Source organism: Triturus cristatus, chromosome 6, assembly GCF_964204655.1.
Source record: "Triturus cristatus chromosome 6, aTriCri1.1, whole genome shotgun sequence".
In the NCBI taxonomy this organism is placed as follows: Eukaryota; Metazoa; Chordata; class Amphibia; order Caudata; family Salamandridae; genus Triturus; species Triturus cristatus.
Genome location: NC_140589.1, coordinates 404,409,725 through 404,553,903, shown reverse-complemented (window position 1 = coordinate 404,553,903; position 144,179 = coordinate 404,409,725).

Sequence of the window (144,179 nt, the reverse complement as noted above, 5' to 3'; positions counted from 1 at the left end):
ATGTGGGAAGCCTGCGATGGCATAAAAGCCTTGTATAATGTCCATCTACTGCTGTTGTGTGTTGGAGAAATGGATGTGCTGTGGTGTGAGCTGAATGATGGCATCCAAGACAGAAGGAGGAAGGCGGAGAAAGATGCATGTGAGACCCCTGCCCCTCGTGCTCCTGGTGTTTGAAAAGATCCAGAGGCCAACATGTGTAACACCGCCAGAAGCTTTGTCTGCGGTGGAATGTTGCAGACCCTGTCATTTGGTGTCTGTAGCTGGGGTGAGATCTGATGCAGCAGGGTCAAAATGGATGCTTTCTTGAGGCAATACATTTTGATGACTTGTTCATCACGGAGTCCAATGAGGGTGGTCCTTTGACGGTAGATGCGCTCCCTTCTCCTGGGCTGTATTTGTGGTGATGGTGGAGGGTGAGGTTGTGGTATTTGGTCTGGGAGTGGTTGTCGTCTTCTTGGTCCAACTCCCAACTGCAGGATTAGGAGGTCCATGTTGTCTGCTCTTCTGCAAATCAGCTCTGCTGGACTTCCATTCTATGCATATGGTACTTGCGTCATTTCCTGTGCGTGGGTTTATGAGGCGTAGGCTTGCGAGCGCAATTTCAAAGTTCCGTGATGCAGCAGGAAGATGCGTCACGGCGGGGATTGTTGTAAATAAGCCTGTGTTGGAAATGTGTTGGATTTAACGTAGGAACGCCTACCTTGCATATTTTAATACTTACGTGGTGCAGCAGATTCTCACACAGTTCCATTCCGTTGCATCTCCGTTTACGTGGTGCATCACCTTGTAAATTTGGCGTACAAAGAAAACACTGATGCGTCACAAAAAGTGATGCACCGGTGGCGCAAATAGCTTGTAAATCGGCATTCCAGTTTTTTTTGTTCAGGCATTCTCAATTGCCTTTTGTATCTCTAATTGCATTTATATGGTTTAAGTCTATCAATGTTTTAATTTGGCTGCTAGAGGTTTCCTAGCTTTGTTACTGCAGTCGTAGTAATACTGTTCCAGTTTTGTTATTGTGTATTCCACTTTATTTAATTCCAAATATAGGAGCTGAACCCTGGCAAATGAAACTCTATGACAAGTTTTCTGCAATAGTGTCACTTTTTGTTGTTGTTCTAAGGCTTTTAATTCGGCTCCTAAGTATTTCTTTATGGTTTCTGTAAGTTTTTTTGTCTTGCAGACTCTGTAATTCAAGTTCCTCTGAGAACAGCTATGATGGCATCACAGACCAACAAAACGTAGGATTTCCCAATGTCATTAATGTGGATGAGCTGCTTTGCCACAGGGGTAAGAAAGGAGATATTTGTTTATTCTCCAATGGAAGTCTTATTTGCCCATTTAAATCTACATGATATAGGCCCATTGCCTGAAATGGAGATGACCCCCTTGTCCATATCTTGTATTACTGAGTGAAGGGTTAGTCAACCAGAAACATGTCAATCCTATTGTCTGATTTAGGTGATGCAGGATAATGGGAGTAGTCCCTAGAAGATGGATATCTGTCCCTCCATATGTCTACAACACTCATCACCTTTAACCAAACCCTTGGCTCTTTGGAAAATATAGACATGCCACCTTTATTTCTCTTCGATCTATCCTTCTGAGTAACCATGATTAAATTAATCACCACTAAAAGCAAGGGACTACTCACTACCGATATCAGGTTCTGGGTAGTAAATATTATAATTTCTTCCTGACCATAGTTAAGAGCATAGACTACCACCACTGAAATAGGGTGGTTTATAGGGAGATCATTAAGCAAGAGCCATCTGCCTTCCTTATCTACAAAGAAGGAAGCCACAGTAAACAGAGCCCTTTTGCCAAATCGAATCCCTACTCCTTGTGTTTCTTTTTTTGCCGAACCATAACATTGCTGGGGAACATTTTGGAGGGCATCTTTCTGGTATCCCTTGGTCTCCTGGATATTACTGACATCTCCATTCAGATGCATAATTGTGTTGAGGATAGATATTTCTTTGGTGAGAGAATTAGGGCCCCTCATTTCAAAGGACGATAATGTTTTTCTGACAGCTATTAAGAGGGTTGCTAAGTAGCCAGGTGTCTATTTGGATACCACCTACCAGGGCAGATATTTTGCCTCATCTGTGTATGTGTTTGACTGTATTGAAATCATACTTAAATCTGTGTAAGGGCTAAAGGAGAAATAACCTCTAAAAAAACCAACTTACTGAAAGGGGCTCCCTCTCTGTGAAGCTAAATCTCTAGCAATTGCTCCTGCCACTGCACGCCCTTGCAGATCATCTCAACGTGGAGTCATTACACAGATGAAGATTGAGTCTGGATGGTTTAGAGATGAAGGCCTTAACACAAAACTCAACAGTAAAGTTGAAAAGACAGATTCATGTGCTGCATATCTCTAATGTTCATTAACTACTTCCCCAGCCCTCAAAGCTTTGTGGCTCTCCTCTTTCAACCATACCCGATTATGAAACACTACAGTGGTCCAGTTCCAGAGGGGTACATCTTCTCTCTTTTGTAAGGCGATGAGTGAGAGGTGTCGAGGGAAGAAAATTGGGTGGCCCTCATGCATGAAGTTTTGAAGTAGACTAGCTGCTCTCAAAAGTTTCTCCTTTAGGTGAAAGAAATAAACATTATTGAAAATGTCTGCTGCAAGAGTAGATGTCATTGCAGATCTTCAGGTTTTGTGGATTCTGTCCTTTGTGTTGGTAGTGTTAAGTAGTGATTTGAACAGCCACTGGGTGAATGGTGTGATGTTCAATCCCTCTGTTCTAGTAGAGGCTCTGCTAATCCTCATGTTGTTATGACGAGACCTATTCCTTAGGTCCTCTAGGTGGGCTTGCAACTACATGTTGTGGTCCTTGACAGGTGTGACTTCTTAGGAACTACTGTCCCTCTTCACTTGCATCTTGTGTTTTGTCCAGAGATACAACTTGCTCACTCAAGTTATTCAGATCCTGTTTGACCTCTTTAAGTTCTTATGCCAAAACAGGGCCCAATTCACAAAGTGTCTCCTCAGTCGTGGCAGAGTCTCCTCACTCATGGCGCAATATCTGCACGGCACACTGCATAGAGTGCACCATGCAGAGATTCCGCCACGACTGCGGAAGCTCCACCACGACTATATAGCCTCCGCTACTACTGTGGAGACTCTTTGTGAATCAGGCCCTAAGTTTGCAGGATGGAGATTTTCTCTTTTTGATCTCTAAATAGGTCAGTAGGTAATTGCATCATGACCACAGCTTCCCATTCACCATCATAAGTGTTATTTGCTATTTTGTTCATGTGGGAGGAGGTCTTGAAGCTGTGTTGACATGGGGTGTCAGATTTTGGCAAAATGTCTTTTCTCCTCTTGGTCCTTCCTTTTGCTTGTTGCCGATTTGACCAGGTTATCTGTGGAGAAACTGAGCCTAGTAGTCCCTGCTTAATGCTTAGAGTGTCAACCCTACAGCTTTATGTAGTCGGAGTTAATGTAGCAATCGGACATAGTTCATAAAGACCTTTCCCATGAAACTAGAGAGTCTGCCTCACTGTTAGCACAGAGCCTTACAGACTGGATTAACGCTGTTAACATCGCTGTGGCTGGGCCATATGTAGTCTCTCAACTGGTGAGTCAGCTGCCTACAAAGGACCTGCTCCACTACTGACATGTAATAAAGCTATAGGCATCTCACATGTTGTAGTAATGCAAACGTTTTTTAGATACTTTGTTTCCAGGTGTCACTGTGCAGGAATAAACTGAACTGCTGTCACCATGCATTTTCAGTTTGTGAGGAGGCTTTTCTATTTTTCTAAAAGCTGGTCTTAGCTGAGGAAGATCACTCATCCACCCATTCTGGCTTGTGATACATTGCCAAGGAAAGGCCGCACCATCTCCCACTGACTCTTGATAGGAGCGTGTAGCACCTCAGCCTAACCGTATCATATGGTTGAACGTGGCTCCCCAGATACGTAGGCATAGGTAGGTGAAAGAAAAAGCCAGCTACATGGATCCAGAAGAGACCCCACAGCCTCCAGTGTCTTACACCACCAGCTGAACCCTGCAATCAAGCTTGTTCCAGTGACAGTGGCTGCCTTCTTGAGTGCAATGGAATTAAGAGTCTGCAAATTTGTATCAGTCTCAGTGCCTCCGTCACAGCACATAATTCTGGCAGCTGCCAGAGAAGCTCTTCACATTGTGGCAGGGCCCGAGCTGCAATGGGGTAATAGATGAGAGGGATTATCAGTTGCATTGTAGGAGGTCAGAGCACACCAACAAGGAGCTCATCTCACTCATCCACAATCATTCCAACTTAGATGATGAGAGAAGATGCTGTTTCCAGTGGTGACATTGGACAACCATTAAAGAAGCCATGAAATAATAATAATAATAATAATAATCTTAATTTGGTTTAGATTAAAATCCATAAAAGTACATACAAAATATAATCACAAAGAACAATAACATCAATAGTAGATAAAAACTTTAAAATACAAGATAAAACTCAGCTCATACAACTGAAGTACTGGGTTTTTAAAACCCAGCGGTGCAGGGGAACACACCCTAAGACTTCGTGTTCTTCCTGTTTCAGACCTACAGAAACACAGAGTCTTCTAGGTGAATTCAAAGATCGATTTATTGGCTGCAGACCAATTACAGGTATCCGAGAAGTACAACACAATGTATGTTCTCAGGAGACTGCTTAAACTTACAGAAACGGCCTTCTCCTTATATACAAAATGTCATGCTTCAGGCACACATTCCTCGTTTTACGATATGGTAATTCACATGTATTCATTACAAACGAAAAGGCAGAGTCATGATGACCATCCCACATTCCAGTTAAGCCAGCCCACAATTATTTACCCAGCGAGGCTCAGATCCCACATCAGATATCAGCAGACCCCAATAAACACGGGCATCTCCTGTTTGTAAAACAAGCCATAAAGCAGGAAGAGTCAGGTGTGAAAGAGATTAGCCGGAGGCTTGTGTGGGATGAAAAGGCTTTATGGTGTGTCAAACCCTGATGCTAATCACAGGTGGCCGTAGGACGGGGAGTTCGTGAGACCGGACTGACCTGGGGCGGTGGAGCCAAATCGCATAGGTCACAGAGAAGTCAATGGAAGGCACACGTGTTCTGAAGGCCTGTGTTTGTCCTTGGTGTGTAGCCTATGTGAGGGCAACCATAAGATGGCCACCGCTCCAAGATGGAATCCACGAAGTCAATGTGTAATATCGTATACACAGTGCTTTTATCAATGCAAAGCACTTGTACATACTGCATTGGCCATTTGCGGTTCGCTGATACCGGAATAGGCAGGGTAGGGCCCTGCCTCCTACGCGGTCCCAAATTTTAAAGTACCACAGACCCTCCTTTTGCCCTTACATAGGCAATAACTATACTCATATTAATCCGAGTCCAGGTCTATATTCATGAAGTCATGGAGATGTTGCTGTAGCATCATCCTATTACTTAGCTCGTCCCTCGATACAGGTTTCCTTATACATAATGTAGCACAGAGGCCACATATCGCAGGAGCACACTGTATACACAGACAGAACAGGAAAAGAATGGCTAAGATCATTCCAATGACCATCAGAATCCTCCAACCCCAGGCAGATATTAGTTCCCAGAACCACCCCATCAGTGACCAATCTCCTTTATCCACTTGTATAGATTCAGATATTTTATGCAGTTTGGAGATGGCTTGATACACTGTTGGAGCGTTATCTGGTATGAAAATGCAACAGCTAGATTGGATGACCTTACATACCCCACCACGGTCTGCAAGTATGACGTCTAGAACCATACGGTTCTGCAAAGTCATGAGGCGATCCGCTTGGAGCTCAGCTGTCAAATTACCAAGGGCACCAGCCGTTACATTAACAGTGGATTCAACCACACGAGTCAGTTGTCTCAGGTTCCTACTATTGACCATCGGTCCCCAAAACGGCAGGAAACCCAGAAAGAAGTCTCCCGCTTCCTGACCGGCAGTATCCTCCTTACTAACCACGCCTCTTACAACTCTGGTCTTGTGATAATCAGAGGCAGCAGTAAATGTTGGCGGTAGCAAGTTTGCAATATAACATGTGCCCGAGAAATCAGGGGGCAACCATGTATATGCTCGGTCATTGGAGACAAAATATGTACCCTTGGCAGCCAAAAACGCAGGGGAAAACTGTTATGGAAAAGTGTACGTTTCAGTACAGTCACTTTTCCCCAGTTGAGCTCTTGGATTCTGACCATTACCTTGTAAACAGAACCGACCTATGTGGGGTACGACCCAAATTGGGGATGAGATTTTTCGCTGCCTTTCACCCAGACTAATGCTATACCCTGTCGCGTTCCAACCTACATAAGCTCGCAATTCATCCTTGGGAATAGATGAGTATGCGTCGATATCTCTGCTCATATCGGCAACTCCTTTCATTAAGGCTTCATTATTTGTGCCAGGTCTGATGGAACGCGGTTGTCGCGGGGAGTAAGCATCTAATGCAAAAAGAAACAAGGTCTGGAATGCCCGTGACGATCCATTATAGCTAAACGGCAGCACTAGATATGGGATACCCTTGTTAATGGTATGTGGCATTAAACCACACACCCAGCAATTGGTTGTATTCATAACTAGCTGGTGCTGGTGTAGGAGTTGAATAAACGAGTTGTTTACGAACTCAGATCGTCTAGCTTGTTCGTGTTCAGGCAGAGGGTGGAAAGAGTGTAAGGAGACAGTAGGAGGAGGTATAGGCTGTTCAGTGGGTGCAAATGGCACTTGAGAGGAGAAGAATACATAACCTACAGTAAACACCATCATACTAAATATTATAAACAGACATAATAATACAAAACGTTTGCTCTTCATTATTCTACATATTTTCGTCTTAAAGTTCATTTCCTCAGCGGGTCTCTCCATCTTGAAAAACTCCATCCTCTAATCGTGCCGCTCGCGGTGGGTGAGTATCTTCTGCTAAGGAGTACGCCTGTCAGTCCAGGGAACGCCCTAGACCAACCAGAACCGTTGACCTAACGTCTTCGGCCTGTACCCCAAAGTCTTGGCACCGCGACCCTGCGGCTGAACCCGGATGGTGGTTCAAAAAACAAAAATCAAGAAAGTCCTTTAGATGAGAGAGCTATAATATCAAAAAATAGTAAGGGAAGGGAATTTTTATTTGTCCATAGGCCTTGGTCTCGGCCTCAAATTATAGCGGTGTCTGCCAGGTACTGTCTGGTCTTGAAACAAGAGTTCAGGCTCGGTGGTGTCCAATCGAATTGACGGTGGCACAGCTTCTTGCAAAATATCGTCACTTTCTTGTTCTGAAGTTGCGCCTCTTACGCGTGCATCACTAAATGGTACAAAACGAGGCACAGTGTCTGTTTCAGAATCAGCGATACCCTTCTGGACCCACCGGTCATATGGTAGGGGCAAAGGGATCCGTTTGCAGTGGGTGCCGTGAATCCAATTCTTTTTCCCTTTCACTCGAACCGCTGATCTTGCTGACAGAAGTACGAGGTGAGGGCCGATCCAACGGGGCTCATCGTTGTTCTTTCGCTGAAAGTTTTTCACGAGTATCCACGTGCCAGGGTCGATATGGTGTCCTGGAGCTTCAGAGGCCTGGGGGAGAGTATCATGCACCTGTTGGTGTAAAACACGCAATTTAGCCGTCAATTCATACAGATAGTCAAGCAGTACTGGATGTTCGATTTCGCTGAATTTTGTCGGTCTTGGCACACCCCATACATTGGCCAGGCGGCCAAAAACCACTTCATATGGACTAAGTCCCACTCGTGAATGCACAGTCATTCTTGTGGATAGGAGTGCTAAAGGCAGAGCGTCAGGCCATTTAAGACCGGAGCTCGCCTGGATTTTGGCCAGCTTGAGCTTCAGAGTGCCATTGTAGCACTCTACTAATCCAGCTGATTGGGGGTGATTTGCAGCGTGGAATTTCTGCTTTATCCCTAACGCCGCACACACATTCTTCATCACTCGACCCACAAATTCACTCCCATTATCACTCCACACCATTCTTGGCATTCCAAACCTAGGGAAAAATTCTTTCACAAGGGCTTTGGCTGTGGATAAAGCAGTGTTGTCTTTTAGGGGATATGCTTCTATCCATTTTGAAAAAGCGCAAACAACAACCAGTACATATTTCAAGTTGTTGTACCTTTCCATGTGGATAAAATCTAGCTGTAAAACCTCAAATGGATATGATGGAGGCGCAAAATGACCAACTGGAGTCGGGGTTCCTCTACCAGGGTTGTATTTCAAACATACCATACAATTCTTGACCACATTCTCTGCACACTTGGGAATTCCAGCATTCTGCCATACTGGGGCCAACAACTTACAGATTCCTTTCACACTGATATGTGCCATTCCATGTGCCATAGTAACCACTGGAAGCACATATGCATCAGGTAGCAACCATCGCCGATGTTCTGACAGATCAACCCAACAACCATTCTCATCCAATTTACCCTTGCTTTCTCTCCACTTGCTCAACTCTTTCTCTGTGGCTTCAGCTTGAAGGGACTTCACACTCTCTATCGTGTCTTCACACATTCCAACATCACCAACCCATCTTGCAGGGCCTGCAACATACATTCGAGTCTTCACATCTTTTGCTGTTTCTTTCGCGATTTCATCAGCAAACGCATTACCACGACCAACATCATCAGTGACCTTCTTGTGCGCACTGCATTTCATAATCGCAACTTGTAACGGTAGGGTCAGTGACTCAAGGAGATCATTCACCAACTTGCCATTCTGAATTTTAGCTCCATGCGAAGTCAGGAACCCACGTTCCTTCCATAGGCGCCCAAAACTATGGGCCACACCAAAGGCGTACTGGCTGTCAGTATATATGTTCACTTTCATTCCTTCAGACAACACGCATGCTCTTGTAAGGGCAATTAATTCTGCTGCTTGAGCCAAATTATGTGGCACACATGCAGTTTCAACAATCGTGTGCAAAGTTGTGATAGCATATGCAGCAGTCGTATCACCATTCGGAAGCTTGAAGCACGAACCATCCACCCATAAGGTACCATCACATTCAGTCAGGGGAGTATCTTTAAGATCCACTCTCCCTTTTGTCTCTTCTTCTGTCCTGAACAGACAATCATGCTGCTCAATCTCATCTATGTCTGCTGGAATCGGCAGTAATGTAGCTGGGTTCAACGTATTTCATCTCTTTATGTGTATATGGTTTGCTAACAGCGTCAATTCATATCCTGACAATCGAGCACTAGTTAAGTGCTGTGTCTCGGTCCTGTTTAACAATGTGTCCACAGCATGTGGAACCATTACAATCAATGTGTTATCCATTACCAATCCAGCAGACTGTCGAATAGACATAGCTGCTGCGGCTGTAGCTCTCAAACAACTTGGCAATGCCCTCGCTACCGGGTCCAAGGTTGACGAAAAATAGGCGCATGGACGCGGTCTGTCGCCAAAAGGCTGTGTTAACACTGATAATGCGCAACCGTGATTTTCATGAACATACAATGTAAAAGGCTTACTGTAGTCGGGGGTACCCAACACAGGAGCTGAACATAATGCATCACGCAATTCCCAAAAACTTTTCTGACACTCTTCAGACCATGGGACAGGATTCGGTGTATTTTTACATGTTAATGCTAACAAAGGTTTTGCCAGCAAAGAAAAATTTGGTATCCAGTGCCTACAGTATGAAGTAATGCCCAAGAAAGCACGCACTTCTCTCTGTGTTCTTGGCACACTCAATTGTGCAATGGCTTGAATTCTTTCTGGGGTCAGTTTCCTTCCCTCCTTCGATAAGAGATGACCTAAGTAGGTCACTTCTTGTCGACAATTTTGCAGTTTGGAGAGAGACACTTTATGATGAAAGGCAGACAAATGACGCAACAATGACAATGTAGCTTCTTTGCAAATCTTTTCAGTATCCGCGGCGATTAGTAAATCGTCAACGTACTGAATAAGGATAGCGCCACTAGGTAAAACAAGTGCATCAAGCTGCGCTTTTAAAGCCTGACTGTATATTGATGGACTTTCACAGTAGCCCTGTGGAGCGCGTTTAAAGCGGAAGCTTCGACCTCCTAAACTGAAGCCAAAAATGTCCCTATTCTCCTCTGCAATTGGGATGCTAAAGAAAGCATTCTTTAAATCGATCACTGAGAACCATGCAGCGGAGGCTGGAATCATAGTTAACAAGGCAGTTATATCAGGGACAACTGGAAACTGTGGCACAACAATCTTATTAACCTCTCTAAGATCAATCACAAATCTGTAAACAGGTGGCTGTGAAGGGTCCGTACGTTTTAAAACAGGTAAAACAGGACTATTGCAAACGTTGCCTCTTGTTTCTTCAATTACACCCTTTTTAATCAAACCACTGGCAATTGCTAACAACGCTTTCTGACCTTCATTGGAGATCTTATACTGGGGAATGCGTGGTATTCTGACATTGGCTTTTAAAGTGACCACGTATGGCGGTATTTCCAAGAGACCCACATCATTGGGACCAGTAGCCCAAAGGACATCCGGAAGGGATGACAATTCAAGTGGCAATTTATTCTTTGACAAATACATCGGGGAAATCACTTCCTTACCTAATGTAAGTTGTACTCCTGAGGGAGAACAATATAGCGTCGCATGCAATCTCTTTAACAAATCCAACCCTAACAGATTTTCACCACAACCTGTCGTTAGGATGAGGGGTGCTTTTAACTCACAAGGTCCAACAGAAAGTGGCATAGGACTAGAAATCGGGTTCCTAACTGGGGCGCCAGAAAAACCTACTGAAACATTTATTTCACCAGACAAATGCGCGCCAGGGAGTTTTGAATGCATAATTGAACTCTTTGCAGCACCAGTGTCCAGCAGAAAGGGCTCTGTTACACCCGCGGTGGACACCTTAACATACGGTCCACTCTGATCCACTGGTACTGAAACAACTCCCTCTCTCTGTCTACGGCAGTCCTAGTAATCATTACCTTCCACATTGTCTGCATAATAATCATTATTATAGTACTGAGCTGTATTACCAGTTGCATTTGCTTGCTGATCAAAGCTATTTATCGTATTTTGAGGCGGAAGAGGACGCGCGTTCTGGGGAACATTTCCACGCCCTCTACCTCTAGGAGCTTGCTGACCACCTCTACCTCTTGCGCCATACGCGTTATTAGTACGCTGCAACAATTTAGGACAACTATAGTTAAAATGACCATTCTCTCTGCAATATGAACATTGATTGGGACCTACAGGGATACGTGGTTGATAATACCCATTCATTTGCTGGTTATTCTGAAACTGTTGGGGTTGCTGATAGATACCTTGGGTTTGCCTATAATTATTCTGACCTCCACGTGGCGGATAAGCCTGCTGTAAAAGGACCTTCGTTTTCAATTCTTTCGTTTTCTTGTCTGTTCTATCCTTCTCGTCTTTATCTCTATTTTCGTAATACTGTGCAGTAGCCAGTATTTGCGCTGAAGAGGAAACAGCCCAAGAACTCTGAATCTTTTAACTTCTTACACAACTCGGGAAGTAGATTCTGCACAAATCCATCAACAAATAACCGTTGGCCACCTTCAGTACTCATGTCTTGACCACTGTGGTCGATAAACGTTTCCTAAAACCTTGTAAAGAAATCAGACACTGTTTCATCTTTCTTCTGCTTGCATGCGGATAGTTTATCCCAATTCACGCGCATCGCGGGCATTATAGTTTTCATGTAGGTAATAATTCTACCAGGGAGGTCTGCTACGAGGGGCTCAGGTTTTGCACCACCAACTTGTCTAGTGTCTGCAGCAATGATATTAGATCATGTGCCCCCTAGTTCTGCAGCATGATCCGTATTATGAATGGATCCCCATAAAGGCTGTGGAACCACATTCCCGAATAACATATCTATGTCAGCAAGATTCATGACACACGAGTCTGCAGTTTGTGATAACTCCTTATAATATCCTGCAGGGTTTTTACGGGGGTCAGGCAATGTCTGTTTAAGTGCTAATACCTCAGAACGCTTTCATGGGACATGTATCCAAACACGCTGAAAATGAGCTGGAACAGCTGGATTAGCATTTGCATCACCAGGTCTCCAAACTGGAGGAACCTCACGCATCGGATATTGGCGCGCTTTTACCTTTTTCCCCACAGGGAATTCCTGTTCGAACAATGACTGTTGACAATCAACATTCCTGAAGGACAGTAAAGTCGCAACTGCTTTATCTACATTGGGACCCACAATTGTACCTGTTCCAAAATCAAATCGCACTCGACACAACTCCTGCGGGATTGAGTTTGAACCATGATCCTCCAATTCCTCACAGAGGAATTCACACATTTTCTCAAACACATACCTCTGTTTCGGGGCATCCCATTGGTGAAAAACATTAACGACTGACTCCACATCATAGAGTGAAGAAAGGACAATCCACCTACGTGCCATATGGTCTAATACCTCTTTTTCTTCAGAATCAGGCAGCTGACTACACAACTCCTTACGTTGTAAACCAGGGGTCATACTAGATGACCCAAAGAGAGGCGACATTAAACTAGTAACCACATTAGCTATTTGTTGTCGTGCAGAAGGAGAAGTTGAGGCGAAAACGGGGGGAAAGACAGATGGAAGAAAAGCGGATGCAGATACAGGTACCTGGGTAGTGTAAGGAAGAGCGCCAGGGGAGGCAGCTGATGTACTAGGCAGAGTCGCAGGAAGCGCGGGGGCAACAGGTAACAAAACTGGCGGCCCTTGAGAGGGCTGCACTGTAGGGATAGGAGCCAGCTGAGGAGGAGCTGGCGGCTGTGGGAAGGCTTGCGGCACATTAACTGGAGGCTGCACATTTACGAGCTGTGGAGGCGCCGTGGCATTTTGCGCATACGGGGGTGGCGAACTTAGCAAATGGGACATTAGGGAATCCTTTTCTTTCTCTTTTGTCTCATCTTGTGGAAGGGGTGACAAAACTGGGTAACATTTATCGATCCCTAGTTTGCGCTGTCTATGTAGCTGTTCATTCATTTGTTCCTACTCATTATCTTTAAATTGCACAGCTGCTTGCATCATTGACATACCTCTTTCTCTCTTATTCCTTTTTGCTAGCTTAATTTCCTTCTGTTTGGCTTCCTTTCGCCATAGGCGGAAAGAATCAAACATCGCCGGCTGGGCTTTCTTTTTAAACGACTTAACTTCCAAATTATCTAAGATATCTGTATCGAAACTACCATTTTGGGGCCATTTTAAAACACCGTCCTTTCTGGTGTATCGGATCCATACTTCATTATATGCAATGGGGCCCATGCCATGTTTTACATAAAGCTCATAAGTTGGAGTTCCAATTCGAGGAACCAGACACGAATCCTCTAATTGGGAATCCCTTCTACAACCCAAACAAAACAATCTTCCAAATACACTAGAACCAGGCATCTTCGCTCACTAGTCTAGTTTCAAACTTCAAAGGATTATCGAAGACGATAGTCTCGTGAATACACGAGTCCTCTGGCTTTGGCACTTGCAAGTTCCAAATCAAAGCGATCCCGAAGGATACCAAATTCCCGAAGGATACCAAACAAACTGGGAGACGCTCCACTTATACTTAACTGAATATCGATGCTCGATGGCGTCACCAGAAGACTCTCTCGATTGTTTCGCTCTACCAAATCGTCAAGGGTCCAAAACAGGGCGATTAATCAGGGCAGCAGTCCTTCGTAGCAGTCGGGACGCGGAGAACCTCGTAGAAAAGACTTTCGGACCACGTCGACATGCAGGGGTCGATGAAGTGGCGGCCTTCCTCCAGAATTTCCACACGAAGCTCCTCATGAACCTCTGGCTTGGACCGGTACCACTGAAATCGCCCCACGTTTGGGCGCCAACTGAAGTACTGGGTTTTTAAAACCCAGCGGTGCAGGGGAACACACCCTAAGACTTCGGGTTCTTCCTGTTTCAGACCTACAGAAACACAGAGTCTTCTAGGTGAATTCAAAGATCGATGTATTGGCTGCAGACCAATTACAGGTATCCGAGAAGTACAACACAATGTATGTTCTCAGGAGACTGCTTAAACTTACAGAAACGGCCTTCTCCTTATATACAAAATATCATGCTTCAGGCACACATTCCTCGTTTTACGATATGGTCATTCACATGTATTCATTACAAACGAAAAGGCAGAGTCATGATGACCATCCCACATTCCAGTTAAGCCAGCCCACAATTATTTACCCAGCGAGGCTCAGATCCCACATCAGATATCAGCAGACCCCAATAAACACGGGCATCTCCTGTTTGTAAAACAAGCCATAAAGCAGGAAGAGTCAGGTGTGAAAGAGATTAGCCGGAGGCTTGTGTGGGATGAAAAGGCTTTATGGTGTGTCACATCCTGATGCTAATCACAGGTGGCCGTAGGACGGGGAGTTCGTGAGACCGGACTGACCTGGGGCGGTGGAGCCAAATCGCATAGGTCACAGAGAAGTCAATGGAAGGCACACGTGTTCTGAAGGCCTGTGTTTGTCCTTGATGTGTAGCCTATGTGAGGGCAACCATAAGATGGCCACCGCTCCAAGATGGAACCCACGAAGTCAATGTGTAATATCGTATACACAGTGCTTTTATCGATGCAAAGCACTTGTACATACTGCATTGGCCATTCGCGGTTCGCTGATACCGGAATAGGCAGGGTAGGGCCCTGCCTCCTACGCGGTCCCAAATTTTAAAGTACCACACAACTTATTACATAAGAAAAATGAATGATCAACAAAGCACTTGTATGGTATTCAAAACATATCATACAATAAAAAGGAAATATGCTTCTGGGACTTATCAACTGTTCAACCTGCTGCAATAGCAATCTATTTCTGTAAAGTTGAAGTGTATAAATGTTGCAACGCCATATCTAAAACAAGCCCTAAAAATATTAATTTCATTATATACAGATGGACAATCAATGTTTTAAAATATGTATCCCTATGTCCACGTATGGCCCTAAAACAGATAAACTATATTTACTTCTCATCCACCAGACATGTAGTAAATATCTTGACACAGCAAACACCAACCAAGATGTAGTATCACATTTTAAGATTTTAACAGTCTCCTTTAGTTGCCTTAGAGATAGAGTGCTGCAGATTGGGAACAACGATACTCTCCTGGTGGCTGTATATTTAGTACAAAAAAATTAAAAGTGATCCAAGAATTCAGATTTATCTGGAAAGAAGAGACAATTTAGGGAGCAAATACTTCCTACCCATCTGCTCAGGGTCTTGTTCAGCAGACGAATACCATATCTGAATGCCTTCGGTGTTTCTATACAATTAAGAAAGGTCTCACAAATCATTCTGTCTTTTTAAGTCCAGAAATCTACTTGTTAGCTCACTGACCCAGGAGCGGTTTAGCCAATGATTATTAATATAGTCCCAGTATCTCTTCTTTAGACTAATAAAGGACTTCTTTGGCATATCTGCTGGATTGTTCCATAATTAAGGCATTCCTAAACTCTACAACCATTGCTTTACATGATTAAGCCAAGGTATTTTCCCTTTTAGATCTAAAGCAAGAATCTCAGTTTGGAAGGGATGGGTTGAAAAAGAAGCGAGAAGGCTGAATGTGTTTCTTAACAACGGAGTCTTTTAGTATTGAAATAACTTAAAATGATGACATTAGGGGGCATATAATCAAGCATGGAGTTAAAATTATCGCCGCTTTAGTGGCAGAAAACTGCCGCTAAAATGGCGATAATGGGCTTGATAATATGCCACAGAGAATTCCAATAGAAGCCCATATTGTCACCAAAACATGGGCTTCTATTGGAACTCTCAAGGGCATATTATCAAGCCCATTATCACCACTTTAGCGGCAGTTTTTTGTCAATTTTAACTCGGTTTCTTGATAATATGCCCCTTGGTTTCTTCCAGTAATTATGCATCCTTGAGTTGTTTTTGTTAACTTCTCCTTTCCCATCTTCTCTCATAGGTCTTCCACGACATAAGGGAGGGTGTCACCCATAGACTCAAAGAAAAGACAAATGAGCAGCGGTAAGTAAAAGTACTTTCTTCAGTACTTAAAAAAAAGTATGAACCACACCCAGTGGATACTGGATTTGCGGTCTAAATAATGTAATCTTTGTGAGAAAGAGAATAGTTAAAAACTCACTTACACCCCTGTTTGTACCTGGATTTCCCCTATTCTAAGGATGATGAAGGTGGTTTGGGGGTTATAATTCAGTTTAGAAGGAGAATGTATTGGCAGTCCCCAAGAATTCCCTCCAACTAGTTCACTTTTGGCGACGACTTTCCCTGAGGGAAAGAAAGAAAACGCTAAATATATATATATATATTACCTACTGGCGGAACGAACTGCGTTAAGTGGGCGCGCACGCCACGAATGGCGTAAAGTAACTTAGCATTTAAAAAACCGTACAAATTCACTGAAAAAACCATAGGTTTCACACACGTTATAGTTAGGAATTAGCATTTAAAAAACCTTGCAAATTCACTGAAAAAACCATAGGTTTCACACATGTTATAGTTAGCGGAAATTTTACTGATAAAAAACCAATGAAATTCCCCCGTTATAGTTAGTGCAGGAATCTATAACTCACGCGACCGCAATCTTCTGCTGATGACATATGTGTCTTTATGAAAAAAAAATATTTGTAATATATGTATAGCTAAAAATTTATGGAAGAAGACATGGGCAAATAAGTGTCTAAATACAGTATTACCATCAGCAGAGGATTGCGGTCGCGTGAGTTATAGTTTCCTGCACTAACTATAACGGGGGAATTTCATTGGTTTTTTATCAGTAAAATTTCCGCTAACTATAACATGTGTGAAACCTATGGTTTTTTCAGTGAATATATATATATATATATATATATATATATATATATATATATATATATATATATATTCACTCAAAAAACCATAGGTTTCAGGGGTGTTATAGTTAGCTGGACTTTCACTTGTACAAAACCATTGAAATTCCCCCATTATAGTTAGTTCAGCTAACTATAACTCGCGCGCCCGCAATGCACTGCTGATGACGTCACATAATACATCACTCATGACATGGTCAGTGGCATCACTCATGACATCACTGATGACATCTCAAATGACATCACTGATGACATCATCCAGTGAATGTGTGTTTTTCTGAAAATTAAATATGTTTTATATATGTATATCTCAAGGTCGATGGAAGAATAAATGGGTATATAAGTGTCTAAATGGATGATTTGTTTTTGAAAAATTGATTGTGTAACTGACTGATTAAGTGTATCATAGTGAATACATGGCTTAGTGAGTAATGTTTAAATATGTAAATATCTGTATCAGTCTCTCACTTTGTGAATAAGTGGCTACATGGGTTGGTGAGTAGCTACATGGGTGTCTATATAGGTTGTTAGTTGGTTTTTTGAGTATCAGTCTGAGTGTCTGCATGGTTCGGTGGGGGGTATTACGTAGTGTATAGTTGCATGAATGAGTGACTCACTGTTTGTATGTGTTGAAGACAGCATGTGTGCAGGACTGTATGGGTGGATGAGTGTGTGTATGGGTGTGTTAGTGAGTGAATGACTGTCTCAATAGTGTCTTTATGAGTAACTACATATGTTTTAAACTAGTATATGTGACTATTGGTGTATATAAGTGAGTATATGTGAGAGTGAGAGATTGAAAGAGTTCCTGTATGAATAAGTATGTGTTTCTATAAGTGATTGTTGAAAAGACTAAGTATGTGTAAGTTTCCGTAGAAGTAAGTGTGTGTGTATAACTGTATATGCAAGTAAATGTATGTTGGATTCTTTATTAGCATGAGTGACTATGTGTGTGAGTAACTCTATGGATGAGTGGCATTGTGTAACAGGATGTATAGGTGTATGAGTAAATATGATGAGTGAGTACATGTATGAGTGACTGTATAGGACTGTTGGTGAATGAGTGGATGTGTATGTGGATCTTAGAATTACTGAAGAGGTTGTTGTAACTGGTATTGGTATGTCCATTGTTTTGAAAATTGTAGTCTCTATTTTTGAATGTGTGTATCAAAGGTGATATTAGGGTGAGAGGAGGTCTGCCACTCTATCACAAGGATGATGTCATCAGTGATGTCATCAGTGATGTCATTTGAGATGTCATCAGTGATGTCATGAGTGATGTCACTGACCATGTCATGAGTGATGTAATATGTGACGTCATCAGCAGTGCATTGCGGGCGCGCGAGTTATAGTTAGCTGAACTAATTATAATGGGGGAATTTCAATGGTTTTGTACAAGTGAAAAGTCCAGCTAACTATAACACCCCTGAAACCTATGTTTTTTTCAGTGAATTTCTGAGGTTTTTTAAATGCTAATTCCTAATTATAACGTGCCTGAATCCTAAAGTTTTTCTGTGAATTTCAAAGGTTTTTTAAATGCTAATTTCTAACTATGCCTACAGAGATAGGACATGTGAAGAAAGAAGAAAAAATGCACAGAAAGAAAAAAAAGAAGTGCAGAAAGAAGCAACAGAAGTCCTCAAAGACGAAGAAAAGTGCAGGAAGAAGGATAACGTGCAGAAAGAACAAAAAGAAGAGCAGAAAGAAGCCTTGTTGCAAAATCATCCTGTACCCTCAACTTTTTCAGACGGATACTGGTGGTAACTGAGTCTGACTAACCAGTCCTAGAGCCAGTGCTATGTTAAAAGACACTTAGAATACAGTGAAAACACCTACATACACTAGGGAACATTATGCGTTGGGGTCCCCCTGTGATTAGCATGACCTCCTCTGTAAGCCCCTAGTATATAATAGGGCAGGGGGATTAAAACTACCTCTTAAAACAGGCCACAGGGCGTTTTTGCACACGTTAACTCAGGCCCCGTCCCCCCCCTTCACCACTGTGTAAACACACCCTGTGTCCGTGTTTAGTTGGGAGATTAAGTTCATTTGAATCCTGAGGGTCCCTAGGGTCCAACTAGCCCACTAGGTACCTCCAGTAAGTGCCACAGAGCTGCGTTGCAGAGAGGTGTAAAAAGTGTCACGGCCTGGACCACCTCTCTGCAATGCAGCTCAGTGGCGCTTACTGGAAGCACTTGGTGGGCTAGTTAGCCCCCAGGGCCCCTCAGTATTGAATGGAAATTATATCCCCAATTTAAAACGTGCCATAGTGCGTGTTTGCACACGTCACCTCAGGCCCCGTCCCCTCCCTTCACTACTGTGTAAACGCGCCCTGTGGCTGTTCTAAGTTGAGAGATTAAGTCCCCTTGAATCCTAAGGGTCCCTAGGGTCAAACTAGACCACTAGGTACCTCCAGTAAGCGCCACAGAGCTGCATTGCAGAGAGGTGTAAAAAGGGCCTTGGCCTCAGAACACCTGTCTGCAGCGCAGCTCCCTGGCGCATACTGGAGATGCCTGTTGGGCTAGTTGGCCCTCAGGGACCCTAAGTATTGAAGAGGAATTAATTCCCCAACTTACAACTCGCCAGTGGGCGCGTTTGCAGAGTGCTGCAAGGAGGGGGCGTCGCCTCCGGCACGATGCCAGTCTTTTATTTATTTTAATTTTTTAAGAAGGGGGGCTGTGTGGTTCCCCTTCTTATTCTAATTTATTGGCCCTGATGACCCCATCCCCCAGGGCCTGTCTCCTAATTATATTTTTTTGACCCCAATCCCCAGGGCCGGCCACTGTTTTTTATTATTTTAAAAAAATATATATTTATAGACACACCTAGGACATGCGGGACAAACCGTACGTACCTATCACCATGATGATTTGCGTGATATTCATTAAAAGGCGACTATGCATACAATGAATCCACGTGGAATGTATTTACACCACTAGTGAAGCTCTGACATGTCTGATGCCCTACCGTGCCTAATCCCGGTAGATACCCTTGTCGTTTATTTATACAAACATGGGTAGCTATTGACGGGCACATTTAATACACATGCACACCAAGCCATTCAAAGGGGATTCGACAAAAATTCGAACAAAACTATGCAAGAAACCCCCCTCACGATTCATAAAACACACATCCACTGCCGGATGTGTAATACTTTTTATTTTACTCTCTGGAAAGGGGACGAACATCACTTGAGAGTCACAGCGCGCTACTGGCAGAACCCAATGCTGTGTTACACCCACCATTGCCTGCTGAGTGCCACACACCTCTGTGTTGTATTCCACTAGCTAGTGCATATGCTATGACACTCTCTAGCCCATGTGCACTGTAACACCACCCCGTGAATATGTCATGCCACACTTGTCTTCGCACGGGTTATATTGCCCCATCTAACGTGCCTTCCTCGATGCCTATGTTATAACGCACAGTGCTATGCCATACATATTACAATCTGGGATCCATATCTTTGTCACAGTGCATATGCAACGTTACACTCCCCAGCACATATTTTATATTACAACTTTAGAGACTAGTTAGGTTACACAACACTGCCCTGTGCATATTACACTCCAAGGCGCATATCGCATAGCACGCGCTAGTGCCTGTGCTATCTCGCGGTCTCCAATTAATCTGTCATTGCGCACAATGTATTGCATATTATATTTCACGCCCGGTTCATCTTATATCACACTTTTTGGTGCATAGTTTATACCATACACTATATCTAGTTTTCATTTTCAATCGTGCTCTCAGGACTATGTTCTATATAACACTGTGTTCACCTACCCTTTTCACGGGCATTACATTTTGCGATAGGGGGTGGAGGGTCAGGGGGTGTTTCTGCCAAGTGAGCCCGGAGTCACAGTCACAAACGTCCTCTTCTTCCTGAATAAAAGTGAGAATATGCTGCATACTTGTTCATATTTTAAGTAGTTCGCACAGACATACGTTTTAAAAACAATAAAGTTCCTAATACCCGCCTTCTCTGAACAGTTAGCTTGCTGCCCCACCCCCCTCCTCCCTATCCTCTGTTGTGTGAATCCATGGACTAGCCTCCTCCCTCCTGCCATGCATGGTCTGATGTGCTGCCACTGCCCTCAATTTAGTATGATGTACCAGTCCACTCCTCCTGCCCTCCATTGCCCAATTCTATGTCCCATCATTGACCTCCTGCTTAAACTCTGTGCTTAGCTTGCTGCCCCTATTCTCCTTCCCCCTGCCCTCCGATGTCTTTGTGCATGCCCCTGCTCCATCCTTTTTGCCCACCATGTTCCATGGACCTGCCACTCCTATCTACTCTGAGTGTTCTGTTGAGCTGCCACTCCCCTCCCACCTGCCTAGCATTGTCAGATGACTGTAATCTGTCCCTGTCACCTCCACCCTGCCTGTCCACATGCCATGCCCCTATCCTCTTCCTCCTGTCCACATGGTCCATTGTACTGCCACACCATTCTGCCCTCCCTGGTCTGTTGTGCTGCAACTGCTCCTCCTGCCTGCCCCATGCGGTCTGTTGTGAGGCCCCTTCCCCTGAACTTTCTTGTCTGTGCACAGGTCCTGACCCTCCCTTCTATCCTCCATCGTCCTTTGTGCATGCCCCTGCACCCTCCTTCTTGCCCATCATAGCCATTGTGCTGCCACTAACCCTCTCACTTGCCATGCATGGTCTTCTGTGCTGCCATGGCACCTCCCACCTTCCCTGTGTGGTCAGTTAGCTGCCCCTGACCCCCTCCCACCTTCCCTCCATGGTCTGTGTGTATGCCATCACAGTCTCACTCTTGCTCTTCATGGTGTGTCTTGCTTCTAGTGCCCATCCTGCCTGACCTCCATGGCTATCTTGCTGCTCCTGCCCTGCCCCCTTGCCCCCAGCCCTCTGTTTACATGTGCAGACCCCTACTCCCTCCCTCCTGGCTTGTCTGTTCCATTGTAATGCCCCTGATCCGTCCCTCCTGCCCTTTACGGTCTGATATGCTGCTGTCTGTCTGTCCATTATGGTCAGCTAGCTACCATTGCCTCTTGCCCCTCTGTTCTCTGTTGTCCATGTGCATGGTCCTGTCCCCTCCCTATTTCTTTCTATGGATTGTTGAGCTGCACTCCCGACCCGCATGCGCTGTGTGGTGTATTGTGCTGCTGCAAACCCTGATGCCTGCCCTGTAGGGTCAGTTTGGTGCACCTCTCCATGTCCCTCCTGTCCTCTGTTATTCAAGTCCATGTCCCTACCCCATTTCCTTCCATGATCCAATGTACCATACTTGCGAACATTTTGAACTTGGTAAGAGGGAGACTTTGAAAAAAAACTGGGGTATTGATTTTCCCCTTTGAGTTACATTGAAAAAGAGGAGATTGTAGACAGGAGACGGATCAAATAAAGCCCATTTGAGCTTAAAAACATTGGACGTTTCCTGGCATGTATGGTTGTACTACCATTGCCTCTTCCTTCTGCACACAATGGTCTATTACATTGCCACAGCCTATCTTGCAAGTCCTGTATTGTTGGTTTGTTGCCCCTGCCCCCCTTTCCACTGCCCTCCATAGTCTGTTGCGCTGCCACGGCCCTTCCTGCCTGCTCAGTGTGGTTAAATTGTTGCCTTTGCACCCTCCTACCTGCCTTCAATCTTCAGAGTCCGTGCCCCTGGCCTCTGCCTCTCAACAGTATCCTAATGAACAACTAGATTGCTAACATTCTATATTTATTACAAAAGTGTGGAACGCCTGACGTCATCTTGATGTAATCAAAACTGTAATACCTAGAGCATTTCCTTTAGAAATTACATATATGAGAGGGTCTTATTGGCATCAAAATTATGGTTAGTGCTCTAAAAGACTAAAATAAGGACATATTTTCTGAGTTTTCAAATAGCGACAAAGCACTTTTAAATTATTTGTTATCTTTATGTTTTTTTATCCAGTTGACCACTTGACTGAATGTTGCAATTAGGGGAGAGGATGTGGTGTTACTTCCAGAACTGCAGACTTTGCAACTGGGGACCAGGTTGGAGTTTCTGCTTCAGCTCGACATTCTGTGAGTCTGGTCAAATCACTTAGTCTCCCCATGTCTTCAACCAAAATGAATTTGTTCTTGTGTGATGTAACCAATGCTCATGTAAAGCACTCCAATACCTGACAAGTCTGCACTATATAACACTGCAAAAACACAAAATAATAAGTGTTTTGCACACTTCTGTCATTGGGCTATATTTGGGCTACATCTGGGTGATTTTGGGCTACATTTGGGCTCTTTTGTCTCCGGTGGCCATTTTGGGAGATTTATTTGTTATGAAGTTTCCTAATTTCCTCATGTACTGCAGTCTCCTCAGTAGGAAATGCTTTCAGTTTTTTACTTTGATTCCACCATGAAGGTATTCAGATATGTCACACATTTGCCATACATTCTGAATGTTAGCACTCTAGTTGCTCATTAGATCACTGTAGTAAAACTACTGTTCACCATGGAAGTCTGCTCCTGGTATTAAAAGTGCATGTTTCAGTCTGCATGTCAGAATTTATTAATGAAATAGAAGAGGATTTGAGAAGTCACTCAAAATGTGCCCTCATTTTCTTTCTTCAGCATTAATCATAATTTCTATGGCAAAATGAACCCCCTCATTGTGTTCCTTTTTAAATTAAATGTTTTAAGTGTTACCAGTTTATTCCAATCAAGATGGCTTCAGGTGTGCCATACTTTTGTCATAATGAAGACAGTAAGCGCTCTAGTTGTTTTTAAGAACACTCTGGGACATTCTATCATTGGGCTATACTTGGGCTACATCTGGGTGATATTTGGTCTACATTTGGGCTCTTTTATCTCTGGTGGCCATCTTGGGAGACTTATTTGTTATGAAGTTTCCTAATTTCCTCATTTACTGCAGTCTCCTCAGTAGGAAATACTTTCAGTTTTTTCCTTTGATTCCATCAAGAAGGCATTCAGATGTATCACACATTTGCCATAAATTCAGAATGTTAGCAATCGTTTTGCTCATTAGATCACTGTAGTAAAGCTACTGCTCACCAGGGAAAACTGCCGCTGGTATTGAAAGTGCATGTTTCAGTCTGCATGTCAGAATTGTTTCATGAAATAGAAGAGGATTTGAGAAGTCATTCAAAATGTGCCCTAATTTTTCTTTCTGCAGCACTAATCATACTTTTTATGGAAAAATGAACCCCCTCATTTTGTTCCTTTTTAAATTAAATGTTTTAAGAGTTACCACTTTAATCCAAGCAAGATGGCTTCAGGTGTGCCATACCTTTATCATAAGTAGGACTGTTAGCGCTCTAGTTGTTCTTTGGAACACTCTGGGAAGCTGCAGTAGAACACAAAGAAATCAACTGACAGTCTCTGCCCTTGTTGGATGTACATGTTTTACTGAGAATGTCAGACTTCATTCTCACATGACTGAGAAAGATAATGTGAATTTACAGAAAATATGCTCTCAGTTTAGCTTATAGATCACCTTCCAAACCTCTGTGGGAAAAGCATGAGAAAATATTTTTCTCTCAATCATGATATCCCAGCAGAAGGCTTTTTCGCATGGTGAAATCACCTCAGAACATACCACAATTCCTAAAATGAGTATGGTACCATCAACAAATTATTTATAATGTAACTAAAGTCTTAAAAACTTCTATTAACTGCAATGCTTTTTAATGAGGTGCTATCATGTATATTGGTCCCAAGATGGCTGCCAACACTTCTTGGATGAAGTGCTGACAGCCAATCAGATCTCAGGATGAGATGTGTGGTTAGGCTCCGCCCACATATATATATGATTTTACTTTTGATTTTCTCAGGAACTACTGAACAGATTGACACCAGACCTGCAAAAGGCACTTCCCTGACCTGAGGACTACCTCTCTGCCAAATTTCTAGTAATTCTGTTCAGCCATTCGGGCTGTACCTTGGACTAAAGTTCCCTATGGAAAAATGCATGGGGAAAACGTGTTTTGGGACCCCCCTTTTTTCTCGGCCCCCGCTTGATGAATCACTTCGAGACTTTCATGGTAGGAGCGGAGCGGAGCACCCCACCTATTTTGAAAATGTTGCGAGGATTCGTCAACCGGCGCCAAAGTTATTCCAAATAGAATGTTGCGGATTTCCTATGGAAATACGGTCCTAACTATAACTATCTACTGGCGACCGCCAGTAGATAATATATATATATATACATATATATATATATATATTTATATATATATTATATATATATATATATATATATATATATATATATATATATATATATATATATATATGTATATATTATCTACTGGCGGTCGCCAGTAGATAGTTATAGTTAGGACCTATTTTCCATAGGAAATCCGCAACATTCTATTGGGAATTTCTTTGGCGCCGATTGACGAATCTTCGCGAAATTCTCCAAACTTTTGGCCAGCTCCGCTCCGCTCCTACCCTAAAAGTTTTGTGGTGATTCGTCAAGCAGGGGCTGAGAAAAAAGGAGGGTCCCAAAACGTGTTTTCCCCATGCAATTTCCCATAGGATCTGTTGTCGCAGCTACTGCCCGAACCGCTGAACAGAATGACACCAAATTTGGCAAAGAGGTAGTCCTCAGTTCGGACTCATGCCTTTTGCATATTTGGTGTGAATCTGTTCAGTAGTTCCTGAGAAAATTAGGGTAAAAAAGTTAGTGATATCCTACCCGCACCGTAAGCGAACCCTCTCCGAACGGAGCGTGCACCCTCCCGATCACGCGCTGAATGCTAATTGGCTGTCGAGCGTCTGTCTACATTCGAAACCAGGAACTGTTGGCGGCCATTTTCTGCCTCGGTAGTAGCGAGGCTGAAGAAGCAAGGGGAATACGTGCGTAAAACATATAAAGGGGGCAGAGTGGAAATACTCTAAACCTCTAGAGGTGCTTAGGGGGTCCCAGAAGGACCCCCTGGGGCCCCCCTTTTTTTAAAAAAAAGCGGCGAAATGCGCGCACGGTGCGTGCATCCTATCGCGTTGGATGCACGGATTCTCTCGCGGTGAGTTCGCGGATCCAAGGACAAAAAAAAATGAAATTGTTGGGAGATAAAGATTAAGCTTAAGTGTTTTGTTCTTGTGTGGCTCTAAAAAGAGCCGTTGTGTTCATTGAGAGTTTTTGGTACTTATAAGTAAGTACCTATACAGAGTCTAAAGTTGTTGAGGAAGACTCTGTTTCCTTCATCAGTAAAGTGTACTCCATCTCTCCTATACATCTCTTGCATATGAAAGCGCAGATTGTTATTGTAAATGGACCCCATTCTGTAGTCTCGGAGAAAAGCAGAAACAGATATATTCACATGTTTCCTAGCTTTCTTAATCTGTGGACAAAAATGATCGGACCAGTTCCATTTCTGCCTTTGGCATATGTTAGAATACACAAAGGCAGTTTTAGGGAAAAGTGAAATCAGTTGTGCAAAGGTGTCCTTCATAAGCATTTCCAGACCTACCCCAGTCAAAGTGCCTAGGTCATTGCCACCACAGTGCACTATTATGAGGTCAGGGTGTTGGATTTGCATGAAGGATTTCACCAATGGCATCAATTGGTGTCACTTTAACCCTCTCTGTCCAATCCATTTAATGTCTACATTTGGCAAACCTAGGTCTTTGTGAATGCCTTTGTTTTCTGCATACCTTTGGCTCCAGAAAATGTAGCTGTGTCCCACAATCCACACTGTAAGCATCTTGTAAGGAGGTCTGGATGCACTCAGATGGTCTCTGTAAATGAAATGGCAGTTTGGAAAGTAAGATGTTTCTAAAATGGTGGCTAAGATGCAATTTTGAAAAAAGACAAGAAATCATTGGTTGTTTGACAACCTTCTACACTGAAAGGTAGGGTGCATATTTCTGTTTTTTAAACGCTTGATTCTTATTGGTTAACAAAAACAGATTGTAAGGAACACTATATATGATAAGCTGATATGTTGAGAATTCAAGCACACTTGCTGTTTTGATTAGCAACATTGTGTGTGCTGAACTTGTGACCTGTGCGCTCAGTACAGTGTTCCATGACCTGTTTCCATGGTAACGGGCAGAAGGCAGATTGGGGGAAGGGTTGAAGTTTATGTCATTTGGAAAGGGTTGAAATGTTTAATCAATTGAAATGTGTGTTTGCTTTTGAATTTATGTGGGAAGGAATGTGATTTGATGTTTACATGTATATGTGTGGAAAAAAAGAGGGACCCTTTGCCATTCTTTGCTTTTTCTGACAGGTGCACAGTGCAGAGATTCTGTATAAGAAAATCTGGTGTGTGACTGATATCTGGTGTGTGACCGATATACTTCTTAATCTACAAAACATCTTGAAAGGTGAGTTATTTAATTGTGAGGGGATGTATGTAGACTATTTTTATTTTAATCAGACTAATGTATTTTTTCTGCTAAAGTGTAGGGAGCATTTTTTTTTCTCTACAATCTTATTGACTGTGTGTGCATGTAGAAACCATTTTGTGATAAGGATTTGTGTTTTTTCATGTGTTTGTAGACAGATAACTATGCAGTTCTTATATTTTGATAGATTTAGAAACCACTTATTGTTTATGAATTTGTGAAATGAGTTATGTTTCTGTGGTAAAATGTAGTACTCCTTGTAGATGAAGAAATGTGTTTTGGTATAGTGTAAGGGATAGTGTTGTTTGTCTAGAATCACACAGAGAGCCTGTGTGCATTTGGGAACCACTGTGGAGAAGCGTTTGGTAACATCGTGCATTTGCTGACAGATAACTGTTTTGAAACTTGTCATGTTGTCAAGTTTTAGTAGCATTAGAAGACAGTTATGGCTTATGCTTTCATTAAATGAGTTAGGTATTGACAGTAAAGTGTATTCGTGAAATATGTAGATTGTGTGCAGTTCCCTTACCATTTCCAGTGTAGTGAATGAGTTTTGGTAAACTCCTAGGGATAGTGGTGTTTGTCTAGAATCACACTGTGAGTTAGTGTGCATTTGGGATCACTGTGAGAGAAGCATTTGGTAACATCATGTATTTGCTGACAGATAACTGTTTTAAAACCTGTCATCTTGTCAAGTTTTAGTAGCATTAGAATCCAGTCTTTGCTTATGCGTTGATTAAATGAGTCATGCTTTGACACTGTTGTGCTGTACTTAAATATGTAGATTGTGTGCAGTACCATTAACTCTTCCAGACTAGTGAATGAGTTTTGGTAAACTCCTAGGATAGTGTTGCTTGTCTAAAATCACACTGTGAGTCTGTGTGCATTTGGGTAAGGATTGTGAGAGAAGCATTTGGTAACATCGTGTATTTGCTGACAGATAACTGTTTTAAAACCGGTCATTTTGTCAAGTTTTAGTAGCATTAGAAGCCAGTCTTTGCTTATGCTTTGATTAAATGAGTCAGGCTTTGACATAAAAGTGCAGTCCTGAAATATGAAGATTGTGTGCAGCTCCCTTACCACTTCCACAGTAGTGAATGATTTTTGGTAAACTCCTAGGTATAGTGGTTGTTGTCTAGAATCACACTGTGAGTCTGTGTGCATTTGGGAAGCACTGTGAGAGAAGCATTTGGTAACATCGTGTAGTTTTTAGCAGATAACTCTTTTAAAACGTGTCATGTTGTCAAGTTTTAGTAGCATTAGAAGCCAGTCTTTGCTTATGCTTTGATTAAATGAGTCAGGCTTTGACATAAAAGTGCAGTCCTGAAATATGAAGATTGTGTGCAGTTCCCTTACCACTTCCACAGTAGTGAAGGATTTTTGGTAAACTCCTAGGTATAGTGGTTGTTGTCTAGAATCACACTGTGAGTCTGTGTGCATTTGGGAAGCACTGTGAGAGAAGCATTTGGTAACATCGTGTAGTTTTTAGCAGATAACTCTTTTAAAACGTGTCATGTTGTCAAGTTTTAGTAGCATTAGAAGGTAGTCTTTGATTATGCATTGATAAAATGAGTCAGGGTTTGACACTAAGGTGCAGTACCATGTACTATTCTGTTCACTGTGGCAGAACTGAAAATTTAAAAGTTTTACCTAAGCACTGTCCTAGAAGTAGTCTGATTATTTAGTCAGTTTCTAAGTACTAAATAGATTGCTTCAAATGTCTATGCAGTATGCATGTAGTGCTCTAACATACTATATACTTGTCTTTTACACCTTCAATTCCCTAGTCAGTATCCATACACTTCCAGGAAACACCCTGTCACTTCCTTTGCAGTCCTCTAGAGACCCATTCAATAGCATGTACTAATCCATTCACTGTGCCAAAACCCAAACACTTATAAATTCACAAAGACACTCTCTTTCCAGTACTCTAATGATTCAGTCACTGCTAAGTATTCATGCACTGAGCCAGGTCTTAGCACATGGGCTTCTTCAAACCCCTATCCACTATGCATGCAGTCCTCTAACCACCTACACACTTGTCTTTCACACCTTCAATTCCCCAGTCGGTATCCATTCACTTCCAGCAAACACCCTGTCACTCCCGTTGCACTCCTCTAGTGACCCATTCAGCATCATGTACTAATCCATTCACTGCGCCAAAACCCAACCACTTATAAATTCACCCAGGCACACTCCTTGCAGTATTCTAATCATTCAGTCAGTACCCATGTACTGATCCAGTGACCCAGGCCTTAGCACATGGACTTCTTCAAACCCCTATCCACTATGCATGCAGTCCTCTAACCACCTACACAATTGTCTTTCACACCTTCAATTCCCTAGTCAGTATCCATACACTTCCAGAAAACACCCTGTCAATCCCTTTGCAGTCCTCTAGTAACTCATTCAGCACCGTGTACTAATCCATTCACTGTGCTAAAACCCAAACACTTATAAATTCACCAAGATACTATCTTTGCAGTACTCTAATCATTCACTCAGTGCCTAAGTATTCATGCACTGAGACAGGCCTTAGACATGGACTGCTTCAAACCCCTATGCACTATCCATGCAGTCTTCTAACCACCTAGACACTTGTCTTTCACACTTTCAATTTCCTAGTCAGTATCCATACAGTCCAGCACTTGTCACTGCCTTTGCACTCCTCTAGTGACCCATTCAGTACCAAGTACTAATCCATTCCCTGTGCGAAAAGCCTAGCACTTATAAATTCACCTAGACACTCTCCTTGCTGTACTCTAATCATTTAGTCAGTACCCAAGTAATCATGCAATGAGCTAGGCCTTAGCACATGGACTGCTTTAAATGCCTATGCAGTATGGATTTAGTCCTCTAATCACCTACACAGTTGTGTTTCACACCTTCAATTCTCTAGTTAGTATTCATACTCTTCTAGCAAACACCCTGTCACTCACCCAGTGTGTCTCCTTATAGTAATGTAATCATTTAGTCAGTTAGTATGTAGAGTTTTAGTGAGGTAGGCTTTAGGGCATGAACTGCTTCAAAGTAGTATGCACTATGCATGTAGTGTTTTAACTATCGTCACACTTGTGGTTCAGGGACATAGTTTCTTAGTCAGTATTTATATAAAATGTGTTTGTACAGTAATGGAATAGTATAATTTTGAAAGTTATTAATATACATTTATTTGTGATTCTTTTTTACAGATACAGAATAGGAGTGTTTCTCATCTGTTGGCACTCTTCTCGTGCAAGATTGTTCGGATGAAGGGTCCTTAGGTGTTTCATCATACTTGCCATGCCGTACGAGTAGTTCTTTCTAGGATCCCCTCGTGAGAGAACTCTTTTGCAAATCTTGCACGTGATCAAGGTGGCATTGGTCTTTGTTTGCCCCTTGGGAAAAGTAAAAAATGTCCTCACCACTGAAGAAAAATGTTGTGGGCGTGGTGCCTTCTGCAAAAAAAATTCCTCAGATTCGGTAAATATTTTAAAGCGGAAACATTTACAGTTTTTGTAAGTTAAACTTATAAAATTTTGTTAGCTGTATGCATTTTATATATCTGTGATTTGTTTCTTGTGGTATTTTGTTGAGAATACCATGTTGTTTTTTTTTTAACAATCTTTCTGATTTTCCAGGTCTGTCGTCGACATCCATGGTCTCCACAGGAGTGTTCCGCCTAGTTGTTTTGTATTATTGTTGTTACATTTTGTTTATTAGTTTATCGTGCATATATATGTTAATAAAAAAATAAAGTTTGAAAATAGTTTATCGTTTACATATTTATGATTATAAAAAATAAAGTTTGAAAAAAAAATTAATAACGTTTTTGGTTGTTCTCTTAACTGCTGTGTGACTCTTTCTTGTTCCTATTACTGTTATTTGATGGAGTCCACCATGGTGTTAAATTTTGGGGCACTTATCACTGGAATACTGGTGATATCTGCAGTTTGCACCAACTTCTGAATAGTGTGTTAGATTTATCTCAACTTTACTTCCATTAAAGTGCTGATAATGAAATGGAGACTAGCCGTTCTCGTGCAAAAAGACATGAGGTGCACCTTTCTAATTTATTCTAAATACTAAAATCCTGTATTGAATTGCACTGAGGTATTAGCTGCACTTACAGTGTACACACAAAATCTATTAAGAAATCTCATTGTATTTATATTCATTGGGAATAGTGCGTCAGGTGCTGGATCTTGACGAGATACACTGCACAGTTCGTATATTGTTCTGCACACGAAAAAAATCACATCACAACTTTCACACCAATTGCAATGCGAAACAAATTCCGGCGATAAGACACGTTAGCACCAGGCATTTTACACCGGCTTTCTGCTGGTGTTAAGCAGGACAACTACCTGCACCATGAAAGGGAACACAGCCAAGAGCCACACCAGAACACCCACAGATGCCATAGAGTCAATGAGCATGATACAGGGATACCCATGAGGGCCAGAAGACTCATCTCAACAACTCCAGGACCGCCAATGCCCCCCAAACCCACATCTTAGTAAGTGTGTCCCTGTGGTCATTGTCTTAGCATGATAGGCACGAGCCCTGCAACATCACAGTGTGCTGTCACCTCAGCGTTGGCAGTGAGCCTGGATGTGTAGCTACGCACGCATCCTCCTGCATGCACAACTGGCATGTGCTGGTCTGGGGTTCACAGGTCAGTGCAGGGGTGTGCCTATCCAGCAAGGGGAACGGGGTGTCTCGGACATGTCCGTGTACAGGAAGTGCGGTAAGTGTGTCTCTGTGTTCTGGTGTGGCCTGCTACAAGAGCCGCAGCAGTCAATGTTGTAAAGTGGCATGCACCACCTCCAAACGGCACTGTGATGGTGTAGTTGGAATGTAGCAGGACACGCGCAAATAGGCATTACAATGGTGTGCCATACGAGTGCACGAGATACAACAGTGCACCGTACAAAAGTGTGGGGGCTCATGGGAGGGAGGAGCAGCCGTTTGGCAACATAACACACAGTGAAATCGACCATGTGCCACATGCTGGGCATCTCATCCATGATGACCACGGTCGCAGACATCCCACAACACCAACGACTGGCCTTTGTACACATCCTGTATGAATGCAGCGTGATTTTCACTTCTATGCTCGTTTAGTGGTGTGATGTTGGTGGGTTGTGTGACTTGTGCTCCTTCTTGGTGTGTTTCATTTTGGCCATTGTTAGTCTATATGTGTGTTGTACTTAATTGTGCATGTGTGCCATTCTGCCCATCTCTCCCCTTCCCCCACTCCCTGCTTCTTCCTCTTCCTAGTGCTCTCTAATGGTTTCTTTTTAATTTTCCATATGAACCGTTTCTTTAATATTCAACAACACATAGAAGTCAGAAGTGCAATGTATTCTATTAACACACTTTCTAGAACATTCTACAACACGTGCAGATTAAAAGTTCATCAATTTTTTTAAACTTAACGATATTTTTTTGCAACATTTTCTTGAACATTTAACGACACGTGCAGGTTAAAAGTTCACAATTGTTTTAAGTTCCAACAGTGCCTTCCAAATGCAAGTAGCAGGTGGGGTTGAGCTGAGAAAATTTTATCCTATGATATGTACTCCACGTTGAAACTGCTTTTTCTTAACCAATCACAAAGATGCTTTTCCACAAAACTAATGTGCACCCTACTTTAAAAAAATATCTTTAGAGATAAGTTATAGATAGGAATTAGCATGGTCAGTGACATCACTGATGACATCAATGATGACATCTCAAATGAATTTCTAAGGTTTTTTAAATGATAATTGCTAACTATAACGTGCCTGAAACCTATGGTTTTTTCAGTGAATGTATATATATGTATATATATATGTATATTACCTACTGGCGGTCACCAGTAGGTAGTTATAGTTAGGACCACGTTTCCATAGGAAATCCGCAACATTCTATTTTGAATAACTTTGGCGCCGGTCGACGAATCCTCGCGAATTTTTCAAAATAGGTGGGGCGCTCCGCTCCGCTCCTACCCTGAAAGTCTCGGGGGGATTCGTCAAGCGGGGGCTGAGATAAAAGGGGGGTCCCAAAACGCGTTTTTCCCATGCATTTTTCCATAGGACCTTTAGACAGGGCTACAGCCCGAACGGCTGAACAGAATTACTAGAAATTTGGCAGAGAGGTAGTCCTCAGGTCAAGGAAGTGCCTTTTGTAGGTTTGGTGTAAATCTGTTCAGTAGATTCTGAGAAAATAGCCTTTAAATCAATATATATATCTGAGCCAGCTTACGGTGCGCTTACGGTACGCTTACCGTACGCGTACGGTGGCGTGTGCGAGCGCGATTATGATTGGCTCTTAGATCTTAGTAAACATTCGAATCGGCCGAAACCAGGAAGCGGCGGCCGCCATTTTCTCTCTCGCACTGAGAGAGATGATTAACAAACAAAGCACAAAAACATTTAAAGGGGCTGTTTTGACAGCTCCCACACACATAGCCATGTAGAGGGAGTCCCCAAAGATCCCCCAAGGCCAAAAACGGAATTTTTATTTTTTCGCTAATTTCGCGATTACGCTTACCGTACGCGTACGGTAAAAATATATTAAAAATAAATTATCCACACTAACCCCACCCCGTGTGCAATTGGTGACCGAAGCTCACCAATTGTGCATGGCTTATCACAGAAGTGAAAAACGAAAATATTAAAAAAAAAATATTAAAAAAAAAAATTATCCACACTCTCTCCACCCCGTGTGCAAATGGTGCCCGAAGGGCACCATTTGTGCATGGCTTATAACTATTGCGAAAAATTAAAATATTACCTTTAAAAACGAAGTGCATCATATGTCCTCCATGTGCGCACGGTGCGCGAAGCGCATCGTGCGAACATGGCCCATCTAGCGTAACGTGGGCACGCGGTGCGCGTAGCGCACCGCGTGCCCACCGCGCGTGCACGGCACTAACTGCGTAAAGTGGGCGCGCGGTGCGCGAAGCGCACCGCGTGCTCACTGTGCGCGCACCGTGCGCGCACGGAACGAACTGCGTTAAGTTGGCGCGCACGCCACGAATGGCGTAAAGTAACTTAGCATTTAAAAAACCGTACAAATTCACTGAAAAAAACATAGGTTTCACACACGTTATAGTTAGGAATTAGCATTTAAAAAACCTTGCAAATTCACTGAAAAAACCATAGGTTTCACACATGTTATAGTTAGCGGAAATTTTACTGATAAAAAACCAATGAAATTCCCCCGTTATAGTTAGTGCAGGCAACTATAACTCACGCGACCGCAATCTTCTGCTGATGACATATGTGTCTTTATGAAAAAAAAATATTTGTAATATATGTATAGCTAAAAATGTATGGAAGAAGACATGGGTAAATAAGTGTCTAAATAGAGTATTAGCATCAGCAGAGGATTGCGGTCGCGTGAGTTATAGTTGCCTGCACTAACTATAACGGGGGAATTTCATTGGTTTTTTATCAGTAAAATTTCCGCTAACTATAACATGTGTGAAACCTATGGTTTTTTCAGTGAATTTGCAAGGTTTTTTAAATGCTAATTCCTAACTATAACGTGTGTGAAACCTATGGTTTTTTCAGTGAATATATATATATATATATATATATATAAATATATATATATATATATATATATATATACGAGCAGCTAGCGAAATTAGAACCAAATGAGTTTATCGCCAAAACAAGGAAACACATCCAGGACAGATTAGTCAAACAAGAGGACAAAATTAAAATTCGCACGTGCCACGATGACTCAAGTAGTAGTGGAAGTACATGCAGGCAATATGACTGTGTATAGTGACTCCCTGACCAGTGAGGTGTCATCTGACAATGAAAGTACCAGCAGTCTGGAAACAAGTGGCCAAAAGAAGATCTTGGATTTGGGGGGAAGAGGTTGATTTTTTAGCGTTCGATCGACGCCAGACATTGAGGCCACGGAATTCAAAAAAGTGAACAGAGCCAGAAAGAACACACGAAGAAGGGAGCAGCGCAAGAAACGACAGAGCGCAACCGAAAAAAGCATTTTGGCGAAAGAAACAATAAAGGCAAGTGTCAATACCATCATTAATCTCTCTACCGTTACTTTATCACAAGCGGAAGAACAGCTCCTGAGTTTGCGACACGCGATCTGACGCGAGAGTCGAGTGCGGAGCTCTGAGCCGTGCCATGTGCGTAGTGCGTGGGGGCAGAGCCTCAAGCAGCAGCGGTAGCGGGCCGTTTGGCTGGTTTGGCTGGTTGCAGTGACTGTGACAGTTAACAGTGTTGACGGCTTGTGGCGGCTGTGGTGGCTGCGGCGCCGTGCGCTGTGTGCTGTGTGAAGGAAAAAGCTTGGTGTGGAGCTGGTGTGGAGGCTGTGGAGGCGGTGGTGGCGGTGGGATAACACTGTTGGGGCTCCCGCGATTTTCCTGCGGACTTCCGCGGAGGGAGTTGGTAAGGCTTGCTAAGGTGAGTCTTCTGATTTTCTGATCTCCTGGGACCCCCAGTAGCTTCCACTTGTGGGTTTAGTTCCTGCTGCTCTCAAGACTCTTACTCCCATCCACCAGTATAACACCATAGCATAGCATCAGCCTGTGGCTGCCTCCTCTGGACCATATTACTCACCGTGTTACTCACGGTGTTAAAGACAGTGGATAGTGCGGCTGCACTATCCTGCACTTCCTTGAACTGCAGCTGCCAAACCTGGTAGCCCAGCCCAGCCCGGTCTGGCTTGGTTGGCTCTGGCCTTGATCACCCCACTTCTGCCCTGTGCTGCTCTAGTGCTGCTCTAGTGCTTGAACTGCCCGGTTTTGATCCCCCCTGCTCCGTCACCCATCCGACATCCCAGCTTACACTTTGGCACTGACCTTACTGGCTCCTTGTTGGGACTCTTGTATATACCCTGTAGTGCCGCAGTGAAAGCTTTTAACCAACCGATGTCCATGTCCCCACCTGACTCGCTGAATCCCTCCCCGCATGGACGAGACCCTGTTGGTAATAGAGACCGTATTTCTTTGTTGTGCCATAGGAGTAAGCAACCCCTTTCGATTCTGGAATATTTCAAAAAAACACCTGGAACAGTCAAGCCCCTTAACCCCCTACAATCTTTGGAGGAGTCTAAGGCTAGCAACTTCCAACAAATAACAGAGGCAACCATTCATACGTCACTAACTAGTAAAACCACACCGCCATTGGTTACCCCCAGTACTTATCCTAATGTCAGGCTATCTGAGGACGACTTGAAAACGCACCCAGCGCTTCCCATGGTAACCTCTCCAGCCACCCAGCAGTCCTTATTTTGTCATTCACTTTCACCTCAGGAAAGTCGCATGTCACTTGCTTTAAAAAACTCACTCATGGACTGAAACAACTAAACTAAAATCTAATGCTGTGTTACAACAATCAGATATTTTATACGTCCATGTCACTACAACAATTGTGTTCAAGCCCTTTACTTGCACAAAACAACCAATCTTCAAGCTTCGGAATACCTAGTCTCACTGTAACCCAAATGGAAAGGTCTTCAAAGGAGAATGTCACACCGCTACTACTGCAAACGCTTTCAAACGTAGCAGCAACTATAATAGCAGTCACAGCTACTGCTACAGTTGCAGCCACAGCTTTCACAAAGTCCGAACAAGGATCTGTTACAAAAGACCTAAAAGATCAGTCATCACTGGATCTATCCTTTTTTCTCAAACATTCAGATAAATTATCCGATTTGAAATTAGAACCTGATCCACAAGCTGCCCCTCTGACATCTATGTCAAACATTTGGCCACAACTGCTGCAAACTTTCCAATCCACAGTCACGGCATTAAACTATCATTCTGATAAATTGGACACTCAAGTCGACCTTTTGAACACCTTAGCCTTGTTTACAGCAGGTATTGACAATAAGTTAGAGAATTTAAACAATCTACTAATAAGGGCTCAATCATCTTCAAACTTGGTCCAGTCAGTATTCTGTTGTTCACCCATCATTGCCAGCCTCTCAGCACTTCCAGCTTTTTTAAACTGTGTTTTAGATTAAGTGAAACAACTATCAGGAGGCAGTGTCAGCAAGGGCCAGGTTCAGGACCATGTACAGTGTACAGACCCCGTCAAAATAAATGAAAAGCCACTGATATCAGGGGCTGACGGGATCCTAGAAAGCAAAGAGGCTAAATCCTCTGTAGCATTTAAATCGCACCATATAGCTCAAGGGTTGACAATGACGGTCAAGCAGACAGCACCACTGTTACTGAGCCCCCAAATTGTGAGTGGCTCAACAAATGCGGTTGATCCTCCTAAGGAAGACCTGGATCCTAAGCCACCCACCTTGGCCTCATCCCCTTCTAAGATTATCTCTCAATCGCTCTATCCTCTTAGTAAGAGAGAGAAAAAACGTCAACGCAAACAAAGAAACAAATTAATCATAAAACCTGCGGTTGTATCCCCTAAATTGTTTCCACTGTTTAAGAACTCGGATAATAAACGAGCTTTGAGCCCTACTCCATCAAATCAGGACCAGTTGACTACAACAGCCCCTCCAATGCTAAACGTCCAGCAGTTCACTCCTGCACACCACCAGGCTCACACCAATTACCCCTCCGGCCGAAGAAGTCCTGCATCAAATCCTCACGAAGTTGCGGACGTTGAAAAACCAAAAGAGTTTTTAACTTGTATGGACCAAGTAACTGGTCAAATACAAGCAGTAAACACAAACTTGCTTATTGAAACGATTACTCAAACTCAACCCATTCTTTATTCTTGTATTCGAACTGCTCCATTAAGTGCTGGAGGCTACCACCCAAAAGTAACCTTTAAGAACACATTAAAGCTACCTGAGGACTCTTTGACAACTTCAGAAGGACTTCAAGATAATCCTTTGTCTTACCCCGGAATAGCACCCGACCCTCTAATTGAAAAAAACACTTAAAACGATAAGGGTCATTGTCAATCAAGTCCTGTCAGCGATTCCCAGTGCTTTAAAATTTTCCTCATCCCTGAATATAAATCAAAAGGCCATCATGATGTTCTCAATAGAGCAAACATCATCAAATTATTGAAAGGAGTTCCGGGCCTTGATAAATTGGCATCTGAAGATATTGAATATATAGAATTTCTTCTGCCAAGAGGGTCGCAACCCTCTGAAGTAACCCTGGTGACATTTAAATCTGCTACTTGGGCTCGAGTTCTCCTAGCTTGTAAAGACACTTTTCGGTCATGGGGAATCAAAATCCATCCCCACTTTAACCCAGGCTACCCCATGGTTCTAGCCAAGCAACTGGCCACTCAGAAAAGTCTGTGTTTCGGACCTTGACCAGTGATAGAAGTAAACCATATTCAATTTTAAAAAATGCAGTAGGAGATGCACCTTTAACAGGAAGTCTATGGTCCGCTCTCTCGAATTGCAATGAAACCCAAGACTAGGGGTGGCTATCAGCAGCTTTGTCTTGTAAAAACTTAGCCTGACCATTCGGACAAAATTTGTCTGAATTGAACCCTTTGGAGGATGTCAAATTTAACCTCTCCCAGCCTCAATTTATAAATTCCATAAATCACCAGCTGCAGCCTCGCCTCTACCTGTGTTCATGGAACATTAGTGGCCTTCACCTCAAAATGTCCTCACCAGAGACTCGAAACTTTACTTTTAGTCATGATCTAATTGCTGTTCAGGAAACATGGGCCCCCCGCAATTGTCCTATTGATGGATTTATTGAATACTGGAAACCAGCCGTCAGAGTCAGCAACCATGGCCGCCCCAAGGGAGGATTATCTATCTACATCTCATGCAGCCTAAGGGCCCAACAGAGTTATTAAACTTCGATGAGGACTGGTTGGTTGGAGTTAAAGTTAGCTCGTGGAGACAACAGCGACCTCCGCTGCTGCTTAATGTTTACATCAATCCAAGTGTACGGACAAAAAGGGCTCACCTATATAACATGCTTAAAATCTTGAGCGATCTGGTTGTGGCCTTTCCCTATGCCGACTGTCTGCTTACCGGGGACTTCAATACTAACTTGTTTTAGGGAAACCCGTCAGATCTGGAAGGTCTCCCCTCATTGACTTTGTCGGCTATGAAGTCTCAGTCTAAACCCCCAAATCATTCATACTGCGCTTTGGGGGAGCTCTGTGCGTTGCAACTTTTTAGTGCAGATTTCATTGTAATGAATGGTAGGTTCACACAGGATACTCCCCCAAATTGGTCATGGACAAATGGACAAAAGTTTTCTTTTTTAGACTATATCATTTGTAACTTAGCCATGTTTTCCCACTTGGAAAACTACAGCATTAAAGCTCGTTCAGAGAGCGACCATCGCCCACAAGTCGTTATCATCAATACTAATCCAGTTTATCATAATTCCGCCCCAATAACCCATAAGGGAGTCCACTCAGGAAATGTAAAACGCTTAAGATGGAACAATGAAATTAGTATTAACATCATGAAGGAATGTCTGTCTTTTACACTAGGTGGCCCCTCTTCTATAGCTTCTCAAATCGCTGATTGGTCAAATTTTAGTTACCATCTGTTAAACCTCTTTCCATTGCATTCGCACTCTCACACGACTATTTGTAGTTCCCAATTTTCTATTTCAAGCCAAACAATGAAATTAAAGAAGATCAGAAATACCGCCCAGCGGGCAACCAGGAAGCATCCAGAATCTAACGATCGCTTGAGCGACTACAAAACTGCTCAAAAAAACTATAGACAGGCACACCAAAAAGACAAACAATTTCACCTTGATCAATTTTGGTGTAAACTTCTTTAGGAAAGTAAAAACCGCAACTCAAGAAAATTTTGGGCATTACTAAATAGACAAATTAATGGAACAACCAGACAGGGGAGTGCAAATATTGCTGAGGCAGAATGGGTCACATTTTTGACTGACCATTTTAAGGCCAATGGAGGTGCAGACTCTCTAGTAGTTCTTAACTCTTCATTATCACCCCAGGTTCACATATCGGGGTACCCTTGTCTCCTAAAACCCTGACTCTCTAGTAACAAACACCTCCATTATGACCAAAGATGGGCCTTTGGAGCACCAGGATAGCTCCCAAGAGCTGACGCAGCCTCAATGCAAGATGATCTCTATTACTCAAGCAAGGCTGGCTAAAATACTATCAAAACCGAGACCAGACGGAGCGCCAGGTCCAAATGGCTTGCCACAGGCCTTTTTTAAAGCAAACGTTCCCTATCGGACACAACAATTAGCAACCCTCTTTAGATCTATGCTGAGTTGTTCAACCATACCAGACTCATGGCAAGGTGCAGTAATTCACCCAATATATAAGTCCGGCGCCAATTCGTCCCCAAACAACTATAGGTTGATAGCCTTACTGGACAATGAGGCAAAGCACTTTGTGAGCATCTTACTTGAAGAATTGAGCTTCTGGGCTGACCAAAAAGGTCTGATTCTAAAAAACCAAACGGGCTTTACTGCAAACTCAGGTACAACGTCCAATCTACTGGCATTATCTATACTTATTGATAAATCGCTTTTTCATCTAAGCTGGTCTTTTGTTGTTTCGTTGATTTTAAAGCTGCTTTTGACCGGGTCCCCAGGGCAGCACTCTGGGCAAAGTTAACGAAATGGGGAATCCCAGTCAAACTACTGGAGGCCATTGTCCAATTAAAAACTAACACCTGGATTCAAGTTAAGCTTGGTACTGGCACATATATCTCTCTCGAAAAATTTCAACAACACGAGGAGTGAAACAGGGGTGTGTGCTAGCCCCTCTGCTCTTTAACCTGTTTATTGCCGACCTCTCAGCCGAACTGGACGAGACAAATAGCCATTCCCCTAAGATCGGTGGTGTGCAGTTAAGTAACCTTCTGTATGCTGATGACCTTGTAGGGCTGCAACGATTGTTAAACAAACTACATAGTTATACCGTTAAGAACAGCCTAGAGGTTAACTTAAAGAAAACCCAAGTGGTTCTATTCGTCAGAAAACGTTATGGAGGTGGTGGCTGGCCGTACAACAATTCTGGTCTTGTCGTAGGAAAATCCTATAAATACTTGGGGGTTAATTTTGAATCCAGGGGCACTTTCGCCAAACACCGTAGCGACATTTCAATGAAAGCCACAGCTCTCCGATTGAACTTCTCAAAGCTCTAAAAAAAACTGATGGGTCCGAGTCTAACCCCAATGAAAGCCAAAGTTGGCACCACGCTATCATACAGTATTGAAATTTTCAGGGGAAAAATCAGCACAACATTAAATCAACACATGACCAAGATTTATAAAAGTGTTTTTCATATACCGAAATCTGCTTCCACCGCACAGATTAGACTAGAACTGGGCCTTTTAAACTACGAAATCTCCAGTTTAGGTGCCTACTTAATTCTGTTCCATAAGCTAAGGCGGGCTGAAGGTGGGTCTCTTGAGTCAATGCTGTGGTCGGACATTAGGCTTTAATAATCTAAGTGGGACCTACAGTAAGTATTTCAATGAATGTGTACAGCAACAGGCGACCTTTGGAACCTAAATCCCAGTCAAACAGCCTTTAAAACCAGCATCAAGAAGCGCATTAGCATCCTGTCCCACACCAGCGACAAAGCTTCTCTTGCCAAACGCAAGCATGCATGGGCTGTAATCAATTCTTACCAGTTGGCATCACCGTCGTCATATCTGCCCTGCACATATTCTTTGTATAAAAAATTGCGATTTATGGCGATTAGACTGGGGGAATGGCACCTGCTGAAACACTTACCTATCTGGCGTCGCACGTCAGATAACCAACAGTGCAAGGGTTGCGGAGCCCCGATGGAATCTATGGAGCATGTTGTATGCCTCTGCCCCGCACTTTTGACTCAGCGCAGATTAAAATTGAGGCCAGAATGGAATAGACTGGGAGTTCGGTCCTGCAGGCAAGCAATCATTGAGGCTTTGAACCCAGAGAACACAGCCTTAAACATAAGTTTAAATTTTTTTATTTATTATGTATATCGTAAATTTAACCAGCAAATTGCAGGCCCTGTAGCAATTTGAAAGAGGGCTACAGGTGACTAAAACAAAACTGTAGACCCACAAAACCTCACTCTGGTCTCCCCTGTGTACTCTATGCCTGCAATACTAGGGTATGCGAACCCGACGATTCTTCATTGATACCGACATTTGACAGCTGTTTTAATGAAACGTTTCACTCTCCGGGTCTCCTTGCAACTCTGGGCCTTCTTCTCAAATTTTGACAGTAACACTCATTTCTTTGTTACATTATCAATTTAAAAAAAATATATATTTTGCTGCTACTTAGTTTTAAAACTCGTTTTTTCATATCATTCTTGGTCATTTTAATTACCTATTTTGTATATGTGTGGTATGTATGTCCTGCTTTTATGATTATATTTGAATCAAATAAAGTTATCACTTTGCATATGAGTTTGGCACTATCTTTCTGTCCGGTAAGCGATTTTAATTATACACAAACCAGGGTGGAAGTTTTTTGCTTTATTAGATAATCTAAACTCCGAAAGTTCTTTGCCATCAAGGAGGGGTAACAAAAGGTGCTGACTAGGCAGCCAGTCAATGAGAGGGAACCCATTATGGAATTACAGGCATCAGATGCACCCGTGTTGCGAGCTTTGCAAGAATTGAACAAGGAGGGCAACACGGGGACACTAGCAGAGGGAGAAATAAGCTTGACACAAGAAGGATTACAACGAGAGAATATAAAGCAATTGGGAGCAGGTATCAGTCCGTTCAAACCTAAATCTAAGTTTATCCCCATTATGCCTAAAGGCGCGATTGACATTTTCCATGAGGTAGTGACTGAAAATATCAAACAGTTACATCATCGTACAAAACATAGAAAATGATACAAAAGTAAAAATGAAGTTGAATGTGCCAAATTAATTAAAAGATTGGGTAGCAACCATGAGATCATTGTGGTCAAATCAGACAAAGGTGGCAATATGGTCATTTGGCCCCGAAAGGATTATATATTGGAAGCATGTAGACATATACAAGACAGAGAATGTTATGAAAAGACCACCCACATCAAATACAATGTGGCCAGAGAGACTCTAAAAAAAGAACTAATGACTTGGAAGAGGGAAGGGGTTATTTCAATGGAGGAATTCAAATTCTTGAATATTGAATACCTGGTACTAGCAAAACTATACTTTATGCCCAAAGTCCACAAAAAGACAACACCAATCCCAGGCAGGCCAATTATATCGGCCATCAACAGCGTGGGGGAAACAATATCACAATATGTGGATTTCTTCCTGCAAGAGTCTGTGAAACAACTGCCAAGTTAGTGAAGGACACTGGCGATTTTTTAAGAAAAATTCAAGATGTCACGTGGTCGGAGGATTTAGTGTTCATTACGTTGGACATTGAATCTTTATATACAAGTATTGAACATTCCACAGGTCTTAATGCCATCAAGTATTTCTTAGATTCCATACCAATTGAATATTATCAACACAATAAGATGATTTTAAGTTTGATCTCATGGTGTTTTAACAATATTTATTTTTTATTTGGCAATGATATCTACCTGCAGAAGAGAGGAGTAGCGATGGAGGATTGCTTCTCCCCCAGCTATGCATGTTTGCATGTAGGCTGGTGGGAGGAGCAGGTCCTCAAGAAAATGTATACCACCATTTTCAACAATCATGTTTTGTACTGGTTTAGATACATCGATGATGTTTTTATTATTTGGCGAGGCAGTGAATTAAGTGCATCAAACTTTATTAAGCAGATAAATAACAACAATGCTAATCTCAAATTTACTTCAAATCTCAGTAAGAGCTGCATTGAAGTTTTGGACGTAAAATTTACCAGAATCAAGGCCAATTATCCACCACACTCTATAGAAAGGACACTGCAGGTAATCTGACTCTTCATGCCAGCAGTGCACATCCAAAGCACTTGATCAACAATATTCCGTATGGTGAATTTTTGCGCCTTAAAAGAATATGCAGCAATAGTGATGATTTACAAAAATGCACAAAGGAGGCCTACCAAAGGTTCAGACAGAGGGGCTATAGTGAGAGGATTCTGAGAGCGGCCACTGAGAAAACTAAGGACCGATCAAGAGAATCCTTACTTAATAATGATCCAAATGTGCAAGCGTCTAAGGTAGATTGCGATGCCCCCAGACTAATCACTACCTTTAGCAAACAAGAAAGGAAGATACGGGCCATTGTTAAACGCAATTGGCCGATAATTATGATAGATGGGGTATTGTCCTCGAGATTACCAGCTCAACCTACGGTTACCTATAGGAGAGGTGTTTCCATGCGCACACAGATGGGAAAGTCCTGCTCTGAGTTGGCAGCTGCAAAAATGTGGCTGCAACCTAATGATGGTTTCACGAAATGTTCCACTTGTAGTGCATGTAGGTTTGGGAAGAATACTACGCACTATTGGTCACCATTCAGCCCAGAAAAAATAGCCATCCAGGGCAATTTTTCATGTTAAACGGAGTTTGCGGTGTATATTCTGACATGCACCTGATATGTTGGCAGTACCAAGCTGCAGGTGCATGCCAGAATATTACGTTATTTGTGGTGGCAGCCATTCCCAAATCACGCCGAAGGGGTGACCGAGAGAAAGCTCTTAGGCAACGGGAGTCCAAAATAATTCTGGAGTTAGACTGTAAATTTCCATATGGTTTGTACAACACTGAGGATCTGCACAATTTATTATAAGGGGTCAATTGAGATCAACTGACCTTATGCTCTATCAGCACTAGATATATGTGTCTTTCTGACAATGCTATGTGTATCCTGCACTTATTCGTAAACAAGTATCAATGCCGGTAGCGGCTATCCTATTTTAATTGAGTAGAAGCAGAATTGGATTTTATTCGGTTTTGGTTGTATTTAATTATTTTAGGTCTGTAAATCTAGAACGTGTATATTTTCATATTATATTATTAACTATTTATGATGGGACATGTGTAGCACTTGCACTTTATGATTGTTTATTTGCACATTAGTTAGCACTTTAAGCACTTTGCACTTAAAGCAAAGAGGGTGACAGGTACGTATGGGATTTATCCCATTAACCAAGGAGGATGGAGTATGCTCAGGGGGATGTACCAATATAGCAGCATTCAGGCTGTTATAAAGATCAGTCTAGGAAAAAGATAGGCTGTCATCTGCATCTGGGAGGATTTATGCATATATGTTTAAATGCTCTACACACTATTTTGGGGATATTGCATATAAATGCATTTTTATTAATTTATGCGTTTTTATATATTTATATATTTATAAAATGTATTTATATTCTCCTATATTATAGATGGATCTGTGAACACAAAGATTGGTACTACCGTATGGAAATGGGCATATCACCTCCACAAGATCAAAACACAAAAAACAAAAAAGAGAAAAAAGTATGATATAAAGAAAAGAGACTACCTTTTTTGGTGTTAGTATTTTTACTATGTTTAGTATATGTGTCTCATCACGTGGTTTATGCATTTAAAAAGATGGTGTTTTTACCTCACGAGTACGTGATCAAGGGCAAGTGGTGCCCAAAACGCGTTATCCGAGGAAAACTAAAATAACCATTTAAATTGCCTGCATTTCCGGTGGTTCGTGGTTCCTTTATTCGGCAGAAGCAAGTGCTGACAGTGCTGCGAGTCGACGGAGGACATTTTTGGTTTGATATATATTAATAAATATATATATATATATATTCACTGAAAAAACCATAGGTTTCACACACGTTATAGTTAGGAATTAGCATTTAAAAAACCTTAGAAATTCAGTGAAAAAACCATAGGTTTCACACATGTTATAGTTAGCTGGACATTTTACTCGTAAAAAACCAATGAAATTGCCCCGTTATAGTTAGTTCAGCTAACTATAACTCGCGCGCCCGCAATGCACTGCTGATGACGTCACATATTACATCACTCATGACATGGTCAGTGACATCACTCATGACATCACTGATGACATCTCAAATGACATCACTGATGACATCACAGATGACATCATCCAGTGAATGTGTGTTTTTCTGAAAATTAAATATGTTTTATATATGTATATCTCAAGGTTGATAGAAGAATAAATGGGTATATTACTGTCTAAATGGATGATTTCTTTTTGAAAAATTGATTGTGTAACTGACTGATTAAGTGTATCATAGTGAATACATGGCTTAGTGAGTAATATTTAAATATGTAAATATCTGTATCATTTTTTCACTTTGTGTATAAGTGGCTGCATGGGTTGGTGAGTAGCTACATGGGTGTCTATATAGGTTATTAGTTGGTTTTTTTGAGTATTAGTCTGAGTGTCTGCATGGTTCGGTGGGGGGTATGACGTAGTGCATAGGTGCATGAATGAGTGACTCACTGTTTGTATGTGTTGAACAGAGCATGTGTGCAGGACTGCATGGGTGGATGCGTGTGTGTATTGGTGTGTTAGTGAGTGAATGACTGTCTCAATAGTGTCTTTATGAGTAACTACATATGTTTTAAACTAGTATATGTGACTATTGGTGTATATATGTGAGTATATGTGAGAGGGAGAGATTGAAAGAGTTCCTGTATGAATAAGTATGTGTTTCTATAAGTGATTGTTTAAAAGACTAAGTATGTGTAAGTTTCCGTAGAAGTAAGTGTGGTGGTGTGTGTATAACTGTATATGCAGGTGAATGTATGTTTGATTCTTTATTAGCATGAGTGACTATGTGTGTGAGTAACTCTATGGATGAGTGGCATTATGTAACAGGATGTATAGGTGTATGAGTACATATGATGAGTGAGTACATGTATGAGTGACTGTATAGGACTGTTGGTGAATGAGTGGATGTGTATGTTGATCTTAGAATTACTGAAGAGGTTGTTGTAACTGGTATTGGTATGTCCATTGTTTTGAAAATTTTAGTCTCTATTTTTGAATGTGTGTATCAAAGCTTATATTAAGGTGAGAGGAGGTCTGCCACTCTATCACAAGGATGATGTCATCAGTCATGTCATCAGTGATGTCATTTGAGATGTCATCAGTGATGTCATGAGTGATGTCACTGACCATGTCATGAGTGATGTAATATGTGACGTCATCAGCAGTGCATTGCGGGCGCGCGAGTTATAGTTAGCTGAACTAACTATAACGGGGCAATTTCATTGGTTTTTTACGAGTAAAATGTCCAGCTAACTATAACATGTGTGAAACCTATGGTTTTTTCACTGAATTTCTAAGGTTTTTTAAATGCTAATTCCTAACTATAACGTGTGTGAAACCTATGGTTTTTTCAGTGAATTTCTAAGGTTTTTTAAATGCTAATTCCTAACTATAACGTGTGTGAAACCCATGGTTTTTTCAGTGAATTTCCAAAGGTTTTTTAAATGCTATTTTTTTTTTTTATTCTTCATTTTTTTCAAACATATTTTTAATTTAATTTTCTTACCTTTTATAAAGACTATGCTTAAATTTTTAAAATCATTAAATATTTATTTTATATAAATTTTTTAAAATAAACATGTAAAATTTATTTCCAGATTTTTTTTTTTTTTTTTTTTTATAGTACGCGTACCGTAAGCTCACGGTAAGCGTACGGTTTACGCAACGCCCGTAATCTATCTACGCTGCTTGCGTATAGTTACGTACTTTGCGTAGCCGCGCGTACTGCGCGTGGGTCGCGTGCGCGCTTACGCCACACGCGCACGTTACGCGGAAGTACCGGGGAGTGACTGTTATGCGCATGCGCGCAAGCGCGTGTCTTTTTTACGCGCATGTGTACTTTTTGCCGTAAGCGCACCGTAAGCGTACCGTAAGCGTACGGTAGGTCATGTGATCATGAAACACAACTTTTGATTGGTTGAAAGTACTTTCAGTTCTAGAACTCTCCTACACCACACCCATTCCCCTCATTTCTGCTTGTGATCCCTTGGGAGAAGGAGCTGGTTTGTCTTTGGGATACGATGGCAGAACAGCAGAGCTCTTCTGAGAGTGAGGCTAGCACCAGCAGCACTGTCTTGAGGCAGAGAGCGAGGAAAGTAAAGCCTTCTTATGTTTGGGATTATTTTACTTTTCCAGAAGGCCAGCAAAAGGTGAATGCACCTTTAGTTACTTGCAAGCTGTGTAAGCGTGTACTTTCTAGAGGTAATCCTAACAGGAAGTATTCCTTTGGGAATCACACCATGAAGAGACACCTCCAGGACGTACACAGAAGGACACATGGTCATCTTTTTGGAGGTAACTCTTCAGAAAGACGAGCCAGTACATCCACAGCAGCTCAGCCTGGACCATCACCTGCAGGGCTTACTCCTTCTTCTGCAGGTCAGGTGAGCCCTTCATCTGTGGGGGGAGAATCTCCTTTTGCTGGCCCTCTGGAAATGAACCTTCGATTTCGGAAGGTTGATATTCATTGCACATTTTGTAAAGGTCTAATTTGTCATAGGGAGACCAGTGTTTCCCTAGTGAACAACAAAATAGATCAGCACATTTGTAGCTTTGAATGATTTTCCCATGCTTCCTTTCCTCTGTCCCTGCATGAACACAACGGTTCTTTTAAGAGCCAACCTTATCTTCCATCTTTTTTTTACTTGTTTTTAAAAACTTTTTTTTTTTTTTTTTAACGTAAGCGTTATTTTTTAAAAAAAAACACTAAAAATCAGTTATCACATTACAAAGTCCTTGAGAGACTACAATTTTTATTATTGACTTACCATACTCACTCAAAAAAATATTTATTCATTTGTTTTTTTAAAAAATAGTTTTTAAAATGGTTGTAGTTTCCGAAAATTTTCTATATCGATCTGAAAATAAAGAAAAAAGTATTAATATTTTTAAACCATTTTATAATACAGTACACATATTTACATTTTTTACCAAAAAATATTTTTGCCTTATTTTTGCTGTTTTCAGAATATATTGCATTTCACTATTAATTGTGAAAGCAATTGCATTCATCATTTTACAGCGGGCAAAACAAATTAACAATCACAAAGATTGTATTAAAAAAGCCCAGAATCTCTTCTCACTTAAACTTATCATTACAGAAATGCATATTATTCTAAAAAAATATCATCTAAAAACAATACTTTTTTCTTTAAAATACCGTCTGATATGTTTGTTTGAGAAGTATAATCACAATATTATATCTCAAATAACTCCAAAATACATCTGATTTTATTTCCTTTAGGCCAAATAGTATTTTTTTTTTTTTTCCTGGAATAAATTTCCAAGGGAAATCCATTAAAATTCTAAAGTTTAATCTGTCCAGATCTCACCGATTCTCTGTAACATTTTGGTTCACGAAAATTTTTTGAATAATTTATTTAGTCCACAATAGAATTGCTTACTTTTCCACATGGCCAAATAGTAATTTTGTAAATCTTTTTTGAAAAAAATTTCCAATGGCAGTTCAATAGCATTCCAAAATTTAAAATGTGCAGAAGTTACCGATTATCTCTAAATTATTGGTTTTTCAAAATTGCATTAAAAATTAAAAAAGTCCACATTACAATTGGTTATCTTTCCATTAGGCCAAATGATAATTTTAAAAATCTTTTTTTTACAAAATTGCAATGGTAATCCAGTAAAATGGTAAAATTATTTTGTCCAGATCTTGCCAAGTCTCTCTAAAATGTAGGTTTCAGGAAGATTAGATAGGAATTTGCTAAATCAAAAGGCAAACGTTGTTTGAAAATCAATTGGGAATCATTACACAGTGTCCAGCCTTTTTCACATTTTAGATAAACTGTGTAATGTCCAGAAGTAACAGTAGGTCCATCATGGAAAATTATTGCAACAGTTACAAAAGTTTTTCCTGAAATTGATAATTGCTGTCCTGTAAACTTCTTTATTAAAGTATCCAATTTTGATCCATCAGCTCTACATCGTTGCATCATTAAAATTACATACTGTCCGTATTCCCTTAAAATTAATGTTGATAACATATCAGAATTACACTCACCACATTTCATGCTATGATTAGCATCTTTAACTAATTTTGCAAAAGTGACTGTTTTACTCTCTGGCAATGTCAAATAAATAAACCTTTCATTATCAACAATAGAGCCACATATATTATAACAATTATCACAACTATGTTCCCATTTATAAGAGAGACCAAAAAAAATGTCAATGGGAACTCCTTCTTCTTCCACTACCTGAAGAAAATACATCAAAAATTCGTGTGCATCTTGCTGTTCATTTTGAGAAAACTGTGTTCGTCCTGAACATACATCTAAAAGTTTTCTAATGTCAGTAGCACTTTCTATTTGAGTTTTATCTTTACTCAGCTTTTGAAAAAGGAGACTCAGCTCTGAACAGAATCTTTTTCCCTGATTTACTATTATCTGCTCTTGCAAACTTTCCAGATAAAATGCAACATTCAGCACTACATTTGCATAGCAGTTGACACCAGAGCTATTTTCAAAATGACATCCTACAACCTGTTCTTCATTTTCCTTTTTCTTTTTGCTTGCAATTACATCACTCCTCTTTTTTTTCCTCTTCTCTATATCTTCATTACAGATATTCTCATTTCTCCTTTTACGAGAAACTACACGTTTCTCCAACACAGGATACTGACCTAAATGAGGAGCATAGCTTCTTCTTAATCTATTATACTCCTTTACACAGTTTGTATCAGCACTAACTTTTGAGTCATCAAAGTCTATCATGAATAAACCTGATAATGTTTTGACTCGTGACAAAGCTACATATGCCATACCTTCTTTGAACACAGTTGAACCAATGTTCACAAATGCACAATCTACAGTCAATCCTTGAGACTTGTGAATAGTTACAGCATATGCTAGAGAAAACGGAAACTGCTTCCTACGTACATATAAGTCTTTCACAAGCATAAAACGAACTGTACAACGACAAATATCTTTAACTTCTTCTATCTGATCAAATTTTATTTTTAAACATTCAATTCCTTCTTTTTTCTGATAATTAATAAAACCCACAACTCTTCCCATTGCTCCATTCACTAAGCCTTTCTCAACATCCAAATTTCTCCTTAAAAACACTCTACAGTTCATGCAAACATATAGATTTTTTTCTAATCCTGCTGTTTTGGAGATGTTCTTCTCTAGTGAGTCCAATTTATTTTTCAGTTTGCCTGTTACTGTGACAGTAATTCTTCCATCCTCAATTTTGTCCACTGCTTCCAATTTCCTGATGTCTTCCTTTTCCAATTTCAAAAGCTCCTCATTAAATATTGAGCATTCACGTAGAGTTGGCATTAAGCAGATGACACTTTTGTTTTCTGCAATATTCTTGTATATTTTCTCTGCAACTATTTCTTCCTTTGGAAATAAATTATGTAGCAGCCGACTCTGTAATGCTTTTTTCCCAACTTCTGTGAGTATTCCAATCCTGATATCTTTCAGAATACTTCCATATTCTTCATCGTTTGCTTGCCTCATATTAGTTGTAAGTTCCTTGTACTCAAAGAAGGACCAAATATTTGTATTTCCAATGCTTCCCAATGACTTCTTCGTGTCTTCATGTGTCACAGTATTAAACACTGGTTGTCCTTTAACTGGAGTAAGTTGCAAAAGATCCCCAAAAACTATGACGTGTTTTCCACCAAATAACACGTCATAGTCTGTCTTCAAAATTTGCTGCATTCTTAAATGCACAAAGGCAAGCATTAAGTTCGATACCATGCTCACCTCATCAATAATGAGAACTTGCATCTTCTTCAATACTCTTGAAACTTCCAAGGATGCTTCTCCAGTTAGCTTGTTGAATTGTATTTTGTTCTCATGCTCCACTGGTAACATTAGCAAACGATGTAAGGTGATTCCTTTTATGTTATATGCTGCTAACCCAGTTGGAGCAGTAACCACACAAGACAAAGTAGAATCCGTTTTTTGCTTTAGGTAGCTTCTGATGACTTTAATTAGGAAACTTTTTCCAGTGCCAGCTTGTCCGCTTACATACATCCTGATTGGATGAAATGATGTGCATGAGCACTCTTTTTTGATATGTAGAAATCCGTGATCAATTTTGTTTTTGATCTCTTCATAAATTTGTTGCTGCTCTTGATTCAGTTGTCTTTCCAAATTTTCTAAGTCTATAAATTCTTCTTGACCTTGATTCATAGCCGTTTCCACTTCATTCATGGCTATTGATGCTTCATTTTCAACGATTGGTTGTCCTAGGGGATCTTGACTGTATGTTCCTGAACTTTGGCTGTCCTGAGAACTGTCTCTAGCTATTTCTGCTGCAATTGTAGTTTCCTGTTCAATTTCTTCATTTAACATTTGCAGATAAGTTGAGAATGTACTGCATTGTATGCTGTCTTTACAAGCATTAAAAGAATCTTCATAGCTCTGGAATTCTCCCAGTAGTTCATCCTCTGTACGCCATGGTTTAAACAACTGTAAAAGAGCCAAGTAGTAAAATTCTTTCTTGTCGGTAGTGTCGCAACTCAGCTTCCGGTGATTTATCAAACTTCCTTTGGTTTGCTTCACCAAACATCCTTCTTCACCAACAACTTTATATTTTCCACTGTTGATGTCTTCTGCAGCTTTCCGTGAATAAATGTAGTTCTGTAACACTTCATAGAGACACATGTTCTCCAGATGATGACTTCTCTTGGGATAATATGTGTCCAACATGTTTGTTTTCAATATATCTGTACTTTCTGGGTCATTCTCAGCCAAATATTCAATTTCTCCAACAGATTTCAGTACCCGATTTCTCATTGCTGCAAGGCCTAAACTTGCCCAAATTATTCTTCTTGACTTCGAGTAGAGACTTGCAGAAGATAACCTATCTGAACATTCGTAGGATCCAATTTCTCGATGCGATAACATCTTCAAACTGAAACTGTACAGCTTCTTACTGACAGTCTTCTCGTGAGAAATCTCTTCCCACATTTCCTTCAATTCTGTTTTTTCTGATTTCGTAATGTAAGACGTTACATATCGAGCAACAGCAATGGAATTGTCAGCTACATACTGTATATCCATGTTAGCGTTCCACATGGATAAAATGACTGGGTTGTAGTCATTTATATTTTTTGATTCTTCTTTTCTTTTAAGGTTGTAGGTATTCTTAGGTGATTTTCTTGTGATATTATGTCTCACAGCTGACATAAAACTGTTTACTCTTCCATTTGAAAGAACAGGTCTAGGAAATCCAAATCGACATTTAGTGTAGTATTTATCTTTGCTCTTGTATTTCCGTCGACAGTATTTTCCACACCGATGACTTTGGAAACGTAAAACTTGCTCCTTTAACTTTTTCTCTTCTGTGCTTATTGGTATAGCACATGTTGCATATTCTTCAATGTAAGATAACACTGCTTCATCAGTATCTGTTCCAAACTTTGGGGCATCCTTGATCCACAACAGCATATGAATATGAGGAGCACCTCTTGCCTGGTACTCTTTTCTCCAAAAGAAATCTACTACTTCTCCAAGAGGTGGATTTTTTTTATTGCAGATGAAGGACATCATAGCCTCAAATCTATGATTGAAATATCTGCAAACATTAACCGGATCCAATGAGCACAGTTCTCCTGCTGTCTTGTATTCAATGTTTTTAATGTTTGAATTTGCCTCTCGTAGAAAATCCAGTAAATCATCCCAAGCGTACTCCGCACAGCTTAGGGTAACGAACCATGTTGGTGTTCCTAAATTCCGTAACATGCATTTTAATTCACCATGGCGTCGGTACCAATATTCATTTGTCCCAAGCTGACAAGCCATCAGATTGATCAGTTGTGTTTCCAAATGATCATCTCGGTGCTGCACTTTCTCCATAAAATCCTTAGCAGACACATTTTGTAAATGTACTCCACTTTTTAAAATGTGATTTACTGCATAAGACAGTGCAGACAAGTCGCTTTCAAATAAAAGATGGAACAAATAAGGAATACTTTGTCGAAATCTGGGATCTTCAGCATATAGTCTTGTAGTTCGATACTCTGAAGCTGGAATCTGTTCTGGACGTTCATCGTATCGTCCTCCTTTTCCTTTAGGAAACAGCTGGGGAAAACATCGAGCTTCCAAGCTCTCCTCCCATACACTCACGGGATTTCCTTTTGCTTTCTTCATCTGAAAGAGATCAATATTGTCTCCCATAACTTCTTTCGAATGGAGAGGATGTATGCTAAAATGTTCATAAATTTCTTCTTCCTTTGACTTGTCCACTTTTTCAATTTGTCCAGTTGGTGTTTCTGTGTCTCCTTGTAAATCTTCTTCTTCTTCTTCTTCTTCTATATAAATTGATTCATACCATTTGTTATTTTTTTTCAAATACAAATTTGCTCTTTGTACTTTCCGCACATCTACCAGCTCCTGCCAAATCTTCTTATTCTTTGTAGGTACACCATTAACCAGAATAATTAATGGTTCAGTTTCCAAAGTATCCGCATCAATAGTTTCCATATTTTTTTTCAAATCCAAGGGCAAATACACCACTCTACCTTTTAAACCTCTCAGTAAATCTGAAGGAGGTAATTTACCAGTTTTGGGCTCCATACGTACTATGGTCTGGAACGGATGAACACATTGAATGAGTATAGACTCATATGTATTTAATTCAGAAAGTTCAGCAGGAATAGCATCCAATTCTAAATTATTATGTACAGCTCTGGTCGGCATTCTATTTTCCTCTAACTTATTATAACAGTATTTACAAATACGCTGATCTTCACCCAATTCAAAACAATTTTCTAGAAATATATATGTGGCAAAATCCTTCCACTTATAATTATCTTCATTTTCACTCTTTCTGTAGAGATCAACATTCCTAGTTTGTTTTCTATAATGAGTTCTGCGGCAACAAATACAAGTAAAATTTGGTCTTTCATTAGAGACTATTGCAAATTTTGTTATGTGATCATTAAATGTGTTACTTACAGAGGGTTCTACATTCTCTTCCACTTCTTCCTCATTTACTGTGTCCTTCTCTGCACTGTTTTGTTCAGGACCAAAGTAACAAAACTGAATTTCATCAACAACCTTCTCTACATCTGATACCGTTCCTCGGAACAGAGCCCTATTCAATTCATTTAACTTTATTGCTGGACTTTTGGCAAAATACAACCGTCTCACAAACTTTCTCATTTCAGTATGATGAACAGCCAGCATCCTAAAATGATGGAAAACACTATTGCACACTTTTCTAGATAGACAAGCAAGAGAATGACCCTGCAAACCAGTATTCTCTCTCACTCTGCATGGATCCAGACTTTGAAGCACCTTAATCTTTTGTTTTACACTTTTTTTACTATATTCTCTTAGAAACTCTCGAAATCTGTCAATAGATTCCTGACGCACAGTGCAAATACTACTACAATTCCAAGTGTACACTGGGGCTTTAGGACGTCTCCCCATTGCCTCATCTGCCATCACTTGTACCTCATCTCTTGGAACCATTATCTCCTTCTCCATTATGCAACCATTTTTTACTTCGTATGAACGACCTCTGGTGTCAACTGCATGCAGCAAACTATTACTTTGAAAATAGCTCTCTTCATTAAAAAAAGGTTCACTACTTGAACTATGCATCCACTTTCCTAAAAACACTTTACAAAAGTTTGTTCTGTTCACTACTCTTTTGCTTTTGCTTTGTGATTTCAGTACATTAACCATTTTATCTAATGTACGCATCCTATTCAAAATTAATATGAATAGTTTCCTTTTTAATTCTAATGCTTTTGCTGCAATGGCTTCAATTTCTTTTTTTCTCTTGTAATATTTAGCCTTTTGCTTATATTTCTTTATATCCTTTATCAAATTGGACATAACTCTTCTCTGAAACATTTTTCTACGTATCTCTTTAAATGCTGTTTTTCTGTTTATGTTAAACTTTTCAATTGCAGAAGGTATATTTGCATTAACTAAATTCTCAATTTTTTGCTGTTCTCTATGTTTTGTTACATTTTTCCGAGAACAGACATTTTGTACATTTTTCTTTGTTTTAAATATTTTGTTTAGGAATTGTTTTTTTTCCTTACCAGAAGATTTTTTCTTTTTCCCAACATCAGCATCTTCTACTAACTTTGGTCCTCCAGTTGTCTTCAAATATAGTTTTTTTTTTAGCGTTTTTTGAACTCGAGATTTTGTAGGCATCTTAAATTTTGTTCACTGTTCTTCAGCAATACCTGAAAAAAACTAAAACAAAAATATGTTATTGTATTTAAATATATTACTACATTTCTTTTCACAATAGTCACAAAACGAAATTTCTTTGCCAATTTGAATGCACACAAACTGCTCTTTTTTTTGGGCAAGTGAAAATCTCTTTTACAAACTGTCACATTATGAAACCACTTTTCAGATTTTTTAAAAAGCCCATGTCCACAGTGCTACACTCCACCAAGGGCAACCAGCCTTAGTGATGCTGAATGTATTTGCATTACAGACTTAAACCTGAAAACCCCACTGGCTTCTAAATACTGTGCATGACTATACACGGCAAGGACATGGGTGTGTGCTAAGCCTCTGCTTCTTCCCCCAATAATTCGCTCCCCCTTTCCATCTAATGCAACTGTGAAATCACCAGAGCAAGACGCAATAAATCTCTGCCTATAATTCTTCTATGCACACAGAGTCATGTTTTCACATTAGTCCCAAAACGAATTTTTTTTGCCAATTTGAAAGCACACTTACTGCTCTTTTTTTTTCGGGCCAAGTGAAAATCTCTTTTTACAATTTGAAATCACTTTTACAGATTGACACATTATAAAACCACTTTTTTTGATTTATTTAAATGCACATGTCCAAGCTGTTTTTTTTTCAGACCACCACCATGTGCATTCTCTGTGACTGCCTACACTCCACCAAGGGCAACCAGCCTTAGTGATGCTGAATGTATTTGCATTACAGACTTAAACCTGAAAACCCCACTGGCTTGTAAATACTGTGCATGACTATACACGGCAAGGACATGGGTGTGTGCTAAGCCTCTGCTTCTTCCCCCAAAAATTCGCTCCCCCTTTCCATCTAATGCAACTGTGAAATCACCAGAGCAAGACGCAATAAATCTCTGCCTATAATTCTTCTATGCACACAGAGTCATGTTTTCACATTAGTGCCAAAACGAAATTTCTTTGCCAATTTGAAAGCACACTTACTGCTCTTTTTTTTTCGGGCCAAGTGAAAATCTCTTTTTACAATTTGAAATCACTTTTACAGACTGACACATTATGAAACCACTATTTTTGATTTATTTAATTGCACGTGTCCAAGCTGTTTTTTTTTCAGACCACCACCATGTGCATTCTCTGTGACTGCCTACACTCCACCAAGGGCAACCAGCCTTAGTGATGCTGAATGTATTTGCATTACAGACTTAAACCTGAAAACCCCACTGGCTTGTAAATACTGTGCATGACTATACACGGCAAGGACATGGGTGTGTGCTAAGCCTCTGCTTCTTCCCCCAAAAATTCGCTCCCCCTTTCCATCTAATGCAACTGTGAAATCACCAGAGCAAGACGCAATAAATCTCTGCCTATAATTCTTCTATGCACACAGAGTCATGTTTTCACATTAGTGCCAAAACGAAATTTCTTTGCCAATTTGAAAGCACACTTACTGCTCTTTTTTTTTTTCGGGCCAAGTGAAAATCTCTTTTTACAATTTGAAATCACTTTTACAGACTGACACATTATGAAACCACTATTTTTGATTTATTTAATTGCACGTGTCCAAGCTGCTTTTTTTTCAGACCACCACCATGTGCATTCTCTGTGACTGCCTACACTCCAGCAAGGGCAACCAGCCTTAGTGATGCTGAATGTATTTGCATTACAGACTTAAACCTGAAAACCCCACTGGCTTGTAAATACTGTGCATGACTATACACGGCAAGGACATGGGTGTGTGCTAAGCCTCTGCTTCTTCCCCCAATAATTCGCTCCCCCTTTCCATCTAATGCAACTGTGAAATCACCAGAGCAAGACGCAATAAATCTCTGCCTATAATTCTTCTATGCACACAGAGTCATGTTTTCACATTAGTGCCAAAACGAAATTTCTTTGCCAATTTCAAAGCACACTTACTGCTCTTTTTTTTTCGGGCCAAGTGAAAATCTCTTTTTACAATTTGAAATCACTTTTACAGACTGACACATTATGAAACCACTATTTTTGATTTATTTAATTGCACGTGTCCAAGCTGCTTTTTTTTCAGACCACCACCATGTGCATTCTCTGTGACTGCCTACACTCCAGCAAGGGCAACCAGCCTTAGTGATGCTGAATGTATTTGCATTACAGACTTAAACCTGAAAACCCCACTGGCTTGTAAATACTGTGCATGACTATACACGGCAAGGACATGGGTGTGTGCTAAGCCTCTGCTTCTTCCCCCAATAATTCGCTCCCCCTTTCCATCTAATGCAACTGTGAAATCACCAGAGCAAGACGCAATAAATCTCTGCCTATAATTCTTCTATGCACACAGAGTCATGTTTTCACATTAGTGCCAAAACGAAATTTCTTTGCCAATTTGAAAGCACACTTACTGCTCTTTTTTTTTTTCGGGGCAAGTGTAAATCACTTTTACACACTGACACATTATGAAACCACCATGTGTAACTACAACAAAAACAATTCCCATTTCTATTATTCATTTCTTAAGTTACCACATACATCCCCTCTCAAACTGTAAACTCACCTTTAAAATTAGTTAGTTGTGAAAGAAATGTGACACTCAAACAGCAGATTATCAGAGCCAGGATCTCTGTTCTGTTCACCTCTCTCCTCTCAGCAGAACCAGATAATGGCAAACTTTCCCTCTATTTTTCCACACATATACATGTAAGTTTCAAATCTCAGTGCTTCCCCCTTTTTTTCACATGTATTCACACATTTCTATTGGTTGAAAACCAACCCTTTTCCAAAAGTACCCTGCCCCCAACTTGACTTCTGCCTAGTACCCTTCCCCCAACTTGACTTCTGCCTGCTACCATAGCAACAGCTCATGGAACACTGCTGTGTGCAGTTAGGTCAGAAGTTCGACACACAATGTTTCAATTCCACAGAGCAAGAGTGCTTGACTTTTTGCAAATCCATAGTACTGTTCTTTGGTTACACATTTTTTTGTACCAATACAAAACATGCTTCTATTAATTTTCACATACAGCCTAGTTTTTATTCTAGAATGGTATGAAACAGCCAATCAGTTCTTTTTGTTTTAAAAAAATATGTATGCCTCCATTTCCAAACTGTCTTTCTTTTCTTATTGCCATTCTACTGAAAGACACCTCCTGAGTGCATCCAGTTCTCCTTTGAAGATGTTCACAGTGTGGATTGTAGGGCACAGCTATGTCTTCTGGAGTGAAAAGTTTGCAGAGAAAACAGATATGGTGAGAGACCTTGCTTTGCCAAATGTAGACATTAAATGGATTGGTCAGAGAGGGTTAAAGTGGCACCAATTGATGCCATTGGTGAAATCCTTCATTCAAATCCAACACCCTGACCTCATAATAGTGCACTGTGGTGGCAATGACCTAGGCACTTTGACTGGGGTAGGTCTGGAAATGCTTATGAAGGACACCTTTGCACAACTGTTTACACTTTTCCCTAAAACTGCCTTTGTGTTTTCCAACATATGCCAAAGGCAAAAATGGAACTGGTCCAATCATTTCTGTCCACAGATTGACAAAGCAAGAAAGCACGTCAACAAATCTGTTTCTGCTTTCCTCCGTGACTATGGTATGGGTGCCATTTACCACAACAACTTGCGTTATGACATGCAAGACATTTATAGAGGAGATGGTGTGCACTTCAATGATGAAGGGAACAGAGTCTTCCTCTTGAACCTTAGACTCTGCATCGGTACTTACTTGTAGGTACCACTAAAAAAATGACTTCATAAACACAACAGCTCTTTTTAGAGCTCCCTAATTTCTAAACTCTTAAATCTGCTTTTCATTTATCTATTTTTTTTTTTTTTACCGTACGCTTACCGTAAGCTTACCGTACGCGTACCCCGTGATTTTTTTTTAAATCAATAAATGTTTTTTTTGTACTTTTCTGTCCTTCTTTGACCCCCTTACAAATGTTAGGGGGTCTGTAACTCTCCTCATTGCCCCCTTTCCTTGTTTTCACTCTTTTTTTTCAGAGTGAAATACACAAAATGGCGGCCGCCGCTTCCTGGTTTCGACCGATTCGAATGTTTACTAAGATCTAACAGCCAATCAGAATCGCGCTCACGCACGCCGCCGTACGCTTACCGTAAGCGTACGGTAAGCGTACCGTAAGCGGGCTCAGATATATATATTGATTTAAAGGCTATTTTCTCAGAATCTACTGAACAGATTTACACCAAACCTACAAAAGGCACTTCCTTGACCTGAGGACTACCTCTCTGCCAAATTTCAAGTAATTCTGTTCAGCCGTTCGGGCTGTAGCTCGTTCTAAAGGTCCTATGGAAAAATGAATGGGAAAAACGCGTTTTGGGACCCCCCTTTTATCTCAGCCCCCGCTTGACGAATCCCCCCGAGACTTTCAGGGTAGGAGCGGAGCGTAGCGCCCCACCTATTTTGAGAAATTCGCGAGGATTCGTCGACCGGCGCCAAAGTTATTCAAAATAGAATGTTGAGGTTTTCCTATGGAAACGTGGTCCTAACTATAACTACCTACTGGCGACCGCCAGTAGGTAATATATATATATATATATATATTCAATGAAAAAACCAAAGGTTTCACACATGTTATAGTTAGCTGGACATTTCACTCGTAAAAAAACAATGAAATTCCCCCGTTATAGTTAGTTCAGCTAACTATAACTCGCGCGCCCGCAATCCACTGCTGATGACGTCACATATTACATCACTCATGACATGGTCAGTGACATCACTCATGACATCACTGATGACATCTCAAATGACATCACTGATGACATCATTCAGAGAATGTGTGTTTTTCAGAAAATTACATATGTTTTATATATGTATATCTCAAGGTCGATGGAAGAATAAATGGGTATATAAGTGTCTAAATGGATGAATTGTTTTTGAAAAATTGATTGTATAACTGACTGATTAAGTGTATCTTAGTGAATACATGGCTTAGTGAGTAATGTTAAAATATGTAAATATCTGTATCAGTCTCTCACTTTGTGTATAAGTGGCTGCATGGGTTGGTGAGTAGCTACATGGGTGTCTATATAGGTTATTATTTGGTTTTTTGAGTATCAGTGTCTGATGTCTGTATGGTTCGGTGGGGGGTATTACGTAGTGCATAGGTGCATGAATGAGTGACTCACTCTTTTTATGTGTTGAAGACAGCATGTGTGCAGGACTATATGGGTGAATGAGTGTGTGCATGGGTGTGTTAGTGAGTGAATGACTGTCTCAATAGTGTCTCTATGAGTAACTACATATGTTTTAAACTAGTATATGTGACAATTGGTGTATATAAGCGAGTATATGTGAGAGTGAGAGATTGAAAGAGTTCCTGTATGAATAAGTATGTGTTTCTATAAGTGATTGTTTAAAAGACTAAGTATGTGTAAGTTTCTGTAGAAGTAAGTGTGGCGGTGTGTGTATAACTGTATATGCAAGTAAATGTATGTTTGATTCTTTATTAGCATGAGTGACTATGTGTGTGAGTACCTCTATGGATGAGTGGCATTGTGTAACAGGATGTATACGTGTATGAGTACATATGATGAGTGAGTACATGTATGAGTGACTGTATAGGACTGTTGGTGAATGAGTGGATGTGTATGTGGATCTTAGAATTACTGAATAGGTTGTTGTAACTGGTATTGGTATGTCCATTGTTTTTAAAAATTTTATTTCTATTTTTGAATGTGTGTATCAAAGGTTATATTAGGGGCAGAGGTGGTCTGCCACTCTATCACTAGGATGATGTCATCAGTGATGTCATCAGTGATGTCATTTGAGATGTCATCAGTGATGTCATGAGTGATGTCACTGACCATGTCATGAGTGATGTAATATGTGACGTCATCAGCAGTGCATTGCGGGCGCGCGAGTTATAGTTAGCTGAACTAACTATAACGGGGGAATTTCATTGTTTTTTTACGAGTGAAATGTCCAGCTAACTATAACATGTGTGAAACCTTTGGTTTTTTTGATTGAATTTCTAAGGTTTTTTAAATGCTAATTCCTAACTATAACGTGTGTGAAACCCATGGTTTTTTCAGTGAATTTGCAAGGTTTTTTAAATGCTAATTCCTAACTATAACGTGTGTGAAACCCATGGTTTTTTCAGTGAATTTGCAAGGTTTTTTAAATGCTAATTCGTAACTATAACGTGTGTGAAACCCATGGTTTTTTCAGTGAATTTGCAAGGTTTTTTAAATGCTAATTTTTTTATTTTCTTCTATTTTTTAAACATATATTTTTTTTAATGTTCTATCCTTTTTTTAAGACTATGGTTAAATTTTTAAAATTCTATAATATGTTTTTTAAAAAATATTTTATAAAATAAACAGGTAAAATTTATTAGCAATACATTTTTTCCTTTTTTTTTTATTTTTTTTTAGTACGCGTACCGTAAGCTTACGGTAAGCGTACGGTTTACGCAATGCCCGTAATTTATCTACGCTGTTTGCGTATAGTTACGCAATTTGCGTAGCCGCGCGTACTCCGCGTGGGACGCGTACGCGTGTACGCTACACGCGCACGTTACGCGGAAGTGTCGGGTAGTGACTGTTATGCGCATGCGCGCAAGCGCGTGTCTTTTTTACGCGCATGCGTACTTTTGCCGTAAGCGCACCGTAAGCGTACCGTAAGCGTACGGTAGGTCATGTGATCATGAAACACAACTTTTGATTGGATGAAACTACTTTCAGTTCTAGAACTCTCCTACACCACACCCATTCCCCTAATTTCTGCTTGTGATCCCTTAGGAGAAGGAGCTGGGTTGTCTTTGTGATACGATGGCAGAACAGCAGAGCCCTTCTGAGAGTGAGGCTAGCACTAGCAGCACTACCTTGAGGCAGAGAGCGAGGAAACAAAAGACCTCTTATGTATGGGATTATTTTACTTTTCCTGAAGGCCAGCTAAAGGTAAATGCACCCTTAGTGACTTGCAAGCTGTGTCAGCGTGTACTTTCAAGAGGTAATCCTGACAGGAAGTATTCCTTTGGGAATCATACCATGATGAGGCACCTCAAGGATGTACACAAAAGGACACATGCTCGACTTACTGGAGGTAACCCTTCAGTAAGTCAACCAAGCACATCCACAGCAGCTCAGCCTGGACCATCATCTGCAGGGCTGAGTCCTTCTTCTGCAGGTCAGGTGAGCCCTTCATCTGTGGGGGGAGCATCTCCTTTTGCTGGCCCTCTGGAAATTAACCCTCGGTTTGCGAGGGTTGAAGTACGGTGCGCCCATTGTCACGATCTAATTACTTATAGGGAGACCAGTGTTTCCCTAGTGAACAGTAAAATAGATCAGCACACTTGTCGTACCGTCTAATATTCCCAATCTTTCTTTCCTCTGTCCCTGCATGAACACAACGGCTCTTTTAAGAGCCAACCTTACCTTTCATCTATTTTTTATATATGTTTTTTAAAACTTTTTTTTTTTTTTTTTTTACCGTACGCGTACGGTACGCGTAATTTTTTTTTTTTTTTTTTTTAAAACACTAAAAATCAATTATCACATTACAAGGTCCTTGAGAGACTACAATTATTATTATTGACTTACCATACCCACTCAAAAAAATATTTATTCATTTGTTTTTTAAAAAAATTGCTTTAAAAATGGTTCTAGTTTTCGAAAATTTTCTATATCAATCTGAAAAAAAAGAAAAAAGTATTAATATTTTTAAAACATTTTATAATACAGTACACATATTTACATTTTTATCAAAAAATATTTTTGCCTTATTTTTGCTGTTTTCAGAATATATTGCATTTCACTATAAATTGTGAAAGCAATTGCATTCATCATTTTACAGCGGGCAAAAAAAAATAACAATCTCAAAGATTGTATTAAAAAAGCCCAGAATCTCTTTTTACTTAAACTTAACATTATAGAAATGCATAATATTCTAAAAAAATATCATCTAATATCAATACTTATTTCTTTAAAATACCGTCTGATATGTTTGTTTCAGAAGTATAATCACAATATTATATCTCAAATAACTCCACATTACATCTGGTTCCATTTCCTTTAGGTCAAATAGTAATTTTAAAATTCTTTTTTGATTAAATTTCCAATGGTAATCCAATAAAATTCTAAAGTTTTATTTGTACAGATCTCACCGATTCTCTGTAACATATTGGTTCCCTAAATATTTATTAATAATTTATTAAGTCCACAATAGAATTGGTTACCTTTCCACATGGCCAAATAGTAATTTAAAAAATCTTTTTTGAAAAAATTTCCAATGGCACTCCAATAACATTCCAAAATTTAAATTGTGCAGATGTTACCGATTTTCTCTAAATTTTTGGTTTTCGAAAGTTTCATTAAAAATTAAAAAAGTCCACATTACAATTGGTTATCTTTCCATTAGGCCAAATGATAATTTAAAAAATCTTTATTTTTGAAAATTCCAATGGTAATCCAATAAAATGGTAAGATTGTTTTGTCCAGATCTTGCCAAGTCTCTCTAAAATTTAGGTTTCAGGAAGATTAGATAGGAATTTGCTAAATCAAAAGGCAAAGGTTGCTTAAAAACCAATTGGGAATCATTACACAGTGTCCAGCCTTTTTCACATTTAAGATAAACTGTGTAATGTCCAGAAGTAACAGTAGGTCCTTCATGGAAAATGTTTGCAACAGTTACAAAAGTTTTTCCTGAAATTGATAATTGCTGTCCTGTAAACTTCTTTATTAAAGTATCCAATTTTGAACCATCAGCTCTACATCGTTGCATCATTAAAATTACATACTGCCCGTATTCCTTTAAAATTAATGTTGAAAACATGTCAGATTGACACTCACCGCATTGCATGCTATGATTAGCATCTTTAACTAATTTAGCAAAAGTGACTGTTTTAGTCTCTGGCAATGTCAAAAAAATAAACCTTTCATTATCAACATTAGAGCCACATATATTATAACAGTTTTCACAACTATGTTCCCATTTATAAGAGAGACCAAATAAATTATCAATTGCAACTTCTTCTTCTTCCAGTACCTGAAGAAAAAACATCAAAAATTCGTGTGCATCTTGCTGTTCATTTTGAGAAAACTGTGTTCGTCCTGAACATACATCTAAAAGTTTTCTAATTTCAGTAGCACTTTCTATTTGAGTTTTATCATTACTCAGCTTTTGAAAAAGGAGACTAAGCTCTGAACAGAATCTTTTTCCCTGATTTACTATTATCTGCTCTTGCAAACTTTCCAGATAAAATGCAACATTCAGCACTACATTTGCGTAGCAGTTGACACCAGAGCTATTTTCAAAATGACATCCTACAACCTGTTCTTCTTTTTCCTTACTCTTTTTGCTTGCAATTACATCACTCCTCTTTTTTTTCCTCCTCTGTACATCTTCATCACAGATATTCTCATTTCTCCTTTTACGAGAAACTACACGTTTCTCCAACACAGGATACTGACCTAAATGAGGAGCATAGCTTCTTCTTAATCTATTATACTCCTTTACACAATTTGTATCAGCACTAACTTTTGAGTCATCAAAGTCTATTATGAATAAACCTGATAATGTTTTCACTCGTGACAAAGCAACATATGCCATACCTTCTTTGAACACAGTTGAACCAATGTTCACAAATGCACAATCTACAGTCAATCCTTGAGACTTGTGAATAGTTACAGCATATGCTAGCGAAAACGGAAACTGCTTCCTACGTACATATAAGTCTTTCACAAGCATGAAACGAACTGTACAACGACAAATGTCTTTAACTTCTTCTATCTGATCAAATTCTATTTTTAAACATTCAATTCCTTTTTTTTTCTGATAATTAATAAAACCCACAACTCTTCCCATAGCTCCATTAACTAAACCTTTTTCAACATCCAAATTTCTCCTTAAAAATACTCTACAGTTCATGCAAACATATAGATTTTTTTCTAATCCAGCTGTTTTGGAAATGTTCTTCTCTAGTGAATCCAATTTATTTTTCAGTGTGCCTGTTACTGTGACAGTAATTCTTCCATCCTCAATTTTGTCCACTGCTTCTAATTTCCTGATCTCTTCCTTTTCCAATTTCAAAAGCTCCTCATTGAATATTGAGCATTCACGTAGAGTTGGCATTAAGCAGATGATACTTTTGTTTTCTGCAATGTTCTTGTATATCTTCTCTGCAACTATTTCTTCCTTTGGAAATAAATTATGTAGCAGCCGACTCTGTAATGCTTTTTTGCCAACTTCTGTGAGTAGTCCAATTCTGATATCTTTCAGAATACTTCCATATTCTTCATCGCTTGCTTGCCTCATATTAGTAGTAAGTTCCTTGTACTCAAAGAAGGACCAAATATTTGTATTTCCGATGCTTCCCAATGACTTCTTCGTGTCTTCATGTGTGACAGTATTAAACACTGGTTGTCCTTTAACTGGAGTAAGTTGCAAAAGATCTCCAAAAACTATGACCTGTTTTCCACCAAATAACATGTCATAGTCTGTCTTCAGAATTTGCTGCATTCTTAAATGCACAAAGGCAAGCATTAAGTTTGAAACCATTCTCACCTCATCAATAATGAGAACTTGCATCTTCTTCAAGACTCTTGAAACTTCCAAGGATGCTTCTCCAGTTAGCTTGTTGTATTGTATTTTGTTCTCATGCTCCACTGGTAACATTAGCAAACGATGTAAAGTGATTCCTTTTATGTTATATGCTGCTAACCCAGTTGGAGCAGTAACCACACAAGACAAAGTAGAATCCGTTTTTTGCTGTAGGTAGCTTCTGATGACTTTAATTAGGAAACTTTTTCCAGTTCCAGCTTGTCCGCTTACATACATCCTGATTGGATGAAATGATGTGCATGAGCACTCTTTTTTTTCATGTAGAAATCCGTGATCAATTTTGTTTCTGATCTCTTCATAAATTTGTTGCTGCTCTTCGTTCAGTTGTCTTTCCAAATTTTGTAAGTCTATAAATTCTTCTTGTCTTGATTCATAGCCGTTTCCACTTCATTCATGGCTATTGATGCTTCATTTTCAACGATTGGTTGTCCTAGGGGATCTTGACTGAGTGTTTCTGAACTTTGGCTGTCCTGAGAACTGTCTCTAGCTATTTCTGCTGCAATTGTAGTTTCCTGTTCAATTTCTTCATTTAACATTTGCAGATAACTTGAGAATGTACTGCATTGTATGCTGTCTTTGCAAGCATTAAAAGAATCTTCATAGCTTTGAAATTCTCCCAGTAGTTCATCCTCTGTACGCCATGGTTTAAACAACTGTAAAAGAGCCAAGTAGTAAAATTCCTTCTTGTCAGTAGTGTCGCAACTCAGCTTCCTGTGATTTATCAAACTTCCTTTTGTTTGCTTCACCAAACATCCTTCCTCACCAATGACTTTATATTTTCCATTGTTGATGTCTTCTGCGGCTTTACGTGAATAAATGTAGTTCTGCAGCACTTCATAGAGACACATGTTCTCCAGATGTTGACTTCTCTTGGGATAATATGTGTCCAACATGTTTGATTTCAAAATATCTGTACTTTCTGGGTCATTCTCGGCCAAATATTCAATTTCTCCAACAGATTTTAGTACCCGATTTCTCATTGCTGCAAGGCCTAAACTTGCCCAAATTATTCTTCTTGACTTCGAGTAGAGACTTGCAGAAGATAACCTATCTGAACATTCGTAGGATCCAATTTCTCGATGCGATAACATCTTCAAACTGAAACTGTACAGCTTCTTACTGACAGTCTTCTCGTGAGAAATCTCTTCCCACATTTCCTTCAATTCTGTTTTTTCTGATTTCGTAATGTAAGACGTTACATATCGAGCAACAGCAATGGAATTGTCAGCTACATACTGTATATCCATGTTAGCGTTCCACATGGATAAAATGACTGGGTTGTAGTCATTTATATTTTTTGATTCTTCTTTTCTTTTAAGGTTGTAGGTATTCTTAGGTGATTTTCTTGTGATATTATGTCTCACAGCTGACATAAAACTGTTTACTCTTCCATTTGAAAGAACAGGTCTAGGAAATCCAAATCGACATTTAGTGTAGTATTTATCTTTGCTCTTGTATTTCCGTCGACAGTATTTTCCACACCGATGACTTTGGAAACGTAAAACTTGCTCCTTTAACTTTTTCTCTTCTGTGCTTATTGGTATAGCACATGTTGCATATTCTTCAATGTAAGATAACACTGCTTCATCAGTATCTGTTCCAAACTTTGGGGCATCCTTGATCCACAACAGCATATGAATATGAGGAGCACCTCTTGCCTGGTACTCTTTTCTCCAAAAGAAATCTACTACTTCTCCAAGAGGTGGATTTTTTTTATTGCAGATGAAGGACATCATAGCCTCAAATCTATGATTGAAATATCTGCAAACATTAACCGGATCCAATGAGCACAGTTCTCCTGCTGTCTTGTATTCAATGTTTTTAATGTTTGAATTTGCCTCTCGTAGAAAATCCAGTAAATCATCCCAAGCGTACTCCGCACAGCTTAGGGTAACGAACCATGTTGGTGTTCCTAAATTCCGTAACATGCATTTTAATTCACCATGGCGTCGGTACCAATATTCATTTGTCCCAAGCTGACAAGCCATCAGATTGATCAGTTGTGTTTCCAAATGATCATCTCGGTGCTGCACTTTCTCCATAAAATCCTTAGCAGACACATTTTGTAAATGTACTCCACTTTTTAAAATGTGATTTACTGCATAAGACAGTGCAGACAAGTCGCTTTCAAATAAAAGATGGAACAAATAAGGAATACTTTGTCGAAATCTGGGATCTTCAGCATATAGTCTTGTAGTCCGATACTCAGAAGCTGGAATCTGTTCCGGACGTTCATCGTATCGTCCTCCTTTTCCTTTAGGAAACAGCTGGGGAAAACATCGAGCTTCCAAGCTCTCCTCCCATACACTCACGGGACTTCCTTTTGCTTTCTTCATCTGAAAGAGATCAATATTGTCTCCCATAACTTCTTTTGAATGAAGAGGATGTATGCTAAAATGTTCATAAATTTCTTCTTCCTTTGACTTGTCCACTTTTTCAATTTGTCCAGTTGGTGTTTCTGTGTCTTCTTGTAAATCTTCTTCTTCTTCTTCTTCTTCTATATAAATTGATTCATACCATTTGTTATTCCTTTTCAAATACAAATTTGCTCTTTGTACTTTCCGCACATCTACCAGCTCCTGCCAAATCTTCTTATTCTTTGTAGGTACACCATTAACCAGAATAATTAATGGTTCAGTTTCAGTATCCGCATCAATAGTTTCCATATTTTTTTTCAAATCCAAGGGCAAATACACCACTCTACCTTTTAAACCTCTCAGTAAATCGGAAGGAGGTAATTTACCAGTTTTGGGCTCCATACGCACTATGGTCTGGAACGGATGAACACATTGAATGAGTATAGACTCATATGTATTTAATTCAGAAAGTTCAGCAGGAATAGCATCCAATTCTAAATTATTATGTACAGCTCTGGTCGGCATTCTATTTTCCTCTAACTTGTTGTAACAGTATTTACAAATACGCTGATCTTCACCCAAATCAAAACAATTTTCAAGAAATATATATGTGGCAAAATCCTTCCACTTATAATTATCTTCATTTTCACTCTTTCTGTAGAGATCAACATTCCTAGTTTGTTTTCTATAATGAGTTCTGCGGCAACAAATACAAGTAAAATTTGGTCTTTCATTAGAGATTATTGCAAATTTTGTTATGTGATCATTAAATGTGTTACTTACAGAGGGTTCTACATTCTCTTCCACTTCTTCCTCATTTACTGTGTCCTTCTCTGCACTGTTTTGTTCAGGACCAAAGTAACAAAACTGAATTTCATCAACAACCTTCTCTACATCTGATACCGTTCCTCGGAACAGAGCCCTATTCAATTCATTTAACTTTATTGCTGGACTTTTGGCAAAATACAACCGTCTCACAAACTTTCTCATTTCAGTATGATGAACAGCCAGCATCCTAAAATGATGGAAAACACTATTACACACTTTTCTAGATAGACAAGCCAGAGAATGACCCTGCAAACCAGTATTCTCTCTCACTCTGCATGGATCTAGACTTTGAAGCACCTTAATCTTCTGTTTTATACTTTTTTTACTATATTCTCTTAGAAACTCACGAAATTTGTCAATAGATTCCTGACGCACAGTGCAAATACTACTACAATTCCAAGTGTACACTGGGGCTTTAGGACGTCTCCCCATAGCCTCATCTGCCATCACTTGTACCTCATCTCTTGGAACCATTATCTCCTTCTCCATTATGCAACCATTTTTTACTTCGTAAGCACGACCTCTGGTGTCAACTGCATGCAGCAAACTATTACTTTGAAAATAGCTCTCTTCATTAAAAAAAGGTTCACTACTTGAACTATGCATCCACTTTCCTAAAAACACTTTACAAAAGTTTGTTCTGTTCACTACTCTTTTCCTTTTGCTATGTGATTTCAGTACATTAACCATTTTGTCTAATGTACGCATCCTATTCAAAATTAAAATGAATAGTTTCCTTTTTATTTCTAATGCCTTTGCTGCAATGGCTTCAATTTCTTTTTTTCTTTTATAAAACTTACTCTTTTGCTTATATTTCTTCACATCCTTTATCAAATTGGACATAACTCTTCTCTGAAACATTTTTCTACGTATCTCTTTAAACGCTGTTTTTCTATTTATGTAAATCTTTTCAGTTGCAGAAGGTATATTTGCATTAACTAAATTCTCAATTTTTTCCTGTCCTTTTCTTTTCAAAACATTCTTTCCAGTACAGACATTTTGTACATTTTTCATTCTTTTGAATATATGTTTTAGAAATTGTTTTTTCTGCTTACCAGAAGATTTTTTCTTTTTCCCAACATGAGCATCTTCTACTAACTTTGGTCCTCCAGTTGTCTTCAAATATAGGTTTTTTTGTGAGTTTTTTGAACTCTGGATTTTGTAGGCATCTTAAATTTTGTTCACTGCTCTTCAGCAATACCTGAAAAAAACTAAAAAAAAATTCCTTTATTTTATTTAAATATATTACTACATTTCTTTTCACAATAGTCACAAAACGAAATTTCTTTGCCAATTTGAATGCACACTTACTGCTCTTTTTTTTTGGCAAGTGATAATCACTTTTAAAGACTGACACATTATAAATCCACTTTTCAGATTTTTTTAAATGCACATGTCCAGACTGCTTTTTCAGACCACCACCATGTGTATCCTGGGTGACTGCCTACACTCCAGCAAGGGCAACCAGCCTTAGTGATGCTGAATGTCTTTGCATTACAGACTGAAACCTCAAACCCCACTCGCTTGTAAATACTGTGCATGATTATACATGGAAAGGAGCTGGGTGTGTGCTAAGAGTCTGCTTCTGCACCAAAAAATCGCTCCCCCTTTTTCCTACTAATGCAACTGTGAAATCACCAGAGCAAAACGCAATAAATCTCTGCCTGTAATTCCTATTTGCACACAGAGTCATGTTTTCACATTAGTCACAAAACGAAATTTCTTTGCCAATTTGAATGCACACTTACTGCTCTTTTTTTTGGGCAAGTGATAATCACTTTTACAGACTGACACATTATGAATCCACTTTTCAGATTTTTTTAAATGCCCATGTCCAGACTGCTTTTTCAGACCACCACCATGTGTATCCTGGGTGACTGCCTACACTCCAGCAAGGGCAACCAGCCTTAGTGATGCTGAATGTATTTGCATTACAGACTGAAACCTCAAACCCCACTCGCTTGTAAATACTGTGCATGATTATACATGGAAAGGAGCTGGGTGTGTGCTAAGAGTCTGCTTCTGCACCAAAAAATCGCTCCCCCTTTTTCCTACTAATGCAACTGTGAAATCACCAGAGCAAAACGCAATAAATCTCTGCCTGTAATTCCTATTTGCACACAGAGTCATGTTTTCACATTAGTCACAAAACGAAATTTCTTTGCCAATTTGAATGCACACTTACTGCTCTTTTTTTTTGGCAAGTGATAATCACTTTTACAGACTGACACATTATGAATCCACTTTTCAGATTTTTTTAAATGCACATGTCCAAACTGCTTTTTCAGACCACCACCATGTGTATCCTGGGTGACTGCCTACACTCCAGCAAGGGCAACCAGCCTTAGTGATGCTGAATGTCTTTGCATTACAGACTGAAACCTCAAACCCCACTCGCTTGTAAATCCTGTGCATGATTATACATGGAAAGGAGCTGGGTGTGTGCTAAGAGTCTGCTTCTGCACCAAAAAATCGCTCCCCCTTTTTCCTACTAATGCAACTGTGAAATCACCAGAGCAAAACGCAGTAAATCTCTGCCTGTAATTCCTATTTGCACACAGAGTCATGTTTTCACATTAGTCACAAAACGAAATTTCTTTGCCAATTTGAATGCACACTTACTGCTCTTTTTTTTTGGCAAGTGATAATCACTTTTACAGACTGACACATTATGAATCCACTTTTCAGATTTTTTTAAATGCACATGTCCAAACTGCTTCTTCAGACCACCACCATGTGTATCCTGGGTGACTGCCTACAGTCCAGCAAGGGCAACCAGCCTTAGTGATGCTGAATGTATTTGCATTACAGACTGAAACCTCAAACCCCACTCGCTTGTAAATACTGTGCATGATTATACATGGAAAGGAGCTGGGTGTGTGCTAAGAGTCTGCTTCTGCACCAAAAAATCGCTCCCCCTTTTTCCTACTAATGCAAATATAAAATTACCAGAGTTGTACACAATAAATCTCTGCCTATATTTCCCAACATGTGTAACCTGGGTGACTGCCTACATTCCACCAAGGGCAACCAGCCTTAGTGATGCTGAATGTATTTGCATTACTGAGTCCAACCTCAAACCCTTAAACTATTCATTTTTTATACCAATACACCTTAATTTATCGTGAAAACATAGTCCATATTATTTTACATGTTCCTCACATTTAAATTTCTCCCAAAACAGAAAATATTAAACGCAACTCCAACAAAAAGAATTACATTTCTATTATTAATTTCTTAATTTACCATATACATCCCCTCTCAAACTCTAACCTCACCTTTAAAATTAGTTAGTTGTGAAAGAAATGTGGCACTCAAACAGCAGATTATCAGAGCCAGGATCTCTGTTCTCTACACCTCTCTCCTCTCAGCAGAACCAGATAATGGCAAAGTTTCCCTCTATTTTTCCACACATATACATGTAAGTTTCAAATCTCAATGCTTCCCCCTTTTTTTCAAATGTAATCACACATTTCTATTGGTTGAAAACCAACCCTTTTCCAAAAGTACCCTGCCCCCAACTTGACTTCTGCCTAGTACCCCTCCCCCAACTTGACTTCTGCCTGCTACCATAGCAACAGCTCATGGAACACTGCTGTGTGGAGTCAGGTCAGACGTTCGCCACACAATGTTTCAATTCCACAGAGCAAGAGTGCTTGACTTTTCAAACCTAACAGCAAATCCATAGTACTGTTCTTTGGTAACACATTTTTCTGTACCAATACAAAACATGCTTCTATTAATTTACACATACAGCCTAGTTTTTATTCTAGAATGGTATGAAACAGCCAATCAGTTCTTTTTGTTTTGAAAAAAATATGTATGCCTCCATTTCCAAACTGTCTTTCTTTTCATATTGCCATTCTACTGAAAGACACCTCCTGAGTGCATCCAGTTCTCCTTTGAAGATGTTCACAGTGTGGATTGTAGGGCACAGCTATGTCTTCTGGAGTGAAAAGTTTGCAGAGAAAACAGGTATGGTGAGAGACCTTGCTTTGCCAAATGTAGACATTAAATGGATTGGTCAGAGAGGGTTAAAGTGGCACCAATTGATGCCATTGGTGAAATCCTTCATGCAAATCCAACACCCTGACCTCATAATAGTGCACTGTGGTGGCAATGACCTAGGCACTTTGACTGGGGTAGGTCTGGAAATGCTTATGAAGGACACCTTTGCACAACTGTTTTCACTTTTCCCTAAAACTGCCTTTGTGTTTTCTAACATATGCCAAAGGCAAAAATGGAACTGGTCCAATCATTTCTGTCCGCAGATTGACAAAGCAAGAAAGCACGTCAACAAATCTGTTTTTGCTTTCCTCCGTGACTATGGTATGGGTTCCATTTACCACAACAACTTGCGTTACGACATGCAAGACATTTATAGAGGAGATGGTGTGCACTTCAATGATGAAGGGAACACAGTCTTCCTCTTGAACCTTAGACTCTGCATCGGTACTTACTTGTAGGTACCACAAAAAAATCACTTAATAAACACAACGGCTCTTTTTAGAGCCCCCTAATATCTAAACACTTAAATCTGAATTTCATTTCTTTTTTGTATTTTTTTTTTACCGTACGCTTACCGTAAGCTTACCGTACACGTACCCCGTGATTTTTTTTTAAAATCAATAAATGTTTTCTTTGTACTTTTCTGTCCTTCTTTGACCCCCTTACAAATGTTAGGGGGTCTGTAACTCTCTCCCTTGCCCCCTTTTCAAGATATCACTCTTTTTTACCGGAGTGAAATACACAAAATGGCGGCCGCCGCTTCCTGGTTTCGGCCGATTCGAATGTTTACTAAGATCTAACAGCCAATCAGAATCGCGCTCGCGCACGCCACCGTACGCGTACGGTAAGCTTACGGTAAGCGTACCATAAGCTGGCTCAGATATATATATTGATTTAAAGGCTATTTTCTCAGAATCTACTGAACAGATTTACACCAAACCTACAAAAGGCACTTCCTTGACCTGAGGACTACCTCTCTGCCAAATTTCTAGTAATTCTGTTCAGCCGTTCGGGCTGTAGCCCTGTCTAAAGGTCCTATGGAAAAATGCATGGGAAAAACGCGTTTTGGGACCCCCCTTTTATCTCAGCCCCCGCTTGACGAATCCCCCCGAGACTTTCAGGGTAGGAGCGGAGCGTAGCGCCCCACCTATTTTGAGAAATTCGCGAGGATTCGTCGACCGGCGGCAAAGTTATTCAAAATAGAATGTTGCGGATTTCCTATGGAAACAGGGTCCTAACTATAACTACCTACTGGCGACCGCCAGTAGGTAATATATATATATATATATATTATCTACTGGCGGCCGCCAGTAGATAGTTATAGTTAGGATCGTGTTTCCATAGGAAATCCGCAACATTCTATTTGGAATAACTTTGGCGCCGATTGACGAATCCTCGCGAAATTTTCAAAATAGGTGGGGCGCTCCGCTCCGCTCCTTCCCTGAAAGTCTCGGGGGGATTCGTCAAGCGGGGGCTGAGAAAAAGGGGGGTCCCAAAACGTGTTTTCCCCATGCATTTTTCCATAGGACCTTTAGTCCAAGCTACAGCCCGAACAGCTGAACAGAATTACTTGAAATTTGGCAGAGAGGTAGTCCTCAGGTCAGGGATGTGCCTTTTGCAGGTCTGGTGTAAATCTGTTCAGTATTTCCTGAGAAAATAGCATTTAAAAGCATATATATATCTATAGGCGCACGCTGCCGTGCGCGAGCGCGATTCTGATTGGTTGTTAGATCTTAGTAAACATTCGAATCGGTCGAAACCAGGAAGTGTCGGCCTCCATTTTGTCTCTCGCAGTCTGTGGGGGTGAAAAACAAAGGTGGAGAACGTGAAAAGGGGGCAGGGTGGACAGTTCCTGACCCCCTAGCCTTTGTCAGGGGGTCCCAGAAGGACCCCCAAGGGCCAAAATTTCCTTTAATTTTTTTGTGAAAAATCGCGGAGTACACGTAGCGTGCGCGTACGGTAGAAACGGAAAAATTCCGCGAAGTGTGTAACGTGGGCGTGCGAAGCGCACCGCGCGCCCACAGTGCGCGCACGGTGTGTGAAGCGCACTGTGCGCGTACGGTACGCGAAGCGCACCGTGCGCGTGCGGTACGCACACGGTGAAAAACCTTACAAAAATAAAAATAAAAATACATAACTTAGCATTTAAAAAAACGTACAAATTCACTGAAAAAACCATAGGTTTCACACACGTTATAGTTAGGAATTAGCATTTAAAAAACCTTGCAAATTCACTTAAAAAACCATAGGTTTCACACATGTTATAGTTAGCTGGACATTTCACTCGTGAAAAACCATTGAAATTCCCCCGTTATAGTTAGTGCAGGCAACTATAACTCACGCGACCGCAATCCTCTGCTGATGATGTCAGATATTACATCACTGATGACATATGTGTCTTTCTGAAAAAATAATATTTGTAATATATGTATAGCTAAAAACTAATGGAAGAAGACATGGGTAAATAAGTGTCTAAATACAGTGATGTAATATCTGACGTCATCAGCAGAGGATTGCGGTCGCGTGAGTTATAGTTGCCTGCACTAACTATAACGGGGGAATTTCAATGGTTTTTCACAAGTGAAATGTCCAGCTAACTATAACATGTGTGAAACCTATGGTTTTTTAAGTGAATATATATATATATATATACATATACATCTAGAGAGACAGGCAGTTTGTAAACCGTCCTTAAGTGCCTCGTGTCAAGGTTTTCTGTCCTCTAGAAATATCCCCGATAAACCTTCAGTGAAATGAAGGGGAGGTGAATGTTCAAAGAATTAATAGTGAGAAAAGGTGCAATAAATTCCACACCCCACCCAGCTGTGCGTACCCGGTTAAAGTCCTGACCACCCTTAGCACTCTCCCGCCCTCTTCTAAATCACGTACCTGCTTCTACCGTATCTCTCCTGAGGTGCGGCGACCCATACGGTTCCTCCTTGGGGGACCACTGCTTCTCTCCCCACGCATCTGGAGTCTCGTTGGTGTCAAAGTCCTCCTGCACCCGAATGGCATGGTCCTTGCTCTCTGCATACTCTGGTCTCTCTGTCTGGTTCCGCACTCCTCTACTTCCAGCTTCCACTTCCTTCTGACAGGTAGCTCCTTTTCTCAGTCTATTCCCCTTACAGATTTGTCCTCTTGTGTCTTGTCTCCTCCCACCTGTGAAGGACAAGGGTAGTCCTTTCTTAAAATTGGAGCCCCTTCTCTAACCCTAGTCTCTCTTTTCTTTTCATAGGTGAGGCGTGGAAGGCAGGAAGATGACGAGTGAGACAGTGGTGGACTATAAGGTAAGTAGGGGAGTTCTTAGGAGTCCAACTGAGATTTCTTTCACTCAGCCACTGATTTACGTAGGAGAAGAGGAGACTCATTAGTCCATAATCTAACCCAAGAAGCCAAAGGCCTAAACGCAGCCACATGAGATGTGTTTTTCAACCCAAGATCTAAACGTAGAGGGGTTAAGAGCTCGTGGCGAGGCAAAGCAAGAACAGATCTCATAAAATTGTTCTAATTAATTTCAATGCCACCTATATTATTATCAGCCCATAATTCAGCCCCATACAAGCCGGGCACAATACATTTTGACCTGTAGATTTCAATGACCAGTACAACGGGTCTAAAGGTCAATTTTTTAAGACTTTTACCAATTGCACTCTCCACGTGCTGTAGTGTTGCCTGGCTCTTAGTTATTTGTGAGGACCATGAGAGAGTATTAGTGAGCCTGACCCCTAAATAATCAAATTGTTTCACCTGCTCCAGATATGTATCCCCCAACATGATTTTACCCTTAAAGGACCTATGTGGTTTGAATGTCCTACATTTAGTTTCCATGATGTTTGAAATACTGGCTGCCAGTTAAGATAAGTTAACCTGCCTTCATTTCTGATGGCGTCATTTCTATTTGGGTGAAACACAGAAATCACTGAACATTCCCTACAACCACTGCACGAGAATCCCCAGCATTTCAGAAGCAGTTCTGAAATGTTACCCCCGATTTGGGAGTATATTTCAGCAAACACACTGATCTGGATGAGGCACAGGGCAGTTATGGGTGAGACAGCAGAAAAGGGTGTAGAGGGGGTGCTGTTATGGAGGGGTAGATCATTGGCGTTGTAGAATGGGAGGGTCAGTAATAGTCACAAACTTTTTCACCCATGAACATTCTGGCATTGCAGCAGGATCAACAGTGCCTATGTACTGAAAGTATACGAGTGATACACAGGCGATCTGGCAGAGGGCTCTACAGATTTAGATTTTTAAAAATATTTAGTGCACCCACCCATGCAATGCTTGTTTGCGTATTCTGTGGTGGATGAAGTAGACACAGATCTCAAAGTATGGTTTTAGAAATCCCACATGATTAAATGCATTTTGTGGTCTCAGTCCGCTACTCTGAGCAGGAGTTATTGCTTTGAGTTGTTAATTCTTCAAATTTCAAACAGGATTCAACCAGAGTAATCACTAAATAATTCATTGATTACACTTCCTGCTTGCAAGGCTGGTTCCCTATTAAAGAGAGCACAGCAACATGACCCTCCGCTTCCTGTCACAGAAGCAAATGTTACTAGGCTTGTGTCGACCAGCCAGCAAACTCCACTCAACCCTCTCTATTCGCTCAACAGGTTTAAAAACAGGAACATATGCAGAAATCCATTTAATATATTCAGATAACCTTTTGATTATTGTCTCTCAACACATTTTGCCTGGCTTATTTTCTTGTTCATGTCTTTTTCTGTATACTGGCTGTATATCTAATGTTCCCTGAATTTTTTTTTAACTACTTCACAGAGCAATCTCACGTCCATGGAAATTCAGTGTTGTTGCTTTGATCTGCCTTCACTCCCCTCCATCAATAATTTGTTATCAAACTTTTTTTTTAAACGGTTTTTATCGATATAACAATAAAGTTTCAAAGTTACAATGATGCATACAATGGAACAAGTAGAGTAATAAAACGTAGATCATCAAAGGATATTATAGTAAGAAACAATCTAATACAGAGATAATGAGAAAAAGGAGTAAAGAAACAATTGTATGGATGAAAATGAGAAAGAAGAAATGAGGGTACAAATTAAAACAGGTGATAGTGGAAGAATTCTTTAAAAGAAAAGAAAAAAGAAAAATAGGGAAAAGAGAAAAGAAAACAAGAAGAGGAGAGGAGAGGGGAAGAGGGGGAATAAGAAAAATAATTAAGGTATAGGAGGGTGAGAAGAGAGGAAAGTAGTAAAGAGAATTCAGAATAAGTCAGATTTGATTTTCTGAGATAACGTTGATGATGAGACAGTAGATATTCTTTGTTCGTTGCAAATAAGGTTCCACCACATTAACGTACAAACTTTAGAATGATCTTTCCAGCAAGTTAAAATAAGTTAAAATAATTATCAAACTTTTCAGTGAAAGACTTTCACAAACAGTTAAATGATTGCATTCCCATATAACACCAACAACCATGAAAATGTCCATCACACCCTCCAGCTTGCTTTTGATTCCAGCTACCCCTCTGCACATTCACACCTTTGGCCACATACCCCCAGAGACGAATCTCGCCTTCCACCCACTCACTGTCATGGCATTTACATACTCACACCCGTAAAAAACCTTCTGACACCTATATCAAGGCTCACATTAGTAAAACAACTGCTGTTCGCCTGGCCAAATTGACATACTGTTACATTTGAACTACCCTACTCCAACATCACCCTCCAAAATCATCCTGCAAGGCAGTCCCACAAACATAACTGCTTTCTTCAATCCTCTACCATAACTCCATCCAGCGTCTTCTATTCTTCAGTTACCAAAACCAGAAGCTCTTTGAAAACATTCTTTACACCCTCAACATCCCCCCATGTCTATGTTATATTCTGACTTCATGGTTATGCATGCCCTGCCTGTAGAATCCTACAGTAATGACATGGTTTGGAATGTTGTCAGTCAAATGAGTCACAGTTGACTGGGCTGAGCTGCTGGCTGCTCCTGGTGGGGTCTTACTCTGATCTCTATCTCATCTACTTATGGACTCCCTGTGATCTTGTAACTATCTTCAATAAAACCTCTCTGAATCATCTCAACCAGCGTGGATTTGATCACTACAATTTTTGGCGACGATCTTAAAATGAACCCTCATCTATCATCTCTTCAAACCTCAAGATAATTCAAGTACAGACTCTACAGCTTCTCAAGGTAAGCACCTACTTTCAACTGGCATCCTTGACCCCACCAGTGACCTCCCATCGGCCGCCCACAGCAGTCTGCCAGTTGTTCTGTGCTGTGCCTTCAGTCAGGGTAAGCCTACTTACTAAAGCCTACGCTTTGTGCTGTGCCTTCAGCCAGGGTAAGCCTACCAATGTCTGCCTGCCAACGTCTGCGTCTTATGCTGTGCCTTCAGTGAGGGGAAACCTGACACTCTTCAAGTCTTCAAGCTTGCCACCACCAGTGTGTTTTTTTTTCAGGTGTGTGCCAACCATGGTTTGTCTTCTATCTGGATGTCTGTTCCATTCAAGTATCCTGCACCTCTGTACAATCCTGCGCTTCCCATAGTCATTCAAGTATCCTGTACTTCTCTGCAATCCTGCGCTTTCTATAATTGCTGCAGCTTCAAGTGATCTTATTTATTCAACGTACTACTATGAAAAGGTGTCTTTTCCCTGCTACTGCTACTGAGTCCTCCTACTTTGGGACTGTGAACCTGTACACCACCTGAAGAGTGCGTTTCGCATACTTAGTGTGGTGTGACTCAACCTACGCTCGGACAAGAAGCTGTTAGATTTGTTTTGGCCAGTGCCAGAGGAAAGTGGGCATCCTACATTGTTAAGTCAACTCTATCGTTAGAGATATGCACTGTACTATGTTTGTTTATGTGGTCTAATTTGGCTTACAACGTACAGCTGCTGCCATTCAACAGAAATCTGGTTATATCGCACTAAGGCAAGCTGTCTTTGTTTCACGCTGAAGCTTTGACTCGTTTCCACATGTATCTGGAGAGTTATTTTTTTTGAAGCTGGGATTTATGGTCACTGACAGCGTATGGGAGCAAGCGCAATCTACCGTGGCTGCCTGTATTTTCTCCAATTGGTGCGAGCACTTTGGTGATCTGTGCGTTGCCTCTAATAACACAGTCGGCGATAGTGGGTAGTGCCATCTAATTACAGGTCAGATTATTTTTTATGCCTGCTCGTGTTTTCGTTTAAAAATTAAATATAGGCATTTTCAAAGCGCTTTAGCACTCATTTCAGTTATTGCCGTTGTCTTTGCAACATTTAAACACGCCGCGAGGCACTTCTCACCTCGAGCCTTGGTCGCGTGGTCTTACTTCAGCTGGTCTCCCAGTTTCCAAGGAACTGCCTCTATGACGATTCCTTTTCATTACTGCTGCTGCTTGGCAATTTTTAAAGCACGGCAGTGCCGTAAGCCACCCTGCAGTGCGTGACACAGCGTGCTGCCATTTTGGGTTTGTCCTAACACCAGTGTACATCAGCGAAGATCTCAACCATGTTTTGGAGCCAACCACGTTGTCAGTGTTTATAAAGTTTTATCGTTGCAGCTTTTGCAGTTCCTTCGCTACAGGTACTGTTTCTGCTTTAACACTTGGTGACTCCTACGTTTTATCATATTTGGGTTGCTGGATGATTACACAAAATTTATCTGCTTTGCTCTGCCAACCACGTTTTAGATCCTGATTGAAACAGCACTTCAACATTATCAGTGACTCATTTTATCCTTGTTTATTCAAGTGGAACGTGCTAACGTTCGAAATTGTGGACTGAACTTTGTTTTTGCGCAGCTATGTTCTTCTGTTTTCTTTGCCAGAATTTCGCTGCCATCTAGTGGCTAAATTAGTTTGGAGACGTTTCATATTATTTACAAGATGACTTTGACCACGCATGGCATCAGTTATGTTTCTGGTTTTGAAAGACTGTGGTTTTTTTTTCTTCAAGTTGTGTGTGTGTTTCTCTGACATGTCATACGAACGCTGGTATCGTTCTTCATGTTGGGCACTCCAGTAATGTATTTATGCATGTTCTCTTTACAGTTGTAAAGGTTACAGTCTTTTTGCAGCAGTGCGGGTTCCTACCTGTACGCTTTCTAATGTAGCTGTCTACAAGGTGAGTCTATGCAGAGTTTGCAGTCATTTCGCATTAATCAATTTGCGGGTTCCTACCCGTGCGCTTTCTAATGTACCTGTCTACAAGGTGCGTCTATGCAGAGGTTACTGTCCTTTCGCATTAATCAATTTGCGGGTTCCTACCCGTACACTTACTGATGTTCCTCTCTTCAGGGTGTGTCTATGTGCGGTTATATTCTGCGTCAACACCTCATTGCTTGGGTATGTTTGTTTCTATCCCCGTGACAGGCACTCCTGTGACTGTTACATTATATTTCGTTTATGGTGCAATTTGTTGACATTCAAATGTTTTACTTGTACATGCTCAGTGGGACCATTTTCTCTCACGAAGTCACAGGTACGTTGGCGGCAATGTTATCTCTTGACTTACACAAGCCTGAAGTATTTTTAAATTGTAACATTATCTAGCGCACAACATGTTTGCCTCTACAGGAGGTGTTTCAAATGGGGCACATTCCATTTAGTGCACAACAAATGACCTCCACTAGAGGTGAGTAGTATGGGTCACAGTCCCATCACTGCAGTGTACGACATTTGACCTTTACATGAGGTGTGTCGTTCTTCTCAACAGTGCACAACATTTATTGTCTTTACCCGTTGTTGGGTATTAGAGTTTAGTCTCTTCACAACCGTGCACAACTATTTTAATGTGGTGTGTTTATTGGGTTTTATCTCATTAGTTTAGTGCACAGTGTGCACCCGTTCATCACCCGTTTTTTTATTTCCTTCACAGGGCATTTGGGCTTAATACATTTATCCTACATAGGTTGTGTTTGACCCCTTTTTGGTGCACAACATTGTTCTACCTCTCTCCAGGGAGCTATGCATGGGTGTAATTAAATATATGGGTTCTCACCCATACCATAGGTCTATTAACGCTAGGTTTTGTTCTGATTTTATTTCCTTTTTTTTTTTACACTCAAGGCGACTATGCATAGGTCAATGTCCCTTTGCAACTCATGTGTTTTACTGTCACTAGAGATATGTTTTGGGTGTACAGTTTACAGTCCAATTTGCTCCACGCAGAGTGTACGTTATGGGCGTCAGTCCCATCTGTTTATTTGTGCATGAATCAATCAATCTGACACACTGTCTGGCGAAGAAGTATGTTTGCTCATGTGTGTACAAGTCAACTAGTTTTCATCATATGCAGAGGTTATTTCCTTATTTCAAGCATTCTTGGCATTTGTTTTTGATTGTCTGCTTGATTTTGTGTTCCTTGTCGAGTGAAGTGCTCGTCTAGACTTAGAAGCCTGATGGATACTGTGTATTCAACCGAGTGTTGTGCGTTCAATTGTTACAAGGGAAATACATTTTCTATTACGTTTTAAGTATTTGATTTTCAGCGAGGCTACATGGGAGTTCAACCGCTGTTTTTTTTTTAAAATCTCCTCGTGCCTCTCTACCATGCACATTATCTCGCACTCAGCCATACAGAGCTTATCTTGCCTCCGTGGTGTTTGTGCACAACGTCTAGGTTTCTATCCTGGTTGTTTCGTCATCGGTGCATGTGCAGCTTAACAGACTTTCACAGTGTTCATGGTTTGATTAATATTTTGTCTCATAGTACATTATGTGTACATCATTATGCACAATCGCTTGACCTCTCCGGAGGTGTGTTAGTTAGGTTTTTGCCTTTCATCCTGTACGTAACATATGACCTCCAGTCGAGGTGCGTCCTAATTTGGACATTACATTACATGATGTATACATTCACTACAATGCATGTTCTTGTTTTACTTAAGGTGATGTTTTTTAAGGTGATTGACAGTTTGTATTGGTTAATAAGTTAGGAAAAGTCACACGTACATGTCTTATTTAGTAAATAGGTGATTGAAAGACAGCAACCGAGTATTCTGTCTATTCAGTATTATCTTAACATTTATTTTAAGAAGTGTATTGTGTGGGGTGGTATAGTGCTTATATCATCTTCGCAAAGTCCTCATGCATATTTGTAATATTTTTTTTTATAGTGAACTATGTTTTCCACTGTTTCTGCTCAAATGCTTATATGCGCCATATAGATACTGGGGTACGTTAGGCATGTTTATGTCTTGTCCCTTATGCTAGGGTGCCTTGTGTTTTCTAAAGCTCGGGTGAGTAGTCGCTCACCGGCGTGGGATCACCGGTCTGTCTTCTTCACTTTTGTCCATGGACTTTAGGTATACACCAAGTTGGTAAACACTGTCAAGTGTCCATTTCACTATCCTGTTTGCACTTTCTATGTAAAGGTTCTCCATCAAGAGTTTTTTTTTGCATGCTTCTTGCTTCTCTACTCTAGCTCTGTATTGTGTTTCTGTTGTACAATGATTTTCTTGGTTTTACATTGTGAGTTCAAGGACCTGAAGTTCTCACTTTTGGAGTCCATTGTTCATTAGCTATTTTCACATTACAGTCTGTTTTCACCTTTTGGGTCTTAGTCCTTTTAGCACATTTATGCATTATATTGGTATATTGTTGTTAACGTTCTTCACATGCTGTTCAAAGATTCTTTGGTCATGATCCATATACTGTCTTGACATTGACGAAGTTGTTTTTTTGTTATTGTAACTTGTTCCCTTGTTCTTCCTTTTCTTTGTAAAAGGGAGGATGGGTTGTGCCTATTTTCTTCGTTTCATTCTTCTCTTTACTTTGATATGTTCTATTCTCGCTCGCTCTCCCCTTTCCTTTTCTTTCTATTTATTTCTTCTGTTTTTCCTTTTTCTGGTTTCTTCTTCCTGTTTCTGTCATGGTTGTTCTTTCGTTTATTTGGGAGAAAAGGGGGTATGTTATATTCTGGCTTCATGGTTATGCATGCCCTGCCTGTAGAATCCTACAGTAATGACATGGTTTGGAATGTTGTCAGTCAAATGAGTCACAGTTGACTGGGCTGAGCTGCTGGCTGCTCCTGGTGGGGTCTTACTCTGATCTCTATCTCATCTACTTATGGACTCCCTGTGATCTTATAACTATCTTCAATAAAACCTCTCTGAATCATCTCAACCAGCGTGGACTTGATCACTACAGTCTACAAGAATATACCTCAACAATCACCAGAATAACTATTGCATGGATCTAGCTAACTGAAAATGTACTTATTTCCAGATTCCCTATTTCAGTTTTCACATTGATAGAGACAATGGATTTTTACATGAGAAAGAAAATGCAGGGAAGTGCTACACATCGATTTGGGCTATTTCACTTCCTTTTATGGACCTTTTTTCACAGGCATTAAATATGCTCCTTTGCAACTGCTTTCATTTTTTGTTTTAGGTCTGGCTTGACAGCACAATTGTCACTAAAAGTTATGCGACCAACAGGAATAGAGGTTTAAGAAGCACTACTGAGAGAGCGGTATTGTCTCCAACCACATGATCATTATCCTGAGTACAGTTTTTGACCAGGCAGAAAAGTGTGTGCTACTGCTGGAGCGAGGTTTCCCTTAGAATTGTATACCTCCTCCATTTCATCATTTTGAATTAATATGAATAATTGATTAACATTAATAGTATTAATTGTTTGCTGTGGGTTTGATTAATCAACATTACTAATTAGAAAATACACGTGGGAATCGCATTTGCATGGCCTGATTGATATGTAAACTAATTTTCGTAAGCGTACTAAAGTCAGATATTTAAAAATTGCATGTTGAATGTTGCTTTTGTGATGTGATTTGTGAATCGTGCTTTAAATTGTGAGTATAAACTGCAATGCGTGTTGCTTTTGCTAGATAAATACACACACATAGAGGGTTTAGTGAGGGAATAACATTTTGATAGTCATTTCCATGTATTAATTACGTTTTATGTCTCTTTGTTCAAGTTGACCTTTCTGGAGTGGCCACAAAATGGCTGCCATCCCTATTTTGACGCCCTGACAAGACACAGAAGTCACTGAGTGAAGTGCGCCTGCGCTAAAAGATGAGCAACAATAACCTCGTCCTGACCCCAGGCAGACTGTACCCGTGAAGGACATCCTGGGAGGAGTGCCAAGCATCCATCAAAGGACTTTCTTAAACTATGAACTGTTATAATTGATGACACTAAGGACACAACCCCGCATGGGAATCAACATGCCCTGAATGGACTAGAAACTGTTGCTTATTTATTCATAAATTGAGAGCATGGGAATCAGGAAGAATGAACCTGGTTCAACCAATCATAATTGTTTTAAAACATGTATTGAAACATTTGTTGATAAAATGTTATTATAAAAGTAGGCTAGAGAGAGTAGGACATTACCGACGCCGCACCTTCCCTTACACTTTACCAGATTGCGCGACGTTATGCTGATGGAGAGGACGGTGACACTGCTGGGCAGCTGCTTACCAGAGACTCTGATGGACTGATCCGATGCCCAATTAACTTACAAACTGATTCTTTGATTTATGGGCATAGAGACGAAAAGATCTGAATTTGACATAGAGGACGCCATTTAGCCAGATTAGGTAAATATGCGAACCAAATATTGAATGCTATATGATTTCCTTATGCTTAACTTAGATAAACATATTATTGCATTTAAAGAACTGTGTCGGGTTATTATTTGAAGTATTTTCAATGTATATTGTTTTAGCAGAATTAAGTGTTGATATTCCCAGCAACTGGCTGATCCATGGCCAATAGTATGGGAGGAACTGCTAGGTTATAATGTATTGAGATCCTGGTGAGGTAGGGAGGTATAGGTAAACTTGTCAGGTGATTGGTGCAATTTTCCTCCCATTTCCAGTGCATGGAGTAAAGAAAAGACTCCCCTCTCTCTCGAGGATCATTGATCTGAAAGTAGAATGAATGATTGGTGTTATGGGCCCCACCAGTGAATGAGTGAATGAAATATGGTCTGGTCTGTAGCGAGGGGATTTGTGGTATTCAGCGCTGGAGCAGTTTTCTTGGTAGCAGAATGATGGTTAGCTATTGTTTTGGGTTTAGCGATGATTGATGGTAAATAGCCTATTGATTATTGATTGGTATTGGTTTATGTACTAACAATCTATGTTGAGTCGCGTCGAGTTATATGTTGTTTTGCACGGCTTCTGGGATGTAGGAAGTCAGAAGTTTAACAGTTCCGTAGTAGAGCAGAGGCAGATGCTGCTCTTGGGAAAGATGGGATTGTTGTAACCCTGTAAGTACACTGGGGAAACGTGTGACGATTGAAGTTGCACGACGCATTGTCCGGGTTCGATTCGGTGGCATTGTCGTGTGTTGCCAATAGAGACATTTTCTGTGTGAGAGAAGTGCGTATGATAGCGAAGGTTACCTGTGAAATTTTAGTCTTTAAGTACCAGGAAACCAATTGACATACCGATAACGCTTATCACTGAAAGGGTAGCAGGTGCTCTCTGAGCTTGTTAGAAGGACAAAGTAGAGGGAAGCGCTGCTTTGTTAACGAGTGTTATAATTCTGTAGTAGGACAGACTGTTCGCTGTTCTCGGGAAAGACAGGATTTTGTGCGTATGTACTACATTTTCATGTATGAATGAGTGTGAATGAAAAGGTATTTGGGTTGATTGCGAAACTCTAGGTTATTTCTAAAATACCAGAGAAATAATTAGCTAATGCTTGCTAGAAGGGTGAAGTAGAGGGATGTGCTACTTTATCAACGGAAGTAATGATTCCGTAGTAGGGCAGAGGTAAGCGCTGCTCTCGGGACAGACGTAATTCTTGTGAGAAAGGTCTTTTGCTGTTCTTTGGTTAGCGAAGCAGACAATGGAGATGTTTTAGTGTTGTTACTAATCGAATCATAAAAAGTTACAGTAAGAGTTCACGGAGCGGTCTTGTAAAGGAGGGGTAGACGAGAGCAGAGCAGAGCGAGTTGCCGCAGCGGCTGCTGACGTCAGAACGACCGCGCTGGGATTGGATAGTAAGTTAGAGGCGTAAAACGCTCTGGACTGGTGCATTAGTGTAAAGCCGCGCTAGGAGAGGAAGAATACAGTGTGACGTAAACGCTCCTTGATTGGTGCGTAAGTAAGAGTTGCGCTGAGACTGGAGTATTGTGATAGTGACGTAGACACTCCTGATTGGTGCGTTAGTAAGAGTCGCGCTGTGAGTGGGACAGAATAGCGGTACCATTGTAAGAGGACTAAACAGTATACGGAAAACGAGAAAATGTTTTACCAACCACCGGAAAAGAAGAAACCGTGGTTTGGGAAAATTAAAAGATGGTTCAAGAAAGATAAAGTAGTTGAGACTAGGGAAGGACAGTTACTTCCTCCACCGAAAACCCCCGCATTAGCAATGATTGCGAAATATGGGTATCATACTTGTATTTGGTTAGATAATTTGGTAAAATACACCAAGGACGATGGAGTCCTGGCGTTTCCAGAACATGGTTCCTTTAATTTGGCTGTCTTGAGAAACCTCCGAGACAAGATGATGAACTTAGAACCAAGACCTAGACCGACGCAGTTTGAGGCATTGACGGAATGGGAAGCCGAAATGCATGAACGAGAGAAACAGAGAAGTGGTAGGGGTTACCGATATATGTTCGGTACATCATACGGACATGAGACACATGGCGACAGGATGAAAAGGTGTCGGAATGCAAGTATGACTGATGGTATGTATCCCGTGAGAATGATAGGAGAGAATGAAGGAAGAAAATGCACTGAGAAAAGGCGGAATACGTATTCGAGTGGGTATGAAGTGAATGAATCAGAAGATGATGTTCTTGATGAAGTGTTTTACAAAAATCCACCACTGTATCGACCAGAACCAGAGGCATTGACACCAAGTGCCCCAATGAGAGAAACATTACGAATAATTAAAACAGAGACCATGTCACCAGAACTAGGGAAAAATAACTCTGCAAGAGAGATAGAAAAACAGACAGGAAGTAGGGTAAATGATGAGAATTCAGTAGAACTAGCCAAAACTACCCTAGAATTAACTGAGAAAATAAGAGAATTGACCAAGAATCTAGAAGCTGTAACCGTTCCAGTAACGATAGGTCCAGTAATGCCCATATTTGAGAAACAAAAAGGTACTGAACATTGTTTGACAGTGCCATACAGAAGCCAAAATACAATTGAAAATACTGAACTGAGTCAAATTGACAATCCGTGGGGACCGACAATGAATATGTTTGAACCGAATGTTTCAACTAATCCATTTGTAAATCAGATTTATGCTGAAAAGAGCAGAATGACAATGGAAACATTATTAGAACCACAAAAGGCCCCAGAACAAAATAATGTGAATAATTCAGTGGGACCTTCCGTAGATGAATTAAACGAATGGATCAGAGAGTTACAGAAAAAGGATCAAGAATCCCAGTCAATAGATGTGGCCAAATTACAAATGGTATTAGAAGAACTGATAGTAGGAACTATCCCTACTAAAAAATTGAAAAATTACCAGGATGAGGAATTGTTGTTTCTTTGCAAGAGTGCAACCTGGAGAGCAAAAAACCTGCATGAAAGATTAGAGGAAATTGCAAATGAGATGGGAATAGATTTTGACAAAGTAAAAGCACTGTAAAAATCCTATCGAGTTGATTTCACTGAAAAGGATATAGAGAACATGAATACCACAGGTAGGATAAGTCAAATTAAGGACATAATTGGTTTGTTGAGAAAATGGGGAGATGTTGACAGATGGAGAAGCAAGTGGTGTAAAATACGTGATAATATCACAGAAAGGACAGTTTCAGCATTTCCTGCTAGAGAGAAAGAAAAGGTAACGACAGAATACCCCATGAGAGAGATTCCAGGGGGAGGGTATGTCCATGTTCAATGGACGAGACAGGACATTTTGTCTTTCACAAATGATTTCCCTCGACTACGTGAAAAGCCCGTCGAGTGGTACCGGCAGGTAGACAGATTTGTAAAATTGGCAAAGGTATTATGGATAGATTTGAATAGTCTATTTGATATAATAGTACCAGCAGATTTGTGGACTGAGTGTAAGCTGATGATAAATTGGCCCACTCAAGAGTATCCCAGGGACCCTAAGACGGGAGCTCCCGATCCAGAGGTAATAAAGAAATATGAGCAGGTTATGGCATTTCTGAAAAATAAGGTACCCCCTAAAGAGACTGATTGGGTAAAAATTGACAGGACCCAACAAGAAAGCAAGGAGTCAGTACATGCATATTATGAGAGACTAATTCAAGCTTTTAAACAGTTCAGTGGAGATGAGAACCTGAGTGATAAAGACTTGAGCCATTTCGTATACAGGTTTGTATATGGTTTACGCCCAGAAATTGGTGATATGATAAAGCAGCATACAGTTGTTTGGCAAAATAAGAAAATAGATGAAGTTTTGAGACATGCAAAATATTTCCGTGATGAGATTGAGGCAAAACAATGAAAGCTGAAAGAAAAGGTAATGTGGGCACAGGTAAAGGTAGCCGAACGACAGGAAGCTCAATTGGTAGAACAAGCAAACAATCCAGGAGTAAGGCCCTGATTTGGTACAGGGAAAGGGAAAAGTAATATAGAGGAAGCCAAAAAGAAATTCCCATATCACAATTGCGGTCAGTTAGGGCATTGGAAATCCGAGTGTAAGAACCCTCCAAATACTAATATTGAAAATCGATCGTTGAATCCACAGGTGCGGAAAGAGGTGGGTGGTCAACTGCAGCAACAGCAGCAGGTTGTTACTTCCCAGAACCAGGTGCCAAACCACCTTTACCACAGAACAGAAACTCACAGAAGTATAGTAAAGAATCGGGATTCTACAATGAAGAACAGGTAAATAAACCATCACGCGCTCGCACTGTTTCGCAGTACTGGCTGCAACATGATGAGAGTGATTCAGAAATGGATTATTGACGGTGCCGAAGGGAGGAAGAAGAGTGCGTACTTGGCGCAACTCTAGAAGTAGACCAGACAGGACCATTTGTAGATGGGAAGATTAATGATGATAACATTTGTTTTCCTAGTGGACACTGGCGCTACTCGATCTACTGTTAGATCAGCAGATGTTAAGAATCTTCCTCTTTCGGATGAAACAATCCAAGTAGTTAAAAACACACCTTACAGAACCTGTAAAGGTTAGTATAGGGAAATTTTCTGACATGCACGGATTTGTGGTGTTTGACACCAGTCCTGTGAATTTGCTAGGTAGGGACTTGCTGTGCAAGATGAACTGCACTATATTTTGTACTCCAGATGGAATAGCTTTTGAAACACCAGATGAGGATGTATTGTAAAAAATGACCATAGCTAACAGAGAATGTGAAACTATTGGAACATATGCAGTATTTAATCCAGATGAATTGCCCAAAGAATTAAAACTGTCTGTAAAAGCAGAGGTTTGGGATTTTACCGGAGGAGATATAGGGCTAATGAGAAATGTCAAAGATGGAGTTAGTTATCCAAACATTCCTCAGTACAGATTAACACCTGAAATAATTGAAGGAGTAACTCCAGTAATTGAGAAAATGATCAAGCAAGGAATTCTAAGAGCGATATTGAGCAGTCCATGTAATTCACCCATAATGGGCCTGAAAAAGCCAAATGGGAAATTCAGAATAGTGCAAGACCTGAGAAAGGTAAACAAAATCGTTGTACCATGCTGTCCCATTGTGTCAAACCCATCAGTAATTTTGTATCAGATTCCCCATGATGCAGAATGGTATACAGTAATTGATTTGTTCCATGCGTTTTTACCTATTCCATTGCATCACAACAGTCAGCAAATTTGTGCATTTCGGTTTGGAGACCGTATTTTGGCATGGTGCCGAATCCCACAGGGGTATACAGAAAGCCCCTCAATATTTTATCTATTGTTGAAAAAGTCATTGGAAAGTCTGCAAATGCCTGAGAGTTCAGTACTAGTGCAGTATATCGACGACCTCCTTGTGGCGTCGAAAACTCATGAAGCTTGTGAAGTAGACACTATAGCCTTACTAAATCACCTGGCAGATGGAGGATTAAAAGTGTCCCCAGCCAAACTGCAGTATTGTAAGAAGGAAGTACAGTATCTGGGACATAACATTGAAAAAGGATTGAGGAAAGTAACAATAGATAGAATCAGAATCATAAAAGGAATGAGAGCCCCCATGACTCAAAGAGAAGTGAGAATGTTTCTGGAAATGGTAGGGTACTGCCGCCAGTGGATCAGCAACTTTTCGCTGATTGCAAAACCTCTGGTACGGCTAACAAGGAGTGATGTAACAAATCCCCTTGAATTGAACAAGGAAGAATTGGCAACATTCAAACGATTGAAAGATGGATTGTGTGAAGCCCCAGCATTGGGTATACCTGATTATGAAAAAGAATTTGAGTTATATTGCAGTGAAAGAAATGGATGCGCACTTTCTGTGTTAATCCAGAAGCATGGAAGATTGAGGAGACCAATTGCATATTACTCATCGATGCTTGACCCAGTAGCTGTAGGCTTGCCTGGATGTTTGAAAGCAGTGGCTGCAACATGTCAAAGTTTGGAGTAGAGTGAAGGAATCGTGATGGGATATCCTTTGAAAGTGTTTGTACCTCATGATGTGGCGATTCTTTTAACAAGGAGTCGTACTCAGTATATGACACATAGTCGGCTGACTAAGTATGAGAAAGTCATATTAGGTGCAACGAATGTGAGCCTTGCAAGATGTGTTAATGTGAATCCAGCAACATTGTTACCTGATGGTGAGAATGTGGAAGTGAGAGATGAAGCAGATCATGATTGTTTGGATGTGCTTGAGTATTGTACAAAACCACGACCAGACATAAAAGATGTACCTTTGGTAGAAAATTATTATGTATTGTTTGTTGATGGGTCATGTTTGAGAACAGAAGAAGGAGTTTGAGTGCAGCATATGCAGTGTGCACGGTTTCCACAGTAATGGAAGCATCCTATTTGAAAGGAGTGAAATCTGCCCAAGTAGCAGAGTTAGTGGCCCTGACTCGAGCATGCAAAATTGGGAAAGGTGTGAGAGTGACTGTGATAACTGACAGCCAGTATGGCTTCCGAGTTGTCCATGATTTTGGCCAGTTGTGGCTGCAAAGAGGTTTCCTGACCTCAAGTGGAACTCCTATAAAGAATGCTGAAGTGGTTGAAAAGTTGATTGAGGCGATACAGCTGCCTAAACAATTGGCTGTGGTGAAATGTGCTGCCCATAACCAAGGGGAGGATTATGTTACTGTTGGCAACCGTTATGCCAATGACATGGCACAGTACTGTGCCAGAAATCATTATTCAGTCAATCGGGCAAAGGAGAAAGAAATGACTTCCTATTCCTTAATGTTTACTAACGTTGTAGGGACATGGGAAGAAGTGAGGCAATTGCAGGAGGAAGCAGGAGATGAGGAAACAAGGCAGTGGGTAAAAGCAGGATGTGCACCAAGGGAAAAGGATCATGTGTGGGTCTATGGAGATGGAAGAACCGTCATGCCTGATAGCATGTTGTCTACCATGGCACGGATGTATCATGGCCAGGGACACATAGGGAGAGATGCTATGATCAGGTCATTTAAGCAGACCTGGTACAACCCAAAATTCAGAATCATATCAGAGAGCTTATGTCAGAGATGTTTAATTTGTCAGCAATACAATCCTGGGAGAAAGACAGTGGTGAGCCTGGGAACTATAGGCTGAGATGGAGGGCCTTTTACCAGAATGCAAATAGATTTCATTGAGATGCCAACATGTAACAGATTGAGGTACGTTCTGGTCATAGTCTGTTTATTCTCCAGGTGGGTAGACGCATATCAGACGAGGAGAAATGATGCATTGACAGTGGCAAAGCTACTTTTGAGGGAATTTATCCCCAGGTTTGGGTTCCCAGTGACCCTTGAATCAGACAGAGGAGGGCACTCCTATAATTAGATTGTAAAATTGGTTAGTGAAGCATTGAAAGTACAACAGAAACTGCACTGTGCTACCGACCAGAGGCTTCTAATGTGGTTGAGCAAATGAATGGTACAATCAAGAACAGAATTGGGAAAATGTGCTTAGCCACAGGAATGAAATGGCCTGATGTGTTGCCTCTAGTTTGATGACCATACGTGCAACCCCAGATAGAACTACAGGGTTAAGTCCTCATGAAATAATCATGAGATGTGCTATGAGGCATGCTTACATACCAGTCAACAAACTGATGACGATTTCTGATGACATGGTGTTGGAGTACTGTAAAGGTCTGGCTGACGCAGTTCATTCTGTGTTTCATCAGGTTGAAGCGGATGCCCCCACCCTTGAAAAGAAGCAAGCCCATGATCTAAGCCCAGGAGATTGGGTGAGGATAAAGGTCCACAGAAGAAGAAACTGTTTGGTTCCCAGGTGGGGAAAACCAAGACAAGTCATTCTGACCACGACGACAGCTGTGAAGTGTGCTGGACTGAAAAACTGGATCCATGCCAGCCATACCTTGAGAATACCAAATCCAGTGGATTGCAAGGAGAAAGAGTACTATGACGAATCAGAGTAAAGTACTGAATCAGATCACTAGGAACCAAAAACACGTTAAGATCCTGAAAGGGGGGAAAAAGAACCAAAGCAGATTCTGGTCCCCAGAAGTGTCTCTCTGAGAAGAAGATTGCAGATTTCTGACAGCTCAGATTCTGAAGACGAGCAGAGAAAGAAAGGTCCCAGTAAAGAACCTAAAAAGAAAGAAGGAAAAGACAAAGAAAAAGCAGTAAAAGAAAGTCAAAGGGAACAGATCCCAGATGAAAATTTGAGAGAAATTCCACCTGAACTAATAGATTTCAATGAAGAAGGGACAGTTACAGAGAGAGAGGGACAGATTGCGGAAGACCCCCGAGGGGGTGTAGGGAACTGCAACATCCAGCTAGGTGAAGGGACAAGTAGTCAGCAGGAAGATTGCGTGCCGGAGATCCGAGGAGGGAAAGAAGTAGGGAAACCAGAACAAGTGGTGGATAAAGAAAAAGCAAGTTGGGACAGAATCAGAAGAGAGTGGGAACGAAATACCTGAAGGTCGAGTTCTGAGAAAGAGAGCTTGGAGAGAAGAAAAGAATGAAAAGAATGTCAAAGAAAGTAAATTGAGAAAAACTGTAAAACCAGAAGTTTGGCCGAACAAAATAAAAAGACTAAGATATCGACTGTCTCGAGTGAAATCACCAAGAGCTGAACAGGTGAATGAAGTCACGAGTCAGGAAAAATTAAAGGAGAAAGAAACAGTTGTAACAAAAGAATCCGGAAGAACCAGAAAACCTAACCAGAGGTATAGGTCGCCGGAATGGACGTATGTGGCCCTGCCTGAAGAATCCCAAGAGGCAGATAGTCAAGGAAATCCAGAGGAGGCTTTACTGAAAGTGGTTAAAGAAGAAGAAGAATAAGAAATCCTGAGAGTTCTATTATCCGACATTGAAGAAGAAGAAGCGGAGATTCAGGAAATTCTGTATCCTGATTGGGTGAAGGAGGCAAAGGACGATGAGATGCCAAACTGAATAATCAAAGAAGCTGTTGATGTGGAGAGAAGAAGTAGAAACTAGTAGAACCAAGTAGAAGCTTAGAAGCTTTGGGGTAGAAACTGGTCACAAAGTAGAAGAGGCTAAGTCAAAAGACACAGTCTATTTAGAAAAATGGCTAACACAGATGGAAGTAAAAATAGATGTACATTCATGAAAAGATGGTGTAAAACATGTTGCTGTTGTACAGGATTATTAATGCTTTTATGGAGCATCCTAGCTCTTGTAATATCATTTAAAGTCACAATAGATAACAATAGAAGGAAATGGTCAAAACAAAACTAACACAGGTAAAATCTCAAAGGTAATACCGACTGTAGAAACAAACATTCATTTGCATAAAGATAGGTCTATTAACGATTTTTCTAATAATGTATTTTCAAAATTATTGTATGAATATGTTAAGACTATGGATGTAAGGGACTGCTACGTCTGCATGCAGTTACGTGATTCTGTGGCAGAGGGAGTGACTTATCATCACCTTCCAGCTACTTATGGAATAACATGTAGTGTAATAGCTAGTTTGTTTTATGAGATTGGGAAATTAGAGTATTATTTTTCAGATGTAGATAACATTTTTGCATTAGTGCCTGCTAATAATAAGCTAAATAAGGTAAGACCTGCAAAGGTTTTAGGTGAATTTTTCCTAGAGACTAGTGAACTAACATTAGAAGCTGTGTTTAAATATAATTTGGCATGCAGTTTGCAGAAAGAAGAAAATACATTTTTGAATATGGTTGAGGAAAGAAGGCATAAGATGCACAAAAAGGCATCAGAAGGAAAGGTTGAGAAAACAGCTTGGGACATAGAAATGGAGAAACACCTGACAAAAGGAGAGTCAACGCCAACGACAGCTTTAGATACGCCTCAGAAAGGAACATTTTGTATAAGAAGGAATCAAACTGCATATGATAACCTGTTTGTAGGTAATAGTGAGTGCCATGATACATACCGAATCATGGGTGGATGGGGATTCAAAGGTGGAAGAGATCCAGTATTTCCTGGAATATATTTTATGTGTGGGAAAAGGGCATATTATCGTTTGCCAGACCATTGGTATGGCACATGTTATGTAGGCCTGGTATTTCCAAAAATCTTTCACATGGACAGAGAAGAGGGTGTAAATTGTTTAGTCATTCACTGCGTAGAAAGAGAGAATCTTGGGCAGAAATTGTGGGTGACATATTTTGTGCATTGATACCGGCAGTGGGAATAACTCTGAATGCAAATAAAATTAGAAGATTATCTACAGTAGTGGATCGCTTGTCAACAAGCACTGCTCATGGATTCTTATTGGTTAATACTGAAATGGTTGTCATGCGTGCTATGGTGATGCAAAATCGAATTGCCCTTGACATTCTTGTGGCAAAAGAGGGTGGAGTCTGTGGAATGCTGAAAGTTCAACATTGTTGCACTTACATTCCAGATGAAAGTAAAGATCTAAAAGTTTACATTAAAAATATTACTGAATTGCACAATGAACTTGTACCACTGGAGGTTGAAGATGTATGGACAAGAATGGGAAAGAAAATAGCTGCCATTAATAATTTCTTAGCTAAAATAGGTAGTACCGTTATAGGTAAAATTCTGTTTCCATTAACATGTGTGATAGTTGTAGTAGAAGTGATAAGATTAGGGTGTATGTGTTGCAAGAAAAAGAAAACAAATAATAAAATAAAAAGAGATAATCTTAAGAGAAAAGGAAAAGATTCAGAAAATGATTTTGAAGAGATAGCCTTAGATGAGTGGAAACACAAAATGTATAAGAAGGTAAAAATAGATGAATATGAAGAAACTGAATTTTAATCTATGAGTAAGAAGTCATTTCAAGTTTCCGTAAAAGGGTACTAAATTTGGGTGTTTTGTGGTGATAAAATCACGAAAGGGTGGATTGCTGGAACGAGGTTTTCCCTAAGAATTGTATACCTCCTCCATTTCATCATTTTGAATTAACATGAATAATTGATTAACATTAATAGTATTAATTGTTTGCTGTAGGTTTGATTAATCAACAATACTAATTAGAAAATACACGTGGGAATCGCATTTGCATGGCCTGATTGATATGTAAACTAATTTTCGTACGCATACTAAAGTCAGATATTTAAAAATGTCATGTTTAATGTTGCTTTTGTGATGTGATTTGTGAATTGTGCTTTAAATTGTGAGTATAAACTGCAATGCGTGTTGCTTTTGCTAGATAAATACACACACATAGAGGGTTTAGTGAGGGAATAACATTTTGATAGTCATTTCCATGTATTAATTACGTTTTATGTCTCTTTGCTTAAGTTGACCTTTCTGGAGTGGCCACAAAATGGCTGCCATGCCTATTTTGACGCCCTGACAAGACACAGAAGTCACTGAGTGAAGTGCGCCTGCGCTAAAAGATGAGCAACAATAACCTCGTCCTGACCCCAGGCAGACTGTACCCGTGAAGGACATCCTGGGAGGAGTGCCAAGCATCAAACAAAGGACTTTCTTAAACTATGAACTGTTATAACTGATGACACTAAGGACACAACCCCGCATGGGAATCAACATGCCCTGAATGGACTAGAAACTGTTGCTTATTTATTCATAAATTGAGAGGCTGCATGTAATGCAACATTTAATGCATGGGAATCAGGAAGAATGATCCTGGTTCAACCAATCATAATTGTTTTAAAACATGTATTGAAACATTTGTTGATAAAATTTTATTATAAAAGTAGGCTAGTGAGAGTAGGACATTACTGACGCCGCACCTTCCCTTACACTTTACCAGATTGCCCGACGTTATGCTGACGGAGAGGACGGTGACACTGCTGGACAGCTGCTTACCAGAGCCTCTGATGGACTGATCCGATGCCCAATTAACTTACAAACTGATTCTTTGATTAATGGGCATAGAGACGAAAAGATCTGAATTTGACATAGAGGACGCCATTTAGCCAGATTAGATAAATATGCAAACCAAATATTGAATGCTATATGATTTCCTTATGCTTTAATTAGATAAACATATTATTGCATTTAAAGAACTGTGTCGGGTTATTATTTGAAGTATTTTCAATGTATATTGTGTTAGCAGAATTAAGTGTTGCTATTCCCAGCAACTGGCTGATCCATGGCCAATAGTATGGGAGGAACTGCCAGGTTATAATGTATTGAGATCCTGGTGAGGTAGGGAGGTATAGGTAAACTTGTCAGGTGATTGGTGCAATTTTCCTCCCATTTCCAGCACATGGAGTAAAGAAAAAACTCCCCTCTCTCTCGGATCATTGATCTGAAAGTAGAATGAATGATTGGTGTTATGGGCCCCACCAGTGAATGAGTGAATGAAATATGGTCAGGTCTGTAGCGAGGGGATTTGTGGTATTCAGCGCTGGAGCACTACCACTGAAAAAGAGTACTTGTTTTGCAGTTTTTGTCTTGTGTAAAGCTTATGTTCACTACTGCAGGACTGAGAAGCTTGTGGTGACAAACCAATAATTAAGGAAATAGGACTGGTCTGTTTAGTATGACGGGTTATGACAAGTACAGTAAGCCTAAAATATGTAGTGTTCTGTCTTCTGCTAAAGACAATAGCAATTTACTGGTGGATCGGTATTACACTGTGTTACCCTCTCTGACAAACCCTAGGGTAGTGGGAGACGATTTGCATTCTGTTAATCCTTGTTAGGCCCTTTTAAAATGGGTTATATATTGTTTTACCAACTATAATTGTGTTCATATTTTCAATTTACTGACTAAGTGTAGTTCCATTGTGGGAAATAGTAAGATCAAATTTGCAGGTCTTGATGGTGACAAGTTAATGATGAAGGGTCTGTACTTGAATGGTTAATTGGGATACGTAATGTCAGGTGCCAGAAGGTTTGTTTTGTTTACTGTGAAACATTAAAACAAAAGCAGCAGACCTGAGTTAATATATTGTGGAAAGCATATTGCCATAGGCAAAAGATATTTAAAGTTGCATTGTTATTATACTATGTTGTCTATAGACAGATATTTTATTGCATGAATTCTTCAATGTTTCTGCAGTAGGCAAGGGTGTTGGACACGCTTATGACAATCTGGAGTATGACAATCTGGAGGGTAGAAGTTGTGCACTTTGACAATCCCTCTTGATGTGAGGATGTACAATGTTTTACCAACTCTAATTTTGTATATTTTTGCAATTTTATTATTGAGTCATGGTGACCAGAATTATAATTGCTGTGGGTAATATTTTTAATATTTTTAAAGGGTTATAATTCCTAAAATGTTTCTTGTTATATAGCATCTAAAGCCATTTATACAAATCTTAATCAGAGTGACTGGGACTTACATGGCAGACCCTTGATGTTTTTGTTTGTCTACCACTTCTGCATACAACACATTTTGATCAAATTAAATTTTATCAGCCTCTTTATATCAGATGTTTATTTAGATTTCTACGAAATTGATATACTTTGGATTTGTTCTAGGGCTTCGGGATCCCCAGCGACGTTTGTTTCCTGTCCAGGGGGGGGCCAAAGAGCAGCAACAGGGAGCCAGCCACATCGCTGGGGTGGGACTCGGTCCCTCAGCAGGCCCCTCTTTCCACACGGCACGGGAGGTGACGTCACCCTCCCGGCACCAATAAAACTTCACTGGCACTCCCGAAGCACGGGACGTGCGCGGGCGTGCCCGGGCCACGCCTGGGCAAAGACTGGGCCAAGGGCGGGCCCGTCTGCACCCGTCCGCGGCCAGTCGAGGCAGGGCAGGGACACCCACCTTGGCTCAGTGCCTCTGTCACGAACATAATAGAGAGAACACGGATGAATTTAAGGTGGATGATATCCCTGAATTGAACTGAACTGATTAATAAAGGCGGTGAGAACCCACGCTCTACTAAGTCTTTACTTTTTATTTTGCCTGACCATTAAATATTATTGAGCTTTAGAGGTTTTTTCGCTTCACAGTAGGGAGGTTTTGTTAGTGGCAGGCGATAGTAGTACGTTATTAGTTTTATAGGTTTTTAACAGTTCAGCCAAATTGCACTCAATCCCATCTATTTGTTTTAATATTGTATTGTATATCCCTATTGAAGCTGTTGTGTATACCCAGTGGTGAATAATGTTTTAACCTGTTTCGTCTTCTTTTTTAAAGTCCTTTTTAATTTGTTAGATTTTTAAATTCGTATTTACCTAATTAGACCTAGCTCTCTGTACTGCACCCATCACTTTGATCTCAATCCCTAGCCCCCAGGCAGCCATATCCGGCACTCTTTGTACTGCGCACTTTGCACTTTTTATCCTCTGCACTATATAGCTGAACGAGGTCACGGTATTGTGTAAAAGGAGGGACTAAAATGGCAAAGCGTAAATTGCAAAAAATAGTAGTCGATATCCCTTGTGCTACTATTAATTTCTACCTAGTGCGCGCAGTTAGTGTAATCAATGTCAAAATCGACAGAGCAGAAATCCGCCTTTCCTTAGGATCAGGCATGACATTAGAAGGGATGGTTGACGAGGATAGTGGAGTAGTCAAGTTAGAGATTGGTCAGCCAAGGGAAGCCATTTGTAACCAGCAACAAGGCACCCCAATGTTAAGAGAAAACACGGGGGACACAGGGGCTGACCCACACATGAAGACTGATACACCACATTCGCCCAAAGGATCACCCACCCCAAAGAGAAAAAGAGGCTGCAAAAAGAGCCAGTTAAAGGCAGGGAGTAATAGCAACAAAAATAGGCAAGGACCACCACAGAATACGACAGCAAAGGCGAATGATTATATCACCTAACTAGCACTCAAGCCTCACAAATTGTAGCTCTTGTAGCACTGAAGATGGGAAAATTGCTAAAACCCCTCTATAATAAATTAGACAAACTGAATGGAGACATAGTTAAGATCAGTGGCACACTAAGGGATATGGATGATAGTGCATGGGAAAAGATGACCGTAGCAACGGGAGGCTTTCTTGACCAGCCCCACAAGTAACAGCTACCGTCAACAAGGCAATAAGTATGCCAACTGACAAAAATACAGATTTGGGATTTCAAGAAAAAATAATTTTAGGAAGTAATATTGGTCCCAATGGGTCTGTAACTCACTCCCAACCGAACCAGACCCCGAATAATTAACCAGGCCCTACCAGAGGGGAAAGGACTGAGCGGATTCAGCCAACTATAACCCATACTAAGTGTGGAGAGATGAGGGCCATCGAGGGAAGAACTGACAGCTCCATAAAGCTGCCCCCATATTGCTGTCCATATGTGGCAGTTATGGTGAACGTGCCCCAGTTACAGCTGGGCCAAAGGAAACCGGACCATACCCTAAAAAAACTAAGTGGTCCACTGGCTAATTAAGAACTGTGGTTACCCAGTCTGATGTGCAAACCAGATACTCCTAACAAAAAGAGTAAACTGAATCGGCCCCTTGGAGAAGAGTTATAAAGGTGACTGTATTATTATTAATTTTAGACACCCTAGTTGGGCAAGGACTACTCTAGAAAGAGCAGTTGCATTAAAAGACCACGTACCAAATTTGTCCCTATTACCACTTGGCTTTTTTTATAGACATTTAAGGCCAACTTCTACCTGGGGAGTTGATCTGGGGGCCCTCAGTATGGACCCTGCAGTGCCATTCTAACCTCAATATGCTTTACCAGTGTCCAATAGATATCAAACCCTTAGTACAATACAAGAAAATGATTGACATAATATTGCCCGTTTACCCAATGTGGAGTCTGGCCACAATAGAGAAGGGTCAACGGGAGTCAGAGTACCAAATGCCAATAATTCACTAGTGACCATATTAATGTAATAAGCGCACCTGAAGTGACCCCATATTCAAGCAGGGATGATGCAACAATATGTGAACACCTTGACGACAACATAGGGAATTTGCCAGTAAATGGCTATACAATTGTCAGGTGGAATATAGCCGGTTTGTCAAGTAAAAAGGAATCACTAGGATGGACAGACTTTATTTATAAACATGATATAATCTGTATGCAGAAGACATGGAGCACTGATCAAGTCCACATTGAAGGCTTTACCTCTTATGGTTTATTAGCATTACCTTCATCTGCAGGTAGAGCCAAAGGAGGACTCCTAATTCTCATGTCAAACAAACTACCAGCAGTTGTTAAAAGAGTGGTTAAAATAGGAAAACACTCACAGATTTTGTGGTTGTGTTGTAAAGATGGTAGAGATGTCCTCCTGGTTAATTTTTCTAATAATGTTTTTGATTCAACCCGCTGCAATGCCGTCTTTGAGCTGGAAAAAGGGCTTGACAATTTGATTGGAGTGATGAATACCAATTTTGCAATCATGTGGTTAGGGGATTTTAACATTCAAACATGCCCACTATCTATGAGTAAAGCCTGTGGGTATATTAGGGATGAAGGGGATAACTATATACATTTCCCACACAATAATTATGGAGGAGCACTAATTACAATGATGGCAAAATATGACCTTGATTTGTTGCAATGTGCATGTGACACTAATGGTAGGGTGATACCAACCTATATTGGAAGGAATGCAAATTCAGTGATTGATCATGTGTTAATCTCCACGAGTATTGTACATTTGTGTTCTAGGCCAAGGATTGCACAGTTGTCACTTAGTGATCATAATTGTATTATACTGCCAATATTAATATGGGGCAATACATTTGCACTCCAACAAACTGCTATCAGTAGCATTGCCCAGTTTAGACCAAATGGAACACAAATTAAGTGGGAGGGGGTAGACCCGATTAAAATGTGATACAGAAATGTCCTATTGTCTCAAAGTAGATCTTAACCCCGCTATGATGATAACGAATTTTTGTAAAACCAATGGAGTCATCGAAGAGATATTGACCACCCCACATAGGGACAAAATCATGCAAAGTAGGGGATGGTTCAAACATACATGTACTCAGGCTTCTAAACAACTGAAACAGGCCCTTAGTAACAGACCTAGGAATACGGAAATAGTTCAAAACCTAAGATTCAATTATAAATCAGCCCTTAAAATAAGGAAAAGAGAGCTTCGGGAGCGAGCATGTGACAAATTATCCATGGCAGCGGACACATCCAATAACAAGCATTTCTGGGAAACTATTAATTCACCATTTTTTTTAAACGATTCATTCCCGGAATTATCATCTCGTGTTAGTTGCAAAGAATAGGAGCTACATTTTACCCACATTTTTTATCCACCTGATCATGATGTTTTTACAACCTGTAAGTGGCCAGTAAGACCCCTAAACATTACACTTGACGAGGTCTAGGCTAGAATAAATGGTAGTAATGGAGGAAAAACCCTGGGCCCTGACAGGGTCCCAATAGACATTTACAAAACAGTAACAGATCTATGAGGTCCCATACTTATCAGAGTTTTTAACCATGCAGTGACCGAGGGCACACCATCGACATGGGGTCAATCAATTATTATTCCCACATACAAAAAAGGGAATAGATCGGAAGCTAAAAACTACCGCCCCCTCTCGCTCCTAGACTCATCAGTAAAAGTAATTAGTAGAGTTCTATTTGCGAGATTGGAGGAGTGGGTCACTGAGAATGAGATTTTATCATCGGCACAATAGAGGGGCATATTCTCAAGGAGTTATCGCTGAGTTATTGGCACTTTAGCGCAGCCAAAGTTGCGATAAAGTTATCGCCCCATTCACAAGCTGGTGCTCACAGCCGATATCACCATTTTTCAGGCGATAGCATCCTCAAAAAACATCGCCATGGATGACCCCGGCAACTATCGCTAATGAGATGCAGAGTAGGCGTTCTCGAGCAAAAAGCCGCAACAACACCACTCCACAACATTCTCAACGACCAGCCAGATCGGTGATAAGATCCCAAAACAGGCGATAATGCCTGTTAGCAGCAGGAGACTAACACCTGCTCTGACCTGGTGTAAAGTCGGACAACAACCGGCACTGGACAAGGGAGCACAGCCCAGAGCCAAAAATGAAGAACAAAAGATGCCAAGCAGCTACTCATCATGCAGCCCAGAGCCCTAATAGGGCAACAATACCGACCGCCACCACACCCAGAACCCCACCACCCACCCAATCCCCCTCCCTTCGGACAAAGAGAATGCACATCAACACCACGAAACCATGAACCAACAAATCGCCTAAAGTCGCACAATCACAACACCTAACATACAGGTGCGGCCAGAAAAATGGAAATAATTCATTCAAATCATATAATCCAAATAAAAACTTTATAACAGATTAACCAAAAAACTACAATCTTGAAGAGGCACGGCGGGTCTTCTCTGGGCATTCTGTAAGTCACAGCATGCAAGACAGAAAAACAGATAAGAAGGTATGCCATGCGCCCATCAATGTACAGAGAGAGAGAGTGAAAGAGAGAGAGGGAGAAAGAGAGAGTGGGAGAGGGAAAGTGAAAGAGGGGGAGACAGAGGGAGAAAGAGAGAGAGAGAGCAAGAGAGAGAGAGAGAGAGAGAGAGAGAGAGGGAGAGGGAGAGGGAGAAAGAGAGAGAAAGAGAGGGAGAGAGAAAGAGAAAGAGAGAGAAAGTGAGAGAAAGAGAGGGAGAGAGAGTGCCGACACTGCAGACCCAGGTCTCACTGCTCACCTGCAGCCACTGGTGTGTCTCCAACTACGTCAACACTGCAGTCCCCTAGGTCCCTCATCTGAAACAGTTGCCAGAGACATGAGTGGCAGAGTCCATAGAGTAGCACACGCCATCTGCACTTGCTCGCCCCTGCGCACACAAGCTGCTCCACACCAGCCCCTCCTTCCGCCCAGCCGAGATTGCCCACCCCTGGGCAACCAGGCCTCCCTGTTCACCTTCTGCCACCAGCGTGTCTCCAAGAGGGCCCACCACGTGCCGGTGGAAGCCCCAAGCCCGGGGTACGTGACCATGGCACGCTCCACATCATGCAGCCCCGCACTGCGGGCCACCAGGTCACACACTTGATTCTGGGTCTTGATTTCGCTATGGCAGAGAACATATCAGTGCACCCAGCCTCATCGCAGGCTGCACATCCGCTCAGCCCTATAGGTGCCACTAACTCTGTGAACGGCAAGGCGACGCCATGTGGCGGTAAACCCGCACTGCACGCTGGCTCAGGCCTACACTGCGGTCCAGCAGGGCTCACACTAATGCCACCATTCCGGTCTGCCTGGATGGCGCATCATCGCAGGCTGAACACCCGCTCAGCACTTAAGGTGCCCCTACCTCAGTGCACCAAAAGACACTGTACAGTGGCGGTGTGCCTGTGCCTGCCACAGTGTATCCATTGCCACCAAGTATGTGCTCCGCAAGCCATGGACCCTTTATGATTGAGTCCCGTGGTGTAGATGCCATCATGTCACCCCTGGCACTGGGCAATGTGCCTTGCCCGGGCCCTAGGCCCTCAGGCAGAAATGATGACCACACGGAGATACCCAGTTACAGAGTGGAAATGGCGTCCAGCACGTATGCCAGGCCCTTTATATCGGCAGGTTTACATGTCCTGTGGTGCCTGTGCCGGATAGGTGTGGTGATGGTGTAAACCAGCCATAAGGGAGTGGTTGTGGCATGCTGACAACTATACCTGTGAGCAGCAGATCCCTACAGGGAAGAGGACCTGGGACATGTAGCGTTGTCATATCCCCTGTGAGCGTAAGTGGAGTGGGCTGGCCTGGCATATACCAGTCCAGCGTAAGGGTGTGAAAAATGTCCCCGGGGATCTGAATGTGGTTCCGTCCATGGCTGGACAAGTAAGTGACTAGTGCGTGTGTCTCCGTTCTGGTGTCGGCACCACCTGGATGCAATGGACAATGTATCAACCTGTGAACCAAGCCCCACAACATGAGGAACATGGACGTAAGGTGAAATCATTACATTCATCCACACCTCTACACTTGCAAGATCATAGACATGACACATTGGTGTGAAAATGAATGTTTAATGCACATTCTGTGGAGTGTTGCAGCTGGAGCTCCACAGGGCCATGCAAACCCCATTTTACATTGTTAGCCCATGGAGGGCCAGCCAGAGTCCTTCAGGGAATGAAAAGTACATCGGTAGACGAGGAGTTCAGTCTGCAGTCTGATAGCTGTGTTGTTGGTGAGCAAACAGAATATGCCAGTCCATGTCGAGGTCCAAGGTGAGTGTCGCAGAGTGCATCGGTGGACAGTGGAAGTGATGATGCAGAGGGCCGAACCAAGCAGAAACAGGCCACAAATGACGGAGATAAATGCTACTGCGTCCTTCTGACCACGAAGGCAGATCCATCCGCATCTTCGTCCACTGCTGTTTCATGTGCCTCACATGTGGGTGGGGGTGTTATGTCTCCAGCACTGTGTGGCAGTGATGCCTCAGGGGTTGGAGGTGGAATGTCTGCCGCACTGTGTGGCACTAACATGTCAGGGGCCGGAGATGTGGATGGAGTGGTAGCAGCAGCATGCATCAGCGCCAGGCCTTGTGGCAGCAATGCCATGAGGAGGGTCTTCATTCCATTGATGGACCCAGCTACCTCTCCCTGGTGTGCAGCCGTGGCAGATGCACTTTCTGCATGCGTCCGCTCTGTGTTCTCCATGAGCCTCCGCATGAGTCCCAACTCCCGGGCGAACACGCTGGAGCCACTCTGACTAGACAGTCATTCTTATTGCACAGTCAGGACTCTGGCGATGTCAGCCATGGTTCATTGGAGGGCATGGAGCAGACTGTGGGTGTCCGTTAGGGACTGTGAATGGTCCCTGATGGGACTTAGACACCCACGTATGGCGTCTAGTTTGTCTGCCATGCCGTCAAACCCCACCTGCACCTGTTTAGTCAGCTTCTCCCGGCACCCCAACACACGGCGTTGGAAGGCCATGTGTTCGTCGTGGGGGTCCTGGGAGGCAGCCGTGGTGGTGGGTGCTGCCTGCTGTGTGTTCTGTGCAGGGGGTGGGCTCTCCTCATAGCAGCTGGGCTGCCCTGCTTCTAGAAGTGGGCTGCGGAGGCTGTCCATGAGCTGTTGGAGGGCGTCGGAGTCGAAGGTGTGGTGGGCCTTTTCATCATCAGAGAAGAGAGGTTGTGACTGTGACACAGTTGAGGTGACGAACAGTTGTTGATGGTGTTCTATCACCTCCGTTATCAGGATCCTGTTTTCCTGCGGACTGAACCGCATCTTCTTACTCTTCTTGTCCTTACCCTTCCCTGACCCCGAGATCCCAGGCTGGTCCTCCGGGGGGCTTGTGTGGTTCTGGTTGTCCTCTGCACTTGCTCCGGCTGACTCCATTGTGCTTCGCTGTTGTTTGGCTTTTGTATGTGTTTTTTTTTCTACTTTTGTAGTGCTTTTTCCCACATGCCGCGTGGGGATTGAAAGCCTGTGGCTGGTTTTCGCAGATTTTTGTATCGCGATTTGCATCATCCCCGCTTTTTTCACATTTATGATTCGCATTTTTGCGCCGTCGCATTGATTTTAGCACGTTCATTTGACGTGTTGTGGTGGGTCTCTCGCATGGTGCTGCCGTGTTGGGAATACCATGTTGACACAGTGTTATTTTCTCGTGATAGACTGCGATGGGAAGAGTTGCGTTAAGCTACTTTTGCGGTAGTTATCACAAGTTCTTGAGAATATCCCCTATGGTTTTAGAAGAGGGCTAGGTACGACAGAACAATGTATTAATTTAGAGCTTTTAATAGGTAAATATATGTGCGCAAAAAAAGGGAGTCTGTATTTATGTTTTGCAAACCTCAGTAGTGTTTTTGATCTTGTTGACCATGCTATTCCTTGGCCAGTTTTGCTAAACCTTGGAGATCCAGTATCCATTATTTATTTTCTCTCAAGGTTGTACGAGATTAACATCCAGAGTTAGGTATGGCCAATGCAGTGAGTGTACCCCAAATTTTTACGGTCAAACGAGGCATCTGCCACGGTTGTTTCTTAGCACCATTGCTTTTTAATTTATTTATAAATGACGTTGACACAGTTCTTAAGTCAGTGCAGGCGGATGCCCATCAAGTCGCAGGTCATGCTATACCGGCTCTGCTTTATGCAGATGATGCTGAGCCTCTTGTCCAGAACCCCGGTTGGCCTACAGCGGCTAATAGATACGTTTGAAGCTTTTATTACTAGTAGGAAGCTGTTAATTAAGAAAGTAGAAACCTTTACTATGGTATGTGGTTTAAAACCAAACAAAAATGTATAGCTAGTACTAGAGTGGAAACTGTTAATAACTTCTGCTATTTGGGAATAACTGTTTCAGGCAAAGACAATTGGTCGCACAAATTAACTAGTGTCCGCTTAAAGATGCTAAAGAGTGCACACAGGGTCTGCTGATTTGCATCTAAACTGGGAGACCGCCGTATCAAGGACATGATAGACATTTACAAAGCCAGATGCGCTTCCATTGCATTATATGTTGCTGGGGTGTGGGGCCACAAAACCAGCCAGGCATTACAACTTGAGGAAAACACTTTCCTAAAACACCTCTTATGTCAGTCCCAGCCTGCATCCTCAGAGATAGTGCTGGAGCAGGGTTTTCTATTGAAAATGTATTGAGATTTAAACTCCAGTTTATGTTATATGTCATGATTAAAATTACTGATAAATAATCAATAATTACTAGCTTTGTCTTGATTAATCAACATTACTAATGAGAGAAATTACACGTGGGAATGCGTTTATGTTGCTTTATTAATATGGGAACTAAATTAGCGAGCAAATTAATTAAATGAGTGTCGCAAAAGTGCTATTTGTTTCGTGTTTGCGCTTTAAAATAACGTGCTTTAATGCTTCTTTGTGTTGCAGACGGCTAGGTAATTACATACACATAAGGGTATTAGTGGGGATTAACACTGTATAATCATTACGATGTGGTAACGTTGTTTTGTGTTTCTTTTAATTAAGATGGTCCGTTTTGGCCTAAACCAAGATGGCCGCTATTTGCAGCCTGCACTCGAGTGATTGAAATGTGACGAGAGGCCTTGCTGAACATGGTTGGAAGTCACCTGACCACGGCCTCTGTCTGAATTAAAAGTTTCCGTGAGGACAGCAGCTCCAGGCTCGCTGCCAATTGCCCTTGGAGAAGAATAAAGTCACAATGAACTCTTATAAACTTGCGGTGGCTTCACTATAGTTCCGAGGAAAAGCATTCATGAATGTATCATTTTTCTAGCTTGAGTTTCCTTCTTCCGTGTTTTTATTTTTGTGATTTTTCTGAGCGGAGGTTTTCGAAATGTTGCTAGTCAACATCCTTTCCTGCTCGCTCTGCTCAGCAGCTCAACGGACGTTTAGAGTTTGTTTGTTACTTTTATTTTGTAAGTGTCATTATAAATATTGTTAGACTAGAGAGGGTCTAAGGCCACTTCTTCCCGAACCTATGCTCGTGGGGATCGATGCTGATTGAGAGGACGGCGACTCAGAAGACATTACTGAGAGACCTGTCCTGACCCAAATGACATTTAGCTAGAATAGGTAACTATGAGAATAATGATTTTGCTATTGATTGACTTTCTTTGAACTAATTTAGATAAAAGATGACTTTTGTTTGAATTCCAGTGTTGGGTGGTTATATCCTTGTCATTTATTGAGTTTCAAATGTATTTCCTATGTTTAAAATCATGACTCAGGATAATTTCTTTAAGGTCGCATTGACCTCGCTTTAGATGCAGATTGGTTTAGGATCTCTCCTATATATTCAGTGTGGATAGAGTAATAGAATGAATGTTAGTGTAAAGGGCCCTAGCGTATGATGAGTGTATGTGCGTGCGACTGTGGATTTACTCTGTCCTTGGAAGTACGGAGAATTTATATGCTCCGATCTGCAGCAATAGCACATCAAGAAGTAGGTTTGAGATATCCATCAGATTTAACCGCGTTGCGACACCTAATGCTCTGGAGATCTATCTGGGCCAAGGACGAGAGAAAATTTACCCAAACAATCATTCAGGATTGCTTGCAAATAGACAATAGTTTATCTATTCCTTGGATAAAATAAATCACAGATCTTAAAAAAGAACTTTTTAAGACCAATATCCACGAAAACCCAGCTCATGTGATAGGCCTATCTAAGTAGGAGCTAAGGGATATGTTTCTGGCCCATAAAAATGAGATTCGTATGAGAACAGTAGGGCAGCAATCTACATACCTGTTTTATAAAACTATTGTTAATAGGGGTGGCCCCCAAAGCTACTTATCTTTAGTTTCTAAACCCTCACACCGTTTTGTATTAATAAGGCTGAGATTAGGAATTGCTCATCACCTAGTCGCCTTTCCCAAAATGAAAATACGGCCTAATACTTTATGTCCATGTGATGACCATTCCAAACAGAGCACTATGCACTTTCTACTTTTTTGTGCTTTTTATCTGTATTTTAGACGTACTTATTTAAAACCATTGTTCAAAAAACACAATGTAAGAACAGCTAACGCTGCTATGAACTTATAAATTGCGCTAAAAGACCCTGGGACATGTTTTTATGTTGCAACATTTATTTTAAAATCAATTTATGTGAGAAAAAGTATTATGATTCCCAACTGATTTTATTTTACCCAATTAACTGGATCGTTCTTGTGTAATTAATAGTTTTGTATGTATACATTTGTTGCTTTTCTGGTTGGTTGTTGTACATACCGACTAAAGCTTGCTGAACCAAATCGATATACTTTGCTGTTGTGTTCACGGAGCTCAAAATATTAATCACTTATGCTTTAATTGTGTTTTAACTTTGTATTTTAACTGAGTCATCTTTTGTACATATGCTTACTTTTATGGTTATGTATGGTAACCGAATAAAGGAATGAATGAATGATTGAGTTATAGTGACCTTGTGGAAAGAGCTTATGCTCAATTCAATAGGCCTGGGTTGATTACAGTGACAAGCCAATGATGAAACCTGTAAACCTGATGGTGTTTTTAAAAAATTTGTGTCAAGTGCCAGAGGTCTGCGCTACTTCTTTTGAAGAGTAATGACTAGAGTAGTAGGCCTCATTTACTATTTTGTAAAAACACATGTTAAAGACAATAGAAGTGTATGGTTAGATTGTCATTACAGTGTGTTAAAAACTATAGACATGTACTGTGTTACTTGGAATTTCACCTTCTATTGCCTTGCATGGACACTCACCTACTACCCTGGATGTAGCAGATTTGGAGTTTGGGAGGCATAATATATTAGGTGGAAACTCTAACTTTTGTACATATTTCTGTTTATACATTGGTATGCCTGATAGTTGCCTTGTGAAAATACTTGAGCTCAATAGAGCAAACCAGTGATGAAGCCATAATGGTTCTTTGGGAAACGATACGCCATATAAGTTTGATGTATTTCACCTTAAAAGGTATAAGAGAGGCAGTAGGCAAGATTTGGTTTTTGTAAAAAGCTAATAGGCATTTGGGTGGATTGGTATTATCATGTATTTTGCACTATGGTAATCCTTCTCAGCCCTTTCTAAAAGAAGTACTATATTATTTTGCCAACTTCAATGTTTTTATGTTGTTATGATTGTATGCCTGACCATTGCCATGTGGGAAAGCTCATGCTTGATAAAGCAGGTCTGAGTTATGATAACAAGTCAAAATTATAGGCTGTAGAACTGATTACAGAAATCATTAGTTCATTGGGAAAGGCTTAGTTAGACTTTGTGGGTTTTTATCTCCTTATTAATAATTAAAAGTTACGACAAAGGCACGAGGCCTGATTTATTTAGAATAAAAATATACCTTAAGGCTAATATATATATAACAGTGGATTGATTACACTTTGTTATAGCCTGTAGACGAGTATTTTTTTTACATGGCCTCTCACGAATTACCTTAGTAGATAAGTGGTTACCCCCTTTGATAAACCCTAGTGCTAAATGGTTTGATCTGTATAATTCAGTTTCAGCTCCTCATAGGAGAGCCTGACAAGGTTCAATTGTATGTCAGACCCTGTCATAAAAAAAGTCACAGAAAATACAATCACATACACATATATTTGTATACCCATGGGACGTTATCTTGGTGCAAAGTAACGCACGGCAGCGCATTGTGCAGCTATGCGTTAATTTGGGTTACAATCAAACGCAAATCACGATTTATGTTGGATTGTGAGTCCAACCACAAGACTTTTATTAAAATGAATCCAGTATCCAGAGTATAAATTTAAAGTTGATTTATTTCCAGTACGGCCAAGTAAGACCATACACATACAGCTCCAGATGCAACTGGGCAACAGACAATAAAATCAGGAAAAAACAGTCATACAGAATCTGGAATGTCATGCGAGAGTAAACAGGGTGCATGCCAAGGTTGGCAAGCAACAGGGTGATGTAGTAGAGATAGAAGAAAGAGCAGGAAGAAGAAGTGTGAAAGCATTAAGAGAATGTAACAATTTTGCATTGAGTTTGTATTGTTTGTATTAAAAAAGTAACAGAAATAAGGTGTTTGGAAATCTGGACCTTAGGATATTACTTAGAACTGATCCTAAATAAAAGCAGTCTCTCCAGTAACCTATGTATGTACTGATTACGAGATTCTCTTTGCAATAAGTCTCTAAATAAATTCATACTTTTTTCAACACGTATTTTGCATTCATCTAATTTTAATCCTGCATTTTTGTTGTTGAGAGGTACACTTTAAATTGAATTATAAGGGATACATGATAATCAGCTGCTCTTAATATATTAATTAAGACTGCAGGATTCTCATTGAAACATTGAACTTCACTATTTGTACTCCCTCTGAAGACGAAATAAACAATTACCAAGAAGTTGGATACTAGATAAAATGCCATAAAACAATAACCAACATTCCACAATGCTCAATTAAACTGTTAGGTTGGGCTGTGCACATATTGTTTGCTGAAACAGGTAGCGAGTGCTCGTGCAAACACTAAAACCCTGTACAAAGTTCAAAATCTGTTCTCTTCAAAAGATAAGATTACAAAACACTGGCTGGAAACAAATCAAACTGTTTTTGAAATGTCTCAGAAAATTAAACGTAGTGCATGCTGCAAAGGTCAATGGTAGGAAAACCTGCGGCAACTCAGTTAATAAAATTAAAACATAATGTTACTTGGGGGGCGTGGCTTGCGCGCCGCTGCGAGATGGCGGATCGCGCTTGAGCTCCGTAAAGAGAGAGGGCCGACGGAGGCATTGCTGACGCTGAATATTGCCCCGCTCTGCGCAGAAGATGTTATCTTACATGGGAAACTGCCGTGCATGCTACGAGGGAGGTCTCTGGTGGTGAAGAGCGGCCAGAGTTCATTTATCGGCATTTTTAAGTGACGCTTCAGGCTTTCACGAGCGGCCGCCATTTTGTTTCTGCTGTGAGGGAGTTTTTCTCTCGCTTCTACAAGACGACGCTACTGGTCTATCCTGTCAGGAATGGAGGCATTCAGGAGCTGGTGACGTTATTTCACTTTTCTTGAGCTTATTTTGTTCTTTTTTTCTATCGCCTTTTGCTGAGAGACCCACTGTGTGAACTTTTTGAGGTTTCTGGTTTTTTCCTCGTCGTCAAACGCACTGCCACTTCCTTATGTGAGGCTTTTTTGCTCTTGGCTTGATCCTGGTGGTTTTCGTAGTCGGTGCTTGACTACTGGCGCCTGTAGTTCTTTTCGTGAGGTGTTCTTTCTGACTGGGATCGCCTGCGATATTTTATGCCCGGCTCTTTCTGATGCAAGTGCATGATTCCTTCCTGCCCATTTTTCCTCTCACACATTGAGGGTTTTACAACCCCTGGCATTCCTTGTCTCACTCTATCTGAGGAGGTGTATTTTGTTTCTGCTGAGGTGGTCTGCCCTATGGCTGAAAATATGGCCCCTTCACCGAATTCCAAAGACGTTAAGGAATCTAAAGCATCTCTTAAGAGGTCCAAACAGGTATCCCCAACACCTGAGTCTGCTCCTAAAGACACTAATTCGACTCTTGAGTCCATTCTGGCGCGCCTTAATGAGGTTTATGAGATTGCGCAGTCTACTAAGACCAATACAGATTTACTGCAAGTGGAGGTGTTAGCCATCAGGAATGATTTCAAGGCCCTTTCCCTTCGTGTCTCAGGTACAGAAGCACGGATTAGTGGCGCAGAGGATACCATGCAAAAGCACTCTAGATCTCTCACGCAGATAGAGCGTTCTATGGCAGCATTGAGGAGAGACCTCACTGAACAAGAGGATCGTAATCGTAGATCCAATCTGCGTATTTTTGGTCTTCCTGAAGATGTTGAGAAAGATGCATCTTCCATGATTGAGTTTCTTTATCAATGGATTCCGTCAACACTACAAATTTCTTTCCACAAAGATTTTGAACTGGAACGGGCACACCGTGTCCCCTCCTTTCGCCCCAAGTCTGCTACGCAACCAAGAGCGATAATTTTTAAGCCGCTGCGTCATCAACATACTGAGCAGATTTTGGCGCATATGCGGAAGGTTAGAGCTGTCTCTTGGAATGGCCATCGTATTTCAATTTCTCAAGACTTTGCCAGAGACACGGTGATGAGGAGGAAAGGCTTTCTTAATCTCCGGAAGCGTTTGTCTGAAATGAATATTCCCTTCTCCTTTGCTGGTCCCTCAAAATTCCGCATTACTTTCAAGGGTCGTGTCAGAATTTTTGACGATCCCGCGGATTTGGCCTCGTTTCTGGATAATCAAATGGAGCTACAGATGGATCTTCAAACGGGGGCTTCACATGCTCCTGGTTCTTCTGGCACCTGAGGCGGCTATACATAATGCATTGTCTTTAGTCTTTGTCAGATCTATTAGGTCTAGCTGCTTTTAGATCTGCGCAGTGGTCTTTATGTCCATTGGTCTTGACGTATTTTTGTCGTCTATTGGTGCTCCCTTAGTATCGTTATGGTGTTTTGGTCTTTAGTGTTGTTAGTTTCAGTGTATAAACCTTTCAATTTTTTGTGGTAACTTCTCTTGTTGGCGTGACTTCACTTTTGTCCGCGTAGCGTCCTGTTTTCATTGCCTCCCCAGTTTGTCTTTCGACGTATTAGGTCACGGTCCTTTTCCTTCCAGGGGTGTGTCTTCGGTATGTGCGTCGACTTTTGTGGTAAATTTTGGTTTATCTTGTTCTGTTGTGGTCGTTCCTTTTGCTTCATGTTTGTTTTTTGTTACTTCGTACTTTATGGAGTAGGTCGTTGCTTGTTCCTTTGCTTTCTCATTGTGTTGTTGTTTGGTTTGTCTAGGTGTTTTATTCATATATGTTTATTAAGTGTTTATTTATGGCTATACTTAGAGTCAGTATTGGTCGTTCATATAGTTGCTAGTTATACCTACTTTATTGTTTTTTTCATTGAGTGATTTGTTTACATTGTATTACTATTTGTTTTTTTCGAGTAGGTTAGTTTTTTATAGATGCTTTGTACTTGGCAGACATATGCCCCTCTTACCTACATGTTCACTTTCTTAGGCATGCATATTTATCTTGCCAGTTTGTGTGTATATGGCTTTATTTATTCATGGCCAGTTATCTTTAAGTTTGTATATAGATTTTTCATATTTATATATAGTATTAGGTCTCTTATCTAGCTGCCATAAGGGTTTCTCTGTCTGTTATATGATAAGATGCTACCTACCGTTTTTTATTATGTTTCACTTATTTTTCCCATATTGTTTCATATAGATACCTACTTTATTGACTTTCTCATTGCGTGATTTGATTACAGTGTGTCATTAACTGTTTTTTTTCGAGTAGGTTAGTTTGTTTTAGAGATGCTTTGTTCTTGATAGATTTATGCCTCTCTTATCTACATGTTTACTTATTTAGCCAAGCATATTTATTCTACCAGTTTGCGTGTATATGGCCTTATTTAGTCATGCCAAGTCATCTATGAGTTTGTATATAGACTTTACATATTTATAATTAGTATTAGGCCTCTTATTTAACTGCCATAGGGATTCACTGATTGCTATATTGATAAGATGCTATATACCGTTTTTTATTATATTTCACGTATTTTTCCCATATTATATCATACAGTATGCTTTAGAGTGTATTTCTTCTTTTCTCTTCATTATGGTCCTTTTTCTTTTGTTGGAGTCCGCTTTGGTCTGGTTCTACCTAATACTATTGTTCTCTCTTAGTTCTCTTTTCACCAGCTCTTAATGCCTGATCGTGCTTTCTTTTTCTCTCTTTTCTGCTCCTACCGTTCTCTATGATGTATTTTAGCTGTTATCTATACATTAATTTGGTCAAATGTGTTGCCTTTACAGTTTCTCATTTCGCTTTGTCTTCTAATAAGTGATACTTATCTCCGGTTCTTAGCTTTTAGATAGTGCCTTCCTTTTAAATGTATAACCGGTTATGCACTGCTCTGGGGCTTTTTATGCTGTTGTTGTTATTTCTCCTGTTGGCCCCTCGCTCTTTCTTCCATGTCCCCCCTTGTATGAATTTGGTCCTTTTCAGACCTGCCGGATTGGCTCTTCTCTCTCTCTTTCTCTGTACTCTCCTGCTTTCTTTTTCCTCTTCTTTCCTTTCTTCTCTTCGGATTTCCTCTTTGGTCTCACCCTGTGTTGTGCTGGCTGTTGATGTCTGCTGGTTAGCCCTCCTGGTTGTTGCGCTTCATTTGCCACATATGGAATATCTTTTTTTCCTGATAATGGTTCTATGTCTGGACTAAATATACTTTCCCTTAATGTTAAAGGGTTAAATCATCCAGTCAAAAGGTCAAAGATTTTGGATTACTGTAAATCTCTTTCTTCGGATCTCGTCCTTTTTCAGGAGACAAAGCTCTCTGCCAAGGAGGCGTTGTTTCTGAAGAAAGAGTGGGTCTTTGATGTTGCTTGTTCAGATGCTTGTGGTAAAAGGAATGGAGTAATTACCTTAGTTTCTAGACACTCTGGCTTATCTATCGTTTCCTCTGAACAGGATACGGAGGGGCGTTGGTTACTATCTAAGTTGTCCGATGGTAATGCTGACTTATTTGTCATGAATATTTATGCCCCCAATAAGGATGACCCGGCCTTTTGGAATGCGATTACCAAAAAGCTCGAGGATACTCCTCACTCTGGTAATCTTATTGTAGGTGGTGACTTTAACTTGCCAATGGACCCTATCTTGGATAGGAATTCTGCCTTTAACTTTCGTCCCCCTAAAGCACACAAACAAATGATTAATATGTGCTCTCTTACCCATCTTCAGGATGTATGGCGTCTTCATAATCCCACTGGTAGTGACTTTTCCTTTTTTTCTTCCCCTCATTCGTCCTTTTCACGCATTGACTATCTTTTGGTTCATTCTTCTCTGATTCAATTTTCTTCTTCTCCGCTTATTCATCCTATTTTAGTTTCTGACCACGCCGCAGTCACATTTACTCTTACCTCCTTTGTCCCTAGGGCACGAGCTCGCTCGTGGAGACTCAACACAGAAATTTTACATGATGAGTCCTTGGTGCGAGAGTTTTCCAATGACATTGAGACTTTTTTTATTGAGAATGTTGGGTCAGTCAGCTCCCCTGTTGTTCTCTGGGACTCTTTTAAATGTACTTTTCGTGGTCAGGTCATTAAATGTATGTCGAAGAGGAACGCAGCCATTAAAAAGGAACTCACGGACTTAGCAGATGAGATCAAACGTCAGGAATCCCTTTTCCGCCACTCTCAGAACAAGACCTGCCTCCAATCTATTAAAAATCTAAAATATTCATACAATGCTATAGTCACTAAGAGAGCTCATATTGGCCTGCAGGCTCAGAAATCTAAGAGACTGCTGTTAAGAAATCGTGCGGGCAAGATTCTTGCTGCCACTTTAAAGTTCCAGGAATCTTCTTGTAACACTTTCCAAATTCCTTCTATTACTGACCAGCTTGGTAGGAAAAAATTTCAAACTGCAGAAATCCTTGAGGTGTTCCGCGATTTTTATAACAATCTGTATACCCCGTCGGCTCAAGCTTCTTTTGAACAATGTCAGGAGTTCTTGAAGTCGGTTCCTTTGAAAGTTGTTTCGGAGGAAGATAATCAATCATTAAACTGCCCGATTACTGCTGATGAAATCATTTCCGCGATTAAAGCTACTCGGTCTGGTAAAGCTCCTGGTCCCGATGGATATCCTATTGCGTTTTATAAAACCTTTATTCCCGTGATTGTCCCGAAACTCCAATCCGTTTTTGATGCGTTTATTAAGGATGGCTCTGTGTCTGGTTCTGCGGCGGATGCTACTATTGTAGTTATCCCCAAAGACGGGAAGGATCACGCAGATCCCAAAAATTTTCGTCCCATATCCCTCCTTAACATGGAAGCCAAGATCTTTGCTAAAATTTTAGCTAAACGATTAGAGTCCTTTATTCCTCATTTGGTTCATCCCTCCCAAACAGGTTTCGTAAAGGGGCGTCTTGCACGGGATAATATTCGTACTTTTTGTCATATTCTTGGCGCCGCTAAACGATCTAATCTTCCGGCGGCAGCCTTGGCCCTTGACGCTGAAAAGGCCTTTGATAAGGTCTCTTGGCCTTTTCTACGAGCGGTCCTACGTGCACACAATCTTGGTGACTCCTTTATTCGTATGGTTATGTCTCTTTACTCCCGACCTAGAGCTAATATACGGGTGAATGGTGCTACGTCTTCCTTTTTTAACTTTTGTCAGGGCACTAGACAAGGATGCCCTTTGTCCCCTCTCCTATTTTTGTTGTCCATTGATCCTCTCCTCAGAATGATTGACTCGCATCCAGATATTAAAGGGTTCTCTTTTGGGTCTCATCAGATAAAAACTGCGGCATATGCAGATGATGTTCTCATTTTTTCTGATGATATTGCTCTGGCCATCCCTGCTATTTCGGATACGATCGCTCTTTTTTCAAAAGTTTCAGGATACACTCTGAACAAAGATAAGACAGAGATGTTTCCTTTAAATGCTTACTGCTTCTCCTCTCATATGGGCTCGGCGGGCTTTAAATGGCAATCCCAACACTTAAAGTATCTGGGTATCTATTTTTGTTCCACCCTATATGCTACGGCTTCTTATAATGAATCCCAAACTATTCTTAAGGTGAGACGTCTTTTAGAAAATTGGTCTCCGAAGCATATTTCTTGGTGGGGCCGTATGCAGACTCTAAAAATGATGATCACTCCTATTATTAATTTTGTTTCCTCTATGCTTCCAGTAAGGCTTTCTGATTCCTTCTTCCATGAACTTGATCTTTTTACTTCTAAATTTTTATGGAATGATAGAAGGGCTAGGATTGCTTATAAATTTTTACGGAAATCTTATGATATGGGGGGCTGTAATTTTCCTGATTGGGGGAAATATCAAACTGCTTTTCTGGCGTCCCAGGGTGCCCTTTGGTTTTCTTCCCCATCTATTCATGCTCCAGCTTGGTTGACAATAGAACAGGAACTGGCCTCCCCTCTTCCGACTGCATCTTTTTTGACCACAAACACCCTTTCTATTCCATTTTCTCGCTCTATTATTTTAGATACTATTGCTGCGGTTCGTAAGGTTGATAAGAGGGTAGCAGTTCCAATACATAAAACTAGATGGTCATCTATTTGGCGCAATTCTAAAATCAAAATTAATATTGACCCTGAGTTGATGTCTTACTGGGCTGGGAAAGGTGTCTCACTTGTTAAACATCTCTATGATTCCAACAATGATCCTTCCCCTTTCTCATCCCTTGCTCAACATTTTTCTTTATCTAATTTAGATTTTTATACTTTTCTTAAGATTAAGGTTGCACTTGCTAAAGTACACCTTCATCCTTCTTCCCCGCTGATTACGCTCTTTCAGCTTTGGATCAGGACTGGTCATGTTGCGTCTCGGATTTATAAATTTTTATCGTCCTCTACACTCCCTTCCCATACTGTCACACAGCAAAAATGGTTACATCATTTTGATCATACTGTCACTGCTCATATCTCTTCTGATACCTGGCAAGATATTGGTAAATTTTCTCTTCGTAACAAAATTGCCCCTTCTCTAACGCAGTCTAAGTTTTTCTCTATTAATCTTCTTCATTGGACTCCCAGTCGTCTGTATTCACTCAATCTCAAAGAAGACAATTTATGCTGGAGTTGTGGGCTTCTACCAGGCGATTTTCAACATATGTTCCTTGATTGTTCCCTTCTCCAACCCTTTTGGGATTTAGTTCACAAACACCTTATGCTCATCTTTAACATCAAATTCCAACTGTCTCTTCCATTAATTCTTTTGGGTCCGTTGGCGGCCCCAGTCCCTCTGCCTTTAGGTCCCATGGAGCTCCAGTTGTTGGACCTCTTGTTAACTATTGCAGTCAAAGTAATTCTCATGGAGTGGAAATCCTTTTCGTCTGTCTCTTACCATACTTGGTGGGCCTGGGTTTCCTTTCTACGAAGTGCTCATACGTCAGTGGATCATGCTCATCTTTCTCCTTCTATTTCCTCTGCTGTATGGGAAGCCCTAGATTCATACATGAAGTTGGCCTCTGAAGGGGTGGTGGAACAATATCCCTTTGATTTGTCTGGTTAGTGTTGTCTTGTGTGTTGAGTGTTTCCTCTGGAAATCCTCTCCTCTTCCTTTCCTTCTCTTTGTCTCTCTTTTTCTTTCCTCTTCTCTTTCCTATTCTTTCCGTCTTTTCTTTCTTCCTTTCTTCTCTTCCCTCTTCTCCCTAATTTGCCATCTGTAGGTGATACTTTTGATATATATCTTTGCCAGACATCATTTTGGGTCTTCCCTCCTTAAGTATTTATTTATCTGATGTCTACAGATTAATGAATGACAATGAATTGCTCTCCTACCAATTAATTGTATATTAATGTATTTATTATCTTATTGTCTGATATCAATTGTATCACTTTGGTTTATATCTTATGTGTCATATTTGCGCTTTTAAAATAATAAAATTCTTTTGAAATGAAAAAAAACATAATGTTACTTACTTTAATAAATAATTTTGTTTTTAGCAACTCAGAACGAATAATTTTCAGGCAAAAGATTAGCGTGGATATTATTCTCATCTCTTTCAAACTGATCACAGTTTTAAAGACTGCTCTGATATAGGGCATTTATTTTATTACTGCAACACTGTAAATGAGTGTGAGAGTGGGAGGCCCAGTATTAGAACTGTTCAAAGTAGTATCCTGCATCTGTTTTTGACAAATGAAATTGAGGACTAGAATATGTAAGTTCAAAGGTTTGCCCTATTTGCTCTTTCCCATTTTCCCACAGTCCCATTTAACAATTAGATCTTTGTTAGCCTTAAATATTAATAATCATGACTTCTGCTTGTGATGGTGGCAACGTAGAGGCATCCCTGTCAAGCTCTGCCCCAACTCCTGAAACACATGCTCCCAGACAGATTTCAAGAAGTTCCCTGTGGCTCAGATGGTGGCAGAGGATTACCAAAATAATACACTAGGTTACTGGTTGAGGTAGGCAAAATCCTACTAAAGCAGCAAGCACAGTCCTTGTCAGGGTGAAGTCACAAGCAAACTCCAAATTAACCTCTGCTTAACCCTCCGGTAGCTTGGCACACAGCAGTCAGACTTACCTTAGAGGCAAAGTTTAAAGTATTTGTGTAGCAACTTCAACAGTAATAAAGAGACAATCTCACATCAATTTAGAAAAAAAGAGTACATTTCAATAAATTATTTAAGATCAAAATGAAAAGCAATCCAACCAGTAGAACTGGAGATGTGCAATATAAAGACTTAAGTGAAAATAGTGGCAAAAACACAAAGTGCCAACTGTGGATATCTGGTTGTGTTAGACAGGAACAAATGCACAAGTTCAGGCCGACCCTGATGAAGCGTGAACCAGCTACAGGAACCCTGTTGCAAGAGTGCCTTAAATCTTGGTTGCAAAGAGTTGTGGTGTCCTGCATTGAGGATAAACTGAGCAGCTGAGGCGATGTGAGGTCCTGGTCTGAGATGTGTCATGCAGCGTCGGTTCTGAAGAGCTGCAAGATTGCGATGTGAGGTCCAGCATTGTCGTTGAGGAAGCTGTTTATGAGTGGTGTGTGTGACGCGCTGACCTGCGTCAAGGGAGCGTGACTGACCTGGTAAAGCAGCAACCACAATCCTAGTCAGCATAAGGTACAGGCTAACCCTACATTAACCTGTGCTCACCCTCTGGTAGCTTGGCACAGAGCAGTCAGGCTTCATTTAGAGGCATTGCATAAAGTATTTGTTCTACACTTCAAACAGTAAAACAGTAAAAACACCACCCAAAATGATTCAACATCAGGTTAGAACAATTGCTCAGATTTCAATATATGAAACAAGACCAAAATGACAAAAATCCACTAAGTGGAAATGGACATATTGAATTTCAAGTTTTTAAGTAAAGTAGGTAGATTGCCCACTGTGGATAATTGGTTTCGCCGAACTGTGGTAAATAATTTCCTTTACCGGGACTTAATTTGATACAGAAACATAATAAAATAGCTCAGTAAAATAAGAGGCAGAATCCGTGGTATTAGAGGTTCGGAATGGGCTTTATTCCAATGATCGATTATAATCGGTTGCTCCAAGTTCCATCACCACGGAGGTTCAGGAAGTGAAGTACATACTTTATTGACAGGAAATGACTTTTATAGAACATACATTACAATGAAGCGAATACGGTAGGCGTAACAATTGATAAGGAAAATGACGATTCATATGCGTAACCGAAAATGGGTGTAACAAGGAGTAAAAAGAAACATAATTGGTTATGATGTCATATATAGGTGGATCTATAAGATAATACTTGGCATAGATGCGCGCGCAGCAGCATGACGTGTGATTGACGTGCAACTAGGGGGTGAAGGGGACTTGACGTTTAGCTCTACATGTGGAGACGAAAAGTCTGGGGGGTCAAGTCAACCTAATCCCAAATCATATCTAACATCCTATGTTTAAAGAACTATGTTATCCACAAAAGAAGGACTCTCGGACAGAATCTATTCTATACTGACTGTGCGTGCGTGTACAAGCGTCTAAGTGTCTACACTAGATGCGAGGGCAGGAATCTTCCATAGTAACAGGGCTATGAATTACTTGTATAAAGACAGAGAAGCCGGGCCCTTTGCTCGGTAGCTGGAAGAATGTTTACTTAAACTACTAGGCAGGAATGCATCGGCTGAGGGGGAAGCAGATAATTCGAAGGTGAAATACAGTTCTTGGCAGAGAATAGGCTGATGTCAGGCTTTGTGAGCCGCGCAGAGAACGAGACAAAGTTCATGGTCACAGTTGCAGGCTCAGACTGGAGCTTTCAGAGGCAGAAGGCAAGAAGAGTTTGATGACAGAATCAGGGCCTACTTGCCTGGACTGTAAAATGGCATAAGTGAACCATATAAAGCCGGTGGCCTTTCATACTTAGGAATGGAATATCCAGCCTATTCATGGCGGATCTGACAGAGGACATGTTGACGGTGGACGCACATGTGTTTGCGTCTTCATAACTGGAACTGGAGGGAACATACATGTACTTGTAACATGCACATAGAACCGTTGGGGTCCAAGATAGGGGACATAACCGACCAGAAAAATCCATATTTCCACATTCCCTCCTTGTCCGTCAAGAGATATCAATCTTCATCAATCCATTGATCTGTTCATATAACATCATTTGTTCTTCTTTCTTCTTCCGTGACGAATGAGATCTTGGTGGTGGAATACACGATGTGGCACACAGGCCACAGATCGCTGGTCCACATTGTAGACATAGACAGCAACTGAATAGTATGAGAAGGCCAATACCTAGGAAAGATAGGACCTTCCATCCAAAGGTAGATAATACACTCCAAAACCAACCGGACCAAGTCCAGGTGCCTGGATTCTGGTGTATCTGGCTTACAATCTTATGAAGGCGAGTTATAGCTTTATATACAGATGGCGAATTTTCTGGTATGAATACGCAGCAGCTGGATCCGATGACCCTACAAGCTCCGCCCCTATCAGCCAGGATGACGTCAAGGACAAGACGATTTTGAAGCACAACAATCCGCATAGCAGACTGCTCTTCTGTTAAATTGCCTAAGGCGGAAATAGTTTCATTCACTACTGCTTCAAGGGTTCTAGTTAATCTACGTATCAGCTTACTATTAGTAACAGTACCTATATAGGGAAAGATGCCTTTATTAAAATCTACGTACTTGTCCCATGCCGTCTCAGTATAATCGACAATTGGGAGATCTCTCCGCTTTCTGTTGTGTACTAAATGAATATTTCTATAATAATCAGGAGGAGCTAGGAAAACAGGTGGCAAAAGAAATGCAATGTAGCAGGTACCATCCCAATCTAGAGGTAGACGCATATATGCAGTCTGACCACATATAAAGTAGGAGTGGCGATAAGCTCTAAATGAAGATTTGCCTTGATCACTGAATTCTACTGTAGTAGTGCATTTACTATGGCCCATATGTATGGAACCAACCTTTCTTACACACAATTCACCTTTCGCTGGGAATACTGACATGGTGGGTAAAACTAGTTCAACTTCGGATTCGACATTTAGAATCATGAGATTAGGTGTAAAGTTACCTAATCCATATACTTCATTTTCTAGATCAGTTCCTGTTCCTTTGGGGCGACCCTCCTTGTCAGGGTAACAGACATTGAATAAAACTAGGTTCAGATTTCCCCATACCCAATGGTCTTGATAAACTGCTGTGTCTGAGTCTATGGAATTGATTAAACTAAACCATGCTCCACAGGAGCCATTATGTGTAAACGGATGTGGAAAGAAAGGCAGGACTCCTTCATAATTCTGATAGGGAGGGAGTCGGCCACACACCCAACAATTAGTTGCATTACTAGTCTGGTGGGAATGATGTAACATACTAATGAAAGTGTTATTGCGCAGCGCAAGTCTATAAGACAATTCGTGCGGCGGTAGGTCACTAAAAGAATGTTCAGCAGTAACATTGTAAACATTTCTGGCAATAGGGTAATATATGTGCAACAATATACTTGCAGTAATTATTAAAAGATTTAAGAAAAACAAGATTAATAATGTCACTATGCAATGGCTACGCAGTGATTTACAATACGCCTGTCGTTTCATTATTTTTCGCGACTGTCCATGATTCATGTCTAGGGGATACATGTCGGAGACAGATTCAACCGCTTCACCTAGGAGAGGACTTAAACAATCAAATCGTCCGACGGTTTGGGTCTAAGTTTCAGCTTATAAAGTTCCTTACTGGTGGCTTCAGCCAAAGGTAGTTTTGAGTCAATGGGTGAGGACACACGAGGTGGGCTGTTTACATCTGAAGGAAGTCCATGAAATTTCTTGATATGACTTGAATGAATCCATCCTTTCCTGCCTTCAATCTTCACGGCTGTCCTTGTGGTCAGCAAGACCAACTTGGGTGTCTTCCACCTGGGCTCCAGCTGAGTCTTTCGGTCGAAATTCCTCACAAGGACGAGGTCCCCCGGAATTACGTCATGGGGTTTCACCTCAGTATTGTCGGGAAAGGCTGCAGCTACCTGTGAACGACAAGATTGTAGTGCAGACATCAAGGAAGCCAAGTAATCTGTCAGCATATTACAGTCAATATCAGTTATTTTGCGTGGCATAGGCGTCCCCCACATATTTGGTGGTCTGCCGAAGATCACTTCATACGGGGATAGCCCTGTTCGAGAGTGTGCTACCATTCTCATGTAAAAGAGTGCAACTGGTAGTGCTACTACCCAGTCGACACCTTTCTCCCTGCATATTTTGGACAATCTAATTTTCAGAGTCTGATTATGTCTTTCTACGAGACCTGCTGCTTCGGGGTGTCGGACACAGTGGAATTTCCACTGATAACCTAACAGAAGTGAAACATGTTTCATTAATTCGGATGAGAACGGCTGGCCGTTATCTGAGTGAACAACACGTGGTAAACCGTATCGTGGGAAGAATTCTCGAACTAACTGTTTGGCAGTAGTCGGGGCAGTGTAATCTGAAACCGGGTATGCCTCCGTCCAACGGGACAGAGCGCAGACAACTACGAGAACATATTTGAATCCTCGACATCGTTCCATCTGGATATAATCCATCTGGAGTACTTCAAAAGGGTGATTAGGAGGATGAAATCCACCTTGTTCTACGGGAACACTTTTTCCTGGGTTGAACTGGCAACAGATCATACAGGTACGGACCTTTTGTTTGGCTGCTGCTCGTAAATGTTTATTAAACCAAATGTGTTGAATGCTATCTAGCATAGCTTTTTCTCCTAGATGCGCTGGACTATGTATAGTGTTAATTATAACTTGGACCATTGAATCAGGAAGGAACCACACAGATTTTTCCTTCATCATCCATCCTTGGTCCGTTTGGATCCCTCCTAATTCAGTCCATTTCTTTATTTCGTCTGGTGTAGCATGTGTCTGGATGTCAATTACGTCAAGAGTAGGATCTTTAACTGTCATACAATGTGTCGGCATCGGGACTATTGTCTTTGTCATGTCGGAGGTTTGAGTTTGAGCAGTCTGTTTAGCTGTTCTGTCGGCTAGATCATTGCCTTGAGAAATGATATCAGTAACCTTCGTGTGAGCCTTACATTTCATAATTGATATTGTAGTGGGTAGATGTATTGCATCTAATAAGGCATGAATGAGGGGTCCGTGCTGAATGTGGGCACCGTGGGAAGTTAAATAACCTCTCTCTCGCCATAGCACGCCGAAGTCATGTACGACTCCGAATGCATAACGTGAATCAGTGTATATGTTGACTTTTTTATTTGTGGCTTGAATACAGGCTTGTGTTAGAGCGATAAGCTCTGCGGCTTGAGCTGACAAAGTATTTATGCGATTTGTTTTAATGACTTCAGTATCTGTTGTGACTGCGTAAGCAGCCACTAACTCTCCTGTATTTGTTCTCATACATGAACCATCTACGTACAATGTCAGGTCTGGATCTGACAATGGGACATCGGTTAAGTCTTGTCTGGGTTTCGTCGTTATAGTAATAACTTCAATACAGTCATGGGATAGTGGGTCTGTTCCAGTTCCTGGCAAAAGTGTGGCAGGATTCAATGTGTTACAGCGTCTGATTTCTATATGTGGCTGAAACAATGTAAGCTCGTATCCTGTAAGTCGCGCTATAGTCAAGTGTTGTGTTTGCGTTCTATTTACAAGAACCTCTACTGCGTGTGGTACTTGAACTGTCAGTGGGTGTCCTAACACTATGGCATCGCTTTGTCTGATTGCTAAAGCTGTCGCTGCCACTGATTTTAGGCATGCAGGCAAAGCCTGAGCTACGGGATCTAATGTACTAGAAAAATAAGCACATGGTTTGTGTGCTCCTGCTTGTTCCTGTGTGAGTACTGACAAGGCAGTACCTTCGCGTTCTGTAACAAAGAGTGTAAACTGTTTTCTGTAACATGGCGTTGCTAAAACAGGTGCTTGACATAAAGCTTTCTTTAGGCTTTCAAAAGCTTGCGTATGTTCCTGAGTCCAAGGGAGAACAGTCGATGTGGCTGCCTCCTGTGTTGTCAACTGAATGAATGGTTTTGCTAGAAATGCATACTGAGGGATCCACTGCCTGCAATATGAAGTGAGGCCTATGAAAGCCCGCACCTCCTTTTGTGTCTTGGGTATTGGCATGCTGGCTATTAACTGAATGCGGTCGGATGTAAGCTGCCTTCCCTCCTTGGACAGCGAGTGTCCAAGATAAACAACTCGCTGGACACAGAATTGCAGCTTAGAAGGGGACACCTTGTGCCCCTTTTCGGCTAGAAATTGTAAAACTGTCAGTGATGCTTTTTCACATTCCGGTTCGCTTCTCGCGGTGATCAGCAGATCATCGACGTATTGAAGCAGAGCAGTGTTAACTGGCATGTGGATACTGTCGAGTTCTCGTTTCAGTGCTTGGCTATAGATGCTGGGACTTTCTGTAAATCCTTGAGGTGCGCGTGAGAATTTAAAGCTACGTCCATTTAAACTAAATCCAAACAAATATTGGCTTTCCGGATCTATTGGGACGCTGAAAAAGGCATTCTTGAGATCGATTACAGTAAAGAATGTTGCTTCGGAATCAATAGCTGTCAGTAATGACGAGATATCTGGGACCACAGGAAATTGTGGCACAATGCATTTGTTTAATTCGCGCAGATCAATAACCAATCGATATACTGGCGGGGCCTTTGGATCTGTTCTTTTAAGAATCGGAATTATCGGTGAATTACATATGTTGGAGTCGGTTTCTACAACTACTCCTTGGGCAATGAGCTCGTCAATGATTTGCAGTAAAGCCACTACAGCATCTGGTGGTAACTTGTATTGTCGCATTCGTGGTAGTACCACTCCTGCCTTTAATGTGACTCGATACGGTGTAATATTCATGCAACCGACATCAGTAGGGCCTTGTGCCCATAGATGTGTTGGTAAAGTCTGTAGTCGGGGATCCATGTCTCTAGACACATAATGACCTTTAAAATCACGTAAAAACAATCTTACTCCTTCCGGAGAACAACATATTATAGCTCCTAGAGCTTTCAGTGTTTTTATTCCTAACAGATTTTCTGGACATGATTTAGTAAGCAATAAATCTGTAGTTCGGGTCAGAGGTCCTATCGTAAGTGGAAGAGGCTGTGATACGTCATTAACAATAGGTTTTCCTGAAAAACCAAGAGAAATATTCTGAGAGCCTGAGAGGGGTGCCCCTGGAACTTCACTACGTTTTATTGTTGTTCGACTTGCCCCTGTATCGAGTAAAAATTTTCTGTCTTGGCCTAATAATTCACTATGTACATAAGGTCCTTCTTGATCTACAGGAATCTCGATAAGTGGTAAGTCAACTTCCCTCTCTAGGCTGGTTCATGCATATCGTTGGTAATCAGGGTAGTCGTACTGTGCGGTCTGGTACAGTTGTCGTGTCGTGGTTTGTGTGGCAGCCACAGGCAGCGCTGGTGCAGCTGGCACAAACTGTATAGACTGTGGTGGAGCTGGCATGGCCTGTGCATGCTGCGGAGCTCCTTGTTCATTCTGGTCCTGTCTAGGTGGCCGTGGTCTTTCTTGTGTTTTACCTATGCTGATATTATGTTTCAAAACTGGACAATCGTGTACGTAATGACCTGGCTTTTTACAATAATTGCATGTCCCTTTTACAGGTCCTGCTGAATCACCGGAAGGTGTCATACCCTTCTTATGTCCTTCAGCTGGAACTGTCTGAGAAACTAGCATTTTCATTTTCGTGTCTTTCATGCGTCTGTGTTCATGTTCTTGTTCCTCTCTAATCCTATTGTGATGGTATTGTAACATTTGTAACATTTGTGATGGAGTGTTACCTTGCCAGGTACTCTCGAATTTTAATACTCTATTCTTTACTTGGGGTAGGGCATTTTCTACTAATTTTGTCACAAACAGATGCGGGTATGATTCGCTACTTGCTTTTATGCCACTATTTATACCAAAACATTTTTCAAATCGGGCATAGTAATCACTAGTGTCTTCATCTTGCTTCTGCTTACAGGCTGAAATTGTACCCCAATCTTCCTTTTTCGTAGTTAATAAACGTGGCAGTACCTGTACTAATAAACCTGGTAGTGCTTTAGTTTTATCCCCAAGTCCTGCTCCTGCAGTTCGGGCCTTTTCTTCTGCTTCTAATACTGACCATTCTATCTTTTGGTCTCCTACCTCCCACTCTTTTTCCCTGAGTTTTTCATAAATGCCAGCAGGCATCAATACCTTTAATATTGTCATAATGTCGGGATAGGTATACTCTCCCATGAGTAACATGTCTTTAATTTCTCGGTGAAAACCCGCTGGATCTTTGTCATGACTGGGTACCACTTTCTTCATTTCTAACAATTCTATTTTCGATATGGGCGTATATACAAATACGCGTTTAAACTCATTGTCCTCGCCTTTTATTGGGTGTACTTCTCGTAAAGGATTCTGTCTATCCATGTAATACGTGGTTCTTTCCTTAATGGGTAATGAAACATGTTCTGAACATACAAAAAGAATGTACTGCTTTCTTGATTCTAGAATTTCTTTAATTAATTTAGTACCTGAACCTCTCCATCTATTCATGAGCAATTCAGTCAATATGTCAGGCAAGGGACCAGGGTCCGAATGCTGACTCTGATATAGTATGAGGAGTTGTTGAATCATATAAATCCCAGCTAACCGCTGTTCATCTGGGGTGAGATTCAAAAATGTGCGTGCTACTGTATCATCACTATATTTTCCGGGACTGTCCACCCAATGGACAGCTGCCCTAGCTAAATCTTGTTCATCCATAGAATCGAGGAAATGATAACCCCTTCGTTCTCGGAGTAGTTTGTCGGCGGCTTGGAACGAATGCTCGTTAGACCTGATATTAATTATAGGTATTTGGAAATTCCTGTTATTATCTGGACATATCGGACGTATCGGGTTAATAAGGCCTCTATTACTATTACAAGATCTTCCTCTACCTACATAGGCTATGGTGTCTGACTGTCCTGCGGGCAGTCCAGACCCTTCCTCCTCGTTTTGTTCGAACTCGTCTACCGCTAATCTTTCTTCGTGTAGGCGTTCGATTTCTTTACGGATCTTTCGGCCCATGGCTATTATACAATTTTGTTTATCATGTCTACCTTCTGATATATTCTGGCTCCATCTAGTAAGAATTTGCATTGCTTCCGGGTCTACCCCCGGTCGGTCTTCATTTCTGATCACACAATTTATGAGGAAACGTAACAGTTCCCCCTGTATCTCCACTTTCTGGTATTCCATAGCTCTGTTAATACATTCTGAATCTTGCCCTGTTTGGACAAAATGATATATTTTATCTAGATGAGCAGTCATTCCTGGTAACTTCCCTAAATACACTGCGGCTCGTCTGATACGTAATGATGCCATGATCATTTCGTCCTCTTTGCCGGGCACAGGGTCATATCTACAATCTATAAGAAGTTCCTTAAGCGTACGGGAATTTATGAGTTTGGGTGTACGTGAATGTGCTGACTCCTGAAAGGTAAGTTTATTTATCCTGGGTGGCGTAGAAAAAATGTTGCTAGCACCTCCCGCAGCCCCATCTGGGGTGTCGGGTGTGAAAGGATTCGTTGAACGTGACACAGCAACTATAGGTGTGGACACAGCTATAGAAGCAGCTGTGGGAACAGATGTAGAAACAGATGTGCTTGCCGGAACTTGTGACACGATCTGTTGCTGTAGGGATACTGGTACTGGGTCTTGGCGTTGAACCTCCCTGGTATGCGGTCTATGTGGGGCGGAATTAGCATACTCGGGAGCTGCGTCGTCTAAATATGAGGAGAGAAAGACATCTTCTGCGGTTCTAGGATGCCCCTTAGGATGTACCTTTATTGGGAATAATGGGGGCGGCAAGTCTTTCGGTATTTCTGGAGTAGCTTTAGGTAATCCTTCGGCCAGAAAGGGATACATACCATTCATAAGGGCATTTCTTTGTCTGTCTACTTGTTCTGATTTCACTCGGATCCCTTCCTCAATTAATAGATTTTCTCGAACTTTATTGGAATTCTCTTTACTCTTCTCTTCCTGTCTACGTGCTTTTTCTGTACGTCTATGAGATTCTTTACGCCATAACTCAACGGCATCTTTCTGTGACTGTCTGACTTTCCTTTTCCATAACTCTTCCTCGACTTTCATGATGCACTCTGCATCCCAGGTTCCCGCTGTGGGCCACCTCTGACTTTCTGGTAATTCCTTGGTGTAGTCTACCCATAAATCAAGAAATAATATAGCGTCTAAGCCATGTTTATGATACATGAAGTACCCTGGAGTGTCCCTAGGAGGAATGGGAACGGCTTCTTCGAGTACCCCTTTTCTTGTAGTGATCTGTCTTAGTTTCGAAAAGAGCGGCATATTGGGAACTGATCTGATACTTAATCTTGAACACACTTAGTACAAAAGCACAATAATGAACAACCATACATACCACAATATGCAGGACGTTTAACACATTAAACATTAAACATTAAACATTTTTAACCTTTAAAATAACCAACAATGATGATCGTCTGCATAACTAATCACCAAGCATAATTCTTGACAATAACTAGATACTTCGGAATACTTGATATACTGCTAAACAGTACATATACACTGCTAAAACAGTGCAGACCGGATTTGTGTACCCAAACCCGTCTTGACCGGCACAACCTATGTGCACGTCAGAAATGCCTCCCCAGTAATGGTACTCACCGGGTAGCTTCGGAAACGGAAGGCCTCGGAAACCGGACTTGGACCGGACTGGACTCGACTCGATTCGTCGGAAACTGGACTCGACTTTGAACTGGTGGGCCTCTGTATACCTCGGATCTTGCTCTCTCAGCTAGGCTCTGGTCGGGATACTTCGCACTTCTCACCGCCTCGTCTGGGTGTTGATCGCAGCCTCAGTCGCCCCCGCTTGACCGGAGGGAGATACAGGAAATCCTGCTGGTACGCGTTATTGTCCGTCCAGCTGTGGCAGGAGACCGGGCCTGCAACTCACCGCCGGCGCGTGAGATGAGAAAGTGTCCCTGTTCGGGCGCCATTCATGTGGTAAATAATTTCCTTTACCGGGACTTAATTTGATACAGAAACATAATAAAATAGCTCAGTAAAATAAGAGGCAGAATCCGTGGTATTAGAGGTTCGGAATGGGCTTTATTCCAATGATCGATTATAATCGGTTGCTCCAAGTTCCATCACCACGGAGGTTCAGGAAGTGAAGTACATACTTTATTGACAGGAAATGACTTTTATAGAACATACATTACAATGAAGCGAATACGGTAGGCGTAACAATTGATAAGGAAAATGACGATTCATATGCGTAACCGAAAATGGGTGTAACAAGGAGTAAAAAGAAACATAATTGGTTATGATGTCATATATAGGTGGATCTATAAGATAATACTTGGCATAGATGCGCGCGCAGCAGCATGACGTGTGATTGACGTGCAACTAGGGGGTGAAGGGGACTTGACGTTTAGCTCTACATGTGGAGACGAAAAGTCTGGGGGGTCAAGTCAACCTAATCCCAAATCATATCTAACATCCTATGTTTAAAGAACTATGTTATCCACAAAAGAAGGACTCTCGGACAGAATCTATTCTATACTGACTGTGCGTGCGTGTACAAGCGTCTAAGTGTCTACACTAGATGCGAGGGCAGGAATCTTCCATAGTAACAGGGCTATGAATTACTTGTATAAAGACAGAGAAGCCGGGCCCTTTGCTCGGTAGCTGGAAGAATGTTTACTTAAACTACTAGGCAGGAATGCATCGGCTGAGGGGGAAGCAGATAATTCGAAGGTGAAATACAGTTCTTGGCAGAGAATAGGCTGATGTCAGGCTTTGTGAGCCGCGCAGAGAACGAGACAAAGTTCATGGTCACAGTTGCAGGCTCAGACTGGAGCTTTCAGAGGCAGAAGGCAAGAAGAGTTTGATGACAGAATCAGGGCCTACTTGCCTGGACTGTAAAATGGCATAAGTGAACCATATAAAGCCGGTGGCCTTTCATACTTAGGAATGGAATATCCAGCCTATTCATGGCGGATCTGACAGAGGACATGTTGACGGTGGACGCACATGTGTTTGCGTCTTCATAACTGGAACTGGAGGGAACATACATGTACTTGTAACATGCACATAGAACCGTTGGGGTCCAAGATAGGGGACATAACCGACCAGAAAAATCCATATTTCCACAGAACTGAGACAAAGTTCAGGCCAACTGCTATGGAGCTCAGGCGGGCTACAGCAACCCAGTTATGCACAAAGCCCAACTGCCACCTATACCCAGTCATGTGATCAGAGACAGACTACAGACTCCAAATAAATAAAGCAAGAAAATGCCAACTTTCTAAAAGTGACTTTTACAGAATTTCAATTATAAATCCAATTTCACCATAAGTTTGGATTTTCAATTGTGAGTCCAGATACACCAGACGTGAAGGGTTCATCTCTTCCCAATTGGAAATTACACTTATTTTTTAAATATAATAAGGTGATCCCAATGGTCTCCCACGGGGGAGTTGGGCCTTACAGTAGTGAAAAACAAATTTGAGAGTTTTTCACTACCAGGACATGTGACACTAAAAAGTACATGTCCTGTCTTTTGAATTCATTGCCCCCTACCCTCTGGGATGTCCATGGCCTATCCTAGGGCTACCTCTATGTATGAAAAGAAAAGGTTTGACCCTGGCAAAAGGTTTATTGTGCCATATGACATGGCAGTGTAAACTGCACACACAAGCTCTGCAATGGCAGGCCTGAGACGTCGTTACAGGGTTGCTTAAGTGTGTGGCACAATCAGTGCTGCAGGCCAACTAGTAGCATTTATTTTACATGTCCTGGGTACATGTATTACTACTTTACTAGGGGCATATACCTTAATTAAATATGCCTGTTGGAGATGAACAATATAGCCATGTTTAGGGGATAGAGCACATGCACTTTAGCAGTGGTTTACAGTGGTAAAGTGGGCGGAGTCCCTGATATCAGCAAAAACAAGGTCAGAAAAGTGGATGAGGGAGGCAAAAAGCTGGGGGAAGACCACCCTAATACTGTCAGTTCTAACAGTAAGAAACCCATGTCCTGGTGGCTAACATGTTTATGATGTGCAACAGATCTGGTCCACTCCAGTGATGGGCACTTCCAGATACAAAAAACAAAGGAAGTTACAATCCTATGCAAACAGGATATTAGAGCTACTGATGGCAAAAAAAGGATCTTGAAGGGAGATTTAAATCAGTCATCCTGGAAAAAGAGGAGCATAGGGTAACATTTAATACATGTATGTCCCTACCACCTTGAAGTATGTGTTCTTGAATAAGCTGTAAGAGAGGAGAGAGGGGAAGATGAGGGAGATCTCAAATTGCAACTAGACTTTAACATACTCTGGTATACTGAATTAGACAGATCAGGAATTATTCACATAATGCAAAAGCAAGGACCAACACGTTACGTTCCCAGTTCATTGATCTAGGACTGAGAGATGCATGGCATTTCCTACACTCAGTAGAGCAGGAATTTTTATTTTATTCTTCTTGGTATGTCACACCTTTCACTAAACTCGTGTATGTATCTCTTACACATAACATAAAAACTACAAGGCTAGCTTTATCAGGGTGGCAGGTGCATAGTATTTTCAACAATACGTAGTCCTCACCAACCATTTCCCCACTACATGTGTATTTTTTGAAATGTAGAGTTCCGACATATCAGCCTGTTGAAACCACAGTGTGAGAGTCTTGGGCATTCGCACATAGTCAGTTTGACATGTCCAAGCCACTCATACTCTTACACTAGTATATGATATCCACTTATGTAAGTGGCAAACTTGCACCAGTCCTGACAACCCTTATGGTGATTTAAGAGGTCTTAGACAACCTTAGAAAGCTCTCTAAATGGTAGCTGTGGAGAGCAGCCTTCAGGCTTAGTTCAGAAGGAATGTAAAGCAGCTTGTTTTACCAGAATGCAATCTTATAGTATAGATTAAGTGACCAAAAAATCATACAAGGTATTTAAAAAATATGTATTTGTTATATAATACTTTCTAACATATTTCAATAACTCCTACCTAGAGATATGCACAATGCACACAATACATAGCAAAGAAATGCTGTAAATAGCACGAGATACACATTAGACCCCGGGGGAGACTAAACCATATACTAAGAAAGTGGTATAAGAACCAGGACTTGGGTCAAGATGATGTTTAGAGGACATAGAAGTCCTGGGGACCCAAGAAACAGCCCAAGTTGAGTTACTAGTAACCCCACGGAGAACCTGTTCAGTGTAGGAACATGACTGCGTGCTCCGTACAAGCCTACATGTAAGTTGCGGTTGGATTTTTAAAGATTAAGGACCCTTCCCAGTGGACCCTGAAGAAACCTTGTTGAAGACAAAAGGTTGGAGAGTCACCCCACCTATGGATACCCTAGTACCCACGTTACCTACAGCAGGGAAGCCGGGTGCATAGGTCGGAAGTGGTGTCAGAAACTGCATCGAACCCAATAGAGGACTTCAGGAAAGTGCCACTGCCGAAGAAGGAGAAAGTGTCCGGTGGAATCTGAAGGTGGATTCTAGATGAGAGGTACCTGCAAGCAGAGGGGACAGTGTCTATGTCACTAAGGAGTGACCAGGAGACTTGGAAGACAAATGCCCTCCAAAGTCTGGTGTTGCAGGAGAGATGATGATGACGTTGACTCTGAAGCTGTGAGGACCATGCGATGCTGAGGAAGACCAAGAGCTGTGCACAAGCTGTCCCATATCGGATGTCGAGTGCTGCAGGGTCGGTGTCCGGCAGGAGCACCAACAAGCCTTGGCAAATACAAGCAATTCAGAAGTCGAAGAAGGTGCAATGTCGGGACAAGCAAGGTCCAGGGGACTCACCACAAGCAGGGGAATCAGGACAGACCCCAAGCAATCAGGGGAGCCCAAAAGAAACAAAGGTGACCTTCAAATGGACCCACAGGCCGGAGGCACTGGAGTCGTGAGAGAACCTTGAGCAGCTCACAAAAAAGATGCAGGCCACAATGCAAGACGATGCGGTGTGGCCAAAGATTCTAGTCCCTAGAGATGCTTGAGGTTGGGGCTACTTGTAACCCGAAGATCTTCTTGTAAGGAAGAAAACAAGCCTTTGCAACTGCAAGCTGACGCAGAGCACAGGGGTTTGGTTATTGCAGCCCCTACGAGGGATACTGGCCTCAAACTTAGTAAGACGGCAGGCTTCAATAGCTTTGGAACACCACCACCTGTGTTGCAGAACCTTTAGGAGTCTGGAGGAGCTCAGGATCAGCAGGTCGGTCAACTTAGATGTGGTGCCTGCAAATGCAGGGAAGTGACTCCTTCACTTCAAGGGAGATTCCTTCAGCTGTCTTTGATGCCCATATGTCTTAGAAGATTCCTGTATGGTGCACAGGCACAGACGTTGCAGCAGAATGGAAGGGAGATGAAGTCGAAGCCAAACGAAGTCCAGCGAAGTCCAGAGTGCACAGACGGTAGAAAAAGTGGTGTCTAATCTTAATCTTGTTCCTCGACGGATCTAGGGACCTACACCCAGGTAAGCCCTTAAGTACCTTAAAGAAAGGGTTGGGATGATTCAGGGGACCCTTCCAGGGGGGAGGTTAATCCCATGTCCCTTGTCCAGATGCGCGCCAGAGCGGGAGCCAAAGGCTCCCGAGACTGGATTGAACTGGACTATGCACGGGGACACCAAATGTTTCCCTCATGCAGACTTGGCGCTGGCAAGCGCACCCAACCTGTCCCAATACACTAAATTGTGTCAGGGAGTTGGTCACAACTCCCTGTGACAGGATGCCTATTGTTCTGCCTTCCCCTGCTTGAGCCTGGCTCAGCAGCAGGAGGGCAGAATTGTGTCTCTGGTCAGCAGCAACCATTTTGTGCTCTCTGGGTCTAGAAGGCTGGCACCGGGAACACTGAGAGCCTAACGGAGGACTCTTCCAGTGCTTAGAATCATACCACCCACACTATTTATGGTGTAGTGGTATGATTCCAACATTTTGGATACCGAACATGATAGGATTCGTTCCAGCCAATTTCGAGATGGTCATTGCGTAATTACTCGGTGCTCCTTTATATAGTATATGGCTCCTTCACTTACACTCCAGGAGAATGGACTCCGTAGGCTGTAAAGATATCCTAATCATGAAGGGGCACCCTCCCACTTAGAACCAAGAACCCTGCCTTCAGGATTGATAAGGCCTGCTATAGGGGTAACTTATAGGTTTTAAGTGCAGTGATCCTAGATATAGGAAACCTATACCTTTAGTAAGTGCTGCTAGCACCTGCTTACACAGGCGGCAATGGCAGTCCTGTAGTTACATTTAGAATGGTCTCCCATGTGTGGCATAATGCATGCTTCAGCCCATGGGCGACCTCTGGGGCACCTATGCCCTGGGTACCTTAGTACCATATGCCAGGGATGATAAGGGTACCCCGGTATCCAAACTGGGATGTACCTAAGTACTAACCACAACAATTTAAGGGAGAAAGCAGATAGACTGGGGTCATGAATAGCAGGATTCCAGTCAGACTAGTCAATAACAGCTTAGCACCAGGTAAAAAGTGGGGGTAACCATAAAAGCAGATCCTACTTTCCTACAAGACCAGACATATTTTTTGTAAAAAGCTAATAGGCATTTAAGAAGGATTGTTAATGTAATCTGATTAAGCCTCTAGAGGGGCATTTTGCTACATGGAATATCACGATATTACAAGGAGAGACAAGGGTTTTTTGATCCCCTCCCACATACCCTGGTGGCAGAAGATGTGTACTGTGTTAATTTTTCTCAGAACGCCATAAAAGAAGTAATATATTGTTTTGCCAACTACAGTTTTTGATATATGCAATGTTTCAATTGTATGCCTGACGTTTGCCATGTGGGAAAGCATATTCCCAATAAAGCAGGTCTGAGTTGCTTATTGTGACAAGTCAATTTTAAAGGCTGCAAAGCTGATTATTTCCTTGGAAAAGGTAGGTCATATGAAATAAGTTTGATCTGTTTATTATGAAACGTTGCGCCAAAGACAAGAGGCCTGACCTATTGACCTCTTAAGTGCATCTGTCGACCATTTGCCAACACTAGGGAGGAATATGAAGCCCCTTTGGTGCTCTGCACCAGAGGATTTCCTTAATTCTATTTTAACCTCCTGAGCAGCCTGGATCTTCTTTTCTCTGTAATAATGATCAGCGCACAGGGCGGGCTGACATCATAACAGTAAAGTGAAAGTAAAATGAGCTGATCGGCTTGTTTCACTTTCACTGCATCAGTGCTTAAAGGGCATATGTCAGCTTCCCCCAAGCACTGATTTAAGTACGGAAACGGCTCTGCTGGAGGTCTCGGAGGTCATTCGTGAGACTTTGGATGTTGGAGGCAAGGCCATGCTTGTCATGTTAGATCTGTCGGCGGCCTTTGACACCGTCCCCCATGTGGCGCTCCTCGCCAGGCTCCATGACATCGGCCTTAGGGGGACGGTGCTCAAATGGTTTACATCTTTTCTTGAGGGCCGCCGCCAGACGATCTGGGTTTCCCAGAGCTCCGCTGAGATGCCGCCATTGGGAGTCGGAGTTCCACAGGGTTCTGTGTTGAGCCCGACGTTGTTTAACATCTTCATGTCCCCTCTGGCGCCCTTGGTGGAGGCTTATGGGGCCCAGATCGTGTCATACGCAGATGACACGCAACTCCTCTTCACCTGCGGAAAAGATCAGGCATTTGATGGAGAGAGTATTCGGGGGTGCTTGGGAATGGTCTTCGACTGGTTCCAGCGGAATAGCCTGAAGGCCAATTCCAGCAAGTCGGAGGTTTTATTCTTCGGCTGTGCTACTGACCCGGAGTGGCAGGAATGGTGGCCGTTGGATATGTGTCCTCCTGCACAGTCATCGCTGGTTGCCAAAAACCTGGGAGTCAAGCTGGACAATAAGCTTATGTTGAGAGCGCATGTTCTTGGTCTGGCTGGCACCTGCTTTGGCATTTTGAAGATGCTCCGCAAGTTTCTACCATTGCTCTCTGTGGAGCACAGGCGGATCACTGTGCAAGCTCTTATTGGATCCAGGCTGGATTACGCGAACGCCCTCTTCCTTGGCCTCCCGGATTATTTGGTCCAGCGCCTGCAGGTGGCGCAGAACTCTGCCGCTCGTGCCATTTTTGGCCTTCACAGGCGAGCACGAGTATCTGGGCTGCTGCAGACGCTTCACTGGTTGCCCATCCGGAAGCGGATTATGTTTAAATCCTTGACGCTGATGCATAAAGCACTTTTTGGCTCTGGCGCTAGGTATTTGCAACGGAGGCTGTCTTTTTACCGTCCAGCCCGTTCACTGCGGTCAGAATCTCTTTTCATGGCCGTGGTTCCGCGTGTAAGGAAGGCCCGCACTGGGGGGCGCTCTTTTAGCCTCAAGGCCCCTCAGCTTTGGAATTCGCTTCCGCTGGTTTTACACAGCACTTCTAATTTGCTTCAGTTTAGGAAGAGCCTGAAGACTTGGCTTTTTAACCTTTAGGTTTTCTTTTCTTCTTTTTTTGTGCCTAGTGGTCTGTTATTGGTCTGTTGTGTTATTTTACACTGTGCTGCATGTGGAAAGCGCCGGGACACTCTTTCTGAGTAGCCGTGCGCTATATAAACACAATATAACATAACATACCATACTGAGTCGCCTGTGAGTGGTATTGTTGGAAAGGAGAGACTCTCCCCTTTCCAAATATATATCTGCCAAGTGGATTCCTGCTTTGGGATCGCCTTAGGAGAGGTGTTCACTCACAAGACACCAGGGATATTGGGGGGCTTGCCCCTTGGGCAAGAGCTTATGTTACCCCAACCCCCTTACAATATCAGTTCTGTCTGCACCCCCCTGGAGAGAGTATGGGGGTAATTACCCCAATATGCCACAGGGGCAGAAAGCCTGTTAGACTGTTGGGCTGCCCATTATTGGCATTGACATGCTCCCACCCCCCCACAAAATATGCTGATAATCCTTCTACCCCCGGGGGGGGGGTAGATGGGGGTGATAATCCTCAATCTGCCCCATGGGGGCAGAAATTCCACTAGACACAAGGGACAAGTAAATAATATATTTATATAGGGGTGGGGCCATGCCTCCACCCCAACAAGGCAGACAGTCTTTTTGCCCCCCCTCCCCAGAGGATGGATGGGGAAATTACCCCACTATGCCCTCCGGAAGCACAATGCTCAATAGACAGCAGAGCTTATTATAACAAATTTAGGGATAGGGGCTGCTCGTCATGAGCATGGCCATGTCCCCACCCCAAAAAAGAAAAGTGCTGCCTTGGGGGCATATGGGGAGTGATTACTTCCAATCTGCCACCCCGGGGGCAGAAATTCCACTAGACACCAGGGAATTAAAACAATAGATAGGAGTGGGCCTGCCTACCATGGACATGGCCATGCACCCATCCCAACAACAAGGCAGTCAGTCTTTCTGCACCTCTGGGTGGTGGATGGGGTGATTACCCCCAATCCACCCCCTTGGGGGAAGAAAGACCACTAGACATCAAAGCATACTATAAAAAAAATAGGGGTGAGGGCTGCCCACCATGGCCATGTCCCATCCCAAAAATAAATGTGCTGACAGTTTTTATTACCCCCCCGCCCGGGGTAGCAGGTGAGGGTGATTACTAACCCTGGGCGTAGTTTGCGAAGTAGCACTTCGCGAAGCTACGCAAAGTGCAGTTCGCACTACGCGAGCTACGCGTAGCACTTTGCGAACTGCGTAGTACCTTGTTCGCACTGTGCCAGATGTCGTTTTCAATGATTGCACAGTGCGGACAAGCAACCGCCACTGTGCAATCATTGAAAATGGCATCTTGCACAGTGCGATCTGTCGTTTTCTGCTGCTCAAGTAGATTTTTACTCGAGCGGCAGCTTTCTCAACGCAAACTGGTAGTTTCTCATCGCGAGCGGTCGCGAGCATACGCGACCACTCACAATGAGAAACCTGACCTCCTCGCGTTGGGAATCTCGCCGGGAGGTTTATTTTCCATGCTCGCGATCGCCAACTTGATGTTGCTGATCGCGAACAAGGAAAAAGTCTCGCCAGAATGTCATTTTGCTTGCTCGCGGTTGCCACTTGACGTTGAGGACCGCGAGCAAGCAAAAAATTACCGCAGCACTACGCAACACTACGCTACGCGTGTTCGCACTGTGCTAAGTGCAGTTCGCGTAGTGCGAAGTAGCGCAAACTTCGCAAACTACGCGGGTGTAGCGTAGTGCTTTGCCCAGGCTTAGTGATTACTGCCAATCTGCCCCTCGGGATAGAAAGTCCACTAGACATAAGGGAAATATTTTCAAAACATATATACGGGTAAGCCTGCCCTCTATGGGCATGCCCCCTTCCCAACAACAAGGCCCACGTGGTTGATGGATGGGGGTGATTATCCCCAATCTGCCCTCCTGGGGGGTCAGAAAGGCCACTAGACATCAGGGACATTTAAAAAAAAACATAGGGCTGCCCATCATAGGCATGGCCATGGCCATGCCTCAGAAAGTACACATACTGTGATTCTGCCCCTCCAGGGAGGTGGATGGGAGTGATCACCCCCAATGTTCCTCCCCTGCAAAAAATCCCCTAAACACTGAGGAAAAAAAACATAGAGGTGGGGCTACCCACCATGGGTATGGCCATCCCCACCCCAAAAAAGCACTCAATAGTCTTTCTGTCCCCCATGTGAGAAGGATGGTGATTTGTCTAGTGTTAAAAAATGTGCAGGTTTGATAGGTTTCCATAGGTGCCGGTTGAGCTAGGGCCAACAGCAATTTGTGATGTGTCTATGTTGTGTTTTGAGCCCCTCCCTGTCACTGGCACGAGGCATACGTACAGATTTAAGGTAGAATTTCTCTTGGGAGACTTGGGGGAATGCGAGATGGTTGGAAATTTCCCAACAGATTCTATATTTTTTTCTCACAGAAAAGTGTAGAAAATGTATGTTTTTAGTTGACGTTTGAGGTTTAAAAAAGCTTCTGTATAAAACTGCTTGGTGAGAGCCATGCAAGTCACATACCCTTGGACTCCTCTGGTTGTTTAGTTTTCAAACTGTACAGGTTTGCTAGGTTTCCAAAGCTGCAGGTTGAGCTTATGCCCAAAATCCACAGCTACAGACATTGCAAAAAAAGTGTCAGTTTTCCAGTGGAGAAATGTGATGTGTCTATGATGCGTTTTGGCCCATTTCTTGTCACAGACACTAGGCCTACCCATACAAGTGACATGCCATTTTTTTTTGGCAGGCTTCGTGGATAGCTAAGTAGAAGGACATTTGTGGCTCCCCATAGATTCCAGAACTTTCTATCACAGAAATATGAGGAAAATGTGTTTTTTAGTCAGAGTATGAGGTTTGCAACGGATTCGGAGTAAAGAAATCTGGTGAGAGCTATGTAAGTCACCCCACCCTGTACTTCCTTAGTTTTCTAGCTTTAAAAACATGTTCAGGCTTGCTAGGATTCCTGTAGTGCTGCCTGACTCAAGGCCCAAAATCCACAGTTAACTACATTGTGACAAAAGCAACATTTTCAGTAGAAAAATGTGATGCATCCATGTTGCATTTTTGCCTGTTTCTTATTGTAGGCACTAGGCCTACACTTACAAGTAAGGTACCATTTTTATCAGAAGACGTGTGTGTACATAGAAGAGCAGAACATTTGCTATTAACAATTGGAGTTTGCTGTATTTGTGCATTTCAAATATAAGCCAGTGTGTAAGAAAGAATACATTTTGAGAACTGCCCTCTGAATCACAGGCTAGTATGGGTGCCCACAAATTCAGAAATATACAAATAACCACTGCCCCTAAGCTGCATATCTTGTGTCCATTCCTTGATACCACTTTTTCACTCTACATATTTCACTGTTAGACATTCCATCCTTAGGGTGGTCTTCTCCAACTCTTTGCCTGCTTTCCTCCACTTTCTGCTGTATCTTTTTGTTGGCCCTAGGACTCTGAGTACTTTACCACTGCTCACCAGTGCTAAAGTGCATGTGCTTCTCCCCAAACATGGTGACATTGGTATATACCTGATTGGCATATGTAGTTTACCTGTAAGTCTCTTGTAATGTGGTATACCATATACCCAGGGCCTGCAATCTAAATACTACTAGTTGGCCTGCAGCACCTATTGTGCCACTTACACAAGTAGGTTTCAAACTTGTCTCAGGACTGCCATAGAAAGGCCTGTGTGTTTAGTTTACTGCCACTTCATTTTAAAACCACTTGCCATACCTTAAATTCACCTTTTATTACACATAGGTCACCCCTAAGGTAGGCCCTAGGTAGCCCCAAGAGCAGGGTGCTGTGTTAGTAAAAGGTAGGCCATATACTTTTAGGTTTTACATGTCCTGTTAGTGACAAACAGCTAAATTCGTTTTTCGCTACTGTGAGGCCTAGTCCTCTCATAGGCTAGATTGGTTATAATACTTTTGAGCTGTAATTCCTGGTTAGACAGGAATAGCTAAATCATGTTTCCTATCTTTGGAATGGTAATGATAAATCCTCTTTCGTGGTAAAATTGGATTTGACATTACTGTTTTAGAAATGACACTTTAAGAAAGTGGCCATTTTTCTGCTCTTAAATGTGCTCTGTGTGCCCGCAGGCTGTCTCCTATACACATCCGGTCTGGGTGACAGCTAAACTATGTGCATTCCCT